Here is a 144,179-nt window from a genome sequence, read left to right as displayed (position 1 = left end):
CATGCCTTTAAACATACAATAATTTATAAAATCAACATGCATGATGCCCACAATAATAATACATGTAATAAATTATTTCATACTCAAATTTATCATTTTGACATCATCTTTCAAGATTTAAGAACTTCTCTTTGGGAATTTTTTTTTTTTTTTTTTTTTTTTTTTAAAAAAGTTTATACACAAACTTTCCCAACTTGTTCTTAAATCCTTTAAAAATCACCCCATGTGACATACCTCGACTCCAAGCCTATATAATTATTCCGTAAGCTCCTACGCGTTCTTAGAAGCGGTTCTAACTTCGGGTCCTTGCCCTTCAAGTCTCAACTCCAACTCTTCAACTAAACATATTGCATTCATCCAAAAATCAATAATAAATTTGGATTTCTAACATGCACTTAACTTTTCCTAGTTAGAGTTGTTAGACTAATACTTGTGATGATTTTAACATATTTGGAGTATACTTATTATGTTGAGCAACATACTTAGTTAAGTCCCATAATTTACTTGAATCCTTTAAGTAACAAAATTTATATGTTTGTGGAAAAACATCTTCTTACTTTCTATTGTGGCCGATTTTTATAGATTTACAAGTGATGATTTTCTTAGTTTAGAGATAAAATACTCATTTTATAATGATCTTAGTTTATAGAAAGATTCATGTAAAAAAAAATGAAAAAAATGTTTTACATGAACAAGTTTTAACAAAACTAGTGGAATAAAGAAATGAGTATAACTTACTCTATACTTGGTGGATTTCTTCAAGTTTGGTGTCTATGGAAAGCTCTTAAGATGAAGATTATTTTTATGGGAGATTTGAGTTTATAAACATAAATTTTCAGAAGTTTTAGATGGGTTTTTGAAGAAGATTTGATGAGAAAAGAAGGTGTTTTAGTTATTGAAAGTTTAGAGGATTCTAGTGTTTGTTCATGGATGAACTTGGGAGCAATGTGTTGGGATTTATGGCTGAATAACAATTCAGAAAATTGAGTGCTTTTGCTTCAAATATTTGCCTCTTGCATGCTTGTAATGATGCACAAGCTTTGGGTAGAACAAAAGGGGTTTTGGGTAGTGTGATTGGCTTGAGTGTGTAAGTGAACAAGGAGCTACTAAGGGGATTTGGGACAGCTATATTAGCTGCTGTTTGGGGCTGATTTGGAGTGTTTTTTTGTCCTCAATTTGGTCTATTATGGTATAAGAAAGGTTTATCTAAGATAGTTTAAAGTTTGGGTAAAAATTGTTGTACATGTAACAAGTTATGTAACTTGTACTTCATGTTTAAAAATCACTTGTATATGTGAGAAATATTTAATTTACTCCCATCATGGTTATATAATATGCTTGGGTAATAATTAAATTTTTTTTGAACTGTTATGGGTAGTTGCTCAACTTTAAGTTTTACCTCCAAAGTTTACGTTACTTGTTACGATTCATAATCATGTTACGAATTAACAAGTTTCTTATCATCGTAGAGATTTTTCAAATTACTACTATCACTAATTAAATTATAATTAGTAACGAACAAATATATAAGAAAAAAAATTAGGCGCTAAAAACGACTAATGAAATCTTCTAACAATACGACTGTTTCATTCATTATCTTAAACATGAGTACAAATGTTTCATTTTAAACAACATCAAACTTTGTCGTTTATATGTGAAACATCCCATTTTCAAGATCTCAAAAATTTGTCAAAAAAATGTATGAGTTTTACATTTCACTTGGAAATTGGTTTTCCTTTCTGTTGTTCTGGATGTTGCATTTGCTGTTGCCCTGTTGGTTGTTGTTCTGTTGTGTTTGTGCTTCCTGTTGCCCTTCCTTTACAAAAAATTGACTGATGTTGTTGTAGTTTTTGGTTCCAGTTCTGTTGGTTGTTGTTTTGTTCTGTTTGTGCTTTCTGTTGCTCTTCCTTTACTAAAAATTGACTGATGTTGTTGTAGTTTCTAGTTTCAGTTCTGTTGGTTGTTGTTCTGTTTAGTTTGTGCTTCATGTTGCCCTTCCTTTACAAAAAATTAACTTATGTTGTTGTAGTTTCTGGTTCCAGTTTTGTGGTATTACTATTGTGCATCATTATTTTGGGCTTCATCAACACCCTCTTGATACCCTATCATGTCAACCAATTGGTTCATTGTCTCTGAACTGATTCTTGTGAATAAATGTTGAAGGGATTCAACCACTAGTTGTTTATCGACACTAAGATAGTCAGGCAATATCCCCTCCCTAGCACCCTTTGTTTTGTACATGTGTGGTATGTGGTAGTCAATACCCCCTTGCCTTTTCATAGTTTCAATCATGCAAGCTTGTAATGTAATGAATACAAATCGCAAACATTGTGCACTTAAATTGTCAAAGGCATTGTTCACAGCACTTAGTAATTGTGGTACATTGTAGGCTACATTTTGATATTGCAAAGCCTAAATTGACCTAAAAAAACCTAGGTCTAGTACATTCATGTCAGGTGAATTTGGTGGCTGTTGTACAAGTTGTATAAAAAAAATCATCTTGGCTCCAATGTTAATGTTGTTTTTGTTGCTTGTGGGTGTAATTAATGCCATTGACTCACAGAGTATTTATGGCAATGAGCTCCTTGTGTGCTATTTTTAATATTGGCGCTAATGTTAAAATGTTGTTTGAGTTTCTGTTTTCATTTGTATTTAGTGTTTGGGTTTCTTTTTTCAGTTTGGCGTCTATATTCATTTGGTGTTTGCTGTTTGGGTTTCTGTTTTCATTTTGTATTTGGTGTTTGGGTTTCTGTTTTCATTTTGTGTTTGTTGTTTGGGTTTCTGTTTTCATTTTGGCGTACAATGATGATTTTTTTACAAAAATGAAATTTTGGTTGTTTACCATACCATGGCGATTTATGAGAACTTTAATGTATGATTTTTTTGGTTAACGTTGAAAATCTGAAGCGAAGATCGGAAAAAAATCCGCACCCACGTGATCAACAAAGATTTGAACTACACCGAGGCTGTTGAAAATTTGAGAAGGCCGGACGAGATTAAGTAATTGAACTATGTAATTTTTTTTTCGGACTAAGTGTATATTGTAATTGTAGGACGTATGTATTTTAGTTAATTAACCCGAACTACGTAATTTCCGGCTATTAAAAAAAATATCCACTTTTGAAGGTGAAAAATATTCACCATTTTAATATTTCTACAAATACATTTAAATTTGGAGGGAATCATTAATTCTCTAATCAAGTCCTTAAAAACCCATAACATCACTCTCTCTCTTACTCTAAGGGTCCTTTTTTAACTCATCTTAATATCCGTAAAAAATCAAATAGGACATTTAGGCTGCATAAGAGGGAATAATAAATCATGATATGATTTTGTATCTTACAGATTCATATTTAAATGAATAGGTATGATAATAAATATGTAATGTCATTTGATTAGAAAGTTACTTGATAATAATCATACTTGTCTTATTCAAATTAATTGTTTTTTTGCATAATTCATTGTCATTTATTAATAATTGTAGCGTTGAATTAGAGTAATTAAAAAATATTTAATAAATAGCTACCCTTTTGATTTTTGTCCATCTTATTTAGTTTGTTATTCTTTATTCTTATCGGTAGATTTATTGTATCTGCTAATATCATCCGCACAATTTAAATTTTTTTGTCTTATTCTTTTATTAATTAAAAGAAAAGATTTATTAATCATTTTGTCATAGCTTGTGGTGCCAAACTCCAAGAAATATAGATTATTTCCAATTTAAATTTAAGAAAAGTATCCAACTCCAAGTTGAAAAGAGCATAATTTTCCATTAAAAATTGAAAATGAATAATCCATAATCCATAACGAAGTCCAATAATTGTATATGTACAACCATAAAAGGCGCTTCCAAGTTACAAGCAAAGCCGTGAGCAATACGCTAAAGGTTGCTCCAGAGCTTTTCTAACCCGGCCATCTTGCTTCCCAAGACAAGTTCTCATGAATCAACCCATTTACATTTAAAATTATCCATTTAATTTTGGATTATTTTTATTTTCAGACAATAACTATCACTAATTTAATCTTGTTTATATATTTTAAATCTCTAACTTTATCAATATCATATATTTTATCTTTAATTTATGTTAATTGGGTTATTTAGCCCATATATTTAATTTCAAAATATCAGAGTGACTCTCTTTCATAATAATTGTGATTTACTTATTTTCAAAAATACATATTTTTCTTCAAAAGTACTCCCATAATATTCGATCCATTTTCTCATCATGAGTCATGACAACATCCTTTTACTTCTCCAAGACATACTTTATATATACACCTTCCAAATATCTATGAATATACCCCTTAGCCACCATTTCTTCCTTCTCCAACCTATTCAACCCATCCTCATTTCATAAAATAAAATCTTTTCGAATTAAGGTTTTAGCGTTTGTTAAATTTCATTGCTGATTCATTTTTAACCCAATCATTTGACTTATTTTTTCGACTAAATTTTGAGATAATTATATTTTTCAACTAAATATATATATTTTTTGGATCCGCCACCGGTTACAGTTCCCTATATTTGAATAATATGGATTTTGATGAATTTGAAGAGTCAGAGATGATATTCTCGGACTACTCATCAGATCAAATCATAGAAAATAAGGATATGAGCAAGCTGATCAAATCAAAGAAAATAAAAAGTGTGAGCAAGAAACAAAGGGTAAGATCATTATCTGTACCAATCAACATTCCTGATCAAATCATCAGCACATTTGAATATGATGTTGATGTGGTGAGTTTTGAGCCGTTTGATGAGATTATGAAAATGCCTCCACATTTGATTGTTGAGAAAAGAGGTAATCAAGAAATGGCAAGGTCTTTTAGTCCTATCAAGGGCAAGATTTTGTGTGAGGTTAGGAACTCTATTCTTAGGATGACTGGTTTTCTTGAGACATAATAATGATAATTGTTTTATTTACTTTTTTTTTATGAGTTAAAAAAAGTTTTGAATAGAAAAAAAATATTGGAAAGAGCTATAGGTTTAATGTATTGATAATTTGAATTTTTATATAAAAATTTAGTATAATTTATTTTATATTATTTTTAATTTTTTATTAGCTTAGAGGAAATTATCAACTTATGGTTGGATCGATATAAATGTAAATATAACAAGTGCAACCTATATTCTTTTTCAGTGGATTTTTTACTTTTTCTTCTGAATCCTGCAATCTGCATATTGGAGTTGTTACTAATATTATAATTTAAAAACAATGGAAAAAAAGTGTTTTCAAGCCTAACTTAAATAATTACTATATTAATTTGAAGATGTGGGTGATTAATTTAAGGTTATAATTGGTCATTTTAAGAATTTGTTTTCTATAAAAATTAAGGGCGGATATATGCCCAATCAATGATGCAATTGCTAATAATATTTAACTTATGTATAAAATTAAACCATATACCTAAAGGTATTAATGTATATGGTAGTTAAGTTGGTAAGAATTTTGCTATATGATAACATTGATTAGGGTTCAAATCGCTTTAAACACATTTTTAAAATATTATCAACTTTATTTGATTTTGTTTAAATGTGCCATTGATAGAAATTGCAAATATAACAAAATAATAATAGTTAAAAGTATAGAAACGATAATGATAAGCCTTGTGGTTACTACTTGTTTGGTATAAGGATGATTATATTTTGAAGGGGATAGTATTCGATCCACATAATGTAGAGAGCTAACAAATGAGATGATATAATTACCAAACTACCCCTAAAATTGTAAATTATAATTAAAAGGTCATATAATCAGGTACAATTAGTCTCACGTAAGGCAAATCCAATATACACTTACTGTGTGATGCACACATGCTTTTCAAAAAATAAACTTTCTTTGTCACCAAAACTCATTCCTAAAGCTGTTCTCCAACCAATTTTTGAATAAAATTTTAATAAATATTTTGCTTATTTAAACAATTTTCTCTTTTGACAACTCAATAATTGAGTTTGATGATGAAAATAAAACTGTTGATTACGATTACTTGTATGGAAGAATTAGATACATCTACTTCAATATGAAAAATTACCTATTATAACTAGTTAAAAAGTCTATTTTTTATCTTGAAAATTGAAGGTACCGAAATTATCTACTTTGATATGTAAAAATATTTACTATAACTAGTTAAGATATCATCTACTTCTTATATTGTAAACTAAAGGTAATGAAAATACCTAATTTAATAAGTAAAAACATCTATTGTAATTAGTTAAAATTATAATAAACGTTACTTGCACCTTAGGCTAAAGGAGGAACGTTTAATTAATGAAATTGAGTAAGAATTTCCAAGAGATTGGCACAAATTTTTTGAGAGAGAAGATGGGATGTTAAGTGAGTAAATTATGAAATACAAATTCTTGTGATAGATGGGTCGACCCATTACATATTTTTCAAAATATGTTAAGTAAACATTAAGAATAATGTAAGTAAATATTTAAGATATTGAAAGTAGACATTAAGGATACGGTAAATAAGCATTAATGATAATATAAGTAGGCATTAAAAATATGGTAAGTAGACATTAATTTTTTATGGGTTGGATTTGAGATACGTCTCTAAAAGAGTCGGTCTCTCAAAAGACTAGCTGATTATGAAAATGATATTAATAACTGATGAGAAGAATATAAAGCACGTGTTTGTTTCTAAAATTTTCAAAGTTTTAATTGAGGTACGTTTCACGGTGAGAGCATCTCATAAAAAAATTTGTTTTAATTAATACAAAGTGAGTTAACTACTAGTGTGTTTTCTCTTTAAATTTGCATCAACTGCTGATAATGAGTTTTTATTAAGAATTTGTGGGAATTAATATTGAATGAAAAGAGATTAAATTATGTAGATAATATTAAAAGAAAATTAAAATATGTTGACGAGATTAAAAGTATGTAGCAGGGTTCCATTTTAATAAGAAATTAATGTAAAATAAATAAAACAACAAATATAAAAAACTAAGGTATATTAAATAGTACTGAAAAAATATAAAGTTTTGATGTTATTTTTCATTTTTAGCGTATAAATATCCTTCGTGAGCTCATGGTACACAATCCATAAGGTGAAGGGAGACCCAATGTTCAATTAATAGTGTGATTAATCACCATTCTAAGAATCATGCACTCATTTATTCCTAAGAGCAATGTAAGGTTATTAGTGCAAATTCAATCCTAGTCTGATTTGATACAAGAAAAATAATTCGCTTAGATTCTAAATAAAAGTTTGACTTCAAATCCGATCACATGCTTCGACTGCGAGTCGACTTTGGTTCAGAGTCGGTTCTCATAAAAGATCGAACTCTAACTCCACTACAATCCAACATCCAATCTCTAGTTAGTTTTAGACAAATTTGTAATTAGGCTTAATATGAACATATTAATGTGTCAATTTCAACTTTTGATTCTGCACTTATTATAGGTGTTAGAGTTATTAGACCCATCATAGAAGAAATTTCCCCAAGACTATAACACTGTTACAACTTTCATGTGCTCATTTGTAAGTTATTATTGTTGTTAATTTGTATTTTGTTATTAATTAGAATGTGAATTTTGACATATTCAAGTTATTAAGTTTAATAGATTGAACTATATTTGTTTATTACGTAGTGCTTGGAGCTTTGGGCAAATCATAATCTATTCAAAGAACATTATTATATACTTTTACCAATTTTACTCACTTTTTTTTTCACATGGTTTATACTTTAAGTTAGTTCATAGGAAAAAAAGGGAGTTTTAATCATTTTTTTACTTCAAAAAAATACTCCTAGTATTTTATCTATCTTTTAAATTTCCCTTATTTTTCTTTTTACTTTGTCCCACCATATTTTTTTAATTTTTACTTTAGTTATAACTCACATTCTTTCTTTAATTTACATCCATACATTTAACTTATATTTTCATTTCATTTATACATTTTTTCTGCTATTTCTTTTTCTTGATTTTCCCACAAAATGTCTATAAGATAAATTTGGCGGGACAAAGGGGTAGTGATCAATTTCTAAAGTACTCGCTGCAACACTCTTATTTAAGGTTGTACATCTCATTTTTTATTAATTTTATTTTAGGACAAATGTTGATTATTCTCCTTTAATCACCTTTAATCACCTTCATTCGTATTAAGTCTCTCTCAATTTCATCCACATAATTTATTATCTCCCTTTATTTATAGCCGAACATCTACATAATTCTTAAAAAACATCAATTTCTCTTTAATACTGCTTCACATTCACTATTATTGTTCCATTTAATTTTTTGATACTATTTATCGATCACTTTTAATTTATATATTATTCTTAATATGTAAGTTTAAACATATTCAAGTGGAATCTTGTTTAATTCGTTTTGATGTAATTTTTATTAAAAATTCAACATTTTATAGTTTTTTTATTAAACACAATTTAAGATATTTACGATTAAATATGTGTATTGATAAACATAAAAAAATTAAATGAGACAATAAAAAATAGGATATGGAGTAGATATGCCTTAATGTACGAGTGTACAACTTATCATAAAAAGCAACAAGTGTATGAATAAGATATGACAAAATTAGTTACGTACTTCCATAGGCTTCTCCATACATTTACTACAATCTATTATTATTAAATTGCCTAATTAAGAAGGATGTACGCTAAGCTTGTACTTCCAAGTTCCAATTCGTATTTTACACGTTTACTCTTGTAAATCTGTTAGAATTGCACCAAATTTGGAAGTTAAAGGCAATTGATTAGCTGATTTTTAGATTGGATAATTCTTGTTTACGTGTCAATCTTATTAATATATATGGCTATTAGAATTTGACCTATTATTATTACAAGCTAAACAATTAATTATGATTTTCATTAGTATGGGACATTTTATTGTTGCTAATTGCACACACCATTCCTAATTGGATGAAAGTTACAATTATTAATTTTGTTTTTTTAGAATTTAGAAAATTTTATTTTATGTATCTAAATTATGTCTATGTCTTTATGAGCTTGTTGAATGGTTCATGCATGATAGATTATCAAGACATGGTTTAATGTGAGCAATATTGCAAATCTAGCTAGGAATTTCAAACAAATAGATTATTAAGATAGTTTTACAATGACATCATTTTTTTTAGAGTGATTTAATTTATATTTATAGTCTTAAACTGATTACTCATAATCTTTAAATGATCACTTATAATCTTTAAATAATTAATCACAAATATAATTAACTAGTATAAAAACTCGTATAATGCACGAAATTATTAGTATCAAGTTATAGAAATATTATGATTTAAAGTAATGATATAATTATATAATATCGTTATCAAGTTGAAATTTTCACTGTAAAACTTTATAAGCAATATAATTATATTTTAACAATTTGATTATAGACATATTGTTTTCATTTCTAAAGATAAATTAGGTGTTTATAAAAAAATATGGATAATTTGTAACAACCCGACTTATAGTTGACTGGGTAAACAGGGTCATCACTGGGTTCGTTTCCCAAGAAACTGAAATCACACTTCCAAAACTCAAGCAAAGGGGTCACAAGCTCTTCAACGTGACTAACTCAGCTAAATTCCAAAACCAACATCTAACTATTACACAAGATAATCATACAATTCTCTACAAGTCTGATATAACCAGCACAACCAAATCTAATACACATTTATCCAAAAACCTAAAACAAAACTACAAATTCTCACGTGCTCAGCTCAAAATATAACCTTGGAACGCTATTCAATCACCGCTAACCCATCGTCCCCGACCGGTTCCGATCTGTAATCAACTAAAAGATGAAAACAACAGGGAATCAGATTAAACTGAATGAGAAGTAACAATCCAAAACAACAAAACACAGTAATTCTAGTCATAGGTTTAAAAGCAACATCAGTTCCCTAGATCTATGTGCGCACAGGGAGTCTACTTGAGAGGCTCATCCATAGCTCTAAGGCTATGTCACTCTCGGGTGAAACTAGTCAATATCTCAATGACAATTCGCTTCAAAAACAGGGAGTAGGGAACAATGTTCCTCAACTCCTCAACTCCGTCAATGACCAGCTCGCAAGCCAGATCCATTGACCATATCATAATATCAGCATAAGCATTCACAACAACATTTGTCTCAACAATATCCAATTCAAAAGAGCTTTAGTAAAAAGTTTATTTTCAAGAAAGTAGTCTGGCCAGACCTTTTAAGAGACTGCTACTACTCACCAGCAAGACGCTTCAAGGTAACGAATCCAGCTATCAACTAGAAGGGTTCTTCGGTGATATCGTCTCCTGGAGCATAACAAGATCACAACATCACTAGAGAGCGTTTGATACTGCTATACTAACATGTAACTTATTACATCTCCTCCTAAGACCGCAGCTTAACCAAGAGTTATGCTAGCATTCTAACCTTTAAAATCTCACAGTCGATTCAAGAATATCAATTACCCAATACTTTCTTATAAACAACCATGTTCCACCAATTTCGTAAATTCAATGTCCATCCATCTCATACTTACATATCAAGATTCACAAGGATTTAAGGTTACACCAAGACCCTTAATCTATTAGAATGTATTTGATTAAACACAAAGATCATTGTTCTTCCTACAATCAACAAGTCTCAACATAATCTAACACTTCATCTAAAAATATTTTATTATCCAATTAATTTTCGTATCTCTTGATCCCAAATTAGGAATCCCGTAATGGTTTTAGGACACCTCTTACTAAAACAGGCATAACTCACTCATACGGAAACCAAATGAGACGATTTAAGTGGCTAAGCAACCATTACTTAGAGCTCTACTATTCTTATTCAGACACTAAAATCCAGAAACAATTAGAACGATCCCAAAATAGCCAAAAAAGAAGGTTCATTATGGATTTTCAAGACAGCCTGCTAGTATTTCACTATTTTGAACATAACTCTCTCACATAAACTCATTTTAGAACGATTCAAGTGCCCACGTGATCGCGACTCAAAGCTATACAAATCTCATGAAGACACCAAAACCCCAAAACGACTCTAACTATTTCAAAAACAGCAACAAAAATTCGGACAGAACAAAACGGAACCTCATTATCGATCTTTATGACAGTCTACTAGTATTTTGGACATAACTTCCTCATACGAACTCATCTCGGGGTGATTCAAGTGTCCACACGACCACGACTCGGAGCTCTACAAATTCTAAGAAGACACTAGAACCTAAAAACAATCACAACTGACCTGAAAATAGCCAAAACAGAATGCTCAGTTTTTGAGCTGAAATTTTAATATCCAAATACTAAATTTTATACTAGAAACCAAATAACCCAAATAACTAATTCTAATCAACACTAAAAACAACTCAATTACTAATTGAATCCATATACTCATCTTAAATTCAAGTTGATACCCAAATTAAATCCACGACCCAAATTGAATCCACAAATACCAAACTACTTTAAAACATTCAATTAATACTTAAATAGAATAGTTTGTGGATTACCTCAATCACCATTGAAGGACCTTGCAATCTTGAACTTCAAATTGAGTCACAAAATCCCCAAATCAATTTACAAAACCCTAACATTTAAATTTGAAAACAAAACAACAAAAGAGGGAAAAGTGGTTACCAACAATAAAGGGAGGAGGAGAAGAGGTTGCTATTGGTGGTGGAACTTGTGGCTGGACTTGATTGTGCCGCCGCTGTGGGTGAGGGGAGTGGGACGTGAGAGAAGAGGGAAGAGAGGGATTGAGAACCGTGGGTTTTGTATGAGGGAGAATAGGTGTGTCGGTTTATGAGATAAGCATGAGTTCATTTTTAGCTTTGATTAGGGATGACAATGGGTATTGGATCCGCATCTATTTTCACGGATCTGGGTCCTAAAAAATTGGACCCGTCGGATCGGTCGGATCCGGATCCGTTTAAATTTCACGGGTCCGGATCCGGATCTGAGAAAAATTGGATCCGTTTTTTTTAAAATTTTATTTTTTTTATTAAATATATATTAAAATTTAAAACCCTATTCCCCTCCCTCACACTCACAGACTCACTTCCCTCACGCAGTCACACAACTCACAAGCACCCTCAGTCCCTCACTGCCATTTCCATTTCCCTCCCAGACTCGACATCCACAAGCAGTCAAGCACCCTCACTGCCTGTCGACAGCCACTGGAGGCGGCCACCGCTTATTCCTCCTCTCTCCTCACTGCCTGGCGAATTTGGGTAATAAACCCTAATTTATTTTTTTTATTCTCCTTGGCTAACCTCACTCTCTCCCCCTCTTTACCGTCGACTGAACCTCAAACTCACAAAAATGGTGGTTCTTCTATCCAAACATTTTCAATTTCTCAATTAGATTTGATTTTCTTGGTTTATTGCTATTATTATTGGGGTTTATTTTAATAATTTGTGTTTGTAATTGAAAAATGCAGGCGTCGGAGAAGAAGTTATCGAATCCCATGAGAGACATCAAGGTGCAGAAGCTCGTCCTTAATATCTCTGTTGGATTTATTTATATGTTGGTTGTCTTGGAGTTCAGCCTATAATTAATAAATTAATTGGAAATGGGCTGAGCTTAATAAAGTCAATCACTTTGATTTTAAGTTTAATTGTACCAGGAATCAGAATCACCCATTCGTTGCAGAGCTCTGTTCTTCAATGATTTAGTTCTTGAAGATAGTTTACCAGTAGTTGACAATTGGTACTTAGATTATTATAAAACTATTATAAATTTTGTGGGTAAGTTAATAACTAGCAGTACATATTTGGGGATGCAATTTTTTTTCGGGTGATTGATTGTGGAATTATATATATCATTAACATTAGTCTATAAATATCGCTATTGCAATCTCAACACATTCAAAAATAAAAAAAAAAAAGGCAAAAACAAGTCAGACCCGTTTTGGACCCGAATCCGGTACTGGACCCGCAGTATCCGCGGATCCGGGTCCGGATCTGGATACTGTTCCTGAAAACATATCTGGATCCGAGTCCACTTGGACCCGGTCCAGATCCGACCCGTTGCCATCCCTAGCTTTGACCCATTAAATTCTATTAAAGTCGTCTTATCGTAAGACAGTCTTATATAAGACATGCTGTAAGGGTATAATAAACGATTTACGAAACAAGTAAAATTTCGTAATTGGTAGTATGAATAAGGATTGCATTTAGGAATTTATTTTTCAATACTTTATTTAAATTTATTTTTTTTATAAAGATAAGATAGTAATCAATTAATAAAATATAATCAAAATACACTTTTATCGAAGTATTCTTTAATAAATTTTATACTTAGATAAAATATACCTCTTTCTTGAAAATGTTAACAAATAAAATACTTGAGTCAATATTATCAAAATAATAATATTATTACTCGAATTAACTTATTTAATAAACCCAATCAGCTTAATAAACTTATAATTAAGCTTTATTAAATGTAGTCTATTTCATAATTAACAATTTAATTTTGACTTTTTAGTTTTCATTATACTAAACTAGTGTTTTGTTAAAATTTTTTTAACATATATTAGGGAGCTGTTATTTATTTTTCTCCTTATTGAGTTTAGTTGAATTAAGTTTTACTGTTTTATTTCAATCAATCAATCAATATAGTAGAAATATGATAAAATATAATGTCATGTTATAAAATTAAAATCAACTTTATCTTATTTAGTTTAATAAATATAGAAATTAATTTAATTATTTCACATGGAAAATCTTTGTAAGAATGCCATATGAAAATTTTCAATCCTTTTAATTAATTGTATGATTATTTAATTCAATAAGTATAGCAATTAATCAATTTAATTATTCCACATGGCAAATCTTTAAGGATGCCACATGAAATTTTCCAATCATTTTAATTAATTGTATGATTTCAAATGATAATAAATAACAATATCTTTTTTGTGGCAAAGAGCGTTATGCTCCCTCAAACTATCATCATCATATCTAGTATATTCCGCTCATAGATACTATGCTCCATCAACCCACTGGCCTCAATATTCTATCATAGAAGTCATGATCTTTTTGTACATACTATTCAAATGAACCTATAAAATGATTTCAACCTTTAACTCTGGCTATATTTAGTAAGGTTAGCTTGTCATATATACAAGCCCCTATACTCAACAATCAAAAAATATTATAAAATAAAGTTTGTGAAAAAATATAAATGACCACGTATATTGTTAAATTAGTAGAAATACGTAAAGTTAATTAAAATTAGTGAAAAATATATAGAGACCATAATTATTATAAAAATATTATTAAAATAAAATTAATCAAAATATGTAAAGACCGTCAATATTAAAAAATATTAAAATTAAGTTAGACTAAAACAATTATATCAAAGAGATATAATTAAAATAAAAGATTCTTATGGAAGCAAGAAACAAGTACTGATTTCTTAGACAAAATTTTAAAATGGATTCTTGCATAACTCTCTCTTGCAATTTATCCTATTCTATAATTAGAAAAAAACAATAAAAAGGAATTATCCTACGCGCTCCAACAATTATTAAACAATTACCTCTATCTCTTGAATGAAAATATTATTAAAAAAGAATTGTTTAATAAAATTGACCAAGATTTGCCTCCACTAAGGAAGCCGTGTCCCTAAAGACAAACGAAGGCGTGGAGAAAGTTTTCATGACGTCATTTCTTTTCAAATGCTCTTTAAAGTTAATTTTTCATTAGAACTTATAATTATAAAAGTCATAAAATAACTTTACATCATTAAAAAAAATTAACTACTCATTTGAAGTTAGAAATTAATTAACTTATTAGTTATTCCATATCCTCATAAATCAATCAAATAGTTTTACTAAAAATATTCACATTCTATTAATATTATTGTTATACTGGGGGAGAATTCAAATTTCGGCCGACAAAGACTATTATCTAGGTCATTTAGTAAAAATCTATTTATTATTGAATTGTGTTATAGTGATAAATGATAACCTTTGAGTTGATCTAAACAAACATTTTTTGGCCCATTCAGCCTATTATCGGTAAATTTAGATTCACTTGCTCATCAAGCCAACTTAAAAGTAATATAATATACAAGGAGTATATGTATTAAATAAAAACATAAAAGTAAATAAATGATTTTTTCACATTAAATACTACAACAAAATTAACCTTTTGCGATATAAGATTTAGTGACATTAATTAAATGTCACCTATTTATATTTTTAGTTTAATAGTTTTTTGTTTTTATTTTAAGTTTCACAATAAAGTGTGATTTAGTGACACTTTATTTGGCTTTCAGTGACATATGTAATTGTTATTTTAGTCTATAGTGACATTTATGAGAAATGTCACTAGATCATATGTCGCAAAAAATTTTAGTATGATTTTTTTTATTATGCTGTTAAAGGGTCTAATAAATGTCACTAAAATCACTACATATACCATTTGAAATTTAAAATATGACATTCAAATTATATGTTACTAAATATATCCCAATAGAAGTAAATTATGTTGTAGTAAAATCTGATATACATTGGGTTTACGAAAATATTAAAATAATGCTCTGACTTATCAAATGTAACTTTAATGATAAATGATCCAGTTAATCATGCAATAAAATTGATATATTTAAAAGTAAGATTATTCAATTGATAATAAAAAAAGAAGTGTAGTTTAATGAGAAAATAAGTCACTTAAATAATGACCAACACAACTACTATGATTAGATAAAACGATAAGTGGTAGAATTTCAGAATAAAAAGGTTGAAAATGAAAGAATATAATTCTAAAAAATTGACTTTAATTTGTTTGTATCAATTCATAATAATTTATTTTACAACATAAATTGCTTTAGTGTTTGATGATTTTTTTCTTCTATATTTAAGATAAAAATTTAATTCTCACCATCTGTAGATTTTTTTATATATTTTTTCAAATATTTCGAATGAACACTTCTTATCCGTATGATGTAACCAATATGACAAACGTGTGATGTAAATAAAGTATGTTGCTAATTAGAGGTTCTCACCAATACCATGTCTATATATACCAATGAAGCTAAACATCCTTTGCACCCAATTCATTCCCCTTTTTTTCCCTCACCTTAACAAACTCTTCTTTATGTATATACTACAACTTACTTATTTAACTTATATTTCTCCCCCATTACTCATTTTATTCTTAATAAACCATATCCCATATTCTTTATTCATTCATTTCATTTTCATTTCATTTCTTCCCCACCCACCCACAAAAATATCCCCTAAATTTAATTAATGGATGTTCTTGAGTTTCAAGAATCAGAAGTAATGTTCTCAGATTACTCTTCAGAATCTGATCATGAAAAAGATGATCATGATCATCACTATAAATTCCAATCAAATATGATGCTCAAAAGGAGAAAGAGTCATGATAAAAAGAAGATTATAAGCTCATCTTTACCCATCCATATCCCTATAGGAAATGGAAATAATAATTCTTTTTGGTATGATTGTGATGATCAAGTGAAATCTAAACCCTTTGATCATGATGATGATGATGATGATGAGATGATGCGGTTACCTCCTCATTTGATTGTTGAGAGGAGAAGAGCTAGGAAAGATATGGCAAGGTCTTTTCCACTTAAAGGGAAAAACTTGTATCATATTAGAAATTGCACTTTTGTGAGGAATGGAGTTGGACTTTGACCCTTACACTTCCTCGGTTTTAAAGATATATTTCACCTTTTTATTCATATGCATATACGTTATTAATTAATCAAATATGAACATATCTTTAAACAGAGGGAGAACATTATATATGATATATATTGTTTGATTTATATACTTGTGCAATGAGTCGGATACAAACTTAAATTAGTCTGTGTGAAATAAGTCAGGCTAAATTAGGCTTGATAGCATTAAAACTTAGTTCGATTGAACTCGATATATTTAACCCGATTGAATTAATTTTAACTATGTCATTCAAAGCAATATAATGGCTTGAGTTTATGACTATGTCTAAGTAGTAACTAGGATGAGTTTTGTTTTTTATATCTAGTTTGGCTTTTGATCATATTAATTCATTAAAAAAAATATTTTGTTACATTCTTTTTTGCTTATGATCTTTTTGGTTGGTTGGAATTTTGATTAGAAGCAAAGAGATATGTATTGCATATAAAATAGAAATATAATATTGTTATGGGTTTTCGGCCTTGATGGGGATTTGCCTTGTAAAGATGTACTTGTACAATAGTGGATAAACCAAATAAAATAATACAAATGGTAGCAAGAAGGTTTTTGTTGCTGTACTTTTTACTTAATACTCTATGCCCTTTATTTTATTAATTACATTTGCTTTATATATAATTTTAAATATACTTCAAGTTTTAATATATATATTAATATGTTCCATAAAAATTATGAAAAGTATATATTAAAATTGTACACATCCATTTGGATCATACAAGATTCAACATGGATATTATATTTGTTATTGGACTTAAAATATAAATAAAACCTACATAAGAAAAGAGTTGACCGCATATAAATCTGATGAAATTTTATCTTAAAACAAATTAATATCAAGAAGAGTATGTCCATAAAGCTTATATATTGGTTAATCTATATCTTATTTTTAAATGTAAAATCACATATAATTTATATGAGTATTATCCAACTAAATATCCAATATCCTTAACGTAATAAAACGAAAGAAGTGGTACCAAACTTATTACATGAACAATAATGTTTCATGCTTAGAATATGTCAAGTTGTCTTAGTACATTTTTCAGCATAAATAGCGAAGCAATCATCCAATAGAAAGCAATGCAATAAGATATGGCGTAGAGAATATTTTATTCTAATTTTGTTATGGTGCCTTGTAATTAATGGTTAGTATACAAAATACAAGTGGTCAATCGGACATTACATTTAAAAATTACTTCATATATATCTTAATTAATTTATCCTGTTTTAAAGTCAATATAAAAGTTAAGTGTTTACAAGCAAAGTCAATATAAATTAAGTTTGGTTTACAAGTAATCCAATAACCTACATATCCATTATATAAGAACAAGAAAAAACTCATTCACCAAAAAAATTTAGGTAGAAATTTAGAGAATTAAATGGTTAAATTATCTAATGTTAATATTAAATAAATTAACTTGTTAAAATAATATATTGTATGAATAAATTGTTGAAATAACGTATCAGTTGTTCAAACTAAAAATTAACTTGTCAAATTATTACTCCATTCAATTACCAGTTATTAGCTATAACAAACATTTTAAGTTTCTTACTCTTTGGGTATGAATATGATTATGATCAAATTATGCAAATAATATTTTTGAGACAAAAATGAGTCTTCTAAGAATTGTTTAGCTTTGTTAGTTCTTAGCTGATGAGTACAATAAGGTGGATAACTACATCTCGATCAGTAAATCAATCATTAATGACATACATAAGAAACTAAATCACCAACTATAAGCTTATTGACATTTATTAATATTGAGATTTGATTTAAAATTAAAGTAGTTATTATTAATAAGTTAGTTATTTTAGTTAGTTAAAATATATGAGTTAGTAGGATTATGTTGACCTATTAAATTATTTGCTAGAAATATGTGAATTAGTGGAATTATATTCACCAACTATAGCCTAATTTCTATTTTCTAGAATTAGTTTTCTATAATTAAGGTAGTTTTTTCTAGAGTATGATTTTGTAACCAATAAATAGGCTAATTTTTAATTAGTGAAGGTAGTAATTTTAAATTTTATATTTATTACTTAACCATATTATATTGCTATATTTAATTTTGTAATCCTTATACTTCAATGAAATAAAGGTATATAAATTAAAGATAGCTTAAAACTCTCAATACATTGGAAAATAACTCAAAATATTATATGCACATTTACTCAACAAGCTATGTAGCAAAAACTTCTACTTACTCATTCAGCTAACAACATCTCTCGAGAGACCATCTTTATAATAGACAATTTTTTAGGCCTAGGTCCAACAAATAAAAAAGAGAAAAATCTAAAGACGCGTGTGTTTGACCCTGTTTGGAGTTGGTGTTATAACTTATTAAAGTTGGTATTATAACCTATTAAAATTGATATTTGGAGTTGGTATTATAACCTATTAAAGTTGGTATTTGAGGTTGGTATTATAACCTATTTGGAGATGGTGTTATATCCTAATGACGTTGGTATTATAACCTATTCATTTCAACCTATTATAACCTATTCATTTCAACCTATTATAACCTATTAGAGTAGATATTATAACTAACTTTAATAGGTTATAATACCAACTCTAATAGGTTATATTACCAACTTTAATAGGTTATAATACAACTCCAAATAGGTTATAATACTAACTTTAAATACCAATTTTAATGGGTTATAACACCAGCTCTAAATTTCTACTTTAATAAGTTATAATACCAACTCTAATAAATTATAATACCAACTTCAAGATGTTATAACACCAACTCTAATTAGGGTTACTCAGCATGTGTTTTTTTGGTAGTTGTTTTTTTAAGTAATGATGAGCCGACTCCTTTGAGACGCATCTTTTATAAAGACGGTCTCAAGTAAAAATTTGTGTTTAGGTTATTTAGGATGGAAGTATGAGAGCAATCTTAACACAAAAAAGCTTAGTTGCCGACCAATTAATTAAAAATCCTTGACTATCCAGTTATGGTCGATAATGTCTATCATTTAGCGACCAAAACTTTGTCATACCGATCATTTAACGACCATTTAACTACGAAAATTATTTTCTACAGATCATTGCTTGCTATACGATAGTATACTTTAGGTACTATTTATCTTAACAAAATGTAACAATGTACTTTATGTGCTAATACGATAGTATACTTTAGGTGACCCAACACAAAAACCTGAATTGAAATCGAAAGTAAGTCGATCTGATAATATGTTTTTTTTTTTGGTTTATCAAACCAACATTACTCGAACTGAAGCTGTATTAGAATTGGTTGACAATTAGAAATGGAAAAATTAAACCCGAGCTGCAGCCGATTTTTGTAACCGACTTATAATCGTTAATTGAGATTACCAGAACCTAATAGTGACCGACCCGAGTCATATCCAACCTAAATCATGCTCGAAACGAAAAACGGTCCGGCTAAAGACGACCTAACCCAAACGATATTTTAATCAAACTGCTGTAAACATGAACCAATTTTTAACATAGAAGTATGATCGATTCATATTCAATCATCTTATTACTTAATCTAATAAAGTGATAGATATTTTAATTTCACAAAAACTGACGAGACAGTCTCATTATGAAACCGTCAATTTGGGCCGGCCCAATTCGCGTGTGTAACAACATTTCAATTTTCTGGGCATTTATCAATTTTAACCTTAAAGGTATCAATTTTCAAAATTGATACCTTTAAGATCAAAATTGAAAAATGCCCAAAAAAAAAAAAAAATTGCCCAGGTTGTTACACGCGCGAATTGGGCCGGCTCAAATTGACGGTCTCATTATGAGGCCATCTCGTCCAAGACCAGCTGTTTTAATTTACAGTCAAATAAGTACAAGGAACAAAGTAATAATCACTAATTGATTTGCATTTTAACGATTTTGTTTTAAGTAAAGGGGAATCTTACCATCAATTAAAAACTGACTTATAACTTAATCTGATATTGACTCGATCGATAGTTTTTAGTAATTCGTAGTCCGAAAAATAGCCGATTCGAAATACAACCAAACCGAATTACACTTATCCGAAACTAACCCAATCACCCAATTGAAAATCTCTAAAAAGAATGAATTCAAAGTTAGGAAAAAAAAATTGCTAGACCACAATCAAAAATAAAAATATAAGCAAATAAAAAAAAAGGCCAAATAACTTAAAAGGAATGATGACAATTTTTTTTGTTAGTGTGAGAAGCATGACTAAATGTAAATTGAAGATAATATCTTATTTAAATTCTGAAAATATAAAATATTTACCAAGTATTTTGATAAAAAAAAAATAATGTTAATTTTACTTAAGTGGAGTACATCGAGCGTAATTCGGTAACTAAAATGAGCGTTTTTAGGAGATCCGGAGCAAATTTTTACCTAAATTAATCGCAATATTAGGAAACCAAAACAAAGTCAAAAACCTATTGCCAAACCCCTGCCGGCTCCTACCATTTACTATTTAGTGATCATCAATCCAATTAAGTGATCATCTTCTTTCGTGATTGTTGTGATTTTCTCTTCTATTTTCTTCCAATTCCATTTTCTTTCATCTACATAGATAAAGCGGTAAGCTTTAATTCACTTTCTTTTTAGATATTTATGATACCTAATTGAATTTCGATGGATTATATTCTGTTTTGGGCATCTTTTATGAAATTCTGTTTTATGTTTGATTATCATTTAGTGTTAATTTTACTAATTTGAAGCATACATGTATGTTTATGTGTTGTCGTTGTTCTTCCAATTGCGAACTGGGAGATGTTTTTGATCCGTGTTATTTGACTTTAATAATCAAATTCTTTTTTAATGAGAAGATTTATTTTTGTTTACGGATAATTTTAAGTATAAATTAGGGTTTACGAATAAATTACGTATATCTGGGTTATTATAAATGTTCTTATTTTCTTATGTTTTAAGAAGTTTCTGATACTGTTATTGTTATTTATATTTGATTTGACGCTTTTCAAAATTAGGGTTTTGTCTGATTTATGTAAACATTTTCAGGTGGCCTAATTGAAGATTATTTTTTGTGTGCTGTTCTTGTGAATGTTTTTGGAGGATTAGGTTTTACATGGGGTTTAATGCTTTGGCGGAAAAATTTTCCCATTAAATTAATTTTCCAATGAAAAATGCAAATAATAATTGATTTTCGCTTGTTTGGATTAATTGAAAACACATTGGGGAAATGGGGATGTTGAAGATGGAATGGTAGAGGAAAGTTATTTCCTCCCATTTTTGTAGGAAAATGTTTTGAGTTTTCCATTTTAATTCCCTCATCAAATAAACAACGGAAAATGAGAAAAACAGTTTCTAGGATCCCCAAAACTAAACAGGTTGGCAAGTTTTAATTTGCTATCAACAAAACAATCGAAATAGCTCCAGTGAGCTTAATATCAATGTCATGGCACTGCATCTGTTTACAGGCTTTTTATAGGGTTGAGTGTTGATCTTGCTTATTTGTCTCCATCAATGATATGAGTAGCTTGAAGATGATGTTATAGACTTGTATTGACAGGCATGAAGAGGGTGTTTGAAGTACCAAAGCCGGTTTCTGGAAAGGTTATGAGTAGCGAGAAACCAAAGATAAAAGTTCTTGCTAAGAAGCCCTTGAACAAAGAATATGATGAGTTCTCACCAGCACTCAAAAATAATCTACCTGCAACTGATGACAGGAATAACTCTCTTATTAATGAAAGGAAATTTAAGTCTACTCCTGTTACTAAGCAAGTAATTAGTGGCTTTGGGAAGTCATCAGCGACTCAGAATCAGATGAAAGGTGATTTTGGCAAGATAAAACATAATTGCATTGCTGGTTGTAAGCGTAAATCTGAGCAAGTTCTAGTATCTCATGAAATAAAGAGGTTGAAGATGGATTGCTTAGCTACAGCACGTTGTCAGGAAATTCTTACAAAACTTATCAAACATGATCAGAGTGCTTTATTCCTTGCACCTGTAGAACCTGATAAATGGGGCATTAAAGATTATTTTGATATCATAAAAAAGCCTATGGATCTTGGAACCATCAACAAGAAATTGCGACAGAAATCATTCGGTGGCGTTGAGGAATTTGAAGCTGATGTGAGGCTCACATTTTCAAATGCAATGAAATACAATCCTCCGGGGAATTGGGTGCATGAATATGCCAAACAATTCAACAAATTTTTTGATAGGCTTTGGATGCCTGTTAAGATGAAAATGTCCAGGGAGCACAAAGATGTAGAAGAAAGGGATCCTGGCTGCAGTCAAGATAGTAATCAAGGAAAGAGTGTTTATGATGTGAAAAACACATGGTTTAAGTCTCATGTTGGTCAGTTGTCTGAAGAAACTATGCCAGGAAAAGAGAAGGTTTCCAAAGACTCAAATGTATCTGCTGAACGACAGAAACTCAGAGATCATAAAGTCGTAGAGCACAAAGATATAAAAGAAACAGATCCTGGTTACCGTCAAGATAGCTATCGAAATAAGAATCTTGGCGATGTGAGAAAAACATGGTTTTCGTTTCATGATGATCAGCTTTCTGAAGAAACTATGCCAGTTGAAGAGAAAGCTTCCAAAGCCTTGAAGGTGTCTGCTGAAGGACAGAAACTCAGCGATCGTAACGACGTAGAGCACAAAGGTGTAAAAGAAAGGGATTCTGGCTGCAGTCATGATTACCATCAAACTAAGAATGTGTACTCTGTGGTAGACAAATATTCTTCATCTCATGATCGTCACATGTCCAAATCAGCTATGACAGGAAAAGAGAAAGGTTCCAAAAACTTGAAGATGTCAGCTGAAAAGCAGAAACACAGCGATCATAAAGACGTAAACGTAATTTTCTTTTGTGCATTCTTTGTGGGTGTATTGTATTATATTTTGTTTTGATGGTATTCACTGATAACCCTTCTTACCTGCATTTTCAGAATGGCAAGCCCGATGACTCTTCGAGTTCTGTGGATAAAGAGCGTACCTTTTCTGGTTCTGCTGCTACAACTGCCAACCGTTAGTGTCTGAAAAATTCAGAATGTTAAGCTTAACTGATTTAGTGTTTGGTAGACTCAGTTTTTCTTTGTCTGTTTTAGGTCTGGAAACTCTAAGAGAGGCGGAACTCCCTTCATCGGAGGACTTGCGTATTGCACGATTGAAAAATCGCTTTGCAAAAATTATACTTAAGGCTCAAAATAACACATTGTTGGAACAGGTAATGGTTGGTTACTTAAATTTGAAGCAAAGGGCAAAGCAAGATTTTGAATTAGGGGGCCAAATAGTGGATTATGGCTTTGGTATTGTAGTTGTCATCTGTATTACTGGCAAAATAATAAACCGTTATATAATACTACTACTCTGCCCTTGTCCCCTGTGTAGCTTTGCCTTTAATTTGAAGCACGAGTACAGAGTACCTTCTAATTGAATAACAATTGTTCTTTGTTAGCTGTATTTTTTCAGCAAATTCTATATTTCGCTCGATTTGCTAATATACCGACATATTTTCCTTAATTTTTAGGTTGGTGAAAATAATGGAGCTAAAGCTGATGCCGCAAACTGGCATCAACGGAAAACAATACTGGAGAAGAGCCAACACGAAGGTGAATATGCTAATTGTTGTGTTACTTATTGTGTAAATGATTAAAGAGGTGTTTGATTTGGGGATTTTTGCATTTAGAATTAGATAACATCATTGTTAAATTCTAAAATCACCATATAAACTGGTCAGAGAATATCTAGTGCAGGTGATTCCATTTGTTGGTGGTTATACCAAACAGGGAATCACAATAACAGTTATTCTTACCTTTGACTTATTTATCCGATTACATTCCGTTCATTTACTCATTACACCAAACAACCTCTTAATCAGAGTAACTAAAGTCTGCAACTGAGCTTACTCTAATACATATCATTTTGCAGGGAAATCTAGAACTGATGCACAAATCAGAGCTGCACAATTAAAAGCGGATTCTGAACTCAAAAGGCAAAGACAACTAGCAAGGGAAGCAGATCGAATAGCTATTGGGAAGGTCAAATCCAACATTCATAACCTGCATAAATTTTATTTCGTTTGGTAAAAATATTTTTTTGTAACCCGTTATCATTACATGTTATACAGATGGAACAATCAGTTGAGTTTGAAGATAACTTGCAGGTTCTTAAAGATCTTGAGGCGTTGGTAGGGGGCTCTTTGGTTGTTATGCGTCATGACCGTAGGTCCCTTGCTACGATGTGGAGTGGAAAGGAGGTTGTGAAACTGAGAAGCCCGTTAGAGCGGTTGGGTTTGTTTATCAAGGAAGAGTATATTATGCATGATTACGATGAAGAATTGGAAGAAGGTGAAGTTTCTCATTGAATATGAATCTGGGATAAGTGTAATATGATTATGATGATTTGAGGATTTAGTATTTAGGTGTAAATGAGTTTTTAGTTTTTTACTGCTCGAAAAACGAAAAGGGGAATACAAATCTGAAGATAATACATGGAGTGGAGGGTAATAATATTGATGTTAAGCTGTATTTGCTTCTAGCTTATACCATTGAGAAGCAGCAGCTTGTAAATACTGCATTTTGTTACCATGATTATACTTATTGGTAAGAAACTAAGAATTATGCATTGATTTTTTTTTTTTTTTTATGATTTTGATGTAAGGATAAATATCGTTGCGGGAATTAATTATCAGTAGTGAGAATCATAAGGATAAAAGAGAAAAAGTAATAGTAGTTATTTTCTTTTGTAATAGATATATATATGCATCACTTTTTTAATATACAAGACAAGATATTGTCTTTACGTAAGATTATTTTTAAAAAATTATATTATAATATGAGCTATTCTTGTAAGATGTCATTTGTAAGTGATTTTTGTAGCTTGTATCAATTTTTTTAACAAATTTGACATTAAATTTCTGGTTAAAATAAGGATATTCTAACAAATAAATTGAAATTATTGTTCAATTTGTACTTGATCAATATCAACTCACTCAGTTATGCTTATAAGAATCACATTATCGTAGTATAACTATTTTAAATAAGACTTTGAGTTGTGAAAATATAATTATAGTTAAATTTTATAAATATAATTTTTTTTTAAAAAATAGCACAACTAATCTAGTGATTTTATGACTATGAATATATGATCCACAAAAATTTGAATTGTGTGATTATTATCCAAAAACAAACTACAAATCCTATTATTATCTTCTCTGCTCTCTACATTAAATTACAAAAAGAACCAAAAAGAAAAAAAGGAAACATAGAGAAATAAGACGCCAAATCTTCTTAAACCGCATCAAATTATGAATGAGTTTGTATTGGTAAAATTTTCATTAAAATGCTACAACACTAGACATTTTTATCTCAGCATTGAAAGAGAATTTTCAATTACATCAAAAAAGACTAATTTTTGTCTACTTCCAACTTCGACTTGATCAACTTTCATAAGTGCTAATGATTTACAACAATTTACAACCTCAACAACTGTAACGATTCTTGGCATCCCTGTCGTGCTTCTTTGCATCATCCTAAAATCATACCAAACACAAGTAGTTTCAGCAGGACGACTTTACATCCAAATTTCAGAAAAATACAGATATTGACGTGGGACTTACATGAAATATGAAACTGATACTGTCATTGTAGTTAAGGAACTTCTTCCACTGTAATCCAATGCTTAGCTGTGGCATGGTACAACATTACGTACGTAGAAATGGTCAAACCATAAATGATGCACGACTAAAAGAACAGAATCATTCTGAAAATTATATTCTAATCAGCAACAAGTTATTTGCAGACACAATTGTAGTTCCATTAATCTGTAAGTTTATAAAATAGCAGATCATTCCGTTTTATGCTCATATAATTTGCATAGGTAAATCCATATCAAGGCAATTGGAGGCTTTCGATTAAAATTAAACATAAGAATTATTTAGGATAAAGAGAGGGCTGCTTAAGCTACTAATTTCAACTTTCAAGCGATCCCCAGCACAACCACTGAAGAAATTGGATAAGTCAAGGAATGGTCAGTAGGAGTTTCCATCTATCAAAGTAGCCATCTTTGGAAGAGCTATGCCAAATTTAAACATCCACCACAAACAATTAAAATTGATATTGTGGCACCATTAAAGGGCAGAATCCTTAACAAGTGATGACAAACGAAAGCGGTATCAGGATTTAGGAGTTAAGAAACTCGTATTAAAGCAGCCAAACATCTTATTATACCTGAGCAGCTTTATTTGCAGCATTTTTGGTCCACAGGGATACTTTTTCCTGCCTAACTCTCACGTTGACAACTGCTCCACATATCTCATCTCCATGATAAAATTGCTCTCCAATCATTGCCAACAACTAGAAATTACTCAAGTAGCTAGATCAGAATTTAAAGACAATGAAGAACAGTATAGTAAACTACATAATATTACTGCATACCGTATCAAGCCAGCATGTATCAGATTTTCCCCTCGAGAAAGTAACAGTCCACTTGCCTCCATTAGCACAGATTGGATCCTCCCATTTAGGCTCGATTTTATTCTTAAAACAATGAAAATCTGCCCCGGCACCTAACTTGCTTGGAAGATGTATGTTGTTGTACAGGCTGGGATGAAAATTAAAATGACATCATTACTAACTAATTAAGTTCATAAATAAGACCGATTTTTAAACAAATTAAAGAATGAAAATATAACTAGTGTAACAAGTACAAAAATTTAAACTCCTAAAATGAATTCATATGCAAGACTACAACACAAACATTTGAAAATGCACATACTTCTAACATAGCAAAAACATTGCATTATTAGAGACTACCCTGATGCAATCAAGTGCTCCTACCTAAACTCCCATATATGCAAGGTATCAGAGTCAAGTTAAGTAACTTTACCCTTGTAATAAGAAGGCTATTCACAACCACACCTTCACATAAATAAGAAGTACACGTGATTAAAAATTTTGATAAAATGGAAAAATGGATCTTGCTGCTTTTCAGTATTCACTATTTAGGTATTATAAGTGCATGATGTTAGTACACACTGAAAGAAGCAGTGGAATGACGCAAGCACAAAAACACACGTCTTTGCACTAGATAAACGCACATTCCTATAGTATATGACATACACTTGAAATTCCTGCATTAATGGAGGAGAACATATCCTCCATTCATACTGCTTAATACTTTTATGCTTTGAAACCATTCATAATTAACTTTATGCGGCGAAATAATTCAAATTCATTCAACCAAAAAGTGGAAAGCATAAGTATAACAATAATTAAGATAAGAACTAGATTAATGCCTTTTGTTAATCCCAACATATAAATGATATGAACCAAACTTAACATTCAAAATCATTTCAATACAAGCTGCCTAGCAAGAATAAAGAAACTCTTGACTCGATCTTTCCCTGTTTCAAATAATTGCAAGTACACTATTACTCCACTCAAGATTTCACGTAAAATTGCCCAAGAAAAATGGAACATTGAATTCTAAAATCAAAACCCTAAAAATCGCTTATCCAAGACTTGTAAGACAAGAAGAATCAACAGCAAAAAAGCAAGAAAGGTAAAGAGAAAGACCTCCAGAAATGTTCAACAGTGGAGAAAGTGTAAATTTGACGAATGGAACTACCCCAAGCAGCATGTTTAGATTTAGCAGAAGGATTATCGAACCAAAACGTCCAAGAATTCTCAAGAGGATGAAATGTATCGATAGATTTTACAGGATTATCGACAATGTAATCGCCTCTTTCATCAATAATCTCTCCATTCTCCGAATCATAATCGACATCCCTCTTATTTTCCACCTCTGTTGTCGCCATTAATTTCTTAGTATGTTCTATTGTCATCTCTGAATCTCACTCGTAATTGAATTGGAATGAAGAAAAAATGGTGATCAGTCGGTTTTACAGTTTGTTGGTCCGAGTCTTGGACTTCGGTTTTTGTAGTGAGCCCCTAGTGAACCGTTGTGAGAATGTGAAACGGTTATCTACAATTTAAGATGACATGTTAAAAATACAACTATTAATGAAAAAATTATATGAGGTGGTTTTAGAGCTGTTTAAAAGTGACCCAACTTGAAAATTCGAACCGAAACTGAAAGTAAACCGATCCGAAAATGTGTTTCTTTTTTTAGTTTATTGAACCGACAGTACCCGAACCGAATACCCAAACCGGTTGACAACCGGAAATGAGAAAGCTGAACCCAAGCTGTAACCGAGATTACCTGAACCTAATAATAACCGACCCGAGTCATATCCGACCAAAATCATGCTCGAAACCGAATTCTATCCGGCTAAAACCGACTTAACCCGAACGAATTTTAGATCGAACTACTGTAAACCTGAACCAATTTTTAACATAGAAGTACGATAGACTCATATTCAATCATCTTATATGCTAAGTTAATAAAGTGTTAGATATTTATATAAAATTAAATTTTATAAATACACGGTTTCCTATATTTTGAGTTAATACCAATGGTCAATGTTTATTTAACTACTTTTAATCGAATTAGATGAATATTTATAGAACTTTATAATTTTAATTTCCGGTCAAACAAGTAAAAGTAACAAAATAATAATGATTACTAATTAATTTACATTTTAATTATTTTGCTTTAAATAAAGGGAATCTTGCCATCAATTAAAAATTGACTAACAACTTAATTTGATATTGATTCAATCGATAGTAATTAGTAATACGTAGCTGAATTTTGCTTTAAAAAAAAACTCGAACCCGATCTGTACTCGATAAAATCGAACCAATTAGTAGTCGATTACAACCCGAGACCGATTGACACTCGACACGAACTTCAACCGACACCGAACTGATGCTAACCCGTTGTAACACACAGCCGAAAAATAACCGATCAGAAATGCAACCGAACCTAATGACACTCGTCCGAAACCGACCCAATCACCCGAATGAACACCTCTAGATGGTTTGATCGACCGTGATGTTAAATAACTCATTTAATATGATTTGTATAAATAAAAGGTTATATTGGTATATTTTTGATAAATATCTTTTATAGTTGAAATTATTCATATTTAATTAAAAATTAAAATTATTGTAAAAAATTAATAAAAAGTTAAATTAATCCGGCAATGTTTCCTTTATTGAGGGATAAAGATTCTTTTGCAATGGAAACGCGCTTTGTAGCATTCAAATTTCGCATTTATATCAAATAATGATATCTTAGAATTATTGAAATCCGTAGGCAAAAAAAAATAATAATAATTAAATAAACTCAAAATCAAATTATTTCCAAAAGTAAGCGTCAAAATCCCAAATCTATGGTTTGGAGCTGTTCCATAAAAGACAAAATAGCTGTTCGCAGTTACTAACTGCGAACAGCTAGTTTGTCTTTTATGGCTGTTCGCAGTTACTAACTGCGAACAACTAGTTAATATTTTTTTCCTTTATTTTTTAGTTGTTGTTTGTTGTATTTGCACTAGAGATATTAGAATATGTAATTGCAAGTCGATGTATGTTTAAGGCGGCATGATTCATCGCCTAAACTCCGATCATTCATAAGTCAAAGATTGGAGACTATGATAAAGTAATTAAACATATATATACAATAAAATATATACACATGTTTGAAATATACAACACAATTAATATATATATATATATATATATATATATATATATATATATATATATATATATATATATATATATATATATATATATATATATAGATATATATATATACATATATATATATATATATATATATATATATATATATATATATATATATATATACATATATATATATATATACATATATATATATATATACATATATATATATATATACATATATATATATATATACATATATATATATATATATACATACATATATATATATATATACATACATATATATATATATATACATACATATATATATATATATACATACATATATATATATATATACATACATATATATATATATATATACATACATATATATATATATATACATACATATATATATATATATATATATATATATATATATATATATATATATATATATATATATATATATATATATATATATATATATATATATATATATATACATATATATGTATGATATATATATACATACATATATATATATATATACATACATATACATACATATATATATATATATATACATATATATATATATACATATATATATATATATATATATACATATATATACACATATATATATATATATACATATATATATATATATATATATACATATATATATATATATATATATATATATATATATATATATATATATATATACATATATATATATATATATATATACATATATATATATATATATATGTATGTATATATATATATATATATGTATATATATATATATATGTATATATATATATATATATGTATATATATATATATATATGTGTATATATATATATATGTATATATATATATATATATGTATATATATATATATATATGTATATATATATATATATATATATATATATATATATATATATATATATATATATATATATATATGTATATACGTACATAGTCGATTCAAATACACAAAAGTTAAACGTTAACGCTCACGAACCCTCATCTACCCTATCCAACTGGGTTGGTCTCCTTCGCCTCCTACGATAGTAAGAGGCGTTCGGGTGTCGCTCTGGTAGTGGAGGGCACTGGTACTGTGATGGCTGTGATGGCCCAGCCTGCAAGGTCCCCGCAGCGTCAACGGGGTATGAATGATCCATCTCCTCCAAATGGTAGTCATAAGCAGGATATGAGACGTGCGTATGGGCGGTACTCGGTGAGGACTCTGCAGCAACTTCCGGTATGAAGTGCTGGAACTGCGAGCCGACGAGCATGCCATGCGAAATCTCCCTCACCGGCTCCTCCTGGCTGTACCGCATCACGTCTGCCGCACCTTGTGCCTGCAATTAATATTTAGTTAATGTAACATTATATTATTTAATCGGCAACTTAATCATATAAATGTAAATGAAGACTTACAAATTGGGTCATCGTAGGCGCAGCAGGTGCGTAATGTGCTGCTGCGAAGATAGCACGTGGTGTCATCCATCAGCTCGTGATGGAAAGGAACCACGGCATGTAGTCCGGTGTAGTAGGTGCGCCATGAACAACGATTGGCGTACCTTGTGCCAGCAGCTCAAGTCTTCGATCCCAACGAGCGATGTGACGCCAGTTGATCTCCATCCAGTTTGCTCCAGCTTGATTTTTCCGCGAAATTAGGTGCAGCTGGGGTTCAGTGTCACAAGGCGGTGGAATGCCCTGTACCAACCCATATTGGCGCATTAAGCGCTTTGGTAGATGTACTTCGACAATGTCGAAGCATATGAGTGGCACAAAAGCCCTCCACGCCCTTGAATGAATCCCCGAGTGTTCGGGTACAGCTGCGTAGGCTTCCGCAGGGTATGGGTTCCACAAAAACTAAAATACATGTTATGAAAATGTAAATGATGTGTTAATTAAATTGCAGTAATGTTAATGAGTACTGAAATGTTTACCTGGTTGGGTCGTAGCAGGTCTAATTGATCTCGGTAGAATCCTAGACCGCTGCCAGTGTGCTTGCGTGTCCGGCGTGCAAAATTCCACCTCGAACCGTATGCAACATCTGTTTCGGGTTGCAGTGGAGGAGCAGTATCACCACGACCAACGGTTCAGTAAGGTTGGCCGATAAGAATATGCTCCCACACCCACAGCTGAACATTTGAAATGTAATTGGTATATAATTCAACTACACCGGATTAGAGTTAAATGTTAATTTTATTACCTATAATATTACTATTGGCCCCGCAATCTCCTTGACGTTCTTTTGGGCAGCACCACATAGTCTCCTATATATGTATCCAAGGGCTGCTGATCCCAAGCTATACTCGACTATGCGCTCCCACGTGTCGTCAAGTAAGGTTAAGTACAGAAGCTGTATTTGGTTGTTTGTTTTATCGGCAAACAACACAGCTCCTATCAAGTATAAGAGGTACGTCTTGGCGTACCTCGAAATGGTGCCCTCATCAGCATCTCCGGGGAGTTGCGAGAAGGTCTGAACCAACCATGTGCATCGCAAACCGCTCCCTCTGATCACTTCCGGTGGAGGGCGCACTCCCAATATGCGATGCACCATGTCACGCCAGCCTGATAGCTGGCGTCCGCCTGTACACACGGCACGTCCCTCTATGGGAAGCCACGTTAGTAAGGCTACATCAAGCAATGTGATGGTAGCCTCACCGAAAGGGGGATGAAATGTATGCGTCTCCTGACGCCATCTCTCGACCAGTGCTGTGATAATGGCACGGTCGACTCTGCCGTATGCAATGAGGTGAAAGTGTATAACCTCGTAAGCTCTAAGTATGGGATGATCCTATCATCGATCACCCATGGAACGGAATCTGGATGCCTGGTGCCCAGCATTTCCGCATCAGACACCTATGAATATTGAGATATAAATAAGTTACTTTTATGTTAGCAATAGTAAAATGTAAATCATAACTATCATAAACCTAACCTGGGCATCCCAAAGAGGAGTACTCCTGTGCTGATGCTGCATGGTCAAGACACTAGGATCTAGGGGTCCTGGAGCTGCTGGATCCATCTCCTCTACTGCTGTGTTCGTGTTTGTTTTAATTAATATTACTATCATTTCCATCATCCTAAGGTCCCATCTCAGGAATTTCTCCTAAGTTAACCATTGAATCAATTGGAACTTGATTCGTAGGGGGTTGAGAAAAAACACAATATGCAGAAGAAACGGCGGGATTTACAGTTTCCTGAGTTAATATAGGCATAGGGGTAGGAGTAAGATTAGAAGCAACTACATTCCCTAATGGTACTTCTTCTACGTATAACTCCAAAGAGGGAATTTTTGCTCCCACATCGCATCTATAGCCTCATCATCCTCAACAGGAAAGGCAATAAATTCTCCACTCAAGGCATATTTAAAGCTTATATTTACGGTACTTCTAGTAGGGTCCAATCCAATCTTAGAACATATAAAACGTCTAAAGTGGTTCAAATCCATGTTCGAATTGCAAGCAAACAACTTACATCTTCCCCCAACATAATGAACTTTGCCATTATTTTCTCTAATACAACCATTCCAAAAACATACTATAGTCACACGAAATGATGCCATTTTCTAGATTAATACAAAGAAAATCAACATCAACATCAACTCATGCCCATACAAGTACATTATATTCATTTGATTATAATCTTTTTTGGTTTAAAAATTATTCAAATCCATAATGTAGCTAAGTTCATACATATATAATACACATAAAATCCAAATAATAAATCAATTCATAAGTTCACAAATAATATTTCTAATACCAACATCAACATCAACATCAACATTTCTAATAACATTCAACTAATTTAACAACATTACTTCAAAATCCAACATAAAGCTATAAAAACAATTAAAAATTACCTTCATTGCTTATGGATGATTAAGGATAGTCTTGATTTAACAATTAGAAATCTACATTTTAAAAAATAAACAAATTTGGTTAAAACCCTAAAAACAAAAATATACACAAAAACACAAAAAAATTTACCTTTGAACAAGCTAGAGAATCCCACACTAATTTTGAAGTGCCAAATTGAAAGAGGAATGCAAGATTTGAAGGAATGAATCAATGATTTTAGAGGGAGAATGTCAAATGAATTTAGGGTTTGCGAAATGGGAAGAATGCGTAAAAACAGAAACTGACCTGGAATTTGTAGAACAGGTCTATTCGCAGTTTGTAGAACAGGTCTGTTCGCAGTTAGTAACTGCGAACAGCAAATAAGACAAATTAGTTGTTCGCAGTTAGTAACTGCGAACAACAATTTTGTCTTATTTGCTGTTTGCAATTAGTAACTGCGAACAGCCCCAAACCATAGATTTGGGATTTTCACGCTTACTTTTGGGATTTTTTTAAAAGTTAGTTTATTTAATTAATTTTTTTTTTGGCTTAAGAATTTAAAATTTTCGATATCTTACTAGCTTCGTCCTAAAAGAGTAGCCCCATTTTTTAAATTTGTCATATAAATATGCTTAATTTTTTATTTACCATGAATAAACTCTTTTTTTTATAAAAATAAATGCTCATCATTATATTTAACTTAGTTTTATGATATTTCATTTATACATTTCTCTTTTTTTCTTGCTTAATATCTAGTTGCTATTTATCTGTTTATTTTGTTTTTTACCCATTGTATTTATTATTCAGTTTCAGAATTGGTTTACTACGTATGGTGTTTTATACAGGTAACTTTACTTTTGATGCAATCATGTCACTCCAAATCATCTTTATGCAGAATTCTTTTCTTTTGAGGTAAAATTGACTGCATTCCTTTAATTTTCTCTTTAAAGGGAGGACGGATATGGAGTGTCTATCATCTTCCCTCACCTAGACCCTGTTTACACGACATATTGGGTTGATGATCATGATGATGATGATTTACTTTTTAAAAATTTTTATTTTATTTTATTTGTACTTGCTATTATTTTGAAATAGAGGAAGTAATATTTTTTAAAAAAAAAATAGTCAAAAACTAAATCTTGAGATTTAAGGACTTTTGAACTATCATGATTATAAGGATTACTCTAGAACTCCATAAAATTAATTGTCGTTGTTACTTGTTTTTTGTGACTTACAATTATTAATTGACGACTTTTATCAAGCAAAGACTATATCAATGCATGCATTATTGAAATTTATGTGTTGAATTATTGAATTATTTGAATTTTAATATCAAACTTTAATTATAATTACTCAATGATTAATATGGAAAAATATATTTATGTGAGATTTTAATAAATTCATTTTGATACATTCACTTTTTAAATATTAATTTTTTAAGTTTTTTAAAATTACAATTAGAATTATTTAACTTTTAAATTTATATTGAATAAGAAAAACAAATGAAAAAATGATTTAATATATAGTCTCGTAAAGCTTAGCACAACCATAATGATTTGCTTAACTTGAAAGAGCCGCCATCTTAGAAAAAACGACAACCTTTTCTTAAGTCAAAGACGCGAAGATGGATGATCTGAACGATAGAGATTTGTAAAAATATACGATATAAATTATCGGATTTAGAATATCAAGTATTATATGTTAAAAATCAATTTATTCAATTTTTGAAAATCGAATAATTCAGACCATATGTCTTATTTTGGAAGTGAATATCGAATCCGAATTGGGATATTTGCAAAATCGGAAATTTCATTTCCTGATTTTTTTGATTGATTTTATATTTTTATTTTACATATATATTTTTTATAAAAATATTTTTTTTGGTTATAAGAATGTAAAAACTTTACAAAAATAACACAATGAATTTTCTTAAAGCGCGTACAATTTTGTAAAAATTTTGTGTATAAAAATTAATATATGAATTTTGGAATTGGATATTCTAAATCCGAAATAGATTAAATCAAATATCTAGTATTCGATCTGGATTAAATTAGAAATTTGGTATCCAAATCATATCATGATTTTTACTATCTGAAAAAATGTATTTCGAACAATTCGTGTAATTTTAGTGTATTTTGTGAAATTATTTAGTTCATAATGTATTAAATGTAATAGTTTATAATTTTTTTTAGGCTATAAAAAAATTTCCATTAATTCCAACAAACCATACGGTACAAAGACAAAGCAACACTCATTGAAAAGGTCAAGGACTTAGAACTCCAAAAGCCTTTTTACACAAAGTGGAGCTCATATGAGGGGAATCCGGATACAGACTCAACATCCTAAACTTGATAACATGTTTTACATCTTTAACTAGCAAAGAAGGAGAAATAACACGAGCATGCCAAATACAATCATTCCTAGCTCGCCTTATCTAATAAGTAAGGCTATAGACAGAAGAAATAGCAATATTTCTCATGAAGCGAGAAACCTTCCAATTGCTTGGATGAATTGACCGAAGAGAAGTAATAGTCGGTAAATCAAGCCATGAAGTCAAGAGATTAACGCATTGACTACTAAAACTGCAACTAAAAAATAAGTGAGCAGTGGACTCACCAGCCATACAACAAAAGTGGGCAGCAATCATCAGGAGTCACGCCAATCCTCATTAAATGATCTTTTGTTTTCAACTTATTAAGCATTGCCATCCAAAAGATAAACCTTGCTTTCGGAAGAGAGGTACGATGCCAAACAAGCTTACTCCAGCTAACATGAGCAGAAGACCCAATCAACTCTTTATAGACAGTGTTAATGTTATAGGTCGCAGAGTTGACCCAAGTGCTCATTTGTACAATTTTCGAATGACCCAACTTGCACTGGGAGGAGGGTTAAAGATCATCCAACGACCACACTTAGTATACACTCCATGGATCCATTGAACCCATAAAAATTCATGCATGCAACTCAAATGCCAAATAATTTTTCCAATCTATTCCATAACTCAAGAGATCTGATTCTCGTTCCACCCTCTTCTTTGTGTCTACAAAGGTACTCCCAATTCACATTACTAGGCTTCGTATCCTTATCATTTATAATGCCATAAGAAGGCTCTACAAACAACATTCACAGCTTTAATCACTTTTTTCTAAAGAACAAAAATCTGACACCAATAGGTGGTGATACTCGTCAAAACAGAATTCAAAAGTTGCAAGCAAGCAGCATATGACAATTGCTTCCCTTGTCAACCTCTGATTCTAGAAGTCATTTTATCCACCAACTTTTCACAATTTGCAGTATAATTATTATTTATTAAATATTATTTGTTATTATTTATTTAATCTTATAATTATTAAATAAATATAATTTTAAAATAAATTTATATCATTAATTAAATAAGTAAAAATTATTTATTAAAAATAATTAAATAAAACATTTAATTAATTTATCTTATAAACGTCAACAACTATTATGCATCCATTATTTATCAACTACAACTTTAGGGGTTGAACAACCATTTTGCGAGTACGATTGTTAATCCAGTCGTGAATTCCGACTATATTTTTTACCGTAATTCCATAAGCTTAGTCGCAGACACCGACTACTTTATCGAGCGTTCTCATATGATCGCGTTGCGGATATTCTGCGACCAAATGAATTTAGCAACTTAAACTATGTCCATTAGCCAAAGTGATCGCAAAATGGTCAGGGCAGCCCTATACAAACTGCTCAACTACTATTTTGGTGGTCGGTGTCCAACTGAGTTTTTGTTGTGAAAACTAAAATATCCTCTACTGTTTTTATTTATATTAAAGTAAACTAGTTGATGAAAAATATGAATTTATATTTGTTTTATAACTTTGTAGGGTTTATATCTAAAATTATGTACTTCATATGACTTCATAAATATTTACCATACCTATCTATAAAAAATCTAAGCCAAAAAAATAGATAAGTTGCACAAACTAATAGATACATCACTGTTAGTAGTTGTCATCATAGTTTTTTATAAGCAAAATACACTGAGTATAATAATGATGATAATATAGTACTTGTCAACTTGTCATATCTCATCACCATATGGACTTGTTTGGCTAGAAACACAATATTTTTTATAGGATTCGAATAGGATTAAATGTCCTTTTCCTTAGGATATGATAAATTTACAAAATTTATCATTATATATACTTAAAAACTAAAAGGAGCGTGGTCTAAACTCAAAAGCTTATCCCCAAATAAATACAAGTGCTTGAGAGTAAATAGAAAATAAAGAAAAAAGAATGGAAAATGCACCAATTCTAGGTAAATCAAAACTAGTACCATGTGTTCAAGAGTTAGCTAAATCATGTCCAAACAAAATCCCACAAAGATACATTCAATCTCATGATCTTTACAATGATCAAGATCATTGTGATGCTCATGATCTTCAACTTCAAATTCCCATCATTAACATGGAAGCTTTGATTTGTGGAGATGGAGTTGAATTGGAGAAATTGCATTCAACATGTCAAGAGTGGGGCTTTTTTCAGGTTTATTTCTTCTCTTTCATTGGAACAGTGATTTTGAATATGTGTAAGGTGTTCAATTCAATCGCAATTCTAGAAAAATTTTAATACTGTATTAAAAAAAAGCGTAGAAAAACATTTATAAAACAATACTTAGGAAAATATTATTATTATAAGCAACAAGGAATTGGGTAGAAAAATACTTTAAAACAATACCTTGTGAAAATTCATTTTGATACAATTATATGAAATATTGATATGAAAAAGTGTTAGAATATATAACATATCTTGAAACTTCAAACATCAGTTTAAACTGAAAGAAGTGTAACTTGAATCTTATGTTAATAAGTCATATGTTGGATGACAATTAAAGTGTAAAAGAATTATGGCTTAAAGGTTAGAAGTAACAAAGTGATAATTAGACCTTAAGCATAGATGATCGGTAAAGCATACTCCAAGTCATGAAGAAGTACACACTCCCATTATGTGCATAAAACAAGAGTATGGAGTATTTCACATGGGTTTCCATTGATAAATAAGGCAATATTGTACACGCACACAAGCTAGATGAAGCTATGGGAGCCATAGGGCACCTCGGAGACCGTGCAACAGCTGGGAAAGGGGCATCAGAAGGCTACAGCTTGCTGTCCTGTTCATTTTGCATGCTGCTGTTTTGTTTTATGTTCTGACCAATGCTGCCCCATTGTCTCTCATTGCCTATTTATATGTGTAGTGTTGTATGTATTATGTAGAGAGCCAAGCTACAAGCTTGAGCCTCCCATTCTTACCATATACTTTCTAATTCTCTACTCAATATATAGCTCATACACTACTCTCCATTGATATAATTCCTTCAACATTTTAATGAGCTTTCAAGCTCCTATTATCCTTTAAACACATAATAATACACTAGCCTAGGATAGTAGATGTAGTCTCATGAATGGTGAACCACCTTAAATCTTGGTTTTAATGTCTTATTTACTTTTATTGCTTAAATCATCTTAGTACTTGCATATAACCATGGTTCATTAGTGCACCTTTAAGCCATGGTCAATAACCTTTCGTGCCACCTTTATGTCCACTTTTCCGCATTCATTAGCCTACTCTAACAATTGGTATCAGAGCCAAAGGTTCGGTTGATGATTATTATGGTGTTTTCTTGGTGTTTTGGGTTGTGTTCAACCAACTTCAATGAACAAAGGTTTTGGTAAATTAAAATTCTGTTTTTTGGGTAAGTTAAGATGAAGTAAGTTTTGTTTGGTGTTTATAAGGTGTTAGAAGGTGAATGGAAACTTAAAGTGAGAAGAGGCATTTCAAAGACTCAAACTTAAAGTCTCAAGAGAGGTGTTAAGACAAAGTTGGGTAAAATGAGAAGAGTGAGGAGTTAGTTGGATTGCTCTTGATGGTCAAAGAGTGTCTCCATTGTGATTGCTCTTGATGAGTTTGTTGTTCATCCCCCTTATTTGGAGTTGGTAAGAATGTTCCTTGAAACCTCTCCTCAAATTTTTCACATTCCATTAAAATGTATATGTTTGTTCAAATGGTTCAAGTTTTGTTGGGATTTTTTGTTTTACACTCTTGATTTGTTATTTGGCATATTTTTCTCTTACAAGTTTTTGAGTTAAAAATCCTTGCTTTGGTTGAGATAACTTGTGAAGTAAGTTTTTTGGTGAATCTTGATTAAAGATTGTCTTTCATCACTATCACATAAGTTCTCTATTTTGTTGATTAGCAAAGGTGTGCTTGTAAGAAGTAAGACTAATGGATAGTATTTTTGGGTAAAATATGAACAAGAGTCATGACTTGGTAATTATTTTTTGGTGACCATATTTTGATGTTTAATTACAAGTTTATGATTATGCCAAGCTAGTTATGTTTTGTGATAAGTATGTTGAAAATGCTTATGTCAATTATTTTAATGATTTTGTGATAAAGTTGGTTGCTCTTATTTGCTATTTGAGTACAAGGGTGGTTATGATTTGGCTCTAAGATTTCGAAACCGCTTTATGTCCCCAAATTTGAGATAACTTAATGTCCCTTGGTACTAGTATGTTCATGTGGGTTAGATGATACATTGGTGAAGGTAGAGTTATGATGATGGTGACCGGTTCATTATAGACATTGATGGAACCAATTGTTGTGAAAACATTTTGTTTGGCACCATGCTCATAGTTGTTGGCATTCATGTTTCCACAAACTTAATCCAAGTATCTTGTTTTGTTAAAGAACCACAATTTGAGGCAAATTTGTTGTTTGAGCAAAAGGTGTTTCCTTTTTAGTTCAACTTCTTATCAACAAGTTCATGGTGTTCTTGGTTGATTTTGCAAGACTTTGTAAGTCTTTTGGTGTGTACTCCATTTGGGTCTTTCTAAGAAATTTGCATATGGTCATCTTGATGCTTATGTGTTTGGTGAGTATGCTTTAGTGCCTTTGGTTTAGTGTTCTTTGGAGTGTTGTTGGATTTGTGTTTGTTGAAGGTGATCTTTATTTGGTTGACTCAAATCAAGGTGGAGATTGAAAGAAGTTTGACTTGAGTCTTGTGTTAGTTAGTCATATGTTACATGACAGTTAAAGTACAAAAATTATGGCTTAAAGGTTAGAAGTAACAAAGTGATTATTATACCTTAAGCATAGATGATTGGTAAAGCATACTCCAAGTCATGAAGAAGTACATACTCTCATTGTACGCATAAAACAAGAGTATAGAGTATTTCACATGGGTTGCCATTGATAAATAAGGCAATATAGTATGCACACAAGCTAAATGAAGCTATAGGAGACCATAGGGGAACTTGGAAACCGTGCAACAGCTCGAAAAAGGGGTAACAAAAGGCTGCAGCTTATTGTTCTGTTCATTTTGTATGCTGTTGTTTTGTTTTATGTTTTGACCAATCCTGCCCCATTGTCTCTCCTTGCCTATTTATATGTGTAGTGTTGTATGTATTTTGTAGAGAGCTAAGCTACAAGCTTGAGCCTCCTATCTTTACCATACTCTTTCTAATTCTCTACTCAACGTATAGCTCACACACTACTCTCTATTGATATAATTCCTTCAGCATTGTAATTAGCTTTTAAGCTCCTATTATCCTTTAAACACATAATGATACACTAGATTAGGATGGTGGATGTAGCCTCATGAATACTGAACCACCTTAAATCTTGGTGTTAATGTTTTATTTATTTTTATTGCTTAAATCACCTTACTATTTGAATATAACCATGGTTCGTTACTGCACCTTCAAATTATAGTCATTAAACGCTTCCCCATTCGTTAGCCTACAATAACATAAACTTTTAGTTGACTTCGTTATATACATATTATTAGAGCCCAAAATTCTCAACAAAAAACTTCATATACTGATGAATATAAAAAAATGAAAACTACGCATTCTCTAAAATAAACGTTGTACAATTTAATCACATCACATATATACATAAAAAAAATCCATGAAAGTAGGTACTTTCTAATAGATTATAACTTAGAAACAATAAAAGCAACTAGATTTGAAAATTGGATTCATTATGAAAATTTTTATTTATTAAAGTGTCAAAAAACCAAATAAACAAATTTGTTTTGATGCAATATGTGTACAACAAATGAGTATCAATTTACAATAAATTTGTTTTATTTTGATTTCATATTCTTTTAGTACATTTTTATCCATTTTATTTTTTTTGAATGATAGTTGAAAAAGTAATAATGTCATAAATATGAATAGAATAGGAGTAAAATAGATATTAATTACCGAATTGCTTTTTATTTAATCAAATATGAAATGTTTTATCTAACCTATGTCACAAAGGCATAGGTTAAAGTCACTAATTACATCATTTAAACAACTTTATTTAAATTTTTTTTTCTAAATATTCTTTTTTCTTGTTAACATTAAATAGTATAGATAAAATATAACTACATCCAAGAGTATATTTAAGACATTGCGCTTAGTTATTTAAATGAAATAATTAATATTTTTAACCTATGTCTTGAGCATATGTTCGACAAACTGTTTTTTTTTTTTTTTTTTTTTCTTAAAATTTTGCTATATTTGTGATCAACAAAATAAAACATTGCAAAATTGCACAATTCCATGAATGAAGTGATTGGTTTCTATGATTGGAAATATCATAGAAGTTGCTCGTTTCCATCAAAAAGTAAAATTTAAGGATAGGTTGGTTGTTTGGGTCTTTGATATGAAGTACTTCGTCTTAAATACTCGCTCTTTTATTACTATTGATATTATTTATTATTTAAATTTATTTTATTCAATAATCGTAATGTGAAAGAAAAAATATAGTTAAGTGGAATTTTTTTGTATCGTCTAATCGCTATCTATCGTAATATTAACTTTTTATAAATTTTAGATGTCTATAATTCAATATATAAATAATTAAATTAACACATTGAATTGCATAAAAAGTCAAATATAACAAGTATAATAAATTGAAAGAAGTATATTTTTCCTGAAACGTTCTCAAATGTGACAACTGTTGAAACAAAACTAAGGAGGACGATAGGAGTAACTCTAGGTTAATAATCGTTATTTGTCAACTTAACAAATCACACCCATGTGAAGGGATTAGATAGGGTGACAATTTTGAAATTATAATTTATCTTTTTGTGTTTTACTTATTTTATTAATATAATTTTTATCTTTTATGGTAATTTATAAATTACGGTGATTGATTAGAATTTTATAGAACGATAGGCGAATTCCCTTCCACTGTTTTGCTTTAAAATCTTGTATGCCACTCATGCTGTTGCTATGTTGTTTACGTCTTTTTTTTTTTGTGGTGAACGTTAGCCTCTCATGTCAATTGTTAGGTCCACTAATTTTAAGTGATTTGCATTGGTACTTATTCCGTTTTATTATAATTGCTATATTTAATATTTTATGTAATTTAATGTTTTATTTTTATTATTTATATATTAAATTGTTTATAACTAAAAATTATAATAAGTTAATATTATGAATATTTGCAATTAGACGATTCAAACTAGATCCTGCTTAATTATATTTTTTTTTTACATATTTGTCCCAATAAATAAAATAAGCTTGAATGATAAATAATACCAGTAACCGTGATGTAGCAAGTATTTCAGAACTGAGAAAGTATAATATTGTCTCCATCTATCAGTTATGAATAATTTGCATTAGTATAAAATAATTCGCTTAAAATGTAGCCCACATGAATTTGTATTTGTCTTCTTCCAAAAAATTTCATAATAATGCATATTTGTACTGAAGGTAAATATTCAACGGAGAAATAGAAGTTAAAGAATATAAATAAAGATAAATTGAAGTGAGTTTAAAAGCTAAAGTAAATAATAAAATTTTTTAAATGAACGAGGAAAATGAAAGAATAAGAAGATGATCAACCTTATTTTAGAAGAGAAAGACAAACATATTTTTCCTCTATCCCAGTAGGATAAATATTAACCCTAAAATAAAGAGACTAATTCTTAAATTTTTTTTTTTCATTTCCATCACTTTACAACTATTTCTTAAATTCGACATTAATAATATTCATTTAATTTGTACTCCAATGACCTTATTTTTTTAGTTTAACATTTATTTTCTAATAAAATATTTGCATACGCTAATATGAACAAAAACCAGTTATATGCTGATTTCTATGTCATATACTTATTGAAAACCTCAAGAATAAAACAAAAAATGTGGGACACTTGGTGGGCTCTAAATTTCTTCCCCACCTTCTCCATTGTTCTCAAAAATTATGGAATAGCTTGATTTTATATTTTTAAAGTCAATTGGTAGGTCACAACTCACATGCGTCTATAATAAAAGCTCAATGATGGATCTTTTACTATATTTTGCCAAAAATAGCCATTTTCACCTTTAAAATTGTTTTTGGACGACCAAAATTTATAACTTAACCTATATAGGACTTTAAAAAAATTGCACAAGATCATAAAATTATTTACTTGCTTCCACTTTTTATCTATTGCCTTTATGTGATTTTGGTTGGATGCGCTTGTTAATTTTCACTCTTTTCCTTACCTTCATTTAAAACCTTCTAAAATAATTATAGTAGAATTGTCATTATTAATTTAGGTTATAAAGCACAAAATAAGGTAAAATTTGTTCATATTTATCCACATTAAAATATCATTAAGTAACGTCTTCAATATATTCTTCCTCTTACTAAGCTCCATAGCTTAAAGAGATGTGATAAGCCCCTCAACCTAGAGTCATACATGGGGCACTAGGTGGAGAGGTGTTGTAAAGGGATGCTCGTTGGAGCACACTTGTGCTCGAATGAGTATTGCCTAACTAAAGTATTGCCCGTCCTTGGAGCAATGTGCTTAAACGAGCGAATTTGGGCTCATAAAAGTATTCAAGGTGCACAAACGAGCACTCCGGGTGTTCTAACACATGGCTTGAGTTCCTTTTCTATTGTTTTGTACTTGCTTTGTATCTTAGACTACAAATTCTAATACACTAAAATGAAATATGCAGCTTATAAACCATGAGGTAAGCTCTTCACTAATAGAGAAATTCAAGTTGGAGACAAAAGAATTTTTTGACCTTCCATTAGAAGAAAAGAAAAGGTATTGGCAAACTCCAACTGATTTCGAGGGATTTGGGCAAGCCTTTGTTTTATCAGATGAACAAAAGTTGGACTGGGCTGACATGTTTTTCTTAACTATGTTACCCAAACATTTGCGAAAGTCACATCTATTTCCTAACTTGCCTCTTCCTTACAGGTAATCTACTTACTTTAATAATCCGTTTGGCTAGTAATATTAATGAGAATAATTTATAGTGTAAAATTTCATCAAAAGTTACATATCTTTCCCCTAATACGAAACTTTGATTACAAAAAAATTTTTTTATTTACAAATTTTCATTACCACCTAATACCACGTCTCCCAATGGTAATGCGTTGGATTGAATTTTATGAAGTGAAATTATTAAAATTGGGCAAGTATAACCATCAAGATAACCAAAAAATTTTTCAACCAAAATTACACTATTTTTTTATTCCCACTACCAATATTTATTACTATCTACCAAATTGAGCCGTTAATCTTCTTTTATACAATTATTACACGTCAACCTTTAGCAACTTGCTCTTACATTTTGATCTGAAAAAGAAAAGGGATAATTGAGTGAGAGGGAGAATATATTATGATTTAGGGAACTAATAATATTGTTTGGTAAATAATTTTTAAATTCACTAAAAATTGGCTTTTTAAGTTAAAATAAAAAAGCAAAAAGCTACTAATAATGAAGATGTTTGAAAAATGACTTTTTGGTTGGCATGACTTTCATCTTGTTGTTTGATCAAAAAACCAAAAAAAGAGTTTGACAAATGGCTTGTTGACTCATTAGAAAAATAAAAAAAATTCACCTTTATAATTACTATAAATTAATAAAATATGAATTAAGGAGTAATAGCTTACTATGAATCACTAAATATTAATTATTAATTTATATGTTAATACTTCCAAAAATTTATTTATATTTTTTTTATTTTTTTTGGATTACAAAAGATAAGTTGCCGAATGTAAAAGTTAGTGAGAATCCAATTTAAAATCTTTCTTAAAAATGATATTTGGTCTCCAACTGAAATACAATCTGAATCTCAAAATTTTGTTAGTTAAGAAATTTATCACAAAATTTTAAGCCTTATCACAATCGAAGAGCAAAAATTACTTTTTAAGAAAGATCTTAGATTTAATTCTCATTAACCCGATAATCAATTTTTTTTTTTTTTGTTTTTTTTTGTATGCTCTCACATTTTAGATTTGATCATCATACCCTATTTCCATCTTTCACATTTTGCAGAGACACCTTGGAAAAGTACTCAACCGAAATGAAGACATTAGCAACAAAAATGTTGGGTTACATGGCAAAAGCACTAAAAATTAGTGATGAAAATGTATTTGGAGAAGGACATCAATCAATAAGGATGAATTACTACCCACCATGTCCACTGCCTGAGAAAGCTATTGGTCTTACATCTCATACTGATGAAACTGTTCTTATTACCATCCTTCTTCAGATTAGTCAAGTTGAAGGCCTTCAGATCTTGAAAGATAACAGGTGGGTCCCAGTTAAGCCTCAACCTGATGCCTTCATAGTCAATATTGGGGATGTCTTAGAGGTAACTGCTCATCTACTTCCTCCTTAAAAGTAACTAGTACTCCCTTTATCCCGTGAGAAAACACCCATATGAAATTACTGTATTTTTAGTGGAAAGAGAAATTAGATCGAAGAATAGGACAAAATGATTAGTTAATTGGACATAGAGATTAAGTTTGTACGAGGGATAAGAGATCGATTCAAATCGTCTTACTATAAGACAGCCTCAATTGGGTCAGCCCAAACCCTTTAAAAGAAATTGCTACCTTGTACAATTTAAATTTCATTTTTTTATAATTTTTTATTAATGGGTTGTTTGTATGGGCGTCTCACGATGAGACATCCTCATACAAGACTTACTGGATTATGAAACCATTTTGTAAATCAAAATTGTTTGGTAAAAATAGCAGTTACGATAGCTATTAAAGTATATTTTGTTTGAGAAAAATGTAGACCGCTACTTTGATTTTGAAACGCTAAAGTTCTAACATTCTGAAAACGATTATACGCATCACTACGCGTTACTTAAACTTCAACTTTACTGAACAATGACATTTTTAAGAAGTAACGATTTTGTGGAATTAAACCACTAGCTGCTACCTAAACATCCACGCTGAACAAGCAAGTACACCCAATGTCTCCACTTATTTTAATTTTTATTCATATACTCTATTTATTACCAAATATTTATGGATTTCTTAGAAAATACACAATATTTCTCTCTAATTAACATTTAAATTATAATTGGTACAGCTAATGACAAATGGCATGTATAGAAGCGTAACGCACAGAGCAGTAGTAAACGCAGAGAAAGAAAGGATTTCAGTAGCCACATTCCATTCACCAGCACTTGATGTTGAAGTGGGTCCCATTCCTAAATTACTTAATAATAATAATAATCCTCCAAGGTTTACAAGAATTAGCATGCTGGATTACTGGAACATGTTTTTAGATCGTCCTCTTCATCATCATGCCAAAAAATGTCTTGATTTCTTAACAATTCATCATACCACATGAAGAAAGCACTACCTACATTGCTATATTTGTAACACACTATTTGGCTTTTGCTGCTGCTGAACTGCTGTTATTCTCGCTTTGTGTAATATACTTATATATTTGTATTGTTCCTCTTGAGCCCGATAAAATATAAGGCTGTAGTAGGTTATGGAGAACATAAATTCTTGTATGAGATGGTCTGAGCACGAAACACGCCTCATACATGGCTAAATAGCCTAATAATATGAATTATCAATATATAAGCTTCTTATTTTGAGGTGGTTACACCGAAAAATATCTCACAACAGCACCTCTAGTGACAATTTAGTCGCATCATATAGTTACATCTTATTGTATAGGTTTCTATTACGCCGCTTAGAAGCAACACACCACATTAAATGATCAAGGGCTTTACGCTTCACTTTCTAAACTATGAATCATGTCATAATAGTTCATTACGATAAGCTCAACAGATCGCCATAACCCGAATTTGTATCAAAAGATATCATGTATCCATAACACAAATGTAAAAGGGCGTTCGAAAAAGATTTAATTTGTAGACAAAGAAGCTGTTCTTTGAATGTTTTCACGGTTTATCGACTGAGAGTCATTCTCTTGAATGTCGTGGACAACTACGCAAAAACTACACAAAAAAAGAAACTAAGATTGCATAGAATGACTAGCAAATCCAAAGATTGCTATCCTGCAGTTACTACTTGATGAATTAATCTATAAATATTAAGCAATAACCAGAAAATAGCAATACATAGAGATCCAAAATTATTACGGAAACACATCTCCATAAATGCGTAAATCGCTTACATGAATGCCAAGACTTTACAGAAAATGTTGATATACATACCAGTTGTACGGACCAATTGCTTCATTCCCCCATCTCCTCTTCCTCCACTCCTAAACAACGTAATGTCGAACCATAAGTTTCGATAGCACACCCGGAATAACAGCATCTTGTGATGTAGGAACTTTGCTGTTGTTGCAGGACGACCTATAAACAAGTAATGAGAATTGTTCATGCTTTTGAATGTTAAGATTAGGAAGAACGATTGAAAAGGAAGATAGCATTTAGAACTGTAATGAAGAAAAACAAAAGTAAATGATGTCTAAACTCTGAACGGAGAATAATACATGGGAAAATTGTACATTTCGGTTTGCAATGTTTGTTAACCTTAAAACAGTATTCAAGGATTCTTTAGAATATTATCCTATGTTTCTTTTTAATAGCTATACTTCATATTTATATGAGATTTTCGAGCAACCTGTATAAAGAATGGTGTGTATCCGAGAATGAGACTTCAATAGGTCGCTCTTTTTAACCTGTATGTTTCCCATGAACCCCCTCATTGTCATCTCAAGAGTCAATCAAGGTGTAGGAGTCAGGATATTGTCAAAACTAGGCCATTAACCCACTTGGTGGAAGAGCTAACACAACTTACCCGTTGCATAGTTGAACTAACAATACCGTAGTCCATTAACGAGCAGGGGAAATCAGGAAATGTACCTGAGCAAGAACGTTTTAACTAAACAATTACTGAAATTAATTTGCATATCAAATGGGCCACTTCATATCACCCTAATATAGCACAAAACACCTTGAAGCACATTCAGTGATACATTAAAGACACTTCCCTCCAATTTAATATAAACCATTTACACTTTACTATGCCTTTATTCTATAACTATTGATTTTACATGAGCCTACAATTGATTAACATGAATGAACATTTGCTACATCCGGTAAAGAACCCTTTAGAAAAGAATACACCAAAGTGTGGTGCGAGTCACTAGAGGTGTTTATTCGGTTCATCGGTTCAACTTCAGATTAGATGTTTCGGGTCATTTCAAAATCGAGTCTTGCGTCGACATTGATTTTAATATGATTTAAAATTAATTTTCAAGCTGCGTCAAGTCGGATTCGATACGAGGTCGGTAAATATCAAGTCATCACGTCTGTTTTGAAACGCATCACTAAATCAGATCATAGAACTAAAACACCAACCCAAACAATACACCAAGAACAGGCAAGCCTCACTGCATTTTCTAGAAAAAGAATCAATTGTACTAGCACAGATCATGCTATTCATAACGACAGCTTAGGATCTAAAACAAATTGTTTCTCCATTTACTTTGAAGCTCAACATGGATTCATTTATAGCAGAGGGTATAGCAGCAATTTGCTTTTTCTTTGATAATGTTTACACCTAAACTAAAGATGGAGCTGACAGCACAACGCCTCCTAAATTGAGCAACCTTAAATATTAGATTATACTCATTAGTTTACATTACTTTGCCATATAGTTTAATCACTTGTATTAAGCCCTAATTTGTTAATAAAAATGAGTCTAAAACTCAAAAAAAATTACTTAAATCATTGTTTTTCTAAAGATATATATCAAATCCATATTTGAAGTCATTACGTAAAGCAATTGACAATGGAGCAACAGCAATGCAGGGCAACAGACATCCAAACAATTACATGAATTCTCAAAAAAACACATGGAATGCCATAAATTCATAAGAGTATTGTGTTCAAAATTCAAACAATTACATGAGATAAGCAAAACACCAAAAAGAAACCAATATTTTCCAGAAAATCAAAAGCAGAATAACATCAAGAAAACAAAATTAGAAATTCCCTTCAAGATTAGATTTTCCATCTACATAAAACTTAGAACAAAGAGAAAAAGAGGAAGGGAAATACCAATTTGGTGCAAACCCACATGATAAAATCACCAATGCTTGTTGGGTTTCAAATCCCAAGTAAAACAAACCAAGTATAACAAAACGGGCATCTTGAATTCTTGTGAAAGACACCATTTTTGAAGTAAAAACCCTAAGAGAAAAAAGAATAGGAAATGGAGTGTAGAATACAAGAAATAATGAGCCAAAATGCAGAAAAAAGGTCTTAAAGTGGGTAGTTTGGTATAAGCAGAGTAGGAAGGAGAGGGTTAAGGAGAGGGAGAGTAAATGGAAGGATGGGGTGACAGAGGGTGCAGCTGGTCTTAAGGCTTTGGTAAGAGTTGAGACAAGGCTGCACGTTTTCAGAGGCAACAGAGAAGCAAAGAAAGTGAGAGGGACGGACAGGAAGACAATCAGACGATTTTTTTAGCCTAGCATTTGTTTTTAAGCTTGCACTCTAGGATACTATGACTTTGAGACTTTAGCCCTAGATTTTTTAGCTAACCTTTTTCTCTCCATAATTTCAACTTATTTGAATTTTATTCCGAGAGTGAAGAGATATACATTTTGGTTATCGGGTTGATTTTTTGTTAAGTGTTTTGGTTGGTTTGAAATTAGATTTTATGTTTAATTTTATTTTTTACATAATTATAGATGCATTTTAAGTTAGTCAAATCAGATTCGATTACAAGTTCTTGAGAATTTTAGATCATCGGTTATGTTTAAACAAATGGTTAATAGTTGATTGTAGTGTTGATTTAATTTGGCTGGCTGATGATAAAAATGCAACATTTTGTTCAAAAATAGTTAATTTGTGTCAAAATATCATTAAATAGATTAATCATCTAATTGTGTAAAAAGAAGCTAAAATTGCCTGATAATTTACCAAACACAAAAACTTGAACGAGACGGTCGCAAGTTAAGACGAAGCGTGGACCGGCTCATTTCACGTGCGTGTAACAACATTTCAATTTTCTGGGCATTCATCAATTTTGACCTTAAAGGTATCAATTTTGAAAATTGATATCTTTAAGATCAAAATTGATATCTTTAAGATTAAAATTGAAAAATGCTCAAAAAATAAAATAAATACTCAAGTTGTTACACGCGCAAATTGGGCCAACCCAAATATGAGACCGTCTCGTCCAAGACCAGTTGTTTCCCCTATAGTCATCCCCCTTTGCTATGTTGGGCCCATTGGCTCTAAGATTATTAGGGAAAAAAATGAATAGCGTCAAATCCTAAAAATAAATAAATAAATAAATAATATTATCATATGGCAAAATTAATTTTATTGGGATAGTTTAATGAACATTTATAGTCTTAAAATGATTATTTATAACCTAAAAATGATTACTTATTATTTTAATGTGATCAATTAGAACTTTAAAATGATCATTTATTGTTAAAAAATAATTACTTATAATCTTAAATTGATCACTTATAATTTAAAAGTGATCATTTATAGTTTGAAGTGACATTTAAGTGATTATTTTTTTATAAATTATAAATTTAACTTACAATCTTAAAATAATCAATTAAAGAAATTGACTAAGACAAATTTTTTTATTAAGTTTGACTTACTATAAAGCAAGTAATATGGGTTGTCTAAACTCTAATTTATTAAAAAATAAAAAAAAACAATTTAAATTCAGTTCTAAATTAAATTTTTTTAAATATAAATAATTTAAACTGTCTTATACAAAAATTGCTGAATGACTAAGTATTTGTATTTTTCTTATACAAGGAATTGTTGAATTTCACTGCATCACAGTCACGGCCTAGTCCATATTCGAAGAATCCTAGAGCCCAAATCTGTAAGAAACATTTAAAAAAATAAAATTTGTTAATAACTTTAATCAAAAAATAAGCTTCGGTAAAATTTTATTTTCAAAATAAGCGTTTTTGGCCCCAAAGCTAGGCTCGGTCTGTAATCGCTGTTATTAACAGCGAGTATAAAGAAATGGACAAAATTTTAGTTAAGCTATATGTCGCTATTACTAACAGTAAAATAAGGCTTTGACTGGTCAATGGTCGAAAGCATACCTCCTTCTTTGGTAGAGGTACTAACACGAGCTACTTCTTTTTACTTAGACTAAGGATGACAATGGGTATTGGATCCGACCCGGATCCGTGGATCCGTATCCGTTTTCACGGATTTGGGTCCTCAAAATATAAACCCGTCGGATCCGAATCCGTTTAAATTTCACGGGTCTGGATCTGGATCTGAGAAAAATACCCAGACCCGAACCCGCGGATCTGGAGGACCCGTTTTTTATTTTTATTTTTTTTATATCAAAAATATATTAAAAATTTTAAATACCCACTTACCCAGACTCCCTCACACTCTCATAGACTCACAAAGTCACAAACAATCACTGCCTCCAAGTCTCCCACTCACAAAGTACACGCCCTCATCAGTATCACTCATCACCCTCACAGGAGCCTCAAAAATATATTAAATTTTTTTATTTATTTATTTGAGTTTAGTAGTTGATTTATGTTGAGTTTAGTGGTAATTTTTGATTTATGTTGAGTTCAAGATAATTTTAAGTTGTATAATGTTTTTTTGGGTGAATAATTGTGAAATTATATATATTATTAACATTAGTCTATAAATATCGCTTTATTGCAATCTCAACACATTCAAAAATACAAAAAAAAAAAAAGCAAAAACAAGTCAGACCCGTTTTGGACCCGAATCCGGTACTGGATCCGCAGTATCCGCGGATTCGGATCTGGTTCATGCAAAACTGGACCCGCGGATTCGGGTTCGGATCTGAATCCGGGTCCACTTGAACCCGGTCCAGATCCGACCCGTTGCCATCCCTAGACCATCATCTCAGCATCTGCTAGCTATCTCAATTTGGGATTGAATGCTTTAATGGCTTGAAGATCTGCATAATACAAGATTGTCCAGAGCTCGGAATTTCTTCCTCAGTACAAGCCTAGAGTCGCTATTATTAACAGCGACTTGACCATTGACCAGTAAAAGTCTTATTTCGCTGTTAGTAACAGCGATATATAGCTTGACTAAAATTTTGATCATTTCTTTATACTCGCTGTTAGTAACAGCGATTACATATCGAACCTAGCTTTGGGGCCAAAGACACTTATTTTAGGAATAAAGTTTTACCGAACCTTATTTTTTGATTAAAGTTATTAAAAAAAATTATTTTTTTCAAATTTTCAATTTGTAACTTAGGTCTTCTATCAGATTCATGCGATACATGGATCAACGATTTAAACGGCCCAATCATCTTCTTTATGGAAAATTTGAAATCAGTAAGCGAAAAATAAAAAAAAATGCACCAATTAATCTGAATTTTAAAATTATTTCAAAAGTAAGCGTGAAAATCTCAAATCTTAGATTTGGAGCTGTTCGCAGTTACTAACTGCGAACAGACAAATAGAACAAAATAGTTGTTCATAGTTACTAACTGCGAACAACTAATTTTTCCTATTTGGCACTTTGCATTTAGTAACCGCAAACACCTATGTAATTTTTTTGTTTTTCCTAATTTTTTGAGTTGTTACTTGTTATATTTGCATTAGAGACATTAGAATAAGTAATTACAAGTCAATGTATGTTTCTGGCGGCATGATTCATCGCCAAAACTCCGATCATTCGTAAGTAAAAGCTTGGAGGCTATGATAAAGTAATTGAACATATTTATACAACAAAATATATACAAATGTTTGAAATATACAACTATATATATATATATATATATATATATATATGTATATATATATATATATATATGTATATATATATATATATATATGTGTGTATATATATATGTATAATATATATGTGTGTATATATATATATATATATATATATATATATATATATATATATATATATATATATATATATATATATATATATATATATATATATATATATATATATATATATATATATATATATATATATATATATATATATATATACACACACACACACACACAAACGTTAACGCTCACGACCCTCATCTACCCTGAGTTGGTCTCCAACGCCTCCAACGATATGTAACATTATATTATTTAATCGACAACTTAATCATATAAATACAAATGAATTTACAAATTGGGTCATCGTAGGCGGAGCAGGTGCGTAATGTGCTGCTGCGACGATGGCACGTGGTGTCATCCATTGGCGCGTGATGGAGAGGAACCACGACATGTAGTCTGGTGTAGTAGGTGCGCCATGAACATCGATCGGCGCACCTTGTGCCAACAGCTCCATTCTACCATCCCAATGAGCGATGTGACGCCAGTTGATGTCCATTCAGTTTTCCGTACCCTGATTTTTGCGCGAAATCTGGTGCAGCTAGGGTTCAGTGTCACAAAGCGATGGAATGCCCTGTATGAACCTATATTGGCATAGTACGCGCTCTGGTAGATGTACTTCGACAATGTCGAAGCATATGAGTGGCACAGAAGTCCTCCACGCAAGGAATGAATCCCCGAGTGCTCGGGTACAGATGCGTAGGCTTCCGCAGGGTATGGTTCCCACAAAAACTAATATACATGTTATGAAAATGTAAGTGATATGTTAATTAAATTCTACTAATGTTAATGAGTATTGAAATATTTACCTGGTTGGGTCGTAGCAAGTCTAACTGATCTCGGCAGAATCCGAGACCGGTGCCGGTGTGCTTGCGCATCCGGCGTGCAAAATTCCACCTTGAACCGTACACAACATCTGGTGGGGGTTGTGGTGGAGGAGCAGTATCACCACGACCAACGGTTCTGTAAGGTTGGCCGATAAGAATATGCTCCTACGCCCACAGCTGAACATTGAAAATATAATTAGTATATAATTCAACTACAGTGGATTAGAGTTAGATGTTATTTTTATTACCTGTAATATGACTATTGGCCCCGCAATCTCCTTGACGTTCTCGTGGGCAGCACCACATAGCCTCCTATATAGGTATCCAAGGGTTGCGGAGCCCCAGCTATACTCGGCGATGCGCTCCCATGGGTTATCAAGTAAAGTTATGTAATGGAGCTATATTTGGTTGTTTGTTTTATCGGCAACACAGCTCCTATCAAGTATAAGAGGTACACCTTGGCATACCTCGAAATGGTGCCTTCATCAGCATCTTCAGGGAGATGCGAGAAGGTCTGAACTAACCACGTGCAGCACAAACCGCTCCCCCTGATCACTTCCGGTGGAGAGCACTCTCCCAATATGCGATGCACCATGTCACGCCAGCCTGATAGCTGGCGTCCGGCTGTACACACGGCACGTCACTCGATGGGAAGCCGCGTTAGTAAGGCTACATCAAGCAATGTGATGGTAGCCTCACCTAGAGGGAGATGAAATGTATGCGTCTCCTGACGGCATCTCTCGACTAGTGCTGTGATAATGGCACGGTCAACTCTGTTGTATGCAACGAGGTGAAAGTCGTAGAACCTCGTTAGCTATAAGTACGGGATGATCCTATCATCAATCACCCATGGAACGGAATCTGGATGCCTGGTGCCTAGCGTTTCTGCATCAGACACCTATGAATATTGACATAAAAATAAGTTACTTGTATGTTAGCAATAGTAAAATGCAAATCACAACTATCGTACACATAACCTGGGCATCCCAAAGAGGAGTACTCCTGTGCTCATGCTGCATAGTCAAGACACTAGGATCTAGGGGTCCTGGAGCTGCTGGATCCATCTCTTCTACTGCTGTGTTCGCAGTAGCTTTAGTTAATATTACAATTATGTAATTATGTATCATATATATAACATATTACCTTGAGTTACAGATTATCATGCTAGTATAATATATATAACATATTACCTTGAGTTACAGGTTCTAGTGTTGTGACCTTCGCTCCCACGACGACGACAATTAGATCGTTTCTTTCTACCCTCATCCATTTTGTTGGCAATTCTCCTAGACTTAGGTCTCCCTTTACCCCGAATTTGATCGACAGTCAATAAGGTATGACGATATTTACCATGCACTTATATTCTCCTTCTCTACCAAGGCAAAGGCTAATGGAAAGATTCCCTTATCACTATCTTGGGCAATGACAGTCAATAAGGTATGACGATATTTACCATACAAGTGTGTACCGTCAATGGAGATAAGAGTTTTACAATAATTTAAGCCTTCAATGCAAGGTTTAAAGGCCTAAAAGACACGTTGGAAGGTCCTAATATTAGGTCTCACATATACACCCGTGTCATTGTCCTCCTTAAAATACCACTCAAGTACTAACCCCGGGTTGAAATGTTGCAAACCTTCTAAAAAGCGTGGAAGGAGTGATTAAGAACCTTCCCAGATCCCGTAAATGGACAACAAGGCTTGTTGCTTTGCACACCATGCTCGCTTATAATTCACATCCACACCAAAACGATCTTTAACCATCTGCCATACGACAAATACCTTAATGGATGGGTCTTTAGCAACACAATTTCTAATGACATTGTTAATGACAGAAGATGTCAGGTGAATGTGTCTAGCCGAAATAGTGTCACTACCCAATACACAAGAACCATGCTTACCTTATATGTAATAATACGCCATGAAGATAAATAAGAATCAAACGTAGCCCTAAGTCTCCACGAACAACCCCGCTTGCACTTCAAGGTAAGGAGAGTTTGGTTCGAGGTCTCCGTTCTGTACTCCACATTTCTGCGAATATGATACACTCTGATAGTTTCCAACAACGCTTCCTTGCTATCAAACATCATACCCTTCTCAAACTCTCCGTCTTCAGTGTATGTGGTATCACAAGCCCAAGTCCTCCATGAGTTGTCCTCCTCATACTCGTCTAAAGGTGGACAGGGGGCATAAGGTGTAGGAGGAATGATTATAGGAATGTTGTCTAGGGTCATGTCATTTGCTAGCGTATCCTCATCGACATCCACATCGTCCTCAAAAGCATCGTCAATGAGCTCATTACTCTCATTTCCATCATCCCAAAGTCCCATCTCAGCAGTTTCTCCTAAGTTAACCATTGAATCATTTGGAACTTGATTCGTAGGGGGTTGAGAAAAAGTACAAGATGCGAAAGAAACAATGGAATTTATAGTTTCCTGAGTTAATATAGGCATAGGGGTAGGAGTAAGATTAGAAGCAACTACATTCCCTAATAGTACTTCTTCTACGTATAACTCCAAAGAGGGAATTTGGGTGGACTTTGAATGCTCCCACATAGCATCTATAGCCTCATCATCCTCAACAAGAAAGACAAGCAATCCTCCATTCATGTCATATTCAAAGCTTATATTTACAGTACTTCTAGTAGGGTCCAATCCAATCTTAGAACATATAAAACGTTTAAAGTGGTTCAAATCCATGTTCGAATTGCAAGCAAACAACTTATATCTTCCCCCAACATAATGAACTTTGCCACTACTTTCTCGAATACAACCATTCCAAAAACATACTATAGTCACGCGAAATGATGCCATTTTCTACATTAATACAAAGAAAATCAACATCATCATCAACTTCATGCCCATACAAGTACATTATATTCAATTGATTATAATTTTTTTGTTCTAAAAATTATTAAAATCCATAATGTAACTAAGTTCATACATATATAATACACATAAAATCCAAATAATAAATCAATTCATGAGTTCATAAATAATATTTCTAATACCAACATCAACATCAACATTTCTAATAATATTATCAACATTGAATTCAACTAATTAAACAACATTACTTCAAAAAACAACATAAAATTATAAAAACAATTAAAAATTACCTTCAATACTTATGGATAATTAAGAAGAGTCTGGATTTAACAACTCGTAACCTACATTTGAAATAATAAGCAAATTTGATTATAACCCTAAAAAACTACATATACACCAAAAAAACACAAACAAGTTTACCTTTGAGCAAGCTAGAGTATCCCACACTAATTTTGAAGTGCCAAATTGAAAGAGGAATGCAAGAATTGATAGATTGAATCAATGGTTTTAGAGGGAGAATGTTGAGTGTGAAGGTAGGGTTTTGAGAAATGGGAAAAAAAGAAACTGATGCGTGTTTTTGTGCAGCAGGTCTATTCGCAGTTAGTAACTGCGAACAGCTCCAAATTTAAGGTTTAGGATTTTCACGCTTATTATTGGAATAAGTTTGAAACTTAGATTATTTGGTTCATTTTTTAAAAATTTTCACTCATTGATTTCAATTTTTCCTTCTTTATGTGTTTCCACCCACTTGTACGAAAATTTTAAAAAATAAAAATTTTGAAATAAAAATAAGCATTTTTATGTCCGAACACGTGGTAACAAATCTCCGCTATTACTAACATTGATTTATTTAAAATCAGCTTAATAAATGCCTAACTATTAGTAAAAACGAGCTATTTTAATATATTAAAAAGGCAAAAGAAAAGATTTAACGTAGTGTGCAAAATAAATGGTTCATTTTTTGGGTAAAAGGCTAAATATTTTTCTATTTTTTTATTTTTTTTCTTGTTTAATCTATTGAAATAGTTCATTGTCACTAACAACTGACAATTATTCAGCTGATTTTAAATAGTCTAAATACCTATTATAAGGATGAGAGAAAATGCTAACTCAAGATTATCAATTAGCTTTATAAATCTTTAATTCATAAGAAAATAGTAAAAGATCGTAACTACAAATTGATTAATTGAATCTTTCTAGCTTCATGACTTTTGTTCAATTCACGAATCCTTATCCTCTTCTAAAGTTCACAACTTTATAATACTCATGAAACTAAAGTTATATTTCTTTTCTTTATTGATATACAAGAATTATCAAGTTGTAAAATAATTAATCTGTTCGTTCCGCTCAATTAGTATCATTTTAGTTTGTCTTAATCATTATGCATCATTTTTATGTTTGGATAATGATCCACCGCTTATTCAATCACTTCAATACATTTTAACTCTCTTTTAATTTTATTAGTTTATGTTTTCACTATTGACTCCCTTTTCAATTTTCGATGATTACTTGACATTATGATAAGTCATTTAAAACACAAATTATTAAGTGAGACGGTCTCACAGTAAAACACGTTTCATACATAAGTTAAATATCCAAACTAATTACAAATAATGGGAATATGAAATCTTTATTTTGAAATGGTCTCACTAAGAGATAATCTCTCACGGAAATTAAATAATGCAATCAATACATAAGTTAACATAAAATTTAGAAATTATCAAAAAAATCATGCGTTAAAATATACTCCTTCCTTCCTATTTGTCATTTTAGGTTGCTTCATTTGTTGCTTCTCTAAAAAATCATTATATTTATATCATAAATTTAAACATAAATACATAATTATTCTTATTCATCCTCATTTTAATATACTAATAATACTTATGGTCACTACATATATATTCCACTAACTTCATTTTAGCATTTTCATATTATTTTTAGTCTCCACATATTTTGTACTTACTTTATTTAAATATTTATTAATAGTTGTGATTTTCATATTTTTTATTTTCTTTCGTAGTTTATTTTTTAAATATATTATTATTCTTATTAATGAAAACCTTGGGTGATTGTTAGCTTTTGCAAAGACAAAAGATAAAAATATGGGCTAAACAAAAAATTCAATTAAACTCATTTTTTGATATTACGTAGAGCTTATGGTTCCTAAAATTCTATAATAATTGTCCATACGAATCTAAGTCAAAGGAAAAATTTAAGATCCTTATTTGAATCTTTTGAAATTTGATTCAAATTGGAGTCATTGTCATTCCTAAATCCTAATTAAAACTTTATATTGGAAATATATTTTAGATACGGAAATATTAGTTCAGGTCTAATCTATTTTTTTAATTTTAATGTTTATATTTGATAGGCATGCTAATTGCTATTGATCTTCCATATATACGCTCACGCAATTCATTAAGTAACTTATTTCTTTGACTAAAATAAAATCTAACTAATCCAATTTATTATGTTACTTGGTGATTGCCGGTGCTAAGTATGGCTTATTAATACTTAATTATATTTAATATATACTTTTATAAATAAATGAAGAAATTATCAAAAGAAAAAGAATAAAATAAAAAATAATTATTGATATTTGCCTAATTTTAACCCATTTATATACCAATGAAAATAGACATATTTATATCAAACTATAACAACTATAAATATTTAACCACCTTTTTAATTTGTATACAACATTGTATGTTGAAGTATAAATATTATTATCATCATCACATATTAAAATCTTTAGTATTTGCCTAATTTTGACCATAAAACCACTACATATGATTGATCATGCCTTAATACGCATTAGTAAGATTTTAAAATTTATGTTAGGTTAATAATCAAATGATTGAATTCTAATTTTATATCTTGTTCTTTATTTTCTTATCAAGACATTCTTAATGTCAAGTCTTTATTTGTTGATCAAACTAAATAAAAGAAAATAAAATTTTAGATTTTAGTATTAGGAAACAATATCATGCATTCATGGTTGTTATTGTCAATTCTTCTCAAGTTTTATTATTCCTCTATAAATATTGTCTATCTCTAAACGTCGTTTACATCGCCTCAATTTGAATAGAAAGTCAATTTTTAACAATTAAACAAAAAAATGTATACATCAATCAATACTCCAATAAATTAAATCCAAACAATTCATATCCAAATCTAAATTTAATGTTCTAATTAACAATTAATAAAATTCAAACTTAATATAAAACTTAAACAAAAATATCAATTTAATATATTTAGTGTTGTTACTTAAAATTTAGTGACTAAAATATCCTTACTTCATTGTTATTCAACTTGCATTAGAAAAAAATTCACTTTTTAAAAAAATGTATAAATTTTAGATTTTTATTAGAAGTGATACAAATTTAATATTTACAAAGAATGTAACTTATGATATACTTTATATTTCTTACACGCATATATTATTAATCAATGCAAATAAGATAAAAATATATTTATCAAATAATGCCTGTATAAATTCAATAAAATAATGGTAAAAAAAATAACAATCAAATTCCCAAAGATAAGAAAATTATGATTAAACAAAGGAACTCGATTTAAATATAGATAATCATGATAAACAAAGGAACTCAATTTATATCATAATAATTGCATCACTTAGCATTTTAGTCTATTCAAATATAATAGTAGCCTTCTTTCAAAAAAAAAAATATAATAGGAGTAGTAGTTTCATTTATTTACTTTCACAAAACTTATGCAAAACATAAAAACTTGTTTTGTAAGAAAAAAAAAGTTGGTTGAAATATATTTTCTTTTTGTAACTAATGCAGAAGATATGACTCATTCATCGCGATTGGTTACATGCTTTACTTTTCTTTTTGGTTCGAATCAACTAACCCAAAAAATCTATAGAGAGATAATTAAAAAACAAAAAACCCAATTTTTAGATATGGGAATAGAAAAAAATAGGAATTTTTTATGAGAAAAAGATATAAGTAATCTTCCTCCACAAGCAGCAAACATGTGAGACTTAGATTAATAAGATAGAAAGAATAAGTCACTGATTTGATGAATAAAAGCAAAAAAAAAGGTGAAAAGAGAAAATGTGAAGAAAACAACAAAATTTGTAAATGATACATACTTTCTCCGTTTTAAATCACTTGCAACATTAGCAATATTTGCATTATTCACTCATCATCCTTAGTTTGTAATTAATTCTTAATCTATAAGTTAAAATATATTTAAGTGAGATCTTGTTTGATTTGTCTCAATGCAAAGATTATTAATATCAAATTTTTACAATTTTTTATTATGTATAATTAGAGATATTAAAGATTAAATTATGCATATGTGAAAAAGCAAATGTTGCAAATAATTTAAAACCAAATACTATTAATATTGTTCTATTGCCAATAACCCACTATTATTCTATTACAATTACTATAAAGTGTCTCGTCCCTTTTTATATTAAGACAAGAATAAGAATTTGAGGAGTATATTAAAAGTATCTTGAATTATGGAAATGACTGTATGATATATATAATTTAGAATAATGTTAATACGTATAGTAAGAAAAATATGCAATAGTTGATTATATTGTATTGTACGATATGTAATTTAGGATAATTGGTACAAAAATATACAATAGTTGATTATAATTAAGAATAAAAGGATTGTATAGCACATAATTATTTCTTCGAGCATTAATTAAAAGGGGTTATTAATGACAATAGAATACCACTAATAATAGGACTAATTATGATATCTTTGCAAATTTCACTTTTTTTGGTCACATTTGTTTCCAAAAAAATATACGTTAGAGTAGTAATTAATTAAGGAAAGAATTATTTCCAAAGAAAGATGCTCTTAAGAGTACTATTTGGGCGGAAAAAAACTTCTGAGAGCTTGACACTTGTTATTAGATAGTATCTATTTTAGTATTAGATATAGATAGATAACATAAACGTCAAAAATTAAGTATATTTTAACAAAATACCATGATCACTTCCTTTTAATTATTTTATTATTAATGATCTTGCTCACTAGTCACCAAAAGTAAATTAGTAAGGCTAAAATCAATTTTATATAATAATTTAGAATATATTTTAAACTTTTAATCATATAAATTTTAATTATACCATCTAATATAGCATAAAATTTAAAATTTATCAAGCGTCTAAATATTATATTACATTTGTCTTTAAATTTTTTTTCGAATTTACCGTTTTAATATATATTAAGTCTTGTAGAGATTGTCTCACGGTGAGACGGACCCATATAAGCAGCCCAAATTATTTATTTTTTAAAAAAAATTAATTTGAAACTAAATCTAAAATATTTTAAATTTTTTTTTAATAAATTAAAATTAGGTCAGCCAGTATTAAGCTGTCTCATGGTGAAACGGTCTTAATAAAAGATATGTCTTTAATATAATAACATTATAAATTAATCAGTAAGTTAATCTTCTGTATAAATCATAAAAATCTTGCTCTAGATATATAATAAATATGATGATTTCCATTAACGAGAATCTTAAGTTGGTCTATAGATTGAGGTTTTAAGGTTTTTCTTTTTAACTTTATAATAAAATTTTAATTTTCACCAAATATTTACAAGTTTAATTTCCTTTCTTATTACCGTAGGAATTTTCTAGCCTTACCTTAATATAAAAAAAAATTCCATTAAAGATGTCCTTCACGATATTATATTATAAAGGGTTAGTAGAGAATTGTATTTCACATTTAAAGAGCACCTTGCATTTGAAGTTCATTAATACACCTAATATTATTAGGGCACCGTCCTCGTGAGAATAGTTTGTTCATATTATGATTTTTTCCCCATTTAATATTGTGAATGATCTTAAAAATTAATTATACTCCATTATATACCATATATCACAAGGTCTAAATATTTTTGAATGTTATATTTAATAATATAATATTAATAAACTTGTTTACAATTCAATATATGAAAATAAATGATCTATTATATATCATCACACGGTCTAAATATTTATCGATACAAAATAATAATCCATCACACAAATGATCCCCTTTAATTTTCTTCCTATCACGAAATTTTTTGAAACGTCAATTAACTAATAATAAATTCAATTATGCCAATTTTGAGAATCTTTCTTAAAAAATCTGCTAATATTTGAATTATCTGACCAGATTTTGACATAAGATTACATCACATACACTAATAAAATATATAAATGGATAATTTTATTATATCTTAGAGTTGGGATATTTTATATTTATATATATTTAAAACTTGACCAAACACCAAATTTTAGTAGCAAACACCAAAACAAAAGTTCTTTTTCAAGGTTAATCATTTCATAAATTCAATCTTGCAAATTTTGAGAATCTTAATCTATTTAAAAACTTGCCTATATTTTAATTCACATGACATTTTATTATACTAATGCAATTAAGGAACCATGTCCGGTAACCCACGTGTGATATTTGGTTAGATGTACACAACATTATTTTTATTAGTGATAACAAAAATATTATTCAGATACACTTTAATAGCAGATATCATTTGCAACTTCACATAAATGAAAACTTTGAATGATTTAATGAGTCAATTTACAATATTTCATAATAATTCTAAATAAAATAACTATATTAATCTTTCACCTCATCTAAACAAGGAACTAAAATTCATTGACCAAATTTCAACAATATACCATATATTTTACTAATACAAAAATAGAAAAACAAATCTAAAGAAAAAAAAATAGAAATGCTTCCTTTGTTTTTCTTAGTTACAACACTTTTTAAAATACGCATATCAATATATATTTTTAACCGCTAATATCTCTTGTTATACATAAGTATTAATTATTAAAAAAATTAAATTAGTTCATGATTTAATTTAATAAAATTATACTAATACAATTCTAACAAGACCTTACGTAATTATATATGTTTATGTTAAACCTAATTAACTATTGAAGATGAAAACAACTTATATGAAAATAGAATACAAATCAAAAGTGTTGCAAGTATTAGAAAACTGGTTAATGTAGTTTTAAAAGGTGAGAATCGAGACATCTTGTTTAAATTGAATCAAGTATCGTTTTGTTCATGCAAAATTCCGAAATCGATTCTCCCCTAATTTTTCCTTTTCTCGACCTACCTTATAAATAAACAAAAAAAAAAAAAAAAAAAAAAAAAAAAAAAAAACTCAAGTTCACAATTAATATAGCGTGAAGGGTGAATACCATATTTATAGGCCAACTCGTTTGATTTCCTTGTTCATACACCCACTTATCCCCCACACAAAAACACAACATAACATATATTCTGTTATTGCTCTCCCTTTTATTTCTCATCATAACTCATTCAATCATAATCAAACCAAAACCCCACCAAATTAACCCAAAACATAAAATTAATAAAACAAAAAAAAAAATTAATCTTTTTTGGGTAATAATCCCATTTATATATCCTCTGTATTCCCATTTTTCTATCAAACATTCTTGTGCCTCAAGATTTCTCATTCTCTTTATAATTAAAAACCCATTTATACTTCCTTTTTTTCTTTCCAAATTCATAATCAAACTGAAAAATGAGAAATAATAACAATAACCCGGATGATGATCATGATCATGATCATAATAATGTTAAAGAAATAGTAGATCAAAAAGTGTTATTCTATAAACTATTTAGTTTCGCAGATTCAGTGGATATAATTTTGATGATTGTTGGGAGTATTTCTGCCATAGCTAATGGAGTTGCTCAGCCATTAATGACTCTTGTTTTGGGTCAGATTATCAACTCTTTTGGTTCTTCTGATCCTAAACATGTCGTTCATGATGTTTCCCAGGTACCCTTTTTTATTATTGCATGAATTTTTTTGGGTAGATTTTGTTTTAAATCTGTCGTAAACAAATGGGTTTTTATTTATTCTTAGAATTTTAATTCGCATGTTATTGGGTTGATTTTATACTTCGATTATTTCGTTTATTTGTTTGGAGTGTGTTGATTATGATGATTTTACGAGTGAATTAATTCATACTATCAAATAATTTTCCAAGAAAATCGCATCTTACTAATGTGTGTTAATTAAATACTTCCTCCGTTCATATTAGTTGGAAAACATCGGTGAAATGATACTATTTATTCATCACTATTAAATTGTAATTAGTTTTTGATCTATAGATTAAAATATAGTCAAGTGAGATCTTGTTTTATTCGTGAAATTACAAAGATTATTAATATCAAATATTTATAATTTTTTATTATATAGAGATATTAAGGATTGAATTAGTGCATTGGATTGCGTGAAAAGACAAATGTCAAATGTTGCAAGTAAATTAGAACGGAGGAAATATTAAAGTGATAAAGTATATATTATTGAGATAATTTTTATTGGATTGATCACGTATATTTAGTGTATTAAGGTGTCAAGTGATATTTATAATTTTAATAAAATGATCAATTAGAAAAATAAGCTAATTATATGGCTCATATCGAAACGGTTTCATACAAAACGAGCTGAAATATATAGTAATATGTGACGGGCTTTATTAGCTTGACTTTTTAGTTGAGTTGACATGGGCTCATTTAAAACTGTTTCATACAAAACGAACTGAAGTATATAATATATTATGGACTATATCAGCTTGAGCTAAATTGGTGTGTTAACCTAAAATATTTAACAATGATGGTAAGTGTTCAACGTGAGCAATTCTATAATCAAAAAGGTTTTTGTGTTAGGGAGTAAGAAAATATATATAATATATTGGGAGAGAATATATAACTATTGAAGTTATTGGATCACACTCTTGATTTTGGATTATTATTGGTAAGAATTTGGTTTGATATAAAGATCTGTTGAGCGATATTTATTTGATCGATAAACTTTGTTAGCTTATGAGCTATGAGATATGTTGAGAGTATATTTAATTATTTAATTTTGCTCTAAATTTTTGACCATATTTATTTGATTATATTGATTTCATCATTGTTGTAGTACAAATATAAATAAATATATATTTTTACAAGAAAAACAATGCGAATTTGCTTATGTTTTTGTTTTCTAATACTTTTCGTTATGAAACAACGTTTTACTAAAAACTTGACTTACAAATAAAGTCATGTTTGTTGGTGATTTGATAATAATAATAGAAAATTTGCATGGAGATTTAGTTCCCATTATGACACTTGTATGCAACATACTAATAGCTTCTATATAAAGTATGACTTTGCTTCCAAGAAAAGAAGAATCACGCTAATTTTAATTTGAATATATTTTGATGATAATTTTGAATATATTTTTTTTATTGGATTTTTTTTATTTGCTAATTATTTATGCTTACATCGATTTTTTTTTTTTTGAGTTTGCTGCAATGAGAATTAAATTTAGGTTCCTCTAGGAGATTGTGATATATTTCAACTAAAACTATAGAAGATCGAATTATTAAAGTCGGATACATTTCTCTAAGTTGAAGCTTAGACAAAGGGAACAAATTACTAAAAGGATTATATGAACATAATTTGAGAGATTTTTCACATTGTCCTACTATATTTCACCATATATACTTCACTTTTACTGCATAATCTTGACGGGAAATTAAGATTCGTGAATCGTGATCTTGGAATGTCATTGGTAGAGTAGAATACTTACTATTCCCTCCCACCTTTAGAATATAACAAAATTGGTTAAATGGAGGAAGTATGGAATATCAACTAAGTTTGAGGTCACTCCCTCAAGAAATTAACTCAACAAAAAAATTAAGCTGATGTTAAAAAGATGTCATTCTTTTAATATTTTACGCAAAAGCCTTTAAGACTAAAGTATAGATGCAATACATATATGTCCTCCTCATGACTAGAGGTGTTCAACGGGCCGGGTTGGGTCAAAATTTAAATAGGCCGGGTCGGAGGGGTCATGTCAAATTTAAACGAGCCAAGCAGGTCAAAACCTGTTTAACCTGACCCACTTTGACCAGTTTTTTAAAAGTTCATATAATAGTTTTTTTATTCTACTTTATGGCCGTTGAGTCGACCCACCTATCTATATAATAACATCATATAAAAATATATAAAAAAAAGTGGTCATATTTTTTTCGCAATCAATTTCCATAATTATCCGACTTGACCTGGCCCAATCCTTTACACCAAGACCCGTTAACAGCCCGACTCGTTATTGACCGGACTCGCTAATGACCTGTTAAAATGTGATCTAATCTTTGACCTATTAGATGGACCCACCTCTACTAATGATGCTAAATATTCTACTTTGAAATTATAGATGAATGAGATTTACTCCATTGGCTTTTGATACTGTGAAAGACACCAAATCTAACAAGAAGCTGCTTTAGCTTATAAGGAAAGTTCTCATGTTTGCCATTAGAAAGGGAATCGTAGGTTTAGAAATTTTTAGTTTTTGAGGGTATGATTATATATGTTTTCTTTATGTATAACGTTAAATATTTTATTTTAAAATAAAGGATTTGATGAATATTTGTTGTTAAAATATTAATCTTTTCAAAATTAAAAATTTTAAAGAAAAAATTTTTATCTTTTTTTTTCCTACCCGTTAAACAAGCAAGAGTTAATTAATTCCCTTGCATTTCTCATCCCAACCTTGTTTTTTTACCTTAATTGATTTTCTCTCTAAAATTTATATTCAAACATAGTATTAGTGTTTTGCACTCTTAATATTTTAATAACCAACCAAATAAAATAAGTGTAAGCATGTCTCATTTTCCATCGGTTTGCTAAAATTTACACGAGGAACCTAAGTCAAGTAGTGAATTTGCTCCCTTACTATTTTAGGGCAGACCTCATTTTTACTTTTTGCTCTCTTTTCTCTCTTATTTTCCCTTAATTCAAATAAAGACAAAAAAACTAACCAATCCTTCTTAAAAGAAATACGAGTACATCTTATGTCTATTTAAAAGAATCGTGGGTGAATAAAGATGTACCCCCTCCATTTTAATTAAAATTAGCTTAAATAGTTTTACTCAATGTGTGACAGTTAAATTAAAATAGAAGAAGTAAAATATATTTAAGTCTTTTATTCGTAATGAAAATTAAAATTAGGTGAAGAAAATATGAATTAAAACATAATAAGTATGGAAATAAATACAAGTATTGGTCTTATGGAATAAAATGAAACATAATAAATATGACATCTTCTAGTTACAAATCAAGTTGAATATCACCCAAAATCTTATGATAATAGGAGTATATGACATTATCCATTTATAAACTAATCAATGCCTTACAATTATCACATATAGAAACTCTCAACAATCTCTTAATAAAAATACATCATTAACTCAATACTCCCACCAATTTAGCACTAACGTCTCATTTACTTTATGCACTCTAATGCATTTATTCAATCCTTAATATTTTTAATCGTGCATTATTAAAAATTATGAAAAGTTGATATGAATAATCCTTACATTGAGACGAATAAAATAAGATCTCACATGACTATGTTTTAACTTGTAGATTAATAATAAAATACAAATTAAGAGTAAGAGATGAATAGTATCCAAAAAGCAAATAGAACGTTAGTGCTAAATTGGAGGGAGTATTTAGTAGAGGTACCATCACATTGTCAATATTATTCCCCATTAAATACTTAGAGTTAGGAAGGGAGTCAAATTTGTGAGAATAATAAGGAAAGCAATTTAATTTGTGGTTGCTTAAGCCTTATTGAAAGAATGACTAATCAAGAAGAAAAGTTGATGTTAGAAAGAAAGTAGGATGGAAGTAAATGAGGAAAGTCATATCAAATTAATGAACTAGAATCCACTTAAAATGAAAAAAAAAGCACAAGATTCCTAATACATACACCTTATGGAATGAATTTGTCCCATTTTTTATACTAGTTCTGTTTTAATAAACTTATTTTATTTTTAATTTTCAGGTAGAGCAAAAATTAAAAATTATTTAAAGGTCTTATGTAATTTTAAAAATTATGATATTTTTCTAACAATTTTGTATTTTTAAATACTTAACATATACTACGTAATTTAATATTGAGACCGTTAATATTTCAATGCTCTGTGCGATCAAACATATTGGACATTCTTAGAATTCCCCTATTAGTTTTGAATATGGTCTCATTACTTTATTTTGTATATTATCTTTTTTATTTCTAAATATCCTTTATACTTCAATTTACATATTTAACTTTATAATTTTCGCACTAAAAATAAATGAGATAAATTTATTGGGACGGTGAAATGATATTTTTGCCAGTGAGAAAGTCTGAATTTGGAGGTTGGATCCCTCTTGATAAATCATCAAAGGAAGGTTTTCTTAAGTGGCCGACATAAATAAAAGGGTCTGCTAATTAGTGTTAGTGTTATGGTGGATCGTACGATTTAGATTGCTCACTTGCAATACTCTTTCCCATGCTCTTCAAAATCATTATTATTACTACTATTGTGCTTATCTACCCTTTCATTTACTATTTTTAGTTTGGTTTTTACAAAGGCCTTTTTCTTGTTTTTGGTAATTTTAAAATAATTTTACAATAATGTATCTTTATAATAATCTTTTTCTCAAAAAAACATTTTTTTTTTAAAAAAAAATCACCTCATATATCAATTTTTGTTATAAAGTAAACAATTATGACTGCTCATACATAATTTGTTCAACATATAACATTCTTAAAACCCTATTTAAAATATCTTCTCCGTTGTAATTTATTCGCTATATTAAGATTATAGACGTTATTTATCGTTCAAATTTATTTTATATATTATGGCTACTGCATAATAACAAATAATGACAAGTGAGATCTTGTTTGAATCGTTTAATCGGATATATTATCTTTTTATAATTAAAATTATACATTAAATTGTATAAAGAGTCAAATATAGCAAATATAATAAAACGGAAGAAATACTTCATAAGAATTGTAGTTGAGTCGTTCAATGATGAGGAATTGAGGATATATGTCGTACCTAATCTAGTAAAATGATAACCTACATGAACGAGTTTTTTTTATATAGTCGATTATAATTCAAATGCAAGTAATAGAGTATAAATATTTGACTTCTAATAAATAAGCATTATTTAACCATTAATTGTGTGAAAATGTTTTAAAAATAATCATTAAAAGTTGATATTTAAGCAATTAATTTTGCAGCTATACAACTTAATAAAAATAAAGAATAGCGTAAAGACTAGTTGGAGAGCTTTTTGATTTTGCAATATATTGGATTTTATTCTATTTGTTTGGTACTGGAAATACATTTCCAGAGATAAAGTTAAAAATTAAAGCAGAATAAAATTTGGCAATAATTGTTATTAATACTTGTTTTAGATACCCCAATAATGATATTAAACTGTTTGTTATTCGTATAATACATTTATAATATAGTTCCCATCACTTAATAATGCAAGCTAATGGAAAATAAAGAGAATATAATAGTTAAAGAGCATATTAAATAAAGTGATTAAGTTTTTAATTATAATTAATAAAGTTGGGTTATAATTATCTGATATTCTTTGTATTTATTCAAAGAGTGATCCATTTTAGACTCTTAGTTATCTGCCTTTAATTTCTTTTAAAGCATGCCATGTCTATTGAGCATCTACGGACCAGCTAATTTAGTCAATCGGTTTGACCAACTAATTTGAAACACACTGTTAAAAGTTCTTGTTCAAAAATAGATGATTATATCAGCAAATTGTTTCATTTAGCTATTTTATCAAACATTAGTATTAGCTGGTTTGAGCATCCAAATATTTATTTGTGCCAAAATAAGTTACTCCCTCCATTTTATAAAGAAGTTTTTATTTGTCATTTTGGGTGTTCTATTTGTTGTTCCCACAAAAAATCTTTCTATTTATATCACAAATTTCGGACAAAAATAACTTTGTTCATCCTTATTTAATATATTAATAATGTCTTTGGTCCCCTCATATCTTCTATTAACTTCATTTTAACATTTTTATATTCTTATTGGTCCGTATATATTTCCCATTAACTTTATAAAAATATTTTTTATTAGTTGTAATTCTCATATTTTTTCACTAACTTTTTTTTTAATATTTTTCTAATATTTATGGTCTCTACTTTTCTTCCATCAAATTTATTATTCAATAAAATAATATATCAATTATCTAAAGATTTTATTTTTCATAATTCCGTAAACATTCTATGTGGGAACTTCATTAGGGAACACAGTGAGTAATATTTTCTAATAAGTTATACTCCTTACCAAGCACTCTTTATATTACTTTTAATTTAGTTTGACTATCTATTTTAAGCTCTAAAATTTTATAAATATATAAAATAAATATGGCTTTAATAATTAACGTGTTTTTTACTTGCACTTGATATATGAAGGTGTGCTTATTTAATTACGAGTTTATGGAACTTATCCTTGAATTATTATTGATGAGTTTTGTAATTTATTAAACGCAGGTGTCTTTGAGGTTCTTATACTTGGCTATATATACTGGCATAGCTTGCTTCTTACGTAAGTAACATATTTCAACATATCTGTATGGATTAAGACTTCCTTGCTTTTTATGCACTCCTGTCCCACCAAATTTGACCACTTTCGTTTTTATTCCGTTTCATCAAATTTTTTATAAATTTATTTTTGGCAATGATTCACATTTTCTTCATTTTAATCCGCTTGTCCAACTAACTTTTAAATTGTATTTCTTTTCTGACATTAAGTACGTAGTTTTTGATAGATTTTAAAGGATCTGATATACATAATTTTGCCCTTGTTAGAGGTTGTTTCGGATTAATTCCTAGTAGCAAACATTATGTACAACTTTACATAAATTAAATGCAAGTGATTTAATGAGTTATTTTAGTATAGTCCATTATAATCTTTGGCCCTATAAGAGGAAAAAAACTAGATTTAAAACATACTTCTATGAAACAAAAACTAGAGCAAAATAATCTATGACTTACACACATGAGGATTAAATTCCAATATGCAAGGACAAATCTAATATATTAGCTTAGGATGGGTCAAACATTCATCTCTGCATGTATATATGATCAATTCAATTGTCATTTCACTGTATTCTATGTTGCACAATTAAATATTTAATTTTTTTAATCGAATGACTCAGGCCGTTATTAATTTAGGCAGGCCTGAGCCTAGATTCCCCTGCATTTGTGTGAGCTTAATGTAAACTATCTATGGCCCTTTGTGAACAGAGGTATCATGTTGGATAGTAACTGGAGAACGGCAAGCAGCACGAATTCGAGGCCTTTACTTGAAGACAATTCTGAGACAAGATATAGCATTCTTTGACACTGAAACAACTACAGGTGAAGTAATCAGTAGGATGTCAGGGGATACTGTTCTTATTCAGGATGCCATGGGGGAGAAAGTTGGTAAGTTCATTCAGTTAATGGCTACCTTTGTTGGAGGATTTGCCATTGCCTTTATAAGAGGATGGCTTTTGGCCTTAGTTTTGCTATCTTGCATCCCTGCACTTGTTATTTCGGGTGCAATTATGGCAATGCTGATGATGAAAATGTCGAGTCGTGCTCAAATTGCCTATGCTGAGGCCGGAAATGTTGTGGAGCAGACCGTCGGAGCTATCAGAACTGTAAGTCTACTTCTTAAGAAACATATTGGGATGTTCGGCAAACAGCTGATGAGCAGCTTGACCAACTGATTTTATTAGCTGTTTTTGAACAAGCTGCTCTTTAGCTGGTCAAACATTAGCATTGGCTGTTTGACCACTCAAATTTCTATTTGTATCAAAATAAGCTAAAATTGCTCAATAAGCCATTTTTCCAAACACCCCTAATACATAACATTCTGGGAATTTCTTTTAAGATGATAATTGAAGCCTTTGGATATGTCTATACTATCAATGTTGAGGAACGTTTTCTGATTTTCTTTCTTTGTTGAATACATTGTAGGTTGCATCATTTACTGGTGAAAAAGATGCATTAAGAAAGTATGATAACAAGATTTTGATTGCATATAAAGCTGCTGTTAAACAAGGGCTAGCATCAGGATTAGGACTTGGGGCATTAATATTCATTATTTTGTCTACATATGCTCTTGCTGTATGGTATGGATCTAGACTGATCATGGAAAAGAATTACAATGGTGGGCAAGTCCTCAATGTAATCATGGCCATGATGACTGGCGGAATGTAAGCTTTCTTCCATGATCTGCTTGTTAGAGTGAATAACATATTTCTGAGCCTCAACCATCAGCTCAAGCTTTTGGTTGAATTGGTTCCTTGACATGGTATCAGAAGTCAACGTGACAAGAGGTCACGGGTTCGAATCTCAACCACCCCACATTTAAAGTGGAATATTCAGCGCCTATGTGCATCCACACTTCTAGCCCAATGGGCTCTTGTGTGAGGGGACGTGTCAGAGTATATAACATATCCTAAGGCCTCAACCATCAGTTTAAGCTTTTGGTTGAATTGGTTCCTTGACAGATCTTGCGTATGGAAAACCACTAGAACTGATCTATTGGTTCATGTAGTCGACCCCAGTCTTTTGGGATTTCTAATGATCGAATATAATCTTAAACAGGTCACTAGGACAGACATCTCCATGTCTGAATGCATTTGCTGCAGGGCAATCAGCAGCATACAAGATGTTTGAAGCAATACATAGAAAACCGAAGATAGATGCATCCAGCACTGAAGGAAATGTGTTGGAAGATATCAAGGGTGACATTGAGCTAAAAGATGTGTATTTTAGGTACCCAGCAAGGCCTGATGTGCAGATATTTTCCGGGTTTAGCTTAAGTATTTCTAGTGGAACAACCGTTGCTCTAGTTGGACAGAGCGGAAGTGGGAAATCTACAGTCGTTAGCCTAATAGAACGATTCTATGATCCTGATTCGGGTGCAGTTCTCATCGATGGAATCGACTTGAAGCAGCTTCAGTTAGCTTGGATCAGACAGAAAATTGGATTAGTGAGCCAGGAACCTGTGCTCTTTACTACTACATTAAAAGAAAACATAGCATACGGAAAGGAAGGTGCTACTGATTATGAAATTAGGACTGCTATTGAGCTTGCCAATGCTGCAAAGTTCATTGACAAGCTCCCAAAGGTAAAATCTAAACCTTGATAGTTTGACTATGTTGTTTTAAATTCCCAAACTTTCTACATAGAAGTCGACGTTACAAGTTCAAATTAGTTCCACTTACTCCAATAAATTGACAACATTCCTCTAGTCCTCCATGTGAACGGAGTACGGTTATGGATTGTTCGTCACCTTCTCTCATCCAGCCTGCCTTCGAGTGGGATATTGGGTATGATGATGATGATCCTGTTACCCCAATGTCACTAGTGGCTCTCACCTTTGGGGATCTAATGTATGCTACTTTATCCATGCAAAACGAATATATTTTGACTTTTGATCAACCCTATATAACAAACATTATCTGTAGCTTCGTATAAAAGACGTGCAAATGATATAATGAGCCACTATTATAGTATGGTCTATCATTAACTGAAATCGAAAAATATAAATCTTTGACTACATTAAGAATGGACATATTTCCCGGCTAGTTTTCACAAAATAATTAAAAATGTACATGTTTTGCAGGGTTTGAACACAATGGTAGGGGAAAGAGGAACACAACTTTCTGGTGGTCAAAAACAAAGAATAGCCATTGCTCGGGCTATTCTTAAGGACCCCAGGATTCTCTTACTTGACGAGGCTACTAGTGCCCTCGATGCAGAATCTGAACGCATTGTGCAAGATGCACTTGACAGGATTATGACGGATAGGACTACTGTCATTGTGGCACATCGTTTAACTACCATCAAGAATGCTGATATGATCGCTGTTGTTCATCAAGGAACAATCATAGAGAAAGGTGTGTCTTATTTGCCTGAATCGTTTTCTTTTCACGTGCTAGTGATCAAGTCAAAATATTGAATTTTCCGACAACAATATCAAATCAGGTTCTCATGAGGAGTTGATCAAAGACCCGGAAGGGGGTTACTCGCAACTCGTGAGACTTCAAGAAGGCGCCAGAGAACAAGAAGCTGCTTTAATGGATCCCAACAATCTCGAAATGAGTCCAAATCTCGAGAGGACCATGAGCAGATCAGCAAGTCAGAGGTATTCAATGAAGAGATCAAGGAGTAGGGGATCTTCTAGTGGTAGACACTCCATTTCGATCAGTTTTAGTGTCCCGGGTCATGTAAACATTCAAGAAACTAACGAAGGGGATCCTTACGATGACAATGAAGACGTTTATGAGAAAACAGAAGGGCCCGAGGAAGAGGGAAAACGAGAGAAAAGTAGAAGTGTTTCATTGAGACGATTGGCTTACTTGAATAAGCCAGAATTACCTATTCTACTGCTTGGAAGTTTAGCTGCTTCAATACATGGGATCATCTTTCCCTTGTTTGGATATCTTATATCCTCTGCCATCAAAGTATTCTACGAACCAGCGCATTTGCTTCGCAAGGATTCTAAAAAATGGGCACTTATTTACGTGCTTTTGGGCGCTGTTAGTTTTATAGCAATACCCGTCCAGAACTTCCTTTTCGCAGTTGCAGGAGGGAAATTGATTCGAAGGATTCGTAACATGACATTTGAGAAAGTTGTCCACCAAGAAATTAAATGGTTTGATGAACCTGCAAATGCAAGGTTTGTTTTTCGTTTTTTTGACTATTTGATTGCATAAACTTTTCTAAATATCTCACCTTTGTATGATTTTTTGACAATTTAGTGGAGCTATAGGCGCAAGGTTAGCGACAGATGCTGTTAATGTCAAGAGCCTTGTAGGGGATCAGCTGGCGCTTGTTGTGCAGAATATTGCAACAGTGATAGCTGGTCTTATAATAGCTTTTACTGCAAATTGGATTCTAGCACTCATTATTCTTGGTGTGGCACCAATTATGTTTGCCCAGGGCTATTTTCAAGGCAAATTTATGAAGGGATTCAGTGGAGACGCAAAGGTTTGTCTTCGTGATATTTTCTCTCATCTTTTTTCTTTTGAGATATATGGTGTGTGGTACTCATTCTCGAGTCAAGGGTCTCACTGGCCGCAATCACTATCTCCTTTGATAAGGGTATTGATCTATCGCCATCCAACCCTCCCCAGAGTTCAGACCCTGATCATAGCTTATATGAGGGTGATATACTAGGTATGATGATGATGATGCGATTTCAAATTTAAAAAGCTTGTATTTAATGTAAACTTCGTAGCTAATGTATGAAGAAGCAAGCCAAGTCGCAAATGATGCAGTCGGAAGTATCAGAACAGTAGCATCCTTCTGTGCAGAGAAAAAGGTGATGGATTTGTACGAGAAGAAATGTGAAGGTCCTGTAAAAAGTGGTGTTCGTTTAGGACTTTTAAGTGGTTTAGGGTTTGGTTTTTCGTTCCTTGCCCTTTATTGCACTAACGCGTTCTGTTTCTTCATCGGAGCCATCCTAATTCATCACGGAAAAGCTACATTTGCAGAAGTTTTCAAGGTAAATCGATAAAAACCAATCATTTTGCTCCTCTTCGCCTTTTTTTTATTCAGTGGAATTTCGGTTTGATAGAACAGCTTTGGGGTGCAGGTTTTCTTTGCATTAACAATCTCAGCAGTTGGGTTATCCCAAAGTAGTAGCATGGCTATGGACAGGAATAAAGCTAAGGACTCTGCTGTTTCGATCTTTAAGATCGTTGATAGCAAACCTAGCATCGACTCGAGCAGTGATCAAGGGGTTACAATGGCTGGTTTGAAGGGTGATATCGAGTTCAGACATGTTAGTTTCAGATATCCAACTCGGCCAGATATCCAAATATTTTCTGACTTGTCCTTATTCATTCCATCGTCAAAGGTATGCCCTCTCATTTTTAAGTCTTTTTTAGTCGAGGGTGATTCACTGCTTCACGTAATCCGATGCTATTTGTAGACTGTTGCACTAGTCGGAGAAAGTGGAAGTGGAAAATCGACAGTTATCAGCATGATCGAAAGGTTCTATGAACCCGACAAAGGTCAAGTATTCCTAGACGGAATAGAACTTCAGAACGTCAAGCTAAGTTGGTTAAGACAGCAAATGGGACTAGTAAGCCAAGAGCCAATACTCTTCAACGAGACCATACGTGCCAATATAGCTTACGGGAAGCAAGGAGATGCAACCGAGAATGAGATTATCGAAGCTGCAAATGCTGCGAATGCACACAACTTCATCTCGGGACTTCCTCAAGGCTATGATACCTCGGTAGGGGAGAGAGGCGTGCAGTTATCAGGCGGGCAGAAGCAAAGAATAGCCATTGCACGGGCCATTCTAAAGAATCCGAAAATTCTTTTGCTTGATGAAGCCACTAGTGCTCTTGACGCAGAGTCTGAACGAATCGTGCAAGATGCATTAGACAGTGTGATGGTACACCGGACTACAGTGGTTGTCGCTCATCGGTTAGTCACCATAAAGAATGCTGATATCATTGCTGTGGTCAAGAATGGAGTGATTGCAGAGAAGGGTAAGCATGATGAGTTGATGAAGATACCTAATGGAGCTTATGCTTCTCTTGTTGCACTTCATGCTAGTGCTGCTTCCACAGCTTCATAGTACTTATCTAGTCAGAATGATCAGTTTGAAAAAGTTTTTGTAAACATTAGAAAGCTATATGGAGTATAAATGGCAAAGATCATGTACTTCTGATTCAGACGTATGAGATATATAACACGATTTTTTTTGTCAACTCTAATTTTTTCATGTGTATATTTGACGAGTTACACCCTCCATCCTATTGAGATTGCTACACTGCATTTCATACAATGTGAGAAATTTGGAGTAATGTAGTAATCTTGGTGGACAAAAGGACTATATTAATACAAACCAATGTAGTTGACAAAATAAAAATAAATTGAATATTGAGTTTATTATTAAAATAAATGAGTAGGTGATAAATGTATTATTTAGGTTAAACTCTTAGGGAAGATTTATTGTTTGTCTGTTTAATTCTTCCTTGGATTTTCATAAGTTAGCACTGCAAACTTCAACAGAATATGGGTTAAATAATTTCTATTCTGTTTCAGAATTCATGATTAAACTGCTTTCTAGTTCATTTTCCCTATGAAATTGTTTTTTTTTTTTTAGTTGTATTAATAATTTATAGTTGAAAAACATGACAAAATATAAGTAAATTGAAGAAAAATAAGTAGATTAGATGAATACAAAGAGTAAATACGCAGATGAAATAAGAAAAGATATTATAGCATATTCCAATAAAAAAAAATAGTGCGAAGTAGATAGGGACAAATTTTAATAGACATAATTAAAATTATTGTTATATGTAATGAGCTCTGGTAGTAATTCTTAGGAAAAAGTAAAATTAAAAAATAGTCAATTGTTAAAAGTTATGCTATTTTCTTATCATATCTTTGTTTAAAAATGCTAAAACACTTTCAACCTATTTATTAAAATAAACAAAATATATAACTAATTTTATAAAATCCAAATGAAAACTTCGAAATCCCAGTGAAGTAACCATGAATGCCACCCGCACCTACCCCTGCCGCCCCCAACCAGCTGGAATTGACCCCCATCCCGGAAAAGTCTTCACCAGTCCCATAAGACCATCTCCACCTTCATAAATGGTCCCAGTCATTGGAAAAGTATATATGCATTTTAGATGAAGATCAGTTTCTGCGCCGTTCAACTTTAACCTTCCCATTTATCTCACTGTACGTTGATCGAAATCTTCTAAATAAGAATGCGAACGCCACAGTCTAATCCTCCTCGCCAATCTTTTGTTGATCCCACTGCGATCTCAAGTGAGGAGAGTTCTGCAACTTTACATGAGTAATAAATACAAAAACAAGCAACACTTTGAACAACATAACTTCTCATTCAACGGATTACGCAATCTATGCTAGCTCTATTAGCAAAGTCGAAGTTGTTGTACATTAAAACATATGTGCATGAAGCAAGAATACCGAGTTCCACACAGCTCAAAACTGTAACAAACATTTAGTAGGCTAATAAGTTTTGTGCCTTATGGAGACATAAATTTTCTGGTTTCACTCTTTTCTTGTATTCGGCATTGTCCAAAACAATTGAAAGGCTTACGTTTCAGTAACCGTGAATGGACAGGAAGTAATCGTATATGTTTCGTAAGCCACAGCAGCTGTATTCCTTGCCGGAATCCTTTGACGATTCACAACATAAGCGGTTGGAAACCAACCTGCCTTACCCTTACATTCTCCTTCAGACCAGCCAGACGGGCTTACCTAAAGAGTAAAAATGTAACAAAAAAAAACCAGATTACTAAAAACATAACCCCAAGCTGGAAAAACACATCTCAAGAAAAACTTCTTGGGAAATTATCAATGGTACCCATAAGTTTCTGCACTTTAGCAATGGTACTCCTAAGTTTTTTCGATTATCAATGGTACCCTCGTGTTATTGAGCGTTTTACCGTAACATTTTCTAATTTTTTCCGTCTAAAATCGTTTAAAACCTTTAACTTTTTTTCTTTTTCTTTTATTTTTCAATTTAAAACATTAAAAAATAAAGAAAAAGAAAAAAGTTAACGGTTTTGAGACGATTTTGGACGGAAAAAATTAGAAAAGGTTATGGTTGTAAGATGCTCAATAACACGAGGGTACCATTGATAATCGAAAAAACTTAGGAGTATCATTGATAAAGTGCAAAAACTTAAGGGTACCATTGATAACTTCCCAAAATTCTTTGTAATTGAAAAAACTTATATATTACTTTATGTAGTCGACTCCAATCTTTTGAAATAAAGGCTCCTGCATTTTTGTTGTGTTGTAATTGAAAAAATAGATCATACAATAGGAATTCAGGCAAATGAATTTTCAGCACAGCCGACTATTTGAAAAAAGAAGCAACCTCTGTTACTTTCTTTCCATATGATTGATATAAGGCAGTCTTTTTAAACAAGTCCTATGAGAAATGTGTATTTACCATTACTGTCACGCCTGGATTCCCACAATTAATTAAGGGAGTACAATTTATGGAGCAAAAATTCTCACAAAATACAATAAAGGAGAAATGTGTATTTTCCATTAGTTTGGCAATTTTTATCCATTAATAATTTTATCTTCTTCCCTTTTTAAAGCATTGGAAATTTTTTGTGAAATTTCCATTGTCAACTTCCCAAATCTACATTTTCTCATCGCCATTTTAACTCAACCTTCAAATCAATCAAAATAGTTTACATAATTGTCATTTCCAAAATCCATATATATGTTTAAAACCTCAAAACCCCCTTCATCAGTGGCATCAATTTATGTGAGAAGAGAAGATTAGTGAGAAACTGAGAAATCTTATTATTCATCCCATGTTTTTAAAACTGACCTCTATCTATGTTTCATATTGTCTGCAATCTGATTTCAAGACCCAAATTTTAAGATTCAACTCCCTTTCTTAAAAGCTTCCAACGCCTAAAATGGTGGAAAGTACTATGAGATGGAAGATGAAGAGACGGAGCTGTAGAGGAAGAGCAACAGCGGTACTGATTAGGAGAATACTTCCCCTTGTCCCCATGGATTATATATTTACTCCTCTTTTTGATATACTACTACACTCCTTTATTATATACTCTAATTATTCAGTTATTTTCCTCCCTTAATTAATACTTTCCTTTTCCCTTAATGCCAGGGAGGCCCTAATGGCTAACAAGCTCATTTGATAACCAGCTATAAGTTACACAAGGGGTTCATCTGATAAGGAGCATCTAAATATTTCAACCCCTACCCCCCGGCATTGCTTTAAAATCAAAATAATTCACAGCTCAATCCCAAATACGGTTTCGATCATGATAAATATAACAACCACAGGAAGAACACACACACACAGAAACGAGAAAGATAAAAAAAAAAGCAGTCATAAAATATCATTAATATGCCCAATAAGGATATCATGTTAATAGATAAACAGATAAATGTTTTCACTTACTTCCACTAAGCAGTACACTTTTGTCTGTGAATTGTTCTCTATTGAGAGGACAGGGGGAGCTGCTTCTTTCTGTTGCTTCTCTGACACCATCTGAAATAGAGGAAACGCCAATAGATAAATTACTTCTCAAACAAGTTATTGCCGAAACTTGATGTAGTAGGAAAAGATTTACCTCAGCTTCAACCTCATTCAGAATAGTCGCAACTCTCAGATGGTAATTCTTTTCCCCTTCAACCTTCAAGACCAAAATTCAGGTGTGAAGTGAGGAGCAAGAAAACCAATTTTTTGAAGGTGATCGTCGATTTAAAAATAATAATAATATAGAGCTAATCTTATATACCAGTGCTACAAGCCTCTGAAATGTCAGTCTTTGCTGCTGTGATTCAATAACAGATAACGCACCAGCTGCTTCTTTAACTAAAACTGCCATGTTGGCTTTCAACTCCTGCATTTTAGCTTCTGCTGCTTGTAACTTAGCTGAATTTTCATGAGTCGGAGCCTCCCTAACACGTGCCCTCCTTCGATTGACCTCAGCTGCCTGTTTTGCTTTAATGATAATCAATTCAAATAATAAGATAATAATAAAGTTATGTGTATTGCGAGAATAATCACTTTGACACTTTGAAATTAGAACACTCTAAATCCAAAATCATGTCATGGTAAAACTGTGCATTAGTAAAGGGATCACTGAATCAAACAGTAGCAGAAACTAAAAAATTTAAACAGATTGAGGAATTTACAAGCGAAGACCACAACAATTTGCAGGCATAGTCACATACCTGTGTTTCTGCTTCCTGTCTCATACGACTGTAACGTTGAGCAAGATGACGAGCATCCTCCAGAGGAGTACCCGTACTCATTTGTCTTAAGGGATCCAATACCTGTTAATAAAAAATCTCATGAAATAAGCTCTATTAATATGAGACGAAAGCAGACCTATATCATATACTACGCTTCCATCAAGTGTTCGTTTTGTAGTCAGTAGAAATGAATGGAGCGGGAGAAAATATGTAGACAATCACAGGATTAGAAATCTTGGTTCATGCAGCCCTATCTGTTTGAATTAAGTCTTTTGCATTGTAATTGCATAAAGAACATTTTTTTGTATTTCAGTTTGTATCTCACAGTCTGGCTTATTGTATCTTTATCCAATCACAATCCGCATACATCATACTATATAAACAAACATCTGAAAAGAAAACTTCCCCGAGAAAGAAAAAAAAGATGGTGAATGATTCATAGAACTCTACCAGTTAGTCATCGGTCTTCACTTACAAATTACAACATTTTTCAGCCCATTTGGTAAATAATCACATGGTTTGCCATTACTATCTTGTTTATTTCTCTTAAAAAAAAATCTTTGTTTGTTTTGTTGTTAGCGTTATGAGCTACTTTTGTTGGATCATCTCTCGCTGAGATTTCAAAACAAGGAGCTCATATGCTAATAACTATATTATTTGGACTATGCAGGTCATATATAAAGAGCATGTCATTGTGAGACTGTTTCACATCAGAATCCGTATAGCGTTATTAGTATTCTTATTGGATCAAGTCCAAGTAGGGATGGTAATTCAGTCCGAATCCGACCCTAGTCCGACACGATCCAAGGAAAATAATCTGATTCGAGTCCAAGGAAAAGTTATCCGACTCCGACTTTATGATCCGAGTCCGAGTTAGAGACGGAGCGGAGTTGGACCTTATTAAAAATCCGACACTCTGACCCTGAAGGGAATCCAACTTTGAATTTGACTTTTACCCTAATATTTTGTTTCCTTTAAAACTCTAGACGTGACTAATTCAAACTCTCTCTCATACTAATTGTAATTTTCGATTTTGAAAATCTATTTGGTATTTTTATTTAGATTAATTAATCAATATACGAAAAATCAGATTAAGAGAAATAAAATACGCCAAATCAAAATGCGAGAAAATTTTGTTAAATTGTTGTAGTAGGACTATTTTTTTTGTTAAACTTGAATTTAAAGTACATATTTTTTGTTAAATTGTATTTGAAAAATATATTTTGTAAACTTTGTATGCTTTAAAATCATTAGTACAATATCACAACGATAAAGTTTGATAAAAATCCGACTCCGCATCCGATTCCATTGGAGATCCGAGAGTCCGAGTCGGGGCAAACTTGGAGTATGCATAATCCGACTCCAAGTGGAGGTGGACTGAAAAAAAAAAGTCCGACTATTATCCGAAACAAAGTTGGAGTATGTATAATCCGAGCCGAGTCCGACCCCTTGTCATCCCTAAATCCAAGTCAATGCTTCAAATTTGATATGAAAACGTTAGACCTATATTAGATTTTTTTTATTAGATCGATCGTGACCCATTGAGATTCAAAATACGTAAACCCTTAATAAGAGTAGAGTTTGAGTTTAAAATAGGCCATGGATGAGGTTAGATCTAGGTCGATCGTTAGCTTATTTGTCAAGTTTTGCGTGCAAACATAAGACTCAAACCCTATTATTTTATTGGATCAAGATCCGTATTTGCAGGGTCTTAAACAATGAAGACATACATATACTTTTAAATTATGGTCAAAATTATAAACCAGTCCAAAATAGATCAATTTGTATGTTGAGTTTGTACTAAGGTTTGAATCTATAAGTCAAACATACGTCTAAATATTGATTTAGTTCGAAAACATTAGATTTAAAACAAAACCATTTTTTTTATTAAATCTAGAATTATCTATGGGTTTGAATCTAGGATTTGATATGGGTTAGACTTAGATGAATAAACTCAGTAGTGGATATTAGACCATAACTTATAGAAAGGATCAATGTTATAATTCAAACAAAAAACTTGTTAAGGGCCAAGATTTTGTCCTCAAGCTATAGTTCAAAATTATACTCTTACCCACTAAACTAACATCAAGTCATACATCATTTTACTTCTATATAATGACTTGAAAAAATTCCGAACGGTCAAGCCCTTCTGAGACTTGATTGCATTCCCCGCCGCATGGATCAATTATGGTATGCAAATATTAGAGCAAAATCAAATTACTTTTTTGGAACAAGAATCGATCCTAACCCATTTGATCTCAAAATAAGATTATTATTAATAAAATTGAAATTATAATACTATTTTAATTGAAGCAAATATCACTTTCTCTATGTAAAATCATAAATTTAATTCTCAGATAAATTTTTTCTTTCCTAAAACCTTGTGTAATAAAAAAAATATGTCTCTAAACCAGGACCTAATATGTTGCAGTAATAACGAAGTCCTACATACTAACATACCTGTCCATACTTGCATGCAACCGAATGAAGTACCCAAAATCAAAACAATGAAACAACAAAAAGTGAATCTTACTTTAATATCATTTTTTTGCAAAAAATAGATGAAAGCAATTTTTAAAAGGCAAAATCTTAAAAAACTACCTAACATAAACCCCATTTTGCAAATAACTACCTTAAATAAAAAGTTTTGCAAAAAACTACCTTACATAGTCCATTTTTTTGCAAAAGAGTACCTTGTAACGGATTTAGGCATTTGACCGTCAGATTTAACCTTTGACTAGCACGTGCCAGGCACGTGGTCCCTTTAGTTAACCTAAATCGTCATCTTTGCAATTCACAGCCTTCCATTCGAATTCCATTCTTCCTTTCTCCCAGTTGCAGCGGAAAACCCTAATACTTCTTCTCTTGCGCATTTCTTTCATTGTCGTTGGCATTCGAATCCCTAAAACCTTAAAAGATCATCGTTTTCTTCCAATTAATCAGTTATGTCTTCTTGTTCTTCAAGCGAAAATTCTTCAATTGAAAAATGTGGGTGTGGAGTTCCCTTTGCAAGGAGGGTTTCATGGACGAAGGAAAATCCTGGAAGAAGGTTTAATACTTGCGTTTTTTATGATCCTGATACAAAATCGAGGGGTTGCAAAAAGTTTAAATGGGTTGATGAACCTGAAATGGCTGTTTGGCAAAGAAAACTCACTAACAAGCTTGTGGAGAAAAAGCGACAATTGGCAACCGAAATCAAGATTTTGACATCAAGGATATCTTGCTTGGAACATGAAAAGGAACAAGCTTTTTCAGAAATTCAAATGATTAAGAAGAAATGGATGAATGAGAGGGAGCATTACAGTCAGATTAGAAGCTTTGTTTTAGGGTTTTTGTTTTGTTTTCTGTTGGCTTATCTTTTATTAATCAAGGGTGCTAATTAAAGTTTAGCACCTAGTTAAGCATAATTGTAAGATTGATTTGGATTTTGTAACATGATGATTCTGAATGAATGAATGAACTTCTTATTTTTCCCATTAAATTTTCTTTGCAGGTATTGTTCTGTGCTTCCTGTGTATGATTTTCTTTGTTTGCTTTGTATGATTTTCCCATTAAATCAGTATGAATCAAGATTGTTTGCAATGCTGATGCTGCATAATAACACTGAGGAACTGATTGTTTGCAGTTAGAATTGCAATGATTTTATTTGTTTGCTTTGTATGATTTTCCCATTAAATCAGTATGAATCAAGATTGTTGTTCCCATGCTGATGCTGCATAATTGCAATGATGAACAAGTAATTGATTCATACACAAATCTCAGTTCAGTCTGAGTTATTTAATTGAACTGATTCATACTGATTTGCTATTAGTACAACTTCAAACACATAGTACAACTGATTAGTACATGGACATATTGCACATATTGCTGCACACAATGCACAAGATAACTGACTTGTTGCTGTATACATGTGCAAACTGATTCAATGGGAAAAACTGATTTGTTGGTATTCATACATATTGCTGTTTGTTGCTGTATTCATACATGTTCAAACAAGATAACTGACTTGTTGCTATATACATATTGCTGCACACAATGCACACAATGGGAAAAACTGATTCAAACACACTGCATACATGTTGCTGTATTAGTCAAGGCTCACTTGCACACAATGCACAGTTCAATTCTTGATTCAAACACATTGCTGCACATATTGCTGTATTAGTCAAGGGTACAGCACACAATGCACAATGCACAATGCACAGTACAGCAACAACCTTAAAACAGTACAGCACACAATGCACAAGATATTGATCAGGGTACAGCAACAATTACTGATTCAATTACTAATTCAAAGCACAACATTCTGAGTTCATTTGCTACACTAGTTCATTTGCTAAACAGGGTACAGCAACATTACATTCTTATTTGAACATAGTACATTTGCTAAAATACAGCAACTTTATTCTAAGTCTATATTTGACTATTTTGATCCATTAGACATGAAGTAGATGCAGCATTTTGCGTTTGTTGTTGACCAGTGGAGCTAGATTGTTGAGTAGATTGTTGAGTAGAAGACGATCCCATTTTAGGCCTTCCACCTTTGGACTGGGTCTTTGTTGGTGGTGGTTTAGGTGGATTCTTGCAGCCCTTTTTATAGTGACCTAGGTCACCGCAATTACCACATCTCCGTTGCTTGAATTCTTTAACAGCCTTCTTACCTCCTTTACCTTCACCAACTTCCTTCTTTCTCTTCCTCTTGTTAGGCCTTCCAGGCATCTTTCGATATGGTGGAGGAAGTGGTTTGGCTAAAGTGCTTGTTGGCCACATTTTGTGTCCTGGCATCCCATAAAACTTTGGACTATACGTTTTTCGATACGTGTCTATGAGATACGCTTCGTGGACATAGTGTTTTGCAGCTAGACCAGTGTTTTGCAGGAATAGCAGCTAGATATTCATATGCGTCAACAGAAATATTCTTGATTACATTCATTTCTCTATCAAAATGATTCTGTAAACACATTGTTATTAATTAGTTTGACATTATGTCAGATATTTATTACATTCTATAAACATAAATGATTCCATACCTTGTTGTAGGCTCTGGCTGCACTCCAAAAGTGTTGTTTGAACAACTCTCCAGGGAACTTGATCTTGAAGTTCGCCCATATATGCCTACAGCAGAACCTAATTTCACATTCAGGAACCACTGAGTTCAAAGCTTCAACCAAACCCTACATTTTCCACAAATTAATATTAGGGTTATAGCATTAGTTACATTTAAAACAAGATATGTGTGAACAAGTAATTACCTTTTGCCTATCGCTCATGAAGGTGAAAGCTTCAACTTCTGCTTGAACCCAACTACTCGATGCAGTTACCGATCTAAGGTCCTCTACCAGAAGATTTAGAAACCAAGTCCAAGTTTCTACATTTTCTGTTTCAACCACAGCCCATGCAATGGGAAAGATATTATTGTTCCCATCTTTACCTACAGCAGTCAACAAAACCCCAGGGAATTTGCCCTTCAGATGTGCCCCATCAACACCTATAATAGGCCTACAGCCAGCAATAAACCCCTCCTTACACGCTGTCAAGCATATATACATCCTTTGGAACAAAGGTGGGGGTGTGTCTATTCCAATGCATTTAACGATTGCAGTGCTTCCTGGATTAAACCTCCTTATAGCTTCCGCATAATCCCACACCCTGCTATACTCTTCACTAGCATCACCATATATCATTTTCATTGCAATTCTTTTAGCCATGTAACACTTAGAATACTTCACTTCACAACCTAACTCTCTATTAACCCGTTTCTTAAACGCCTTTAATTCCCAAGTTGGATTCTCCCTCCAATCATCTATGTATTTCTCAGCTAAATACAAAGCAGTGACTTTCTTATTTTGGTGTTGGTGACCACATGTGTGGATTGGAAAATAACTCCTTATTTGAATTGTCTCCTCGTCTTTCAGTTTCATGGCATGAACCTTAAAATAACACTTCTTCTCCTTCCCACAAACACAGTTCACAATTCTACCTTTCGATTTCATGCAATCGCATCTGTTGTAGCAATACACACTTATCCTATTTGTACCGTTATGCAGGTAATAATAATTGTAACCACATTCAATAGCATGGTACCTTAGTGCTTTTCTAAACACATATGTCGAAGGAAACTTAAGGCCTAAACACAAATTAATCTTACCCTTGAAATCAACCTCAGGGTTGAATGTAGGATAACTGCATATACCTTCCTCATCATCATTCAATGCACTCAAATCATTATCATCAGACTGCGGTTCATCATCATTAAAGTATATGTCTCTGCTGTTTTGTTCATCAACCTCCTTATCTACTATCAACCTAAGTTCCTCATCATCTATAAACACATCATCAAGACCATAAACTACATTTTCAGCAAACAAATCAGAATCATCCTCATATTCATCTTCATTAACACATGTATAATCATCATCACTACTATCCTCAACCTCATCAGCATTACCATCTACATTTGCTAAAACCAACTCAGAACTATCAATCAACACCTCATCTACCGTCACATTACCCACCTCAGTTGACAACTCAGACTGCTTCTTTTTCGAATCACTGGCTTTTTTACGGATTGTCAATTTCTTCATGTTAGCTAATTTTTATATATTGATTTAGCTAATTTTAAGAACCCTAATACAGTATTCAGATACAACAAGAGTCAATTTACAAATGAAAAGATATGAAACAACAAATTCAATACAAAAAACACACAGCACAGGAAGCAAATCTGGAAAACGAAAAAAAATTTAAATTATAGCTACAGCAATGAGATGAAACATACCGGATTTGCTTAGAGATTTCAATGAGATGAAGTTACGAGGTGGATGGGAGCGAAATATGAAGCTACAACAATGGAAGATTGGCTGGAAATGGCAGAATACGAATTCGAATGGAAGGCTGTGAATTGCAAAGAAGACGATTTAGGTTAACTAAAGGGACCACGTGCCTGGCACGTGCTAGTCAAAGGTTAAATCTGACGGTCAAATGCCTAAATCCGTTACAAGGTACTCTTTTGCAAAAAAATGGACTATGTAAGGTAGTTTTTTGCAAAACTTTTTATTTAAGGTAGTTATTTGCAAAATGGGGTTTATGTTAGGTAGTTTTTTAAGATTTTGCCTTTTTAAAACAATATCAAATCAAATTTAATTATTTTATTTTTGTAAGATAAATATACACATCATAAGTTTGCAAAACATGGCTCAACACGTAAGTCAGTAATTTATTTTTAATTTTATAATAAATATGTCAAAAAAATATACATTGTTTATAAACATTATTATAAGGAAAAATATATATATTGTTTATTTTTTGCACAAAAATTTAGGTGAGACCGTTTCACTAGTGAGAAATTATATATAATTTTTTTACCAATTTTACAAATTAAAATGTCAATTTCAATACTTAAAAAATCAATTTTAAAAGTTAAAAAACCAATTACAGGACATTAAATTCTCTTTTCAACTTTAAAATAGGATGACTCAAACATTAGAATAGATATTGAAAACTTTGAAATTAATCTTTTAAATCTTAAAATTGAATTATTAAGTTTTGGAATTGTCCTTTTAAATCTTAAAATTAGTATATCAGAATATTTTAAAAATAATTATTAGACTTTGGCTGGTTGCATGGCTAAGGCCAACTCACAGAAGACTAACTATATTTTTTGGATTGTGTATTTTATTAATATCAAATTTTTGTAAATGACAAAAATAAAAACAAAAAACAGCAAAGGAGTAGGAACACCAGCATGCAAGAACCACTCACTCAACTCCACATAACCCCACAAGTGCTACTATTTCTATCCTCACCTTTCATCCAAATTCTTCCTAAATCCTAAACTTTCCCAAATTATCCCGCCCCATTCAAATCAAAAATCAAATCATCAATTTATTTTTTCCATCATAAACAATAAAGAAATTTAATTTATAAAAAAAAATAAAATTCAATCTTTGTTTGAGAGATGGCAAATCCTACCAATCATAAGGCTACACTATTTTCCTCTTGAAATTTCCAAGAACACAAATTGCAACCTACCACCCATCCCATAAATGCCAAATAATCCCCAAAATTTTCATCAATTCTAGAGAGAGAAGTGTAAGAGAGAGAATCCATAACTGTAAAGTGAGGTGTGTAAATTTGGAAGCATGTTCAGAGCATATATATTAATTAATCCATTGTGAATTCATTAATTCAGAGAAAAAAAGATTGGTTTTTTATCACAGGAAGTGTAGATTCAGTGTATTTAAATAAAATTGTACTGTATTTGTGTGTACTTTCCTTAGTTTTCTTGAACAAAGATAGCATTTTTGGGGATAATTTACATCTGGGTAGCCCCAATTTTGGCTGTAAAATCTTGGTTGCTGTAATTAACATCAACAAATCATGCCTTCTGGTGCTAAGAAGAGAAAAGCTGCCAAGAAAAAGTTGCAAAAAGAAACCAAGAACACCACAAATGATGATGGGTCTCATTCTTTAGGTATATATTTCATCAAATGGCTTATCTGTCTTCTATCAATCATCAAATTTTCTTCTTTTTCTGTTATTTGATTTTTAGTTTAATGGGATTTTGCCTATCTGAGCATGTCTAGGTTTGTTGATTTGCTCTTTAATTTGTTTTATGGGGTTTGTTTATGGGTTTGATTTGCTCTTTTATTTGCTTCTGGGGTTTAATGTGATAATGGTGGTAAAGTTATCTTCTTTTTTCTGCTATTTAAATTTAATCTTATGGGGATTGAATTTGCCTATCTGGGTGTGTCTGTGATTGATGATTTTTTATGGGGTTTAATGGGATGAGGGTGTTAGTGTTAAAGTTGCTTAGATTTTGTCATTTTGATTTTGATTTGGGTGATTGATTGTTATATACTTCTTAGCAGTGTCACGTGATTCGTTAACTGCCTCGCGAATTGCAAATCGAAAAAGCGAATTATGGTCGATTTTAGCCTATTTTTGAACCACTTTGAGTGAATTGCGATTCAAAACGCGAACTAACTTCACTGCTTGATAGTATTACAAATTAGTTTTGTGGGGTTTTCCCCAAATTGCTTGATTTTCATTTAGTGAGTGATTATGTAATGGATGAAACTGTGTAGGGAATGAAACTGCTAATAAATCCCAAGATGAAAGAGAGAGTGATACTGGTGAAGGTGAAAGAGAGTCTTCGGAGGAACGTGTTGCAGTGGAAGTAAGCTTGGGTGAGCGAAATGTTTCCGAGGAAGTGAAATCTGAGGATAATTATAATGATGTCAAGGTTAATGCTGATGATAGAGCGATTAAGAATCAAGTGCACAGAAAGCCAAGTTCGAGTTCTAGCAGTAGCAGTTCAGATGATGATGCGGTTGCTGTTAAGAAAGACAAGCCTGTGGTAGATGAGGCATCCGGAGAGAATCCTGTCTCAGTCGAGGAGCGCATTCTCATTGAAGAGTCGGTTAAGCGAACGCAGGAGAAGGTTGAGACAAAGGTGATTCAGGTTGTGGACGAGGATGAAAGTTTGTTGCCTGAATCTTCGGGTGTAATTTCTGCTGCTGCTCAGTGCGGGGATAACCATGTTAAGGATTCAAAGACACATAAGTATGTTGAGGAGCAGGTATAGATGGTTCTCTTTATCTGTTTTGTATTGAAGTAAATTAAGATCTTTGGATCTTTCTAATATGTCGACACTATTTAAAACTTGTATTTGGCAGCCTTTGGTATCTACTGCTCCTTTACCAGTGCGACGAACTTCATGGACGAACTGCTGTGGGCTTTTTGAGGTTTTCTCAGGTGGAGCTAATAGATAATATTAGGTGAGGACCCTTGTCTTTTCATTACCATGATTGACTCTAAATTATTGTTCGATTGTTAAGATTAATTTGCAAATTACAACCTTAAAGTTTAGTACTTTTGCTAATTACTGCCTCAATGTTTATTTTTTAGTAATCAGAATTCTGCCATTGTAGACTTTCACAAAACCTACAACGTTTAGGCCAAATCACAGATTCCGACCATTTTAGTAATCGGAATTCTGTGGTTTGGCCCGAACATTGTAGACTTTCACAAAAAAAAAACATTGCGGTTGTAATTCGTAAAAGTCCTAAACTTTAAGACCATAAGCCGCAAATTATTCTTGTTTTAATAATGATTGATTACATTTCTCTTTCATTAAGATGACTATGATTGCCTTGGTGATTGTCGGCATGCTGGTAGTACTTTATTTATACTTTGAATGAATTCTTATGGAAATTTTGCTCACATTTCTCGTTTTTTTGATGTATTGATTGTTCATTTAACTTGAGCTGCCATAGGTTAGGGTAGTATTACCGCATACCAAGAAAAGCCAGAGAGATGCGGTTGGGTATGGGACATCAAGAATCAGTTATGTAATGTTTAAACTTGAAAGTGAATCTATTTCTTCTAGAATGTCTTGTTTGTGATTCTGAATTATCTTTTAATGTGGATAGATATTTGAAAGCCATTCACTAGTCTTCAACTGTCTTGCCCACGATCAAAGTTTTGCTTTGTATTGCTTTCACAGACATTTGTCTGTGAGTCGCAAACTTATCATGCTGAATGACATCTCTTTTGGTTTTCTATCAACGCAGAGTCCAAAGTTTCAACTTGCAAGCAGTGTCAGAGTAGAAGTTCTGCTTTTTGAGGCGAATGAGAAGTAGAGAAGCATGGTTATATAGGAAACTATTCATACATAGACATGGTAAAGATCTCCAAGCTCCCCTCATAGAATAATCACCTATTGAATGTACCTGTACGAGTACGACATAGATATCTTTTTCTCGAACTATTATAGTGCTTGTGTCGATAGCTGTCTAATTTTTCGGAGTTTTCCTAGGAAGTGCATTTTGTATGTTCTATATTTGAGTACATACTGTATGGTTATAATTCAAGAGTCTGTTATGATGTGCAACATTTTTTCCCTAGATCGGCCAACACTAGAAATATTATTTCATTATGATGTTGAAATTCGCTGTTTTTCTGTTCGTTAATCATTCTTTTCTTATAAACTTTGGCTTTTGCTGCATCCGCGCCAGTCCACAGGAAGTTTTGCTCGGTAGGTTAAATTTGTTATCATCTTTTCGGTTCCATCAATCAATGATGTTATTCCCCTACCTTCTTCGACCTGTAATTTCTCGTCCTGTTACTGCGATTTGGAATGCTGGGTGATTTTTGCGGTCTTATTAGTGTCTCGAGTCATATACAAGATTCTTGGTAGACGTGGTACGAAATGGTAGTTTCCGTAGCACGTCTTCCTGCTTCCTCTTCCATGACCACGCTTTCTTGGTTTGTTTAGCTCAATTTTTAATTTGTCTAATGGAAACTTCTTGTTTTGTAATGGACGTCAAATGATCAAATTATCTATCTTTTTTTGCAAATTGTGGAACCACACTGGACTAGAGGTGTTTATTCGGGTCATCGGGTCAGTTTCGGGTTATATGCTTCATGTCGGTTAAATCGGGTACATTGATTTATATATAATTTTAAATTCATTTGAAGTCGGATCAAGTCGTGTTCGGTTATAAAATCAGGTAAATATCAGATCGTCAAGTCTATTTTGAACACCTTTGCAATTGGACTAGGCTTTAGGGGGCCACAATTCATGATGCTCGGTTTTCACTATAGGGCTTTTCTGTGTTATGGGAAGCTTCCTAGTATCAACTTTTCATTATTACTTTCTTTGGTTGAGCTAATCATTCCACAATCCTATGGTACTCTTGACTGAAGTTGACAGCTATTGATTGATGTCCTCGGGGGAGAATCTAGCCCCGAGCATGCCCAGGCCACGGAATTGTGTAACATGTGTAACACAAATAACAAACAATTAGGTTGGTTCAACACACATCTAGAGATAAGCATTCTGCCCACCTTGTACTAGTATCATGTATTCACCCATAACTGTCTTTGATTATATTACGTATAGCAAACAAACAAATGTCTTTTATTCAACTCAATTGAAACAATTTACAAACCATAAAATGCTTTGACTTTACAAGCAACAAAACCAACCAATTTCAGATTGTCTCCTTTCCCCTATTCAAATAGTTATGAAAGAATTTCAGGGATAAGTCTTGAAACTCTTCAGATTATTGATGGTCCATGAAGTGCAGCAATGTATAAGAGCTGCGTGACGGAGAGGATTATGCTGAACGCTTCCATGGCCACCAATTTCGCGTTCCTGTACTGTAGCTCGATCTCCTTGCACCCGAACCTGCAAAATTTTCGAAAGTCAGTACTTCAAGACCTTTCAATGACATTGTTTCTTAGATTTTGATCATTGGTTATATATACCCCATTGCCAAGAGAGTAAGAGTCCAAGCAATGGTAGCGATGGTTGCAGTAGCAGGCATGCTCTCACGACTCCATGATCGGAGATGGACGAAGCCTGAGATGCATGAGGCGGCACCCACTACTCCAGCTATCAAAGCAAACATCACGAAGAATCCAGTTGCAGCGTTTCCCATTGGGAAGTAAATGGGTGAAAAATGTGCTGGTAACTCTAATCCCGGACCTGTATTTCAAAAATCACTCCATAGTCAGCACACACAAACATAACATAATTTCGTGTATTATAGGTGTGTTCAGTGTAGTAGTTTAATGGATGTTTGGCAATTGGCTGTTGGCTGTTGGTTTTTTTAGTTTGTATGTTTGATCAGATGAAAATGCTTGCTGTTTATGTTGGTTTTTAAGTCTGTCAGCTGTTTATGGAGATTTTTGGTAAATTTAGGTATTGGATGTTGGTTGTTTAGAGAAAAAGTGGGTCAATAAGTCAAAAGCCAACCAAAAAAGCTAATTACAAAAAAGCTAACTAGAGTAACTTTTTTATTTTGGCTTAAAAATCAGTTTTTCAGCTGGTGAAAGTCATTTACCAAACACTTTTTTTGCTGTTTGACCAACCAACAAGCCAAAAGTCAAAAACCAACCAAAAAGCTAAGCCAAAAGCCATAAACCAAACACCCCTTTTAAGTAGCTGTTAACGAGCATGCACGAACAGAAAATGTGCAAATATGATCGAGAGTTTACCAATGATAAAACCATGTTCAATAGCGCGATTCATAGCCCAACCGCCAATGCCTAAGAGCACGACATACATACAGAAGTTGAGTAACAGAAGAAAAGTGGCTGTGGGTTTCATCGATTCGTTAGCCATATGTATTGTTTGTACACAACGAAAGCTGTTAAAGATTAACAAAAAAAGGTAGGATCTTGGATGAATGAATGTCAGAGGTGATAACCTTTTATATATGGGTTTAGAGTTGCAAGATTTTGGTTCTTTTCTTGCAAGGAGGCTTTTTTGTAGGGTTGCCTTAAAGTGTAGGCAAAGCAGAAAATGAGATTCTTGGTCTAAAATAAATATTATGAGCTTGCATATTCCAAGAACTTTGTTATGTTTTGTTGTTATAATGAGGGAAAGTAAATATTCTTCTTCATCTGAATGGAAGTTGATATCTCTAGAAAAAGACTGACTTTTTTATGGGCTTGTGTTTCATCTTCTTTGGGAATAGATGAATATAATAGCTACTCTTGTGAAATCATTTATGGGTGAGACGAACTCAAAATAAGAAGCACATATGCTACTAATTGTATTTGTTTGTCTGGTCAACCCATGTATGAGTAGCATCTCACGGTGAAACCGTCTCGCATGATAATTTGTAGATGAATAATTGTGGGGGATTTTGGCAAACAGTTGATAACCGATATAGTTGATTAGAATGATTGAGTTGATCGACTAATATTGATTGATATTTATTTTTTTAATTCAATTATTATAATAATTTTATTTAGTAATAATTATTTTTATTTTATAATTAAACATGAATTCAAGGGTATTTTTATAATTTCATAAAAGCAAGTGTAATAAATATGAGATATTAAAATTATAATTACCAACTCTTAAAATTATTACTCCAATTTGTTTCTCTAAAATACTATAGTATTTTTTCAAGTAATTATATTTTTGTGAGAGATCGTTAAAAATTTGATATGCTTATAACTTGTACTAATTTAAATTTAATTTATATATAAACACGTGAACACGTCTGAAATGTGATGCAATCTCATATAAAAATTTACGTTTTTCAAGAAACCTGCGATCTATTTGGAAAGAATTTTTTTTGAATCCTTATTGACCTTGCCAAACTTACTTTGTGTCTAGAAAGTTATTGATTACCTTGTAGTATCTTATAACTATACATTTTATAATTTTTTAGAAAGCGTATTTTAAAGATGTTTGAAGGTAAAATAAAAATACAAAAAATGCATGAAGTAGTTGTTCAGGCATGTTTGGATTGAGCGTAAATAATTTAGGGGTGAAAAAAAGTCAAAGTAAGAAAATGAAGTTGATAAATGAGAAATTAGTGAAATTTAATTGTTGTAGATTTGGAAAAATGGTTACAAAATAATAAAAATAAAGGGAGCTCTCAATTTTATGGAGTAAATATTTATCCTAAGGGTGGGTGAGGGAATATATTACCTCCATAATAGGGGATGCATTCGTATTTGCTTTTATTTCATTAATTTGATTTTATTTTCCCCTTCAAATATTTACACCCAATCTAAGCATATCCTTAAAGGGAAATTTAATAAGCAAATCTTTTATTTACACGGACATATATATATATATATATATATATATATATATATATATATATATATATATATATATATATATATATGGAGTACTTCATATTAGTACATACTTCAATCAACAAATGCAAGGAATACAACACATGAAACTAGTAATCATAAAAAAAACATGAAAATGGAATCATCTAATTATGTTTTACATTATTATTTATTTTTTTTTTTGCGCACTACAAATATGAAGAATGGAAGCAAATGTTACATACACACACCAATATATTTTTAAATTATCATGAAAAATAGAGATAAGAGGTGAACTATGTGAGAATTGAATTCTAAATTATTTTTAAAAAGCGGTATCTCCAATTAAGACAAAAGCCGCCCTCATTCTCCACACTCACATATAGAAAAAGGTATACGAATCAAATTAATAGGAATGTTTGATGAGCATCCCCTAATTGGCTCTTTTCATTGCTCCATGAATGCTTCCGATGTACATACCCATTGTTGCACTTAGGATTATGATGAAAGCCTCAAGCGTTTTCTGCATTTACAAGTTTAAAAATAATTAAAGGTGTTAGATAAATTTCTTAGTTTTTAAAATTCATTATCATAAGGGATAAAAGGTATACCTTTCTTATTATTTAAAACTTGTTTCATTAAATACTCGTTACATTGTGGATATTGACATTATTTATCCTTCAAACTTATTTTACATATTACGGCTAATGTGTAAGAAAAAATATAGTCAAATGAAATATTGTTTGACTCGTCAAATCGCATACTTTCATAAAATTAACTTTTTATAATTTTTAAATGTGTATAATTCAATATATAAATTATCAAAACAACACATTAAATTGCATAAAAAGTATAATATAAGTTTAAATACTACTATTTACCAGTTGTTGATCATTTGTCTCGAGCTTAATGTGTTTGCAAGCAAACCTACACATGCAAAATGGCAAAAGAAAAGTTACCTTGATGTAAATGTATTTATTTAAGTTAATTAATTAGCAAAAAGTATATAAATGCCTTCTTATCTTCTCTATAATTAGCATAGTGTTAATAATATATTAAGTACAATTTGATAGTAATCCCATAATTCCATTTCTTATGTATACTTATAAAAATAGTATCCAAATATAGTCTTAAATAACATAATTAAATATAGCCCAAAAAAATGCATAAAACATCAGCTAGTCTTGGACGAGATGGCCTCATAATAAGACCGTCAATTTGAGCCGACTCAAATTTACGCGTGTAACAATTTGGGCATTTTTTTCATTTTCTGGCATTTTTCAATTTTGATCTTAAAGGTGTCAATTTTGACCTTAAAGGTATCAATTTTCAAAAATAATAAATGCCCAAAAAATTAAAATGTTATTACATGCACGAATTGGATCGGCTCAAATTAACAGTCTCATAATAAAACCGTCTCGCAAAAGTTTTTGTGATAAAACATACCCTAAGGCAAGGATAGTAAGACTCCAAGCGACAGTTGCTGCTGCAGCAGCGGCAGGCAAACTTTCAGGACCCCATTCGGATACATGGTTTAGCCCGAACGAGCATGACACTGCCCCAACTGTTCCCGATATTAGCGAAAATAGTATGAAGTATAAAGTTGCCGCATTGTCTCGCCCGCTAACTATAAATTCAAACACAAACAAATTACATATACATATATATATATATATATTTGGTCGAGTAAGTCCACTCGTGTGTAGACACACTTATGGGACACGGGTCTATAAACCCACAGGTAATGAACGTTATATTGCATATACATTATTTGATGAGGTTCACTTATTTCCCTAACCATGTTATGGTATTAGAAAGATTATACATAAGCATTATATACAAATATACGTGGGATCTTCCTTACAGGTGGATTTGATTTTTTATGGTTCAATAAAAATAAAGTTTTTACATGAAAGTAGCTAGTAAATTATTTAATTAATACACCTACCGTTTCCGTGGTTGATGATCTTATTCATAGCCCAACCACTTATGGCCAACACAACTATATACATGCAGAAGTTAAGGAACAACAAGCAGGATGCTGCTGGTCTTAATTGCTTGTTAACCATATTTACCTATTCTCTTCACTGAAAAAGAATAATAAATAACTGTCAGCAATTGTAAACCCAACAAGTACTAATAATGATCAACTTTCTAGTGTATGCCGTATGAGATCAATATATAATATATTTTTCCAATTATCGGCTTAAGCTTTTGGTTGAGACTTCAGAATATGTTATATTACTTATATACTCTAATATGATATCAGGTCTAGAAACCAATTCAATCAATAGTTTACGCTGATGGTTGAGGCTTCAAAATATATTATATACTCTAACACGCTCCCTTACACGAGAGCCTTTTGGACTAGAATTGTGGATGCAACACAAGCCCTCCTCACACTTGATGCAAAAGTTTTTCTTGAAATTGAGCGAGGGACGGTTGAGATTTAAACTTGTGACCTTTAGTTCACACGCTAGCTCTGATACCATTCAAGAAACCAACTCATTCAAAAGTTTAAGCTGATGGTAGAGGCTTAAGACAATGTTATATACTCTAACATGCCGCTCATAAAAACTATGATCTAAAAAGTGATGAAAGATAACAGACCAATATATCCTTATCGAAAAAAAATAAGTAGATTGCGGTTAGTAAGACACTCAACTTAAGAAAATGAGAATGGCATCAAAATAAAATCTAAAGACCAAGAACACTCCATGAGCAAAAAAAAATTTAATAATAAGCAAAAAATTCTAATAAATACTGTTTATTTATTGTAGTAATTCATAAAATACCTGAAAGGATTTTCAATTGGATATTGATGGTTTAACACTAAGAAGAAACCTAATTAGCTTATAACTATTTATGAATATTTTTCTAATGTTTTGCAAATTGTAACGAAATGTGAAGGGATAAACACAATGTCACAACTCACATCTATAAATACAGAAAAAATCTAAGAAGGAACAAAGAAGATGGTATATGCTATAATTTTAAAAGATTTTATGATTAATTAATTTCAATTATAATTTTAATTTACGAAATAGATTCTCCTAATTAAAGCAATTGGGAGATTAGTAGTTTATAAAATTAGAGCCAAATTGAGGTAGTTTACTAATATTTTTCAACTGATATTTTGGAGTTAGTATTATTTATAGACCAAAGTAGGATAATTATTGAAATAAATACAAAAAGTATCGATGAACAATCAGCATGAATATTATAAGCCAGGAAATGAGGTGTCATCTTCTTTGGCTAATCAATTATTCTTAATAGCTACAAAACCAAGAGCAGCATCTTAATTTGGGTAAGAATGGGACAATAATGGGTATAAAATAGTAGATATAATTTTAGTATTTCCTATTATTATTTTATTATAAATGCTATTGATTATGATATTTTCATACACAACGTGTTACTATCAATTGCAAGTATTTTTAAACGAGTATCCAACAAATCCTATTTCAAGTGCACAACGACTTTTAGCTTAAAGGAAAAATACTAGGATTTTATTAATGGTGTGAGGCTTCAAAGTTATCTTGTTTCACAAGAATAGATGAAGTTATTCGATGTAAGGATGGTTGAACACTACTTAAATAAAGTTTGTTCTAAGTTAATGCAATTCAGAGCGAAGTTATACTTCATTACTTGAATTTTCGGTTAGAATTACATTATCTGAAATACGATAAAATAAAGAGTATTTATATCTTATCATTTGACATATCAGATTTTGTTTGATTTATCCTTGAAAAATTATCATTATCAATAACATTATCGTTCGTTTTTTTGTTTATTCATTTGTACAGAAATGCATTAAATTTAAATTATTCCATGCAGCCTTCATTTGATGTTTTGTCCTTTGGAAAATTTTAAAAAGATCTTCTCACTTTTATTAGTGAAGGATCTAAGTTCTATTTCAGGCACCTAGATCCAGACACATAAACATTATTATAATTTGTGCTTAAACTATGGTACATTAGTATTACTACTTATTTATAATAGTCATTATTCGAATTACTATTGACAAATACAAGTAATGAAATTATAATACATTCTACTCAATGTGATATTCTTATTTCGATTAATAATAATAAAAAAATTATAAAAGGTCTGGTTGGATATATTGGGTTAGCAAGAGAGTCTATTTTGTTTTTAAATAAGGTTTGGTCTAATCTATTTCATTTTAATTTCATCCAAATCCAATCCTTATCCGACTTATTATACAGATTTGGTCATTATTGAGTACGAAAATGTTAGTAAAAACTTTGAAATCTTAATAGATAGTATACATGCGTCTATACAAATACTTTTAGTACAAGAATCAACAAACGAATACATAGATTACAATTACACATGAGTACATGACGTAGTTATATACATACAATGAAATAATCTAATTTTTAAAATGGAAGCAAAATATGCACACCACATGCCATGAAGCCATGACCCTACAATCAGTTATTTAGATTTTGTACACAAATCACAATAATAAAAAATATTTTTTAATTATAGGCCAAATTGAAGGTAAGAAAAGTCTGAGAATTGAATTTAGAATTTTATTATAAAGTAGTACGTATTCTAACTGAAATAAGATCATCCTCTAATTACCCTCTCTTGATTGCTCCATGAATGGCTCCAATGTACAAAAGCATCGTGCCACTTAATATTATGATGAATGCCTCCAATGCTTTCTGCATAATCACAACATATTAACTTATCAGCAACAATCTCAAAGGGATTAAGCGGGTAATTTTTAAATTGATACCTGATCTCACATAATTAAAGGTGTTTTACAAATAATTTTTTGGCCAACTAGCTTATTAGCCAGTTATTTAACTTGGTTTTCGGCTTGTTGTTTGGATTTCTTTTACATCTGCTTTTATAAAAAAAAAAATTACTATGAGTAGTTTTTCCTTATTTAATTTTTTATATTTTTTCATTATAAATAAACACCTAATAGTTTGCAAATTCTCCTTTATTCCATTTAATTAGCTACATAACATGAACATTTAAAGAGATTATTTCTTTTAAAAAATATCTTATAAATAAATGGCTTATGTAGACGATTTAAGTAAAGCCAATGAAGTATATTTGAAGTTGCTTTTATTCAATCCATTAAGTACAAAAGTAAAGAAGGAAAAGAGCATTTAGAAATAGGGTGAAAAATTACCAGGTGCTCGCTGTCTGTGTGGAGCCTAATATGTTTTGAAGCAAAGCTGTACACGCAAAAGTCTTGTCAGTTTCATATTATTTAACTTTATAATTAGCAATAAGATGACACATATTTCCTTAATCTCTTTATTTATTAGATAATTATTTTTTAAATTAATTGTCATTCTGATGTCAGAGTATAGCCCTTATAGGATGATGTGTTTAACTTGCAACTATTGGCATCCTCTCAAGTATTGTTTGATTGTTTGGTTGTTGACACTAAAAGATGATAATAAGAATGACTTATATTGTAAATTTTTATAAAAAAAATATATAATAATCTTGATAAGAAAATTTTGATCATAAAGTTCCTTTTAGTAATTTTTTATTACCACTTACTATCACATTTTTAAATAATAATTCATTTGAATGAATTTTTTTATGAAATAAATAAGATAATTTTTCATTATCATTCTCCCCGTTTAATAGCTATTACTAAACAAATCATCATTATTGTAGCACAAAACTAAACAAATTTGAAATAGAAAAATTGAGAGGTGTTTGCCAAACACCTGATGGTGTGATTGATTGATCGACTAATATTATTAACTGATTTGACCAACTAATATTGAACAGACTGCTAGGATCAACACTTAGTTCAGATAATTGATTCATATTTCATAACAAAAAAATTAGCTTACCAACTAATTTATCAAACACTTAGATCAAATAATTTGACCACCTAACCATCTAATTATACCAAATAAGTTAAATTTTCTTGATAAATTATTTTGTCAAACACGTTCATCAGATAGTAAAACAAAAGTGAGGATGGGGCTTCAACTTACCCCAAAGCAAGCACGGTAAGACCCCAAGCAATGGCGGCAGCGACGGCAGCGGCAGGCAAACTATCAGGACCCCAATAGGTTACATGATTTAACCCAAACAAGCAAGATACTGCCCCAACCACTCCCGCCACTAACGAGAATATTATCAAGTATAGAGTTGCTCCGTTTTGTCCTCCGCCAACTATCAATCCAATTACACATAAAATAATTAATTAATTACCATTTAAACAACAACAAATACAAAAGTTTCATTTATCTCTCTGAATTTGCTACTAAAAATGCACAAATTGTTGTGTGAGACGCTTTTAATATATAAAGCGAATGGCCTAACTTGTTGGGATGGTTTATCCCATATTGACAAATTGAAGATGGAGTGCATACTTTATAAATTATTAAAATCCTTCTTTCAATTGCCATATGATTTTGAAATTTTATTTATCTCTTTAGCTTATAAAATGTGTGCAACTTGTGTGTTTCCTGTTAGTATGTTGTCTTTTACAATAAGTCCAATCTAATTCAACACAATTAACATAATTATTAGCATATTAACTCTTCGTTTTGAAGTTATCTGACCGAGGAACTAGATATTAAAAGAGATATTTTTCTCACAACATATTACTTTTAGTAGCAAATTTTAAACAACGAAAGAGTATGGGACAAAAAAGGTACCCGTTCCGTAGTTGATGATTCGATTCATAGCCCAACCACTTAAGCCCAATACAACTCCATACATGCACAAGTTTAGGAATAACAAGAAGGATGCTGCTGGCCTTAACTGCTTGTTCACCATTATTAGCTCTTTTCTTTACTAAAAAAAAAGAAAAATGTTAGTCATTAGAATTCAATTAATAGAATTCAACATAGTATTAATAAATACTACTAATTATAATAATCCAATTAATAAATGTCAAAAAAATATCCAATTAATAAATGTCCAAAAAAACAAACTCAAATAAAAGATTAAACTGATAATTAAAGTCATATCAATTAGGATATATATCACATATATATTATATCACACACTCACACCTCTTTCACGTGAGAGCTACTTGAACTAGTGTAAATGCAACATTTGTTAAATATTTGACTTAAAAATGAAGTGGATTATATTTGACTCAACCACTGTTGAAGCTGATGGTTGAAATCTTATGATATATTATATACTTTATTACGAATTAACTCATCAATTAAAAATTTAAATAGATAGTTGCAGCTTCAAAATACGTTATATACTCTAAATAAATCATTTATAACATTTCATGCGAATTAATTCTAACCATCCGTTAGTTTAATTTTTTAATTGGAATGATTTCTAGCTTGATATATTTCTAATACATTGCATACACACTTATAACATAACATAAAAAAAAAAAATAAAAAAATAAAAAAAAAACATGCGTATATATCATCATTAATTACCTGAAAGAATTTCCAAGGTTGTATAAGCAATTAGTTTAATACAAATGAATATAAAGCAATCAATCCTTGGCTTAGCTATATATAAAAGAACGAAGGTGTAATCACACCCTAACACCTATATATAATTAAAGGCAATAGGAACTAAGTAAGGGATGATAATATATTATGGCTTTATGAAAAGTGCTTGTAATTAAATTTACTAATACTTTATTAGGAAATTAGCATCTTAAATCTAAAGAAATGGTATCCAAATTGAAGAAGCTAGTTTAAGTTTCTAGAACAAGTCCTACTACTTTTTAATAAAATATAGTATTAAGTGTTGTAAGCGTAAGTACACAGCAAATGAGGTGTCATTCAGTCAACTTCATTTCTTAATCGTGTATCCTTTTTATCTGCAAAATAGGCATTGTATCCTTATTAGTTGTACAATTGATCAAAGTACACCTGGTCCGATTTAATTTAATTTAAAAATAAAATTAAAAATTTTCAAATAAGACCGTTTAAACCTTGATCGAATTAGATCATGACAATCTAGTCTTGTCTGGTCTAATCTATAGTTTTTAACTTTTAAAATTGGAAAAATTACTCAGAATAATTCAACTTTTTACTGAATTTTCCAAAAATAACCCCAACTATATAGGTAAATTGCTAAGAATGCTTCAAGGTAACCTTTTATCTATACAATAAGTCATCTTGCATAAAAAAAAAAGTAACTACAAATAATTAAATTATAAAAAAATAAAAAAATGAAATCAAGTAAGTTTATTTTTTATTTTAACTTTAAATTTTTAATATTTATGATTCTATTTTTCTTTTTTTAGCTATTAATCTGTAAAAATTAGTCACTATTTAGGCAATAATGAACCTTAAAGTTGGGATTATTCATAGTTGATCAAAAGTTTAAATTATTGTAGAAAAATCAATAATACATTGGATTATTTTAGGTAATTTTTCCTTCAATATTTTTCTAATTTAATATATTTATTTATACAAAAATTTCACATATATATTTAAGTATAATATTTTGTAATCAATTAATTGCATAATATAATTCAACAAAATGATGATGAAGGAAGAAATTGATGGAGTAGGTTTGATATTGTTAGAGCAAAAAAGACAGGTAAATTTGTAAGAGCTTGATAGGTTGAAGAGATCAACTCACTACACATTGACATAGTTATTGGGTTTGGGCTACTTAGAGATCAAGATATCATCTTATCTGTTCTGTCACCTGTGTAGCAACTGTCCTTGCTTGTTAACACCAACAAGTAAGCCACACCACCAATTATTAGATGCTTTTAATTTTTTAATCTTGTGTTTTTATAATATTTTTTCGTCCCACTTTATTTATTATATCAAAAATTCATTTAGTTCTCATTGGAATTAAATTTGCTAATTTCCTTGGAACTAAACAAATATTGTTTGATAGGCCTTAAGAATTTTAAATTAACATGAAAATTTGAAAATTATCAAGAGGTTCCCTTATAATTTTAAATTTTAATGTTAATTGGTAATTAAATACAATTTATTTTAATATTTACTAAAAAGTTCATATTTCTATGCTAGTTAATATCAATTAAAAAACTCGATTATGTGGTTTTTACTTCTAAAACACAATAATAAAGCTTAATTTACTATATTTTACCGTCCTACTTAATTTACTATATTAAAAATTCGTTTGGATGTCATTGGAAATAAATTGTGCTAATTTCCTTGAATTAAACAATATTACTTGATTGGCCCTAAGAATTTTAAATTAACACGAAAATTTGTAATTATCAAAAGGTACCATGGTGATTAAATATCTACGAGTTGTAGAAATGAACTTCTCTTAAAATTTTAAATTTTCATGTTAATTGGTAATTAAATACAATTATTTTAACATTTACTAAAAAGTTGTTTCTATCCAAGTTAATATCAACCAAGAAACTCACTTATGTGGATCGAAAACACAATGGTAAAGCTCGATATAATACTCTTCGCCTTTTGTTTGTTTATCTGCGTTTTTATAAAAAGCAGTAGTTTTAGGGGGTGTTTGGTATAGTAATTGTAATGGAAAGGAAAATGAAACCAATAAAAGTGATGTAAGTAAACTAATAGTGTTACTTTAAAATTTTGTTTGGTAAGTATTGTAACATTCGTCTTTTTTTTTAAATAATAATAATAATAATAATAATAATAATAAATAATACAGTAATGATAATTCTATAAAAAAATTTAAAAAAAAAAACAAATTTCTGAAATTTAAAAATAAAAAATTAAAATAACTCCTCATTAACAAATAACTTTCCACTTCTCCCTCTAAATCTTATAACTAACCTCACTTACCTACTATAAATTAAACAAATTACCCTTAATCCATTTATATTATTACGCACACTTTCTTTTTCTCCTACAAATTACTTCCTCCATCTTCCAATTGCTTAAAATTTAATCAAGAAAAGGCAAGATTTTGATATTAAAGGTATGTAATTTCAACTCTTTATAATATTGTTCTACCAATTTCAATCCAAATTACACATTTTGTATTTGATAAAAAAAAAGTCTTTTAATTTATTTATTTCAATGGGTTGATCGGGGTATTAAATTTGAGATATATTATTTTCTCGTGTAGACAGCGAATTCGTAGACAGAGATTATTAGGAGCGTACGTTGTCTAGGATCGCGTGACAAGGTAATTCTCAATGTCCATCTATTTAGGACTATCCCATTAATATTATGTGCTAAGTGATAATTAATGTGTTTAAATAGAATGCATGATTTTATATGACATTATTTTGTATGATATTATGTTTTATATATTCTCAAATTATATCTACTATTATTTTTGTCAAACTTGAATTTATAATTACTATTTTGATAAAATTTATATTATTATTTTGATAACGAAATTAGATACGATTTAATTTGAAAGAGAAATTCTTATAATATTATTATTTTGATGAAAGTTATATTATTATTTTAATAATGATTTTAAATGCGATTGAATTTGGGGGGGAAAATATTATGACATTAATATTGCAATTGAATATTCTTGAGATATATTTTTCTTGGGAAAGCCTATGATCATAAAATAAAACGTATAATGTATGTTTGATTAATGTTTGTGTGCACGCGACTAACTATCAAAATATATTAAATCACGTAAAGTGCAACACGAGGGAAATGAAGCTCTTATATTTGTTGTGATCCAAGTATAAGGGTGATGAACAGGTTGTCCTGTTTGGTTAGTATAGCTGCCGACATGTATTATTATTTCTGATACTTGATACGATGTCTGGTCTTCCTTCTATTTGTTGTGATCCAAGTAGAAGGGTTGTGCACACTAGGGTTCTCTGAGATTACTCTCTGGCCTTGAATTATTTGGGGTGACGACCTCTTGATGAAGTAGGTATAGGGGTAAAGCCTCAGCCTACTGGCGTTCCCGTTCCCTCAAATTAAAAATTGATTATGTGTTTGTCATTATTAAATATCAAATTAATAAATTGGTTTATGTGATATTATATATATTGTTTTCACAAATTGTTTTTCTTAAACTCAGCTATATATTATTTTCCAAAATTATTTTCAACTCAAATTATATTTTATTTTCTTAAATTATTTTCAAACTTAATCGTTTTACGAAATAGAGTTGAAATTACTCAATTTTCTGATTTTGGGAGTTTTTCCCTTGTTTTTCTTACATTCTTATGTTGCAGGTTATTGATTGCGTGGGAATGTGGAGTGAGGATCACTTAAAAAACATAGCTTTTATTAGAGTCGTATTTCATTTTAAATTTTACCTTAAGTTGTTTAAATTTTATATGGACATAGATTGCGTTTCAGTTTTTTCCCACGTTGTAGGACCCTTTGTTGGATTTAAAATTATTAAGTTATTTCTTAGTCGTTAAGCTTTACATTTATTTTATTAGAAATAGATGTGGCGATAACACTCCCATGAGTAGGTTTTGGTTCATGTTTTTGATGAAAGGTGTTTTCAAAAGTTCGACCTATTTTGAGCGTGTTATTAGTATACTAAGAAACGAAAACAAACCAATAAACTTTTATTTCATTGGATCATTAGCGGTAACAAAGTAACGTAATCCATTACCGCTTGATAATCCATTCCATTTCTTTTTATGTCAAACAAACAAATAGTAATAGTATCCATTTTTTATTTCCATTTCCATCTTAAAATTTTACCAAAACAAACACTCTCTTAATATATTGTCAAATTTAGAATGCTCCATCACATTTCTTTAATTTAATATAACTCAACATAGATTCAATATTCATATTCCACTAATATTCATACATCTTTGATAATAAATTTTAAAACTCAATATCTCTAAATAAATATCGTACAAAATTATAAAAATCGTATAATAAAAAATAATATTTTAAAATAAATTTAACAAAATTTCACAAGAATTTAACAGATGGTACAAAATTTTACGGTAATTTCTTCTTCAATTTTTTTTCTGATTAAGTTCTCAGAAGTCCTTTTTGTTACCGTAATTGTACTTTTAATTTCTGGGCCCTAACTCCTAGCCCACCCCCAGGACCGACACTGTAACTACCAACTTCAACTAGGGTTACTATACATTCTACAAAATCTCTATAATGTACAGAATGAAAAGCTGTCATAGCTTAACATATTACTGGCTCGGTAATCTCCATATGACAAGCATTGTCTAATGAGCACACATTCAGTAACCTCCGAAGCGAACAACCAAACTCGTAGGAGTTTGGATGAGACGGAATAACCTCTACCCACTCCTTGTTAATCAACTCAACGTGCGAATGAGACTTCAAGACAGCGGAAAATGGTAGTTTCTCCGTCTGTTTAACCAGTTTCTGCATAGACTTCACGGGCAGTATTACATGGAAGTTACCCTCGAACTCATACGCTTCTTCAAAAGTCAGAATTCCGATGTCTGATGCTTGTGAATGTACATAGCCTAGAAAAACAGGGTTTCCACAAAACGATCTTTGGTTGATGCAGCACACCTAAAGAATCCCCAGTGTGAATCAACACGTTAGAACTGATAAATAAAACATTCATATCTCAATGCTATTAAGCGGCACCAAGAAAGTTTCCAAAAAAGTATATTTTGAACAAAGTAGGACAAACGAGACCAATCAAGCATCTCCAAAGATCCCATGTAATCCATTCTCCATTTATGCAATATATGCCAAGCGAGAGTAGAAGAAACACCGTACAAAAACTCAAAAGAAATTGAAAAATAGCGGAAACCAAGTGACAGCTTGCAAGTACATAAAATTGCAAGTTGCAACAACAAAGGGTTTGTTTGATGTTGGCCAATTCAGTTGGTTGATTTAACCGGCTAGAAGGGTTGACTGTTTTTGTTGACTTTTAAGCTACTTGAATAAAACAATTGCTTATAGAGATGTTTGGTACAATTAAGTATTGGTTATTGGTTGTTTCTTGAATAAAAAGTGGGTCAACAAGCCAAAAGTCAATGCATAAACTGTTCATTTTGGCTTAAACGCTACTAACCAAACAACTTTTTTTTGGCTGTTTGACCAACCAAACGGCCGATGTCAAACAAGGCCCAAGTCCAAACGAACCCAGAGTGTGATGGACCAATGGTATAAAGCTTATACCCATTCAGCATGAAAGTTTTTTTAAGGACGGTGTCACAAGAAACTATATAGAAATAGTAGGAAAGTGAACAATAGTTCTTGAAGATACCACAACGGAAATATTCGGAAGACAGGCATTTTATAGCTCACTTTGAACGATAGAACAGGCTGCAGGTAATGCTGACTCAAAAACTAGAACAGCAAATGAATTACCTCTATATATTCCACCCCTGATTCAATAAGATCTTCTAGAACATTATTCAATGAGAGTGCACTTATTGTCCCGCCAAATCCAATGGGTGATTGGTGTATTTCCCAAGGTGATTTCATCAGTACTTTGTTCTTTTGTTCTACTGCAGAGCTGCTAACAACTGGGAGTTTCTCCTCTGCTACGAATTTAACCTGTTTTAATGATAGAAACATTAGAAACAAACCGGCAATTAAAACAGTAATATAAATTTCTGCATAATTACCCGTTATAACTCAAAAGTTGTTTTACTTTTTTGATCGAGAGTAGGGAGGGGAATTCATCTATCTTGTACATAGTGACGATCGAATTCTTATCACAATGGTGAAACGAAAAGTCTTCAACCACTATGTCAACTCATGATTCTCTATAAGTTGTTAAAAGTACCTTTGATAATATATGTTGTTAAAAAAAGTATTTCCATGTATACAAATTACAAACATCGATTGACAAGTATTATCTACAAAAATCTTCCAAAACACTTGTATGGCGTTTGGTTATGTAATTTGCAATCTACGTAACAAGTTTAATGACCATTTTTATCCTACTGAGATCATTTATTTTACATTTGTCATCAAACTTATTAAGTAGATTTCCTAACCAAATTACTATATACAAATTAATGTGAAATTACAGCATATATCTGACACCACAAATCTTGCTTAGGTGGGAGTTTAGGTGAGAGTCACTTGATGACACTGAACCGGGGTAATGGAATGTTGTTGTCTACTCACACCACAAGATATGAGACCCAACAACTAGAAGAAAATTTCATGACCATAGTGCAAAAAAAGGTCGACATTATATCATATCAACTCCATCGAAAAGTTTTTCGAATTTACCAAATCGATATAAAAAGTGCAAAACAACTGTATTTTAGTACTCAAGACTTCCAATTTATTCCATCAAAGGTTGATCTTGTATCTCTTCAGAATAGAAATTCCTATAGAAGGTCGTGATCTCCTTCCCTATCTCATCGTCCTCTCGGATTATCTGATTGTTTTCTCCCTCAGCATCCTTGTTCCTTGATGTAATTCTTCTTTTGTCTACCTTTTACAACTCTAAAAACGAATTTAAAGCTCATATCTCATTAGTCATTCCTTAACCCATGTAACCTTTATCTTCTGCTACATTTGTCTGTTTTCATATTTTCTAAGAGGTTTGTTGAGTTTGTTCTTCAACCTCTCCCTCGTTCTGATTTCATCAGGAAAAAGTATATCATCTACTTCCTTAAACCTAGCTCACCAATCGTCTCTTGAAGAATCTTCTGATAACAATTTTCTTGGAAGGGGAAATTTTTCCAGGGATCTGCCCCATAAAAACATGGTAATAATTAACTTGTCCCCTCCCCTCCCCCCCCCCCCCCACACACACCTCAGAGAAACATTTAACCCCCTGGACTTCCATCATGCTACCACTTTTTAACAACACTGTCAGCCCATCGTTAACTCCTCAACTCCTCCAAAAAAAAGCCTCTTTTTTGGTCTTGCATCCTCCAATATTATGTAGTTAATCACCACCCTGACTGAATTCGACCTAGCTGTCATCTTACCCAGTCCTTGTTCCTCCTTTACTGTATCTTTACTGAGGTAGAATCATTCAATGACTCATTTTTTAGAAAAGCGGAAAGTGAAGCTATATAAAAAAAGGTAATGATCACAAAATATTGAAGAGAAAACTTTTTCACCTCAAATGCTTCTTGTAATAATTCCAACCCCTCCCATCCCCAAGGGAAATAAAATCCTGGACTGCAACCAAGGCAGCCTTGAGGGATATTAAACGGTTAGAAAAATCTCATCGAGATATCATCGGTATTAATATCACTATTTTCTAGCTGATTCTAATGAAGAGAACTTAACAGGCAGGTCTACATCAACTATCTAAATCACAGGAAATCCAGCATATAAAAAAAAAAGCATTCAAGGGCAATGATTGCGTAAAAATTGTTGTTAACCTTAAACTAGGTGCGCAAAACCGCAAACTAAAAAATTAAACACAGTATAAAAAGACGAACCTTTTCTGGATTGAAATTAAAGTAGTCATGACTAGTGAATAACTGTTCAAGTCCTTGAATTTCCTCACTTGGTGAGATTACAATTATTGATATGGATTCACGCTGTTCAGCCTGCAACAAACATTTATTACTCTTAGAAGAGATTGTTTCATCAAGCACCTCCTAAAACAATATTAATTATAAACAGCTCCATGCAAATACTACAAAAGCGGTAGAGAAGTATATGTTTAGGAGGTCAAATGGGAAACAATCCAATTGACACATGCTTTTTGGTTTCGACGAATATCTGAAAATAATATACCTAAAATCATTGTAAGCTACTTGGGGAATCAATGAACAGTTTCAGGCCTTAGATTCCAGTTACTTTGTTCAGCATTTGGGACAGCTTACTCTCAAATGAAGGTATGAAATTCTGATAAATTGCAGGGATGTGGAAACTGCACTATCTTGAAAAGCTTTTGTAAATAAAACCCATCAAAGAAATAACAAAACTTTCCTTTCTGTGAAAAATCAGCTAAAACAATCTACTATTGTATTGCCATTATGTTATATTGAGGCCAAGGTTGAGTTCAACAATCAGAAATGTGTTCTACTTTACCCTAGATATTCCTTTACTAATTTCAAATGATCTGTTTCTCCAACTTACAGTTCTTCCCCTAATGTCATGCTACAAATATATTAGTAAAATTTTACAGCAAAGCGAAGTTAACAATTGTAGCATTTCCCGTGTTAACATTTTCGCTTCATTTCTATGATCTATATTCTATATAGTGGAAACATCAACTGGAGGAGCAGTTATTTTCTGACGTATTATCATGTCAAGATTGACTGTAGTCAAGTACTTCTCTAATGATTTGGTAAGAGTCGGTAAATTAGTCTCAACTGCATCTGAAAATATAGATTGAGATATAGGACCATAGGTGATAGGAGTGCCATTGCCATAACTAATGTCCCGGGCTTCCCTACGGCATCCCTTTAATTCCAACCGGGTTGAGAAATTCAAATTAGATTTTAGCATAGATTTTGCTGCTACCATCAGAAACATCCAGCAGCCAGTTTAGTGTCACATGATTCGCTAATCTCCTCCTGATGGAAAAAAAAAGTGAATTATGGATGCAGTTAAAAGTTGGCAAATATTACACTGAATTCCAGTTAAAAGGGACCATGCTAATCTCCATGGTGTTTCAGAATTCAGACACTCCTGAGAGTAAGATGCAGTAATAATAGATAACCAAGAACAATCACGTGAACCAAAAAGACAATTTGCATCTTTGATCTAGACCTATGATAATCACTTGCAATATAAATTGGCAGCAGCAGTTTTATATTTTTAAAAGTTAGGAACTAGGCATTTTTTAGATTCAACGACAACAATGTTTAAGCCTTAATTTCCACATATGGGGTCCAGCGTCAACTACATAAACAAAACAAATCAACAAGAGATATTGAACGTCTAAAAGAGCTAATAATAAAGGATGAAGAAATAACAAATATCACATACACGTAACAATATCATGTAGTAAAAGCAGCAAAAGATCAATCGAGATAGAGTCGGAAAACAAATCTAAACAAAAATAAATTATCATACAAACAATATGAGGAGAAACACCAAAAAAGGTCACCTGTATAAATTTTTGCTCATCTGAAAGCAAATTCTCAAAGTGAGAAATGGTTGGATTTTCAACTGTTTCGAGGTCCACATGACTTGATTCAAAGTACTTCTCTGGATTTTTGTCGTTCACTACTAAGACAGAAGCGAATTTTCCTTCAGATATTAGCTGAACTCCAGTTTTCCTTAACTCAGGATACGCATCAAGCTTCTCTTCACTTATGTTGGAGAGGTAGCATTCTGATATTTTCAAAGAATTGCCAAATGTCCATGTGGCAACATCTGGCATGGTATTCGCTATGTCATGCCTATAAATAACATGAAGATGATTTCATGAAACAAGTAAAGGAACTTTCCAGAAAACTCCTATATTTTCTTTATCTTATTTAGTAAAAAGAATAATGCAGAAAAAGGGTAGAGTCTAATATAGAGGTCAAAGAGAAATCAAGAATGCACTAGAATTCTCTCTCGCGTAAGTAAACAAGGACTCCCATAGAGAACAGGCCTAATTATAACATCTAGCAAAGCATCGGCCTTAAGGGAAAAGTACTCTCAGATACATTGTCAATGCTTCAAACATTTTAAATTTTAACTCACAACAAAGTACAGTAAAATTCCACAAACCTGTGTTACCACAGTTCAGCAGAATGGCATATAGCATATATATTCTTGAACTTTGTAGTGTAGAGATAACAGATACATTGTCAGTCAGCTAGCAATACATCTTAAACTCACAGCTAGCTGGAAATATTTTTAGAATATATTGGTTGTTGCATTACCTCCCAAGTACCAACTAGTAAGTAGTAACAGAATTGCAAGAGTCGAGATTGTCCTATACTTTAAATTGAAGTAGCTACCACTAGGGGTGTTCAATTCAGATATTACCAATCAAAATTTTTGGTTATCTAAAAAATCTGGATCAGCAAAAGCTTGTTCCAAACCACATTCAGAGAACAGAATATCTGTTATTTATTTGTTCAGTAGTTAGATTAAAAATTAGGAAAAACTGATATTAATAATTTATACTTTTGTCCATCGTCTCAAAATAAATCCAACTATGGGTTAACTCAAAATAATCATACTATAATGGAAACATTCTTTTGATAATTCAGATTATGTTTATACTGAAAAAAGTGGTAGTAGTTGAGAAAAAACATTCTTTCGCATTATTAAGAGAAGGTTATGCTAATAGTATAAATTATTTTGAGCTAACTAATAGGAGGGTTTATTTTTAGACGATGGAAAAAAGTTTGGATTATTAATAGGAAAAATTACCATGAATAATACAATCTTTTGCTTATTTTCCTACAATAATACCAACTTTTGATTAACCATGAATAATACCAACTTTGGGGGTGTTTCCCTAGAATATCCCTAACATGTTAAAAATCAAATTATAGGAGATTATGTGACAAAAAAATTAGTAAATTAGCTAATAAACTAAATTTGAAAATATTCTAGGAAAAGACCCCCTAAGTTGGCGTTATTCATGGTTAATCAAAAGGTGATATTATTGTAGGAAAATTAACGAAAGATTGTATTATTCACGGTAATTTTTCCTTATTAATATCAATTTTTCCTAAAAAAAATAATAATGTTGAATAGAATTTCCCACATGTGTCAGCAATTTTTCTAACTTATCTTTATACTATCAAAGATTCATTTACAAACACGGAGGCATTAACAGACAGCATATGCCATGGGACTTCACCTTGTATAACCTTGTCAACTCATCCATAACCACTTTATAAAGCTGCATACGCTTAATGTAGCCCAATCATATTGAATTTTCTTCATACATTTATACACAGCTGATAACTTTTGTTATTCATATCCTTAACAATATCCATATTTATGTCACTATGTGTGCAAGACTACCCTTTTGGTTCTGCTTATATTATGTACCTTAATACCTGGTCATGAGCCTTTCAACATTTAATAAAAACCGTAAATCAATATGTTGTTAGTTTCTTACAGAATAATGTGGAGTTGTCAAGAGCCTTTTCTGCCACCAAACTAATTCTCTAGCACAGTAATCAAACACCTACCCTTTCCCATGTAAAATAGTGTGACTCATAAAAATAATCCCTTAAAGTATTAACACTCACGTGCATCTCCATTATTCTTCTAAGCTGGCTGTACACATGTAAATCCACAACAAATAGCAGTTGCAAACCACTTAGCAATGCATATGGCCAAAACTCTTTCATAGTGCAGTCACTATGCTGGATCAAGATTGAAACTTAATACTTTGATTAGCAATAAAGTAATTTTCATTCCTCAGGTGTTTTGTAGGTTCTATATATTTACTTTGATAAGATCTTTTAACCATTCAACACCAAGCTTGCCCAAACATTGTCTTATACTTAATGACCAGCAATTTGAGGGTAAACAATTTACAAGGTAACAGATGGCTTCAAATAAGACACAAGCTACCATATTTCCAAAAACTATGTCTGAGAAGCATGTTCATTCTTTACTCCTTGAAGGTGAATCACCCTATTTATAGAAAAATAAATAAGATACTAACACATTAAGTCATAAAGTAAGCATCATATTTATGACCCATCCAGCCTCTAGCAACAACAGAAATTAGAAAGTGACTCCAAGAAATTGTCAACTGGTTAAAATATGAATAATCACTTCAAAAAAAATATATATGAATAAGAAGTTCAAACTCACCCATTAATGGGCTTTTCAATAGCTTGTAGTGCCTGCTGAAGCAAGTTTGAATTTACACTGATAATCTGCCTAGAAAGTAGGTTCCTTTGGGATTTTTCTCCATATCGTAATCCATGAAAGATGTGTTGCTGCTCCAACTCCGACAATTTCTTTTTTGCAGAAACAAGGAGTCTTTGGATCTTCTTTCTTTCCCTCCATTCCTATAAAAAAGAAAATACATATAACAGAAGTGTAAATTTGCATGATAATTGCTAATACCCCAATATTCAACTTCCATAAGTGCAAGTGCCAACACTGATACGCAAGTTGTAATTTGAAAAGACAATAATCCCCATCAGACATAATTATCAACTAAAAAAAGATGTATATGATAGCAACAAGCATTGGCAAAGCCACAAGGGAGGGCTGGCAGGGCTGGCCCCCGCAACCTCCCCTTGTGGTTCATTTCTTTTAAGTTTGGCCTACTAGTAAAATTAACTATTAATATTTCATGGAGCTAGATGATCAACTCTTCTTAGTAGCACTTTCTTAATGATAATTGTGCTTCATATATGTTTGGCCTCCTTATTTTTATTTTTTGGCTTCTCCCCTAGCAACAAGATTGAGAGAATTATGATTTAAAGAAAGTTTGGCACATGAAAAAATTATCTTTTACAGGCAAGTTAACATTTTGGTTCGGGCAAGAGGACGGCTTAGTCATTAGGCTCTCTTTATTTCTTCAGCCACTTTACAAACCTAAAAACTAAAAAAAAGGAAAGAAAAAAAAAGAAGACAAATTACTCACAATTACGCGCCTTTCTTTCTTGGATATCACATTTGAGCGCAAATTTAACTCAAGAAGTCCCTTTGGAGGAGTAATATGCATTTCTCTTTTGTCCATGTTAACTTCAGGAACTATTGCTTCAACAAATGGGATCCAAACAAGATGGCCAGAGTCAGATTTATTTGATTTCTGTTGCAAACTTCCACGTGGAGATCCGGTGGATTCTTCAAGCAATACATGTAAGAGATCATTTCCACCACTATTAAAGACATTAACGACAGTGCCCACTGCTTCACCTGTGTCCTAGAAAAAATAAGATTCCATCAACAGCCTTCAAAGGATTCACGTGTAAAACCTGTATTGCAGGCAAACAATAGTAAATGTGTTCGGATTTACAAACTTTACAAGAGCAGACTCGGCATATAGTAAAACAGTTTAGGCTTTCCACCAGATTCAAAAATTGTATCACCATGTTATATAAGATAAGGCTATAAAGACAACAGAAAACTCAAACCTGAAGAATAACTCTCATGCCAACAAGATCACGACTATAATATTCATCTTCCTCCAACTCAGGCCTGTCAACAGTCCTCACAAGAAAAGTTGATCCGACAAGCTGTCGAGCCTGAAATCAATACAGGTTAAGAAAAACTACATAAGACAAGAAAATGAAGACCAAAAAAAAAAAAAGATGAGAAAAGGTGTGGAGAGAAATGAGCTACATCATCATTCATTGTATATTTGTATGTATAGAACAGATCAAGTTATTTTATGAAATACAGCCATGAACTTCACCATAAAAATATACAAAGCCAACACCTTACAGCAAGTTGATGAAGATGACATGTAATGATTTATTAACTTTGATGAGTGTGGATTTTGTAAACACTTTTCTTTTTTCCGCACAAATTTTAAAAGTTACTTTACTAAGTTAACAAACATTAGCATATTACTAATCAGATTATTATGATACAGATGTAAGATAGTGTTCGGGAACAGAACAAGTAATTCATTTCAAATTATAGATTTCAATTATAGTATCACAAATGAGGATATTAGAATTTTTTTATTTGCCAAATACTTGATTAGATTGTGTCAAATTCTCAACTTTGGCTACTTTCATAAGTAAAGGTGAGACCGGCTCAAATCTTTATTTGAATTTTTTGCTTTGCCAAATACTAAATTTGAGCCAATTTTATATTTCTAAATAAAATCATGGCTTCCAAACAAAATAGTAGAATTATATGAGGATATTAGATTGTGTCTTCATCTCCAAAATGTGTTAAGGCCAAAAACATCCCCAATATGCTTCATTTGTTTTGAATTTTCGATGAAAATGGAATTCTATATCTATAGTGAACTTTTAAAAAAGGTTTTATGCAATTGCTGATAGTGAATATCCATAATACTGTCATTATTTTGTTAGACTACTTTCTAGCCACTTTCACGGTTTAGGTCACGCATGTTATGCAAATTCTATATTTTATCCAGAAAATAAATAGAAATATCACTCTTGTACACAAATGAAAGTACAATTCTTGTTTTATGCAATAGGGTTCAAGTCCTTATTTTCTGATTGAAAAATCTTCTACTGTTTTCAACAATATGACTGGAGAAATTAGTGGGATAGATGGGAAAAATAAATGCAATTTTCACTTCAAACCTCATCTACACTGTCAAAGCCACTCAATTTAACTATCCAACTCTTATTTCCTGGATGGCCTCGTCCACCCTCGAGCTCAACTTCAAGAAGTTCCTCTCTTCCAGAAATTCTTTGCCGCAACCATCTTTTTCCTGGCTGAAAACAAGAATGGTAAAACTTGTGTAAGTGAAAAAAACGAAGTCATAGATTTCAAGCTAACAGGACTATCAATACCGTCGCAAAGCGCAAGTCAGGAAAATCAGTGTTATGCTTCACGCGAACCTCTCCGTGAAGCCCATGTACATCAGATACATAGCCAATCTCAACAAACTCTGAATCTCCATTACTTGTCTGCACAATTTCTCCAGCAGCTGATGTAGACGTAAGAGCTGAGAAAGGGATCATAGAATAATTGTGAGTAATATCATATGGTTTAGTATTTCATATATAGAACCTCTTCATAGGCTGATACGAGGGTTTTGAAAAGGTGGAAGATTTCATGATTTCAAAAGTGGTTTCGGAACATCCCACACTATTAGGATGGAGCAGAAGAAAGCACACATAGATATCCTCAGTGAACGAAAAACCAAATTATCAACTAGGTCTATTTCAACATTTGAACATATTTTGATCTGACATTTTTTTGTGCAATTAAGGCCATCATTAGTAAACTAAAAAGCTTCTAGGAACTTTTTATTCAAGTTTTTTTATAGAGCTTCCTCATTTATATCTCCTTGGGCGTTACCTAGTTCGCCACATTTATTTGTAACTCACCCAATATGGCCCAAAATGGCCTAAACTTTGCTTGGTTCTTACGAAGTCAACAACCATGAGTCCATAGTCATGTCCATTACCACAAATCCACAATCAAGTTGGGTAAAAGACCATCATCTATACATTCAGGGGCGTGTTTCATATGAACCTTTTAGGTTCAAATAAGGGATTGAATTAACTATTTCTATTACCTAGGGTTTCCAAATTGTTAACACTCACTTCTGACTAGAAACCAATTTCCTTTTCTTTGATTCTTCTCTCCCATTCTTCTCTCCCTAACATGTCTTTACACAAAACAAGTAAACAACTAATAATAATACACTTAACATCAATCTTATCCCCCTTTACGCATATACTTTCCAAACATAGTCATTTCTCATGCCAAACACCCCCGTATAGTTTACATCCATATGGAACATATAATAAGTGATAACTATGTCTACTTTTACATCTACTCTATACAAAACCAAAAATTATTATCCTTTTAGTCGCACAGAAATTGAGCAAATAACTACACTCATATCCGCCACTCTAATTAGAAAAATTAAGCATGATTCTCATGAAACCACCAAAATCTGAAAAAACCATTTCTCCTTCTTATCAATACAATAAACCCCTCTTATTATAATCTTCTTGTATATTTTATTCCTTCAATTTATATGTGTATGCTGAACATTTTCCTCACATACATCATTCAATACATAAAACTTTTATCACTCAAAGTTTATAATTCACAATTTCATCTCATAATTCACAAACAAAACAACCCAGAAACATGAACAATAACTTTTAATAAAGTAAAGCAGAAATTCAAGTACCAGTGGCGTAAAGGGAAGGAATTCTGAGACCAAGAGAAGCTTGAACGATAGCAGAAGACGAAGAGGGATTTAAAAATAGGGATGCAGTATGAAAAGGTTTGATTAGTGAGGGATAATGTGAAGATTTTGGCGCAGAGCAGCTGGAATTTGAAGAGCATAATAGAGAAGAGGAGCTATGAATTATCATCATCCTCTGTAAGAACTCACCACTGAGAGGCGAAGACGTTTGTGTTTGGTTAAATGTTGCTTCTTGAAGTTATCCAAATAATTGTTCATTCGAATGATCGAGTCATTTTTATTTTTAAATCGCAAGAGAATTAAGTTAATTACAAATTTGTTTTATAGTTTAAACGGTGTCATACAACCCTAAATGTAACAAAGTATATTAAGGATCTTCTTCAATATAAAAGTATATTATTAAAATTTTAAATTTTTTCTTATACTTCCTCCATTCTGAAATACTTGCTACATTTCGTTTTGGGCACTATTTATCGTTCAAGCTTATTTTGTATATTTCAAGTGGGATCTTGTTCGAATTGTGTAATCGTATACTTTAATAATATTAACTTTTTATAATTTTAGAAGTGCATAAGTCAACATATAAAATGAACAAAATAACATATTAAATTGCGTAAAAAGTCAAATGTAGTTACATTTTCCAACATTAAATAACGCAGGTATACCATTTCCTAGACTAAATTATTTAGCTTTAAAAGTAAACAAATATGATAACGACATAACATCTTAATATAATCATCTATTTTTTATAACATAACATTCACATCCACATCTTAGTTTTATCACTTTAATGGCAACACATGACAAAAAAAAAAAGGAAAGAACAAATTGATCATAATAGAAATACGTTACACCGTATCCTTTGTCTGTAATAGATTTATAATTGACACGAACATTAAAAAATTGATGAGGATCACAAAATTATGTAAGTAGCATTAAAGTGAAAAGAGAAAATAAAAGATGTGTGTATAAGAATTAATTAAATTCAGATGGTTTTGGCATGTGTAGAGAAAGACGTTTGACGTCCCCGTTAGGGGAATTGAAAGCATCATAGTGGAGGGTAAGACAAGTCAATGAAAACATAAGAGAATGTAGAAAGAATAAATAAAAAATGACTTGCATGATCTAAACATCTATGAGGACATGACCAAAGGATAGCGGTAATTAGAGGTGTTTTATTAATGTCTTAGAGTATTGATACTCTTGCGCTTACTAGTTAGTGTTCTCGTTTTTGCCTTTGCCTTTTTACATACCATTTTTTTATTTGTTTCTACCTAGTTATTATTATTTATTATATATATTTTATTTACTTTTATGTTTTTAACCACTAGAGTTTTTTCCAAGAATTCATCTGTGGATCTATCTCGAGTCAAGGGACTATTTGACCGCACTCTCCTTTATAGGTATGAGTTGTTGTCTTCATTCCCCCCGACCTTAATCATAATTTTCTATGAGCGAGATACACATAGTAAAATGATGATGATGAGAACATTACCCAAAATTTACAAATGTAAAAGAACATACAAAAATAGAAAGTGACAATTTTTTAGAAACATAATATATTAAACTAGTATAAAAACTCGTGCAATCACGAATTTTGGTATGAAATATATAAAACTATAATTTCAAAGAATAATAGAAGTATATATTATTATGATTAAATTTATCGAAATTCGAATACATGATTTTTAAAACAAAAAATAGATATTGATTCTTAAAAAATTATTTATCACATATATCACTTTTTTTATTTTATTAAACGTATCAAGTTCTAGGTTAGACATATAGAATTCTTATAATAAATTATAAAATACTTTGCCTAATTTAGCTTCAATTTATTAAAAAAACAAATTTTAAATAGGTAAATATTTTCATGAAATCAACTATTAGCCACTTAAATAATTTTATTTGTCAAGGTTATCTAAGGATGACATTTGGCATTTTTCAATATTTTTATTATTATGTATATATTTTTCAAGACTTCTTAAGGATAATATTTGTCATTTTCCAACATTTTTATTAATATGTATATATGATTAATATATATGATTTTTCAATACTCCCTAAAGGTAATATTTGTTATTTTTCAACATTTTTATTAATATGTATAGACAAAGTAAATACTAATAAAAATACAAAAATCTCCCACCGATAAACCAAAATAAATCAATGCACAATAACTTGCTAAAGTTTAACATCAATAATAATAATAATAACTTCAGTGATTTTTGATGTATAAAGCCCAGGGGAAAAGAGAAAAGCGTGTTAATTGATCAAATTTTAAACTTGGAATAGAGGGATAGAAATAATCACAAATTCTTAATTGAGATTGTAGACGCGTCTTAAATGAGTCAGTTTATTATTACTTAGAAAAAAAACTATCAGAAAAACGCGCACTATGTAATTCTATTTGGAGTTGGTGTTATAATTTATTGAAGTTGGTATTATAATCTGTTAGAGTTGGTATTATAACTTATTAAATTTGGTATCTCCAAATAGGTTATAATACCAACTTTAATATGTTATAACACCAACTCCAAATACCAACTTTAATAGGTTATAATACCAACTTTAATAGGTTGTAACACCAACTCCAAATAGGATCAAACGCAAACGTCAAATTTTTTAGGTTTTTTTCTTTTTTTTTTAATGTTAGGTCTAAGTCTGAAGAGCCGTCTCTTATGAAAACGATCTCTCCGAAAAGGCAGTGAAAAAATATTCAATGTGGGCAAAGTCAAGCGGAAATATAGAATAAAATTTAATCATTTTCTTTCTCCTTCTCTTTCTAACTCATTTTCTCTTATTAATCATTTTTTTCTCTTTACACCCATTATGAGTTTCATCTTAGTCATTTCGTATCTAGAAGTTATAAACAATAATTTCATTTTAGATGTTAAATTTGTAGACGAAGACTAATAAAAGCGTATGTTAATATTCTAGACTCATTTCACAAGGTAATTCTCAATATCGATTTTTTGTATAATGAGATTAATAATTTTGTTTTATATTATAGGAGTATATTATTATTTAAATTATGGTATATTTAATATCATTTTCTTTACTACTAATTATAATTCATATTATTACTTTTTTAATGACGAATTTAAATGCGTTTAAATTTAAGAAAGAAATATTTATGATATTAATTTATATTGCTATCAATTGATGTTAAAATGGTAATTTGGCAAATGAGATTAAAATTGGATATTTTAGAGATTTTTTTTATTGAAAAATTTTATGAACATAAAATAAAATATATAATATATGTTGGATTATATGATTTTATGTTCACAATTAATTACTAAAATATATTAAATCACAGTTCAAAAAATATATTAAATTACTTAAAGTGGAAGTTGAAGCTCTTATACATGTTGTGATTAAAGTATAAGGGGGTTGAACAGGTTGGCCTATTTGGTTAGTATAGTTGCCCACGTGTTTTATTTCTGATACCTAATATGATTTCTGGTCTTCTTTTATTTGTTTTGATACAAGTAGCAGGGGTGGGTGTACACACTAGGGTTACATCAAACTACTCTGTTGGCCTAGAATTATTTGAGATGGCGACCTCTAAATAAAGCAGGTATAAGGGTAAAAAATCAACCTATTGGCGTTCTCGTTTCCTCAAATTATTGATTGAATATGTCTTTGTCATCATTAAATATAAAATTAATTAATTGTTTATGTGAGATTATATTGTTTACTGAATTGATTTTTAACTCAACTGTATATTATTTTTCCTAAACTATTTTTAAACTTAATTATTTAACAAGATGGAGTTGAAATTACTCAATTTTTTTTATTTTGGGAGTTTTTCCATTTTCTTTCTTACATTTTTATTTTTGCAGGTCATTAATCATGTGGGGATCGTGGAATGATGTTCACCTAGAAAATTAGTTTTATTAGTAGTCATGTCTCAATTTAAACTTCCTTAAGTTGTAAAACTTGTTTAGTTGGTTTAATTTTACTAATTTATTTTACGGTTTTTTAGCCTAACATTTATTTAATAGAAGTAGATTGACGGTAATGCTCATATGATTAGAATTTGGTTCATTTTTTCCTTGAAAATCCTTTTTAAAATTGGACCTAATTATGAAGGTGCTACAATGTATATCAAATTTTGCTAGAAATAAATAATTTTCTCTCCAAAATTAAATACTCATAATAAATAATGATCTTTAATCCTAAGAAATTGCAATATTAATAATTAGCATAAATAATAAGAAATTAGTAGAAATCACTAAATTACTTTATAAAATTAATACTAAGATAAATAAAAAAATATATAGATAAGAATTCAAAAAATAGTGTAAACACAATTTAAAATAAAAGTATTACAGAACTAAATAGACAAATTAAAATAAAAAGTGCCACAATTTTTAAGGAGTTCTGTAATTGTGTAAATGTCTAACAGAGTATATGAGTATATTCCAAATATGAAGACGGACGCCAAAGGAAAATTAAAAAGAGTTAATAAGTCCACCATTTTATCTCTATTTTCTGCTTTCATCAATCATTCTCTAGTCTCAACTCACGTCTCTCTATTCAAACTGTTTTTCTCTCATTCTCTTCCTCCAATTATACCTTACATTTTAAATTTTAGTGGGAGAACCAATTTTATCTAATTTACTCATTAATCCGAATTTCTTCATTTATTTTTCTTGTCAATTTTAATTTTTATTAAAAAACCCCTAGATATTTTCTTTCTTCACGTCTCTCTTTTTCCTGTGTCTCCTGTTTAAGAAGATCACTTTTATTGGGATTTTATTCATGGAATTTCCGTTTGTTTTCTGCATGTAAATGATCTTCAACTTTCTCCCATTTGTATGCAGTCTTACTAACTTCATCAGCTTCCATTTTCGTTGACCTTTTTGGGTAATTTTCTGATTTCTTCTTGATTAATCGAATGTTTGATTTTTAATGTAAACTCTTCAACTTTATGATTCTGGGAATTTAGCATATTGTATTTAATTTCTGGGTTTTTCTTTGCAAATGAATTGACCCTGAATTATTTTAGTTTTTAGTTAGTTTTTTTTTTTTTTTAAATTAATTTTTTAGTAAAAAATTCTCATTACAATTATTGTTAGGTTTTATCGTCGAAAACCAGAGTAAAATATATTTTTTTGGGCAGTTACCATTCCTTTTTTTCATTTTTTATTTTAAAGTACAAAATAAAAAAATAAAAATAAAAAACTTAGTTGATAATGCAAAAAATAATCCATGATGTATTCAGAATGATGGAGTAAGATTTGTTTTATGTGATTTGTTTAGGTTTTTCAGCCATCTATCTTTCCTTAGAATTAAAAGACTTGTAATGTTGGGAGTTTTTCAGTTAAGTTATCTTGTTTGACTTTGCATATACTAAATTATTAGTTTTCTTACTCAAATGGCACAGATGGTGCCCCTTACTTTAAGTTTTAGGCTTTCTAATCTGCAATTTAGCATTCTCCTGTAGCCTGTAGGTAAATTGACAATGAATATTGCAGTTTATCTGTAACTGTACAGACAAAGTCAACTCGAGTCGGTTTTTGCTAATCTGTATGGTGATCATGATGGGTGTTAATAAGTAGATGCAATTATGGTATTTGCTATTGAATTTGTTTGAAGATATGATCTTTATATTGTTTGCTTATTTTTTGTAGCTATGGATGTTGTTTTGATGTTCTAGAGGAAGTTCTGTTGAATTGCTATTGCTTTTTCTATATATTTGGCTGGTCTTTAATATTGGGAAGACTTATTCTGAGATGTAGGGTAGTTTAGCATTGGGAAAGTTCTATATAGGTTAAAAATGAATGGATTTTATTGTGTTTAGGGGTCAATTGATCTATTGTTTCTTGCTGTAATATAGCAAACTCTACAACAGCTTAAGCTCTAGATTAGTAGGGGAAGAAGGGGAGGGAAGAGAAAAGGAGGGGAGGGGAGATGAGATTGAGATGTTTTCTTTCAAGATCGTTTCAATGTCGTAAAGATATGTTTCGTGTAGAATGATAGGAAGTTATCTCCTTCAATTCCAATCTCGCCATTTCCTCTCCTTCCCTTTTGGTATCCTGGTGAACGATACATAATGCCTCCATTGATCCCCCTACTTCCTCCATTTCATTGAATCCCAACATAATAGTACTAGGCTTAAATGCTTCAACAAAGGGCTCCAAAGGTTAAACCTCAATAAAATTGTCTGAAATATAGTCCTTGGGTCAATCATGATTCTCTTGAACCAAAAAAGATGTAATTCCTCAAGTCAATCCGACTATCCAATTAATTATCTAAAGAATCTACTTACAAGAATTATTGAATTTTTTAAGCATATATTCTTGAATCTGGCATTTAAATGAAGTTCAAATTCAGACCATCTCATAAACATTTGATATGTTAGACAACTAGACGCCTATAATTAAATACTTACTACTTTTCTTGATCCAATTTTGTACATTCTGGCCATTAAATTCGGAAAGTTCCAAATTTGGCGTAAAACCAAGTGTTTCACCCCCTTTTGATGATTAAAACCAGACAAATCTTCGTTCACATCTTGCATCATCCTACTGAAGTAGTCTTGCCTCCATTGGCTGGTCTTGCTGAAGAGTGGGAGCTTCAAGAGACTGGAGATAAACTTCTAGGGTGTTTGATTGCTGTTTAATAGTTAAGAGACTTGAGATATGAGCAATTTTGTGAGACTGCACGTAATTAGAGTTCCAGTGCTTATTTATTGATCATTCCAATCATGACAGCCTGTTGAAAATAATCGTGGATGTTGTCATGATTGCTGTAGTAGTCTTGATGTTGCAGATGCGACACCCCGCGGGTTTAGACTTGTTTTGCGGACATCGCAATGTGAATTATTAATTTGAAAAATATTCATTTTGTCATAGTAATTCATGTTTATATTTAAATTAAAGCTTATAATATACCTTTTAGAACTTAATACATACTAACTATAAGACTATAATGACTAACATGTTAGAATAACTATTACTCCGTGATTTTGAATCACAAGTTTCGGAACATGTTTTGTTTCATTCGATAGCCTAAGTAGTGAGCAAAAAATAGAGTTATTTTATTTCTTTACTGCTGTTATTGTAAAAATCTCAAGTTCCTAACAAACTGCTTTTGATTGGCATACAGTTTATTGTACGATGGGTCAGCGTGCTGAAGATTCCGTTTTAGGTAAAAGTTTGAAACATTGACTTGTCTGAAAATTTATATTGATCGTCTCCTGTTTAATTTTTGTTAATGGATTTCTAGGCCCTTGGAAGATTCCAACAACACTTAAGCCTCTGGAAATGGGAACTAGTGCGTGGAATAGGCGTCCCAACTCTATGTATCATACCTCAAGTGATGTATCATTATTCTCGAGCTCTTTGCCCGTCCTTCCTCATGAAAAGTGTAAGCTTCTTTGCACAAAAAGCACAACAGTGTTCTCTTTTCTGCATCTGGAGTCTGATATCACTTATTATATGCAGTAAGCATCAATGATCCTGAAAATGGCCGGAAAGCTATTGATGATGCCACAGAAAGCTTGAATCAAGTGGACCCAGATGTCGAAGGAAATGATTTACTTGACGATGATATCATAAACCATACAGTCGGCTTTGTTTTACCTGGCGATGAAGATGAACTCTTTGCTGATATAGCAAATGATTATGATTTTACTACTGTGACTAACCAAATGGATGATTTAGGGGATGGTGATGTTTTTGATAATTTGGGAGGTATGGAGCTAGAAAATGATGTTCAGGATAACTTGAGCTTAGATATGTCGATGGTCAGCCTCTCTGATGGCATGATTGGTAACGGAATGATTCATTATGGCCCTCCAAATGGTATGGGAACTATTGCTGGAGAACATCCGTATGGGGAACACCCTTCTCGGACTTTATTTGTTCGTAATATAAATAGCAATGTCGAGGACTCTGAATTAAGAAGCCTTTTCGAGGTAAATTTATGTTGTGTGTGGTTTAATACTTGTTATACTTCCTTTAATGGATAATGAAAAAAGCTTGTGAATGTTTTTTTTTTTTTTTTCCAATGATATAGAAATCTATTCTTGATTGGTGAAGTATCAAATATGTGCTTATGAGATAAGAATATGTGTTTGAATAATTGACTGGATTTATTATTTAATCTATGAAGTAAATGTGTCAAATTTTCAATGCTTATCTTATCATAGAACTAGTGGATTACTTTAGTTGACCTTTAAACTTGGACTAATATCCATGTGCCATTCCATGTAGGCATTTTCTTTTTAATAAAATTAACTCCCTTTCAGGGATTTTTGAAATTGTTTAAGAAACTATCATTGTTTACCTTTCTAGCGATGTTTGCTTCTTGTTGGGTGGTGTGGTCAGTGTAACATGATTCGCTAGCTGATTTTTTTTTTTTTTGAATTCGAGATTCACTCAAAATTTTCCTAGAATAGCTCAAAACCGATCATAAATCGCCTTTTTCGATTCGCGATTTTCGAGGAGATTAGCGATTCATGTGACACTGGGTGTGGTTCTTGTTTCCCGTATATGTTGTCTACTAATGTGGCATTGTGCATAACCATGTATATGTTTTCTCTTATTGGTAGACTCCCTAAAGTGTCTAGATCCATGACTTCATCTACTGTACCTTTTAGTATTTGTTATCTGGTGTTGGTTTGATTGTGTTATCCACCGGTCTACATTAACTAATGCTTTTATTGGTTTTTTTGGATAATATTTTTTCTTTGATTTATGAATTTCGATTGAAATTAGCTTCTTTGTTTTTGTCGTTGTTTTTGGGTTAGCAGGATAGTTGGTATGCGATGTGATTATGCAAACCTATATATACTGATATTTTCTTTTCTTTGTTATCTGGTATTCAACAGCAATATGGCAATATCCGAACTCTGTATACAGCATGCAAGCACAGAGGCTTTGTGATGATTTCTTATTACGACATTCGCGATGCGAGAGCAGCCATGCGGGGTTTACAGAATAAGCCATTGCGGCGGAGGAAACTTGACATACACTTTTCCATTCCTAAGGTTTTAGAGATTGTTTCTTGAATGTTTCTGCGTATTTGCTTTGGTAACCATTTTATGACTCAAAATGACGATTATATTTATCTGTTTAGGATAACCCATCTGAGAAGGATATCAATCAGGGAACACTAGTGGTCTTTAATCTGGATCCATCGGTTTCCAACGAGGAACTGCGCCTGATTTTTGGGGCTTATGGAGAAGTCAAAGAGGTGATCAAACTCTCTTATTTGTGCATTAAGTTGATTATCTATGATTCTTCCGTATGCTAACAATGTTTACTTTTTTTTCTGATACAGATAAGGGAGACACCGCATAAGAAGCATCATAAGTTCATCGAATTCTATGATGTGAGAGCTGCAGAGGCGGCACTCAGGGCATTGAATAGGAGTGACATAGCTGGAAAACGCATAAAGCTTGAACCTAGTCGTCCTGGTGGTACACGACGAAAGTGCGTAATTTTTGTTTTTATACCCATTGTAGGGTGTCATGGCTTTGTGGTTCTTTTTAATAACTACAAAGCCTTGGTTACGAAAAGTTGAGTAATGCCACCATGCATAAATCTTCATTAAATATTCATAACATTCATTCAACATATGGAGGCGTTGATATCTAGCGCTTTGGCTAATCTTTTGAATTTGATGTGCTTCGTTAAAGAAGAAAAGATTTCCTAACACGTTCTCCGTAACTCTACCTCTCTGCCCTGTAATTGAAGTCTGTTTGGAATTACATGGTGGGTTGCTTGCGTTTGAACTATTGCCTCAGTGACCTTATTGCCTTTGGAGAGGGAGCTTTATCTTAAGCTTTTGAGTATTGATCTAGGATGGTTTAAACTCTCGATTCTAATGGAATGACTGCATCAAGTTGCATTTTTTGACTGTTGATGACACTGCTTCATTTTGACCTATTCAAGCTCGTCTTATCACAATGTGTATTGAGTACATGAAAAAAACTCACTTACTCTATTTGTAATGCCAGCTTGCTGTTGCAACTGAATCAAGATGTTGAGCCTGAAGAATCTCGATTTCGGCAACTCATTGGTTCCCCGATAAACAACTCTCCTCCGGGTAATGTCATGTTGCTCGCCTATTGTCCATTACGTACCAACTTAATGATCATTTTACTGCTGTCAGTACTATGAAGCTAATATGTTGTTTCGATGGCAGGTGGGTGGCTACAGCAATTGAACAGTCCCGTTAAAAACAATTCAATGCACACTTTTAGCAGATCCCCTGGATACAGGACGATGAGCCCTACAACGACAAACAGCCATCTTCCTGGATTGGCATCAATTTTGAATTCTCAAGCATCTGTCTCACCAAAACTTGCACCGATTGGCAAAGACTTCGGCAGGGGAACCCATGTTGAGCAATTGTTTGGCAGTAGTTCTGAGAATAGAGCCAATTTACAGCCTCCCCATTCATTTCCCGAGCTTAAGTCAGGGGGACAGTTATCTGGCTCCATATCATCATTTGGTGCATCCACTTCAAATGGATCTACCATTGAGACTTTATCTGGACCTCAGTTTCTTTGGGGGAGTCCCAAGACCGTTTCAGAAAATTCAAAGTCAACTGCGTGGCCAGCCCACTCGGGAAATCCCCTCTTGTCAAATGGTCATCGGCATGGGTTTCCATATTCTAGTCATCATGGCCCATTTTTAAGCTCAACCCAGCATTATCAGCAGCATGTTGGATCCGCTCCTTCTGGTTTCCATCATCTAGAAAGGCATTTTGGCTTCTTTCCAGAATCACCAGAGACATCATATATGAACCATGGTGGTTTTAGGAGTGTAAACCGAGCTCCTAACAATGGCAGTTACATGATGAATGTTGGTCCTCGATCGGCTTTACATGGTGGCATTGGAGGGAATATGCCTGAAAGTAATTCCCCTAGTTTTAGGATCATGTCTTCACCAAGGCTTAGTCCTGTATTTCTTGGTAATGGTCCATACCCTGGGCAAGTTGCTGGCTTAGATTCTGAACGCAATCGCAGTCGACGGATTGAAAATAATATAAATCAGGTTGATAGCAAAAAACAATTTCAATTAGATTTGGAGAAGATTGCAAATGGTGAAGATACCCGGACAACTTTGATGATAAAAAATATTCCAAACAAGTATGAATGACATTTATGCTCTTTATTAGATGCAATTATATCTCAAGCCGAGGCTCTCATTGACTCCAACCTCCTTATCTCGTTTGATAAGGGTATGGTCTGTCGCCATCCAACCTCCCAGACCACGATCATAGATTCTATGAGCGGGATATACTGGGTATGATGATCACAATTAGATGCAAATATATGATGAAGTCTTCTTTCCGATCATTTTGACAAATTTTGTTTGATGTCTCTAGGTATACCTCAAAAATGTTATTAGCTGCTATCGATGAAAATCACAAAGGCACTTATGATTTTATCTATCTACCTATTGATTTTAAGGTAATGATGTTGGCAGAAAGAGGCAAGAGCAAATCTGCATTAAGATTCGGTTACAATGAGAACTTTGTTGATTTTCTCGAGCTAATTGTTTCTCAATTGTTTGTGTTTGCAGAACAAGTGTAACGTAGGTTATGCGTTTATCAATATGATGTCTCCATTGCTTATCATCCCGTTTTATGAGGTAACACCTGCCTTTAAAGGCTAGTTTAGGGACCTTAGCTGAAGCTTCGACATTTTATCATGTTGGTGCTTTTCGAGAGTGAATCCCGAATTTTTATGTCTAAGCTGGACTTTTATTCTTGACATACATTTTTTCTCTTCATTTAACATTAATAAAACTGCTGAAAAGAAAGGGTATTACTCGCAAAGTTCGATCATTCTCTAAACGTCACGTAAATTAATATAAAATTTTGATTTTTTTTTTCTTTTGAACAGGCTTTTAATGGCAAGAAGTGGGAAAAATTCAATAGCGAGAAAGTGGCTTCCTTGGCATATGCTCGCATCCAAGGAAGGCCAGCCCTTATCGCCCACTTTCAAAATTCTAGCTTGATGAATGAAGATAAGCGTTGTCGACCCATTTTATTCCATTCCGAAGGCAATGAAGTTGATGAACAGGTGCGTTTCCTTAAGCGAATATTTCCTAAATTGTGAAGCTTATAGAGTTTATCATGTCGCCGAGCTTTGGCATATATTACGAAGTAATCTAATGCACAAGTTTTTCCCAGATCATCCAAGAAAATCTGCCTTCAAATAGTTTTAACATCCAGATTTGTCCGCCAAATGAGTCGGAGTCAGGCGAAACCTCCAGAAACAATGGAAAAGATGGTCTAGAAGAGAATTCCGACAGTCTTTTATAGAAGTGGTTAACCATGACTACTCGACAGGCTGGTTAATTTGTTCTAACTTTCTTGTATATATGATGAAGTGTACAAACTAGGAAGAGGTTGCTCCTAAAAGGCGAAGGAGCGTCAGTATAACTATATTGTGTTTTGGATCCGGACTCATAGTTTTTTGCTTGAAAGCTCTGAAACCCAAACAACAGTGGTTATGGGCGGTTTGACAGGATATATGGGCGGTTAGACAGGATATGCGGAACCAACCAACGGCTGAAGAGCTGGAAGTAAATAATCGGATCCCTTTTCTGAATATCTGTTTTCGAAAAAAAACTTGTGTCGGCCTGTAGGTTCATTAGTTTTCCCGGCAATATTTTTCGTGTTGGGGTCTGAAGAATTGTTTTCGTTTTTGCAATTTCTGAGTCGGATCAAATTGTGAATATATGGCATCCGACACTCGGTCTGTGTTATGGTTCAAGTGTTGAACTTTTTGAGGATTGTGTTGGCAATGCTTTTATAACTTGTACAAACCTTGTAAAATGGGGAAGGGACCATTGTGATGCAACTCTTGGACATAATATGTAAGTATATAATTTTTAATGGTTTTCCCATCTCTTTTTTCCTTACTGCCTCAACAAATTCAGAATCTCCATTGTCCATTGTCATTTATCCAGCCAACTTCTGATTTTTAATAAGTGTTATATTTCTGTTTTTCTTGCTTTCCAATACATAAAATTAATCTTTATTATTTTTAATTTTATATGATAAAAAATTTTAAAAAATTAATTTAATGAAAAATGCATATAAAAATAAATCAAATAAGATCTCACTTGACTGTGTTTTACATTATACATAAAAAAGTATGTGCCAATTAAGATTTTTCGATGAAGTGTTGCAACTATTGAAATCTAGAGGAATTACTTAATAAAATCGGCCCCATAAAAATTTTCAAATTATATTAATGTAATAATCATTTTTCAAATATGCTATCATTTTTAGATGCAATTTTTATAAAAGGAATATATTAAGAAAAATTATAAGAATTTAACGAATTTTTTTTTATGTCTTTTATTTGCAGATAGCATGTTGAAAATATAATGTCACGTCAGAATTTTGGGTAAACTTGTTTTGTGAACTCCCAATTATCATTTTGAGTTATAAATTACCACAATCTCATGTTTAGCCATAAAATCCTCACTTTTGTAGTTTCAATAGTAACTTGGATTTAAAGTAGATGAAAAACAACTAATTTTTCATTTAATGTGACTAGTTTAAATAGTTAAAATGAATGTCTTAACATTTAATATATCCTTTTAATATCTAAAATAATATGTTAAACGTCAAATAACTAATAAGAGTATTTAATTTTAAATACCAAAAAAAAAAATGTTTTAAATAATTCGGATGGGCAATGTAACTTAATTTAAAACTTTATTACTGTAAGACTATTTTAAATAAGAATGTGTGATAATAACGTGTTTTACAAACAATTACTCTTTCTGTTTTCATTTGCTTTTTTTTTTTTGCATATGCCAATGCAAACTTAAAAGTCAAATAAATTTAATTTTGAGTTTTTTAAAAAATTTTAATAAAATTAATATTTAGAAAGTACATATTGAGAGAAATCTATCAAGATCCCATATGAATATGTTTTTTCATATAGATGATGAGAAATCATAGTCAAAGTTTGATACTAAAATTCGTAACTTCAATTTGAGAAAAACATATGAAAACGGAAGGAATAATAGCTAATTAAAACAATTGATTTTGAACCCGCTGAAATGAAGAACTTGTTGAAAAATAGATGATTCATAATAACATATTGTTTCAAACAACAAATTAACTAAAATTTGATCACTGATCTAACTAACAATTTATGTCAAAATAAATTAAAATTCGAAATACGGTAATACCCAATTCATTTGAAAAAAACACTTACTACGCACACGCATTTCACAAAACACCTACTACAATAACATAAACTCTTACACCAAATACCTTAAACACCTACAACACATAATATAAACACACACGACAAATAATCTAAACACCTACTGCACATAACAAAAATACCTAGATCACATAACAAAAACACCTACAACAAATAACCTAAACACCTACATCACATAACCTAAATCCTTACAACAAATAACTAACCTAAATACCTACAATACATAACTTCAACATGTTTAAAAACTTGAGATATTGTGAATCCCTACTTAACGTATCCTAAATACATATTTGAGATATCCTAAAACCTTACAAAGTAAGTTTGTAATTACACTATATTTTCCTTTTTTATTTAAAAAACTTATGAATCAACCCACTAGAGAGACCGCCACTCACAATAATTAGTGTTTTAGCTGGTCTTGGACGAGACAGCCTCATTATGAAACCGTCAATTTGTGCGGGCCTAATTTGCGCGTATAACAACTGGGCCTTTTTTTTCATTTTTTAGGCATATTTCAATTTTAATCTAAGGTTTCAATTTTGACCTTAAAGGTATCAATTTTCAAAATTGATACTTTTAAGGTCAAATTTGATAAATGCTCTGAAAAATGAAATGTTGTTACACGCGTGTGAAATGGGCTGGGCCCACACTTCGTCTTAACTTGCGACGGTCTCGTCTAAGTTTTTGTGTTAGTGTTTTACTACCTCCTATTCAACCCATTAGTCTCATTTAGTTTTTCACACTTGTCGAGATAATATTTTAACATTTAATATCCCTAATTATTCTAAATTTTAAAAAAATAATATTAATAATCTTTGTATTGAGACGAATTAAACAAGATCTTATAAGACTATGTTTTAACTTATAGACTAAGAATAAAATACAAATTAAAAGTGATAAGTGAATAGTGAAAAAAAATAAGTGGGACTAATGGGTAGGATAGGAGGGAGTATGTTACAGCTAGTCCATTGAGAGACCATCTCTTTGAGAGACGTATCTTAAACCCAACCCATCAAAGATTAATGTCTACTTACCGTATTCTAAATGCTTACTTGCATTGTTTTTAATACTTACTCACCGTATCCTTAATGCCTACTTTCAATATCTTAAATATTTACTTACATCATTCTTAATGTCTACTTATAAAATTTTATAAAATATATAATAATCGGCCCAATTAGAGATGGTCTCTCAAAAAAATTTGCGTTTAAGTTAAAGACGGACGCCAAAAGAAATTAAAAAGAGTTAATAACCCCACCATTTGTTCTTCTCTCTCCTCTCTTCAATCATTCTCTAGTTTACTCACGTCTCTCTCTCACATTAAACCCCCCTTTCTCACTCTCCTTCTCTTTCTTTCGTGTGTGTGTTCCTCCAATTATACTAATAATTTTAATTTCAACTCAAAAGCAATTCTCCTTAGAGAATCAATCCACAAAGTTAAGATAATTTTAACCCATTAGTCCAAAAATTTTAATTTTTTTTCTTGTTATTTTTGTCAATTTTTAATTTTTAATTTTAAAAACCCACAGGAAATTCTCTTTCTTTACGGCTCTCTTTTCCTTGTTGTCTCCTGTTCAAGAAGATCACTTTTATTGGGTTTTCTTTTGTGTTTCGTGTGTAAATTCCTCCATTTGTTTTCTGCATGTAAATGCTCTTCAACTTTCGCACCAGCTTTCAACTTCGTTGACCCTTTTTGGGTAATTTTCTCTTTCTTTTTTGTTTTTTACTTTAAATTATTGAATGTTTAATTTGTAATGTAAGTTCTTCAACTTTTTGATTCTGGGCATTTATCAAATTCCTTTTCAATTTCTGGGTTGTTGTTTGGAAATGAATTGACTATGAATAATGAATTAATTCAGTTTTTAATTTAGGTTTATTTGATGTATTAACTTTTTATATCATAAATTATCAATTACTCCATATTCTAATAACTATAACAATTATTGTTGGGATTTATTTAATGTAGGCTACACCCAGCTATGTCTGCGAAATAAATAAAATAAACTTGATGCTTTTTTTATGCAAAAAATAATCCATGATTTTTGTTTTAAGAATGTGATTAGTTGAGGAGTTTTAGCCTATAAGCCATATGCCTTTCCTTGTAAGCTGTAATGTTGGTGCTTTTTTGAGTCAAGTTATCTTCTTTGACTTTGCATACAAACTACTATACTACTTTCATGCTCAAATGGTCTTTCCTTGGTAGATTTTTCATTACGGTCAACTAGTGTCGGTGCAAACATGGTATCATGAAATTGTTATTGATTTTTGTTAAAAGATATAATCTTTCTTATGTTTTCTAAATTGATGTTATGGTGTAATTTTTGTGGTCTCTAATAATACTATGTTCATGCAAGCTTCAAGAGACATGAGATGATCTTCCATGGTGTTTTATAGATGTATTATACTCCCTCCTATTCTTTCTACTTGTTGCACAATTAGAGATATTAAGGGTTTAAATATTGTTTCGGCAAGCGTGTAAAAGATAAATGGGACAAGTAGGTTGAATAGGAGGGAGTAGTAATAGTATATGGCTGGATTTAACCACATTTGTTTATGGTTTTAGGGAATAGAGGAAATTGTGTGAGAAATTAGGGTTTGATCAAGTGTTGTACTACTTGATAACATCAACAATAAACATAATAGAGGAGGGAGAAAGAGAGAAAAAGATGAGAGAATTTGGAAGATTATGAGATGTCAAAGAAAGTTGTGTTTTATGAATCTTTACGATGGTTTTTTCCATGTTTATATACTTCCTCCGTTACATTGTTATTGCTACATTTGATTTTTTACGCAATTCAATGTGTTATTTTGATCATTTATATATTGAACTATGTTAAATGATTCAAACAAGATCCCACTTGTATTTTTTCTTACACATTAGTCGCAATATAGAAATAAGCTTGAACGATAAATAGTGTTTATAACCGTAATGTAGCGAGTATTTCAGGATGGAGAAAGTATGAGAAAGAAAATTAGCTTGTTCAGTATGTTCACATGCTTCAGTTGTTTTTTCTCTGAGTACTATAGAGGACATTATTGTTTGCCTTACTCATATGTATGGTAATTTTTGTGAGACTGCTTGTAATTAAAGTTCCAATTTCTAATTCATTGATAATCCAATCACGATAGCCTAATTTGGTGAGCTCCAAGAGATAATGGCTTCTTTTTTACTGCTGGTATTTTAAATTGATAACAGAGTCTTTTTGATTGGCAGAGTTATACAATGGGTCAGGGTGCTGAAGATTCCGTTTTAGGTGAAATTCGAAACGTTTTACATGCTTGAAAATTTCAATGATTGTCACTTGTTTAACTTTTGCTATTGGGTTATGCTAGGCTCTTGGAAGATTCCAACAGCATGTAAGTCACTAGAAACGGGAACTAGTATGTGGAATAAGGGTTCCAACTCGTTGTATCATACCTCAAGTGACGCATCCTTATTCTCGAGCTCATTGCCTGTTCTTCCTCATGAAAAGTGTAAGCTTTTTTTCACAAAGAGCACCCCATTGTTCTCTTTTCTGTATATGAAGTCTGATCTCAGTGCTGACATGCAGTAAGCATCAATGATCCTGGGAATGGGCGGCAAGCTGCTGATGATGGCGGGAAAAACTTGAATAACGGGGACCTAGTTGTTGAGGGAAACGATTTACTTGACAATGATATTGTAAAGCACACAATTGGCTTTCTTTTACCTGGCGATGAAGACGAACTCTTTGCTGATATAGCAAATGATTATGATTTTAATACCGTGAGTAACCAAATAGATGATTTGGGGGAGGGTGATGTTTTTGGTAATTTGGGAGGTATGGAGTTAGAAAATGATGTCCAGGATAACTTGAGCTTAGATATGTCGATGGTCAGTCTCTCTGATGGCATAACTAGTAATGGAATGCTTCATTATGGCCCTCCAAATGGTATGGGAACTATTGCTGGAGAACATCCATACGGAGAACACCCTTCTCGAACACTATTTGTTCGTAATATAAATAGCAATGTTGAGGACTCTGAATTAAGAAGTCTTTTCGAGGTAAATCAGTGTTTTGTGCAGTTTAGGACTTGTTATACTTCTCATGAATAATGAAAAAAGCTTTGTTTCTAATGCTTTGTTTTCCGAATAAGATAGCGATCTATAGTAGATTCGTGGGAATGTGCTTTTCCTTAATCGTATTATTGCCTTTTCTTTTTATGTAGATAAGAATATGTGTTTTGAATGACTGACGGACGTTTATGTTATTATTTATGTAGTTAAGAATAAGTGTTTGTATAATTTACTGATTTTTATGTTAATACGTAATGTATGAAGTTTTTGTTACCGTCAATGCTTATCTAATTGCGTATAAAACTATTGGACTACTTTAGTCCCCTTTAAACTTGGACCAACACCCATGTGCTTTTCTATTTTGCTTCCTATTGGGTGGTGTGGTTATTATTTTCCCTTGCATACGAGTTCATTTTCCTTTTGAATCCGTCCATTGAAGTTTTCCCATTCCTGTTTTCATCTGCACATTTAACTTACCTTTTCATCTCACCACCCATTTTTTTCACTTTCCCGTAAAATATATTATTACTTACTCACTTATTAAATTTTCACCCCATTTGTTCTTGGGACTATTTCTTTGTGCTTTTATTGGTTTGTTTGGACAGTATTTTTCGTGGAACTTATAAAAAAATTGTGATTCCGAATGAAGTTATCTTCTTTGTCTTTCGTTTTTGTTTTTGATTATGGGTCCACAGGAAAGTCGGCTAGCAATGTGATTTTGCGAACCTGGTAGATACTTATATTTGCTTTTCTTTGTCTTCTGTTATGGAACAGCAATACGGCAACATCCGAACTCTGTATACAGCATGCAAGCACAGAGGCTTTGTGATGATTTCTTATTACGACATTCGTGATGCGAGAGCAGCCATGCGGGGTTTACAGAATAAGCCATTGCGCCGGAGGAAACTTGACATACACTTTTCTATTCCTAAGGTTTTACAGAATGTTTCTTGAATGTTTCTGCATACTTGCTTTGATAACCAATTTTCCATTTTGAAATAATTCTTTCATTAATTTATTTAGGATAACCCATCCGAGAAGGATATCAATCAGGGAACACTAGTGGTCTTTAATCTGGATCCATCAGTTTCAAATGAGGAACTGCGTCAGATTTTTGGGGTTTATGGAGAGGTCAAAGAGGTGATCAAATTCTCACTTATTTGTGTTTTAAGTTTATCAGATCTTTGGGATGAATCAAACAATATCCAATATGACTATCTTTTGATTCATAGATTTAAGAATCAAATCAAATATATTAAAATTGATTGATAAATAGTGTCTATAATGCCAATGGGACCTTGTTGTTGGAAGCGAGAGAGTATGATTCTTCGGTCTAACATAGTTTTCTTCGTTTTCCTGATACAGATAAGGGAAACACCGCATAAGAAGCATCATAAGTTTATTGAATTCTATGATGTGAGACATGCAGAGGCGGCACTCAGTGCATTGAATAGGAGTGACATAGCTGGAAAACGCATAAAGCTTGAACCCAGTCGCCCTGGTGGTACACGTCGAAAGTGTGTAACTTTTATTCTTACTTCTTGCCCCCTTTCAAGGCTTTCATGACCATGAAATTTCACATATTATGTATGTAGACATTGGAACAGGCCATGCTGGCATGTGGCATGAGCATGTCTCGCTCATGGCTTGCACAGCATGGCCTGCCAACCCCCGTAGTGGCTATTTTGGGAAAATGGCACTCTCCTACTTTTTTTATAATCAAGTTCCGGAGAAGTAAATAAAAAAGATATTTGTCCTTTGCCCGTTGCACGGCCCATGTGCTCGTATCGTGTCGTTTCACGGGCGATTGTTTGGTCAACTTGAGCTCAACCCGACCTGATCCATTATTGTTGCACCTGCCATGACATGACCCATGAGGCATGTAGTTTGCATAACACGAGACGATGACCATGTCTAAACATCTCTGTTTACTAATCTAATGAAACATGTTTATCTTTTTAGTTCAACTAATTATTTTATGTTTAACCTTATGGCCTTTTGGTTCGTTTAATAACTATGATCTTGTTTGCGAAAAGTTGAGAAATGCTGCATGCAATAATCTTCATTACATATTCGTAGCATCCTATTCAACATATGGAGGCCTTGATATCTAGCACTTTCTTTACTTGTAATCCCAGCTTGATGTTGCAATTGAATCATGAGCTTGAGCCTGAAGAATCACGATTTCGGCAGCTTGTTGGTTCTCCAATAAACAACTCCCCTCCTGGTAACATCATATAACTAACCTCTCTTGAATAGGTTGCATACTAATGACCACCCTAAAGCTGTCGGTACTATAATTTTGTGTTCTGATGACAGGCGGTTGGCTACAGCAGTTGAGCAGTCCTGTTGAAAACAATTCAATGCACACTTTTAGCAAATCCCCCGGATACAGGACAATGAGCCCTACAACAACAAACAGCCATCTTCCTGGATTGGCATCAATTCTGCATTCTCAAGCATCTGTTTCACCGAAACTTGCACCGATTGGCAAAGACTTCGGCAGGGGAAGCCATGTTGAGCAATTGTTTGGCAGTAGTTCTGAGCAGAGAGCCAATTTACAGCCTTCACATTCACTTCCTGGGCTGAAGTTAGGGAGCCAGTTATCTGGCTCCATATCATCGTTTTGTGGATCCACTTCAAATGGATCTACCATTGAGACTTTATCTGGACCCCAGTTTCTTTGGGGGAGTCCCAAAACCGTTTTAGAAAATTCAAAGTCAACTGCCTGGACAGCCCAATCGGGAAATCCCCTCTTGTCCAATGGACATCGGCATGGGTTTCCATATTCTGGTCGTCATGGGCCCTACGTAAGCTCAACCCAGCATTATCAGCAGCATGTTGGATCTGCTCCTTCTGGTATTCATCATCTAGAAAGGCACTTTGGCTTCTTTCCAGAATCACCAGAGACATCATATGTGAACCATGGTGGTTTTGGGAGTGTAACCCGAGTTCCTAACAATGGCAGTTACATGATGAATGTTGGTCCTCGATCCACACTACATGGTAGCATTGCGGGGAACATGTCTGAAAGTAATTCCCCTAGTTTTAGGATCATGTCTTCACCAAGACTTAGTCCTGTATTTCTTGGTAATGGTTTATATCCTGGGCAAGTTGTTGGCTTAGAGTCTGAGCGAATTCGAAGTCGACGGTTTGAAAATAATGTAAATCAGGTTGATAGCAAAAGGCACTTTCAATTAGACTTGGAGAAGATTGCAAGTGGTGAAGATACCAGGACAACGTTGATGATAAAAAATATTCCAAACAAGTAAGGATGGCATTTATGCTCGTTATTAGATGCAATCTTATTATGAACTCTTCTTTCCTATTAGTTTAACAAATTTTGTTCCGTCTTGCATCTAGGTATACCTCAAAGATGTTATTAACCGCTATCGATGAAAATCACAAAGGCACTTATGATTTTATCTATCTACCCATTGATTTCAAGGTAACTTCGACAAGAAGAGAAAAACTCCATTTTAGATTCAGTTGCAATGAGAGTTGTTGATTTTCTCGAGCTAATTGTTTCTAGAATTGTTTTTATTCGCAGAACAAGTGTAATGTAGGTTACGCGTTTATCAATATGCTGTCTCCATCGCACATCATCCCATTCTATAAGGTACTACTTTGTGCTTTTTGAGGCTTTCTCATTTTTCCCAATGCTATGCTTTCTATTCAGTGTCCTCAGCTGAAGTTTTGGCAAATTCTTACCTAGCTGGTGTTTTCTGAGTGTATCGTGAGTTTATGTCTAAGCAGGACTAGTGTCGCATATTTGCTAATTGACTTGCGAATCTCGAATCGAAAAAAGTGAATTATGATCGGTTTTAGGCTATTTTTGAATCATATTGAACGAATCACGAATCCAAAAGGCAAACTAACTAGCGAATTATGTTTCACTGCAGGACCTTTCTTTTTACATACATTGCTCTTCCTTTAACCTTGTTTTAGATAATCGAATCTTGTCTCAGTTGGAGCAAATACCGTCTTTCTCGGACCAGGTCCTGAGTTCAATTCTCATGTAGCCCTTCAGCCTACCATGTAATAAAAAAACATCATTTTAGGTTTTTAGCTGGCGAGAACATGGGTTGGTCTAGTGGTTGAAGACTTCCCTTTTACCCTTGTAGTTGTGACAAGACTTCGATTCTCACCTACAGGCTATATGACTTTCCTCTTCCCCTTGCATGTATGGGACTTTCCAGCTTTACCCGACCAAAAAATAGAACATTGTTTACTATCATTCTCCCTCGATCACTTCGTACAGTAATTTAATATCAATATTTTGGTTTCTTTTAAATAGGCTTTTAATGGCAAGAAGTGGGAAAAATTTAATAGTGAGAAAGTAGCATCCTTGGCATATGCTCGCATTCAGGGAAGGTCAGCCCTCATTGCCCACTTTCAGAATTCGAGCTTAATGAATGAAGATAAGCGTTGTCAACCCATTTTATTCCATTCCGATGGCAATGAAGTAGATGAGCAGGTGCGTTTTCTTAATCAAATATTTGTGTACTTTGTCATCTTAGTTGTAGAACTTGTGGGTTATCTAACGCACAAGTTTTTTCCAGATTATCCAAGAACATCTGCTTTCAAACAGTTTTAACATCCAGAATTGCGAGTCAAATGTGTCCGATTCAGACGAACCCGTTGGAAACAATGGAAAAGATGGTCTAGACGAGAATCCCGACAGACTTTTGTAGAAATGGTTCACCATACTACTCGGGAGGCTGGTTAATATGCTAACTTTTTTTGTATATACGATGAAAATGTGTTTTGAATCCGGACTCATGGTTTTTTGCTCGAGAACTCTGGAACTAGCGGCTGTGGTTTGGCTTGGCAGGCTATGCGGGACCAAGGACTAAAAAGCTGAAGTAAATAATCCAATCCCCTCTTCTGTTTTTCTGTTTCGGAAAAAGAAAAATCGAATAGTTTTCCCCTCCGTTATTTTTTTTATGTAGGGGTCCGTAAAATTGTAATTTGTGATTTTTGAGTCGGATCAAATTGTGAATATAATCCAATACATAGTGTCAAAAACTAATGTTATGTATATGAAATTCCTATCGATAAAGTCTTTGTAATTTACAGTTATTTGTTATCGCAATTCTCCGTATCGAATTGCTTCGTACGCGATACTACACCTTTTGTCTATTGTCGTGAAAAATTTTGCAGAAGTCACATAATATATTTAGAGTTATAACATTTATTTGGAGTTATAACATGATATATTTGGTGTTATACCAGCATATATTTGAGGTTATAATATAATTTATTTGGGTTATAACATAATATATTTGAAGCTATAGCAATATATATAT

General features: G+C 31.7%; 14 protein-coding genes, 1 long non-coding RNA gene and 1 pseudogene across 20 annotated transcripts; 8 read left to right on the top strand and 8 right to left on the bottom strand.

Moving 5' to 3' along the window:
- The first annotated feature begins 4,197 nt into the window (after nucleotides 1–4,197).
- LOC130815186 (protein S40-2-like) lies at nucleotides 4,198–5,148 on the top strand. Its single transcript, XM_057681570.1, has one exon. It carries the CDS (start codon nucleotides 4,535–4,537, stop codon nucleotides 4,901–4,903), a length of 369 nt encoding a protein of 122 aa, XP_057537553.1. The 5' UTR covers nucleotides 4,198–4,534; the 3' UTR covers nucleotides 4,904–5,148.
- Nucleotides 5,149–16,017: 10,869 nt separating this feature from the next.
- On the top strand, nucleotides 16,018–17,190 carry LOC130815252 (protein S40-3-like). The gene has a single exon (XM_057681653.1). It carries the CDS (start codon nucleotides 16,202–16,204, stop codon nucleotides 16,610–16,612), a length of 411 nt encoding a protein of 136 aa, XP_057537636.1. The 5' UTR covers nucleotides 16,018–16,201; the 3' UTR covers nucleotides 16,613–17,190.
- A 3,807-nt stretch (nucleotides 17,191–20,997) lies between these two features.
- Nucleotides 20,998–25,430, top strand: LOC130815115 (transcription factor GTE9-like). Of its 3 annotated transcripts, none has more exons than XM_057681472.1 (7): nucleotides 20,998–21,194; nucleotides 22,144–23,438; nucleotides 23,531–23,609; nucleotides 23,690–23,808; nucleotides 24,112–24,193; nucleotides 24,513–24,622; nucleotides 24,712–25,430. In XM_057681472.1, exons 2-7 carry the CDS (start codon nucleotides 22,146–22,148, stop codon nucleotides 24,946–24,948), a joined length of 1,920 nt encoding a protein of 639 aa, XP_057537455.1. In that variant the 5' UTR covers nucleotides 20,998–21,194; nucleotides 22,144–22,145; the 3' UTR covers nucleotides 24,949–25,430. The 3 variants fall into 3 exon arrangements, with proteins under 3 accessions (XP_057537455.1, XP_057537456.1, XP_057537457.1); XM_057681473.1 differs by having other exon boundaries at nucleotides 22,130–23,438; nucleotides 24,712–25,385; XM_057681474.1 differs by having other exon boundaries at nucleotides 24,513–24,666; nucleotides 24,748–24,914.
- A 464-nt stretch (nucleotides 25,431–25,894) lies between these two features.
- LOC130815116 (eukaryotic translation initiation factor 4E-2-like) lies at nucleotides 25,895–28,557 on the bottom strand. Its single transcript, XM_057681475.1, has 5 exons — nucleotides 28,160–28,557; nucleotides 27,020–27,185; nucleotides 26,813–26,938; nucleotides 26,203–26,268; nucleotides 25,895–26,115 (listed from the first exon to the last, which is right to left on the bottom strand). The coding sequence occupies exons 1-5, from the start codon at nucleotides 28,426–28,428 to the stop codon at nucleotides 26,065–26,067; spliced, it is 678 nt and encodes a 225-aa protein (XP_057537458.1). The 5' UTR covers nucleotides 28,429–28,557; the 3' UTR covers nucleotides 25,895–26,064.
- A 9,701-nt stretch (nucleotides 28,558–38,258) lies between these two features.
- LOC130815131 (protein SRG1-like) lies at nucleotides 38,259–48,136 on the top strand. 2 transcript variants are annotated; one of them, XM_057681491.1, is made up of 4 exons: nucleotides 38,259–38,576; nucleotides 45,032–45,279; nucleotides 46,364–46,682; nucleotides 47,414–48,136. In XM_057681491.1, exons 1-4 carry the CDS (start codon nucleotides 38,328–38,330, stop codon nucleotides 47,675–47,677), a joined length of 1,080 nt encoding a protein of 359 aa, XP_057537474.1. In that variant the 5' UTR covers nucleotides 38,259–38,327; the 3' UTR covers nucleotides 47,678–48,136. The 2 variants fall into 2 exon arrangements, with proteins under 2 accessions (XP_057537474.1, XP_057537475.1); XM_057681492.1 differs by having other exon boundaries at nucleotides 38,265–38,576; nucleotides 46,364–46,621; nucleotides 47,414–47,543.
- Nucleotides 48,137–48,300: 164 nt separating this feature from the next.
- LOC130815132 (uncharacterized) lies at nucleotides 48,301–50,832 on the bottom strand. The gene is made up of 2 exons (XR_009042540.1): nucleotides 50,376–50,832; nucleotides 48,301–48,662 (listed from the first exon to the last, which is right to left on the bottom strand). It is a non-coding gene; the product is annotated as an uncharacterized LOC130815132 (long non-coding RNA).
- Nucleotides 50,833–65,054: 14,222 nt separating this feature from the next.
- Nucleotides 65,055–78,550, top strand: LOC130815381 (ABC transporter B family member 9). Its single transcript, XM_057681838.1, has 11 exons — nucleotides 65,055–65,623; nucleotides 72,200–72,254; nucleotides 72,956–73,353; nucleotides 73,673–73,911; nucleotides 74,306–74,831; nucleotides 75,330–75,603; nucleotides 75,692–76,385; nucleotides 76,468–76,696; nucleotides 76,947–77,213; nucleotides 77,304–77,567; nucleotides 77,643–78,550. Exons 1-11 carry the CDS (start codon nucleotides 65,366–65,368, stop codon nucleotides 78,297–78,299), a joined length of 3,861 nt encoding a protein of 1,286 aa, XP_057537821.1. The 5' UTR covers nucleotides 65,055–65,365; the 3' UTR covers nucleotides 78,300–78,550.
- LOC130815713 (SH3 domain-containing protein 3-like) lies at nucleotides 78,444–85,338 on the bottom strand (annotated as a pseudogene).
- A 1,531-nt stretch (nucleotides 85,339–86,869) lies between these two features.
- On the bottom strand, nucleotides 86,870–89,040 carry LOC130815712 (uncharacterized). Its single transcript, XM_057682198.1, has 7 exons — nucleotides 88,860–89,040; nucleotides 88,694–88,778; nucleotides 88,341–88,639; nucleotides 88,181–88,259; nucleotides 87,709–88,120; nucleotides 87,487–87,630; nucleotides 86,870–87,343 (listed from the first exon to the last, which is right to left on the bottom strand). The coding sequence occupies exons 1-7, from the start codon at nucleotides 89,038–89,040 to the stop codon at nucleotides 86,870–86,872; spliced, it is 1,674 nt and encodes a 557-aa protein (XP_057538181.1).
- A 1,133-nt stretch (nucleotides 89,041–90,173) lies between these two features.
- On the top strand, nucleotides 90,174–94,216 carry LOC130815259 (uncharacterized). 2 transcript variants are annotated; one of them, XR_009042552.1, is made up of 5 exons: nucleotides 90,174–90,929; nucleotides 91,543–92,036; nucleotides 92,134–92,235; nucleotides 92,734–92,803; nucleotides 93,031–94,216. XR_009042552.1 is itself a non-coding variant. In XM_057681665.1 (4 exons), exons 1-3 carry the CDS (start codon nucleotides 90,836–90,838, stop codon nucleotides 92,227–92,229), a joined length of 684 nt encoding a protein of 227 aa, XP_057537648.1. In that variant the 5' UTR covers nucleotides 90,174–90,835; the 3' UTR covers nucleotides 92,230–92,235; nucleotides 93,031–94,216. The 2 variants fall into 2 exon arrangements, 1 of the variants encoding a protein (XP_057537648.1); XM_057681665.1 differs by lacking the exon at nucleotides 92,734–92,803.
- Nucleotides 94,217–94,358: 142 nt separating this feature from the next.
- On the bottom strand, nucleotides 94,359–95,917 carry LOC130815260 (membrane protein PM19L-like). Its single transcript, XM_057681666.1, has 3 exons — nucleotides 95,462–95,917; nucleotides 94,730–94,949; nucleotides 94,359–94,649 (listed from the first exon to the last, which is right to left on the bottom strand). Exons 1-3 carry the CDS (start codon nucleotides 95,586–95,588, stop codon nucleotides 94,520–94,522), a joined length of 477 nt encoding a protein of 158 aa, XP_057537649.1. The 5' UTR covers nucleotides 95,589–95,917; the 3' UTR covers nucleotides 94,359–94,519.
- A 1,283-nt stretch (nucleotides 95,918–97,200) lies between these two features.
- Nucleotides 97,201–99,956, bottom strand: LOC130815353 (membrane protein PM19L-like). Its single transcript, XM_057681794.1, has 5 exons — nucleotides 99,838–99,956; nucleotides 98,991–99,129; nucleotides 98,489–98,669; nucleotides 97,924–97,969; nucleotides 97,201–97,565 (listed from the first exon to the last, which is right to left on the bottom strand). Exons 2-5 carry the CDS (start codon nucleotides 99,109–99,111, stop codon nucleotides 97,476–97,478), a joined length of 438 nt encoding a protein of 145 aa, XP_057537777.1. The 5' UTR covers nucleotides 99,112–99,129; nucleotides 99,838–99,956; the 3' UTR covers nucleotides 97,201–97,475.
- Nucleotides 99,957–101,336: 1,380 nt separating this feature from the next.
- LOC130815245 (membrane protein PM19L-like) lies at nucleotides 101,337–104,578 on the bottom strand. Of its 2 annotated transcripts, none has more exons than XM_057681642.1 (5): nucleotides 104,461–104,578; nucleotides 103,711–103,849; nucleotides 103,042–103,222; nucleotides 102,213–102,258; nucleotides 101,337–101,733 (listed from the first exon to the last, which is right to left on the bottom strand). In XM_057681642.1, exons 2-5 carry the CDS (start codon nucleotides 103,829–103,831, stop codon nucleotides 101,647–101,649), a joined length of 435 nt encoding a protein of 144 aa, XP_057537625.1. In that variant the 5' UTR covers nucleotides 103,832–103,849; nucleotides 104,461–104,578; the 3' UTR covers nucleotides 101,337–101,646. The 2 variants fall into 2 exon arrangements, with proteins under 2 accessions (XP_057537625.1, XP_057537623.1); XM_057681640.1 differs by having other exon boundaries at nucleotides 103,711–103,844.
- Nucleotides 104,579–108,666: 4,088 nt separating this feature from the next.
- On the bottom strand, nucleotides 108,667–120,917 carry LOC130815045 (uncharacterized). Its single transcript, XM_057681377.1, has 10 exons — nucleotides 120,596–120,917; nucleotides 119,238–119,392; nucleotides 119,025–119,159; nucleotides 117,876–117,986; nucleotides 117,383–117,664; nucleotides 116,599–116,798; nucleotides 113,930–114,224; nucleotides 112,308–112,418; nucleotides 110,260–110,448; nucleotides 108,667–109,449 (listed from the first exon to the last, which is right to left on the bottom strand). Exons 1-10 carry the CDS (start codon nucleotides 120,783–120,785, stop codon nucleotides 109,090–109,092), a joined length of 2,028 nt encoding a protein of 675 aa, XP_057537360.1. The 5' UTR covers nucleotides 120,786–120,917; the 3' UTR covers nucleotides 108,667–109,089.
- Nucleotides 120,918–125,131: 4,214 nt separating this feature from the next.
- Nucleotides 125,132–133,590, top strand: LOC130815043 (protein MEI2-like 5). Its single transcript, XM_057681376.1, has 13 exons — nucleotides 125,132–125,488; nucleotides 127,733–127,774; nucleotides 127,853–127,993; nucleotides 128,071–128,543; nucleotides 129,459–129,617; nucleotides 129,707–129,823; nucleotides 129,911–130,062; nucleotides 130,590–130,678; nucleotides 130,778–131,726; nucleotides 131,966–132,050; nucleotides 132,163–132,231; nucleotides 132,486–132,665; nucleotides 132,776–133,590. Exons 2-13 carry the CDS (start codon nucleotides 127,744–127,746, stop codon nucleotides 132,905–132,907), a joined length of 2,577 nt encoding a protein of 858 aa, XP_057537359.1. The 5' UTR covers nucleotides 125,132–125,488; nucleotides 127,733–127,743; the 3' UTR covers nucleotides 132,908–133,590.
- A 2,491-nt stretch (nucleotides 133,591–136,081) lies between these two features.
- Nucleotides 136,082–143,952, top strand: LOC130815042 (protein MEI2-like 5). Its single transcript, XM_057681375.1, has 13 exons — nucleotides 136,082–136,531; nucleotides 138,049–138,088; nucleotides 138,168–138,308; nucleotides 138,386–138,858; nucleotides 139,645–139,803; nucleotides 139,894–140,010; nucleotides 140,236–140,387; nucleotides 141,009–141,097; nucleotides 141,190–142,138; nucleotides 142,234–142,318; nucleotides 142,421–142,489; nucleotides 143,168–143,347; nucleotides 143,433–143,952. The coding sequence occupies exons 2-13, from the start codon at nucleotides 138,058–138,060 to the stop codon at nucleotides 143,562–143,564; spliced, it is 2,577 nt and encodes an 858-aa protein (XP_057537358.1). The 5' UTR covers nucleotides 136,082–136,531; nucleotides 138,049–138,057; the 3' UTR covers nucleotides 143,565–143,952.
- Nucleotides 143,953–144,179: the final 227 nt, after the last annotated feature.

The sequence above is a fragment of the Amaranthus tricolor genome, chromosome 6, assembly GCF_026212465.1.
Source record: "Amaranthus tricolor cultivar Red isolate AtriRed21 chromosome 6, ASM2621246v1, whole genome shotgun sequence".
NCBI lineage: Eukaryota > Viridiplantae > Streptophyta > Magnoliopsida > Caryophyllales > Amaranthaceae > Amaranthus > Amaranthus tricolor.
This window is presented reverse-complemented; position numbering and strand designations above follow the sequence as displayed.

Coding starts and splice junctions, on each gene's coding strand:
- LOC130815045 (XM_057681377.1), bottom strand. CDS start 120,785: ATGATGATAATTCATAGCTCCTCTTCTCTATTATGCTCTTCAAATTCC. Junction 112,419..113,929: donor ATGAGCAAAAATTTATACAG/GTGACCTTTTTT, acceptor TGTTTGTTGCAG/GCTGAACAGCGTGAATCCAT. Junction 109,450..110,259: donor CAGGGGTGGAATATATAGAG/GTAATTCATTTG, acceptor GGGATTCTTTAG/GTGTGCTGCATCAACCAAAG.
- LOC130815245 (XM_057681642.1), bottom strand. CDS start 103,831: ATGGTGAACAAGCAGTTAAGGCCAGCAGCATCCTTCTTGTTATTCCTA. Junction 103,223..103,710: donor AATCATCAACTACGGAACGG/GTACCTTTTTTG, acceptor TTGGATTGATAG/TTGGCGGAGGACAAAACGGA. Junction 102,259..103,041: donor CTTACCGTGCTTGCTTTGGG/GTAAGTTGAAGC, acceptor TTGCGTGTACAG/CTTTGCTTCAAAACATATTA.
- LOC130815042 (XM_057681375.1), top strand. CDS start 138,058: ATGGGTCAGGGTGCTGAAGATTCCGTTTTAG. Junction 138,309..138,385: donor TGTTCTTCCTCATGAAAAGT/GTAAGCTTTTTT, acceptor GCTGACATGCAG/TAAGCATCAATGATCCTGGG. Junction 143,348..143,432: donor GCAATGAAGTAGATGAGCAG/GTGCGTTTTCTT, acceptor AGTTTTTTCCAG/ATTATCCAAGAACATCTGCT.
- LOC130815353 (XM_057681794.1), bottom strand. CDS start 99,111: ATGGTTAACAAGCAATTAAGACCAGCAGCATCCTGCTTGTTGTTCCTT. Junction 98,670..98,990: donor GATCATCAACCACGGAAACG/GTAGGTGTATTA, acceptor TTGAATTTATAG/TTAGCGGGCGAGACAATGCG. Junction 97,566..97,923: donor AGACAAATGATCAACAACTG/GTAAATAGTAGT, acceptor TTGTAAATGCAG/AAAACGCTTGAGGCTTTCAT.
- LOC130815131 (XM_057681491.1), top strand. CDS start 38,328: ATGGAAAATGCACCAATTCTAGGTAAATCAAAACTAGTACCATGTGTT. Junction 45,280..46,363: donor AACTTGCCTCTTCCTTACAG/GTAATCTACTTA, acceptor CACATTTTGCAG/AGACACCTTGGAAAAGTACT. Junction 46,683..47,413: donor ATATTGGGGATGTCTTAGAG/GTAACTGCTCAT, acceptor TAATTGGTACAG/CTAATGACAAATGGCATGTA.
- LOC130815252 (XM_057681653.1), top strand. CDS start 16,202: ATGGATGTTCTTGAGTTTCAAGAATCAGAAGTAATGTTCTCAGATTAC.
- LOC130815381 (XM_057681838.1), top strand. CDS start 65,366: ATGAGAAATAATAACAATAACCCGGATGATGATCATGATCATGATCAT. Junction 73,912..74,305: donor GCCATGATGACTGGCGGAAT/GTAAGCTTTCTT, acceptor AATCTTAAACAG/GTCACTAGGACAGACATCTC. Junction 77,568..77,642: donor TATTCATTCCATCGTCAAAG/GTATGCCCTCTC, acceptor TGCTATTTGTAG/ACTGTTGCACTAGTCGGAGA.
- LOC130815116 (XM_057681475.1), bottom strand. CDS start 28,428: ATGACAATAGAACATACTAAGAAATTAATGGCGACAACAGAGGTGGAA. Junction 27,186..28,159: donor ACTGTTGAACATTTCTGGAG/GTCTTTCTCTTT, acceptor TTTTCATCCCAG/CCTGTACAACAACATACATC. Junction 26,116..26,202: donor GTATCAGTTTCATATTTCAT/GTAAGTCCCACG, acceptor GTATGATTTTAG/GATGATGCAAAGAAGCACGA.
- LOC130815260 (XM_057681666.1), bottom strand. CDS start 95,588: ATGGCTAACGAATCGATGAAACCCACAGCCACTTTTCTTCTGTTACTC. Junction 94,950..95,461: donor TGAACATGGTTTTATCATTG/GTAAACTCTCGA, acceptor TTTGAAATACAG/GTCCGGGATTAGAGTTACCA. Junction 94,650..94,729: donor CTTACTCTCTTGGCAATGGG/GTATATATAACC, acceptor AAAATTTTGCAG/GTTCGGGTGCAAGGAGATCG.
- LOC130815043 (XM_057681376.1), top strand. CDS start 127,744: ATGGGTCAGCGTGCTGAAGATTCCGTTTTAG. Junction 127,775..127,852: donor TGCTGAAGATTCCGTTTTAG/GTAAAAGTTTGA, acceptor ATGGATTTCTAG/GCCCTTGGAAGATTCCAACA. Junction 132,232..132,485: donor TTATCATCCCGTTTTATGAG/GTAACACCTGCC, acceptor TCTTTTGAACAG/GCTTTTAATGGCAAGAAGTG.
- LOC130815115 (XM_057681472.1), top strand. CDS start 22,146: ATGAAGAGGGTGTTTGAAGTACCAAAGCCGGTTTCTGGAAAGGTTATG. Junction 23,439..23,530: donor GCGATCATAAAGACGTAAAC/GTAATTTTCTTT, acceptor CTGCATTTTCAG/AATGGCAAGCCCGATGACTC. Junction 24,194..24,512: donor GGAGAAGAGCCAACACGAAG/GTGAATATGCTA, acceptor ATCATTTTGCAG/GGAAATCTAGAACTGATGCA.
- LOC130815712 (XM_057682198.1), bottom strand. CDS start 89,040: ATGAAGAAATTGACAATCCGTAAAAAAGCCAGTGATTCGAAAAAGAAG. Junction 88,640..88,693: donor TTTAATGATGATGAACCGCA/GTCTGATGATAA, acceptor AGGTATATGCAG/TTATCCTACATTCAACCCTG. Junction 88,260..88,340: donor GGAGACAATTCAAATAAGGA/GTTATTTTCCAA, acceptor AGAAATACATAG/ATGATTGGAGGGAGAATCCA.
- LOC130815186 (XM_057681570.1), top strand. CDS start 4,535: ATGGATTTTGATGAATTTGAAGAGTCAGAGATGATATTCTCGGACTAC.
- LOC130815259 (XM_057681665.1), top strand. CDS start 90,836: ATGCCTTCTGGTGCTAAGAAGAGAAAAGCTGCCAAGAAAAAGTTGCAA. Junction 90,930..91,542: donor TGATGGGTCTCATTCTTTAG/GTATATATTTCA, acceptor GAAACTGTGTAG/GGAATGAAACTGCTAATAAA. Junction 92,037..92,133: donor ATAAGTATGTTGAGGAGCAG/GTATAGATGGTT, acceptor TGTATTTGGCAG/CCTTTGGTATCTACTGCTCC.